We start from the raw sequence: 144,179 nt of genomic DNA, 5'->3' as shown, positions 1-144,179 counted from the left end.
TTTCTAACGTCATAGTGTTGTGATCAGAAAAGATGCTTGATATGATTACAGTTTTCTTAAATTTACTGAGGCTTGATTTGTGACCCAAGATGTGATCTATCCTGGATAATGTTCTGTGTGCAGTTGAGAAGAAAGTGTAATCTGCTGCTTTTGGATGGAATGTCCTATAAATATCAATTAAATCTATCTGGTCTATTGCATCATTTAAAGCTTGTGTTTCCTTATTGACTTTCTGTCTGGATGATCTCTCCATTGGTGGAAGTGAGGTGTTAAAGTCCCCCACTGTTATTGTGTTATTGTCAATTTCCTCTTTTACAGCTGTTAGCAGTTGCCTTATGTATTGAGGTGCTCCTATGTTGGGTGCATATATATTTATAATTGTTATACCTTCTTCTTGGATTGATCCCTTGATCATTATGTAGTGTCCTTCCTTGTCTCTTGTAACATTCTTTATTTTACAGTCTATTTCATCCAATATGAGTATTGTTACTCCAGCCTTCTTTTGATTTCCATTTGCATGGAATATCTTTTTCCATCCCCTCACTTTCTATCTGTATGTGTCCTTAGGTCTGAAGTGGGTCTCTTGTAGACAGCATATATATGGGTCTTGTGTTTGTATCCATTCAGCCAACCTGTGTCTTTTGGTTGGAACATTTAATCCATTCACATTTAAGGTAATTATCGATGTGTATGTTTCTATTACCATTTTCTTAATTGTTATGGGTTTGTTTTTGTAGGTCCTTTTCTTCTTTTGTGTTTTCCACTTAGAGAAGTTCCTTTAGCACTTGTTGTAGAGCTGGTTTGGTGGTGCGGAATTCTCTTAACTTTTGCTTGTCTGTAAAACTTTTGATTTCTCCATCGGATCTGCATGAGATCCTTGCTGGGTAGAGTAATCTTGGTTGTACGTTCTTCCCTTTCATCACTTTAAATATATTGTGCCACTCCCTTCTGGCTTGTAGAGTTTCCGCTGAGAAATCAGCTGTTAATCTTATGGGAGTTCCCTTGTATGTTATTTGTCATTTTTCCCTTGTTGCTTACAATAATTTTTCTTTGTCTTTAATTTTTGCCAATTTGATTACTATGTGTCTTGACGTGTTTCTCCTTGGGTTTATCCTGCCTGGGACTCTCTGTGCTTCCTGGACTTGGGTGGCTATTTCCTTTCCCATGTTAGGGAAATTTTCGACTATAATCTCTTCAAATATTTTCTCGGGTACTTTCTCTCTCTCTTCTCCTTCTGGGACCCCTATAATGTGATTATTGTTGTGTTTAATGGTGTCTCAGAGGTCTCTTAGGCTGCCTTCATTTCTTTTCACTGTTTTTTTCCTTATTCTGTTCTGTGGCAGTGAATTCCACCATTCTGTCTTCCAGGTCACTTATCCGTTCTTCTGCCTCAGTTATTCTGTTATTTATTCCTTCTAGTGTATTTTTCATTTCAGTTATTGTGTTGTTCATCTCTGTTTGTTTGTTCTTTAATTCTTCTAGGTGTTTGTTCTTTAATTCTTCTAGGTCTTTGTTAAAATTTTTTTGCATCTTCTCAATCTTTGTCTCCATTCTTTTTCCGAGGTCCTGGATCATGTTCACTATCATTATTCTGAATTCTTTTTCTGGAAGGTTGCCTATCTCCACTTTATTTAGCTGTTTTTCTGGGGTTTTATCTTGTTCCTTCGTCTAGTACAAAGGCCTCTGCCTTTTCATTTTGTCTATCTTTCTGTGAATGTGGTTTTCCTTCCACAGGCTTCAGAATTGTAGTTCTAGTTGTTTCTGCTGTCTGCCCTCTCCAAGGTCGTCTTTAACAAGAGAAACAAGGTTTCTCTTTACAAACAATTGAAAACACATGTATATATATAGTGTTTACAGAGTTTAAGCAAACTTCATTTTTGACAGAAGAAAAAATGTTTCCATTCCATGGCCAAATGTTAAACCAGAGGGAGTTTGTTAGCCTGGGTCCACAAAAGCTCTTGTCCATGGGGAGCCTGAGGTCAGAGGTAACAAACTCATGTTTGTTGGGAAGACAACATAAATAATGAACCAAGAAACTGTGATGCAATAGGAAATGGTGTAGGCTATGGCTCACTGGAGAGCAGACACCCTATTTAAAGAGGACAGCTGCTATTTTCTCCCCAGTTTTATATCTGTGCAAGAGTGAGAGTCCACTGTGATCAAATTTTCTAATTTTTTAAGAGAAGCCAAAAATGCTGACTTTTGTAAGAAATTTCCCAATCTAAGGAATATTGTATGGGTGCTTCATGACATGAATCACCAGTTTCCAGTCTCTGCCCACTAGAGGCCATCTACTCATGGAAATCACCTGCACTTGTCCTCACTTTTCCTAGAAGGAAGAGTAGCCATTTACAGGAAAAAGTCCTGTCTCCCTAGTCTGACGTGAAAGACTCTTGACTACTTTTCCCATGCTCCCCTCATGGTTTACACTTCAGCTCTGCTGAGCTAAGTGTAGCTTGTCTCATGTGCAAGGAACAAAGAGTCAACTTCCACCTTAATTTAAACTCTTAGGAAAATGGAGTTTCACTTAGGCTGAGCTGAGACGGAGTGAAATTCTAAGGTGTGTTCACAACTTTTTTCCTACATTCCTTCCATTAGGTAGTGGGATTGAAAACTGGCTGGGCTTTTGTGACAATTTCAACCAAGAGAACAGGTGGGAGTGATGCTCTATAACCTCCGAGGCTAGGTTGTGATAAGCAATGCAGCTTCCACTTTGCTGGCAGGAACTCTCCCTCTTGAAGTCTTTGGCCGCCATGTAAGTAGTCTGACTTCAGCAACTCTTGCTGAAAACCAACCTATCATAGTTTACAAGTTTCGGGACCTGTGCGTATGGTGCTTTCAGTCTGAAGAGGAAGTTAGTGTGGCAGGTGTGTGGTGGACCTGTATGGTACCTGTGACTTGGTATCTTGCCTTTCCATGCTGTGCTCCATGTTTTATACTCACCCCACTCCCAACACCTACTCATCTTTTAAATGTCAATCCAGATTTACCTTCCCTGTGAAGCTTGACCATTCCACTTGGAAACACCTTTTGTCTCTTTGCACTCCTGCCTCACTTGAGAGAGCTCATGTCTTCCCCATCCATCTCCTGCAGGAGGCTAACCACTCATGGAAGGCTGGGCCCAGAGTTCATTCATCTCAGTACCCTCAATGCTGGCTTATATTGGGGGCTGGATAAATCATTGGTGAATGAATAGATGTGTTTAGTTAAAAGAGGAGAAAAGGAGCCATAACATTAGCTACTCTTGAGCTTAGAATGCTTTTGACATCTGGGTTGAGAGGCCAGGTTCTCTTTTACTGCTTCTTGCAGCACTGTGACACTGGCTCATTGGTTATGTCATTCTGTTACCTGTAGTAGGAGCAGGTTCTGTCCTAAGCGTGTAGTCTGGAACTTGAAGCACATTTTCCCTCATAGAAACAATGCTGCAAGTCAGTAATTTTCAAATTGAAAATAAAACAAACAAAAAATTCATGAAACTCTCTTCAAAAGAGATTGTTCTTTGAAGCTCATTTCCTCCTTTGCCCCCTACACTCCTTTCCTCCACTGTACCCCCAGCAGATTCCCTAGGGATTCCTAGAAGCTCAGATTTGAAGCCACAGCCATAAATGAGTGTTGGGCCCTAGTAGGACCTAGGAAGCCCAGCGAGCACCTGAAATAAAGGCCTCAGTCCACTGACTACATGCCCAAGGCATGATAATGCTTTAAATGAACTTAACTCTTTCTGAGCTACATTTTCTTCATCTATGAAATGGGGAAAATGATAAAAACTTACCTTGGAGGGTGTTGGGTCTTAGAGATAATGTACGTAAAATTCCTGTGGCAATGAGGACTGTAGTAAATGTTTGTTGATTATATGACCTTGTCCTCAGGCTGCCAAGAAGTTTCACTCAGCCTAGGAGTGTTTTTCTCTGAATTGTCCTGTGCTCATGGGGTCAGGGTCTCCAGCCTCACTGCCAGTGGTGAGTGACAGGAAGGGTCACATTTATCAGTGACCCTGTAACTATCCATAAGGCATTTATATGAGAGGGTGTGGGGGAAAGATACCATCCAAGATCTACTCTAGTGAAGGATGGTCAAGTGGTCAGACATTCCTCAGAAAGGTTTGTAATGTGAGGTTAAGCATGATAAAATGGAAGTTGAAATTTTTGGGTCCAAAATCTGTCTTTTCCAATTACTAGTGTGTGCATCAGTTTCCTCATCTGTTAAAAGCAGATGATGATGACGATGATGATGACAATGACAATGATACACACCTCCTCAGATTGATAGAAGAATAACTGAGTCGATGCATAGGAGAGTAGAGCACATTGGCATTGCTCACAAATGTTAGCTGTTATTGTCATGCTTTCCCCCTTTGCTCTTTCTGTAGCTAGTGATAGAAGAATCAAGTCCTCCAACAAGAGTGTCTCTCACCCTTTTCTTTCTTTTTCTTAGCCTCTAGATTTTTTTTTCATCCCAGACCTGCTTAGTCAGAAAGTCTGGGGTAGGGACCCAACTTAATCTGTATTTTAACAAGACTTCCAGACAATTCTGAGGCATGCTAAAATTTGAGAACCACTGTTAGAGATCAAACTTCTAGAATCACTTGCTTAAGAAACTCTTGTTATCTAAGCTCTCAGAAGTCCTGGGTTATATATGTAAAATAGATGCTGCCAAAAATAATGAAACCCTGGAAAAATTTTCTACTTGCTACACTGAGACACCATGTTGAAGACAGCATTATTCTAAATGTTTCTGTATCACTTCATTTAAGTTTACTTATTTAATAATTTTTAAATATTTATTTATTTATTTATTTATCTGGTTGCACCAGGCCTTAGATACAGGTCGCGGGCTCCTTAGTTGCAGCTCACCAACTCCTTAGTTGCAGCACGTGGGCTCCTTAGTTGTGGCATGTGAACTCTTAGTTGCGGCATGCATGCAGGATCTAGTTCCCTGAGCAGGGATCTAGCACTTTAAAAAAGAACTTTGGTTCATATATCTAATTCCCTTTTAAATTTGAAAGTGGAAAGTACTTTCCCATCGTTGGCACCTATCATATGTAGTTTGTGTTAGATAGACCTACTCTGTGTTACTATAGAGTACTCACTCATTTATTCATTTGCCATTCATCAATTAATCACCATTCAGCTCTTTGAAGAGTTGATTTATCATCTATCAGCTTAGAGCAATCCTTTATGCATTAGGAAAGAACAGATCTGCTTTTATTTTTAGGTTTTATTTTAAAAATAAGTATTTTCAATGGTGTTGGGAAGCTTGCAAAGAATTTGAGTGAAATTGGAGAAATTTTCTCTAGCACTTTAAAAGTCTCTGGAGTCCCCTTGGGCTTCTGCCACACTAATGCCAAGATAAAGTAAGAGTTTCCAGGATTTTGCTGGTTTCGCTGAGTTCTAGACTCTGGGTGCAAATGAATTATATCCCAGTTCCTGGAAGGTTTTCAGGATAGAGGAATGGCTCCAGTGGTGCTCTTTGAGCCATTTAAAGGCAATGACAGAAGGCCTAGAAGAAAAGAGTTAAATAAAAGTCATTTGCATGGCCAAGGGAGAGAACACGGCTTGCTCAACTACCACTGGCTGTGTTTGGCTTCAGTCCCAGACAAGATTCTAGACTACATTATTTATCATAATAATAATAATAGTAATAACAATAATAACAACAATAATAATAAAAGTTCATGAGACTTATGGGAAAGCGACAATCACTGGCGTTCAGCTTGAGATTTTTAAAAACAGAATATGTCAGTCTGAACTTTTTCTTTCTTTAATATTGTTTCTAGGCTCATCTATTAAGGAAATACATACAAGGCCTGGAGCAGAATACAGACTCAATCCATATTTGTTGATTGAACAAATGGAGGTTTTTGATAAAGTCTTTTATGACCTAGTTGATAAAGCACAATGCAGGCTGGATGCAAGGGCAACTAGCTGGGTTAGAATAGCCCAGAATATGTCATTCACACCAGTCTGGAGGCAGAGTCCTGATGCTGGGCCACAACCCCCCAGAAAGCTCTCCATGACATGGATGTAATATAGAGAATAGGCTCTTTGAACTACATTGGGCAGGGTAACATATGTACTGAAGGATGGAATCCAGATCGACAGACCTTTCTTATCAATCTTTAAAACCTCTCCTTGCTCCCCCCATATAAGCAATACCTGCTCACTGTAGGCAGTCTGAGAAATGGAGAAAAGACTAAGGAAGAAAATAAAAAGAATTCATGATCTCCTCTCACTCAAATATAACTGTAAGCAGATAAGGTAGGGGGTTCCCAGAGAAAGAGAACCAGGCATGGCTTCCTTGACATAAGAGAAGCCACTTTTGGCCTAAGCCATTTTGTGATCTAAGCCTGGCCACAATGCTTGCCCTTGAACAGGTCTCAGTAATTAAAGATCTTAAGGGAACAAAAGAACCCAGAAACTGTTATGGCAAGAGAAGTAACAATAGCAAAGATAATATATCAGGTGTAAAGACTCCCAGTTCTGTTTCAATGATAAAGATTAGCCTGAAGTGCTCAACCACCAGAGCAACTGGAACCTAAGGGATGATGATGTTGACCTTCTCTGACCCTTGTGACTTCCATCAGCTAAAGCTTAGACTCTGTCCCGCCCAAACCCCTTCATGAATGTGCATATCCCCATAAACTTCCCCCAAAGGAAAAAAAAAGAAATTAAAAACAAGCAAAAAAACAAACAAACAAACTTCCCCAAATTTGCTGTGCAGGGAGATGGTGCTTTGGGGAAGGTCCCTGGTGTTCTTACTTGCTGCAAGTAATAAATTCTCCTGATCTTTGGCTTAGAGGGGAATCCAGTTTTCAGGTAACATAACCATGGCTAATATGTTGGTGTATTTCTTTGCAGAACTTAATGTATATGCATTTTTAGCTAGATAAGTTAATTTTATAACCTCTTTTCACTTAAACTGAACTCTTTTAAGGTATAATTTGTAATGATTATGTAACACTACATTATATTTGTGTTGGCTCTCCATGTGTTCATTTGTTGAATTGAAACAAATAATAGCAATGTTAATAGTACCATATTAATATGGTAATTTACTAAGGCCCAGATACTGTTCTAAGTGCTTAAATTTATGAACTTTTAAAATCTTCAGAGCAACTCTATGAGGTATTATTATTATCCCCATTTTACAGTTGAAGAAAGTGAGGCATAGAGAGTTTCACTTGCCCCAAATCACCCAAATACTAAGTGGTGGAGGCAGGAATTTCTCTTTCTTCTGAAGTCAGTTTTGATAGTCCATATTTATTAAATGGTATTGGAATAACTGAATAACCATCTAGAAAAAAATTAGGTTGGCTTTCACATCACACTTTACCTTAGTATAAATTCCATATGAACCAAAGACTTAAATATAGTAGATGAAATTGTAAACATGCAAAAACAGTAGTTCTCAATGCTGGCTGAGCTTTAGAACCAACTCAGGAATTTAAGAATTACCATAAAAAAAGAACACAATTTTGCCATCTGCAAAATGGATGAACTTGGAGGACATTACGCTAAATGAAATAAGTCAGACAGAGAAAGAAAAATACTGTATGATATCACTAATAAGTGCAATCTTAAAAATACAACAAATTAGTGAATACAACAAAAAAGAAGCAGACTCACGGATACAGAGAACAAATTGTGGTTACCAGTGGAGAGAAGGGTGGGAGAGGAGCAAGAAAGGGGTAGGGAAGTAAGAGATACAAACTATCAGGTATAAAATATGCTACAAGGATATATTATACAACAGCGGTCCCCAACCTTTTTGGCACCAGGGAAAAGTTTCGTGGAAGACAACTTTTCCACAGACTGGGGTCGGGGGGATGGTTTCGGGATGATTCAAGCACATTACATTTATTGTACACTTTATTTCTATTATTATTACATTGTAATATATAATGAAAGAATTATGCAACTCATCATAATGCAGAATCAGTGGGAGCCCTGAGCTTGTTTTCTTGCAACTAGATGGCCCCATCTGGGGGTGATGGGAGACAGTGACACTCGAGGTGTGTTGCTTATGCCCAGTATCCTCTGTGATCTCGTTTTGGTTGCTGTCACTGCAGAAAACCCTGCTTCACAAAGATAGGATGTTGGAAATGGAAGCAGGCTTTTCAGTGCTTCTGTGGCAATCTCAGGATATTCCCCCTTGACTTTACTCCAGAACGTATGGAGATTTGAAGTTGTCTCAAACATACTTCTAAGGCCACTGCCTTAAAAGTTAAAAGCAGTTGATCCTCTTCTAGCACGGACAAAGTCGATTCACCTGGCTTACACATGAAGGGGTCGTGGATCCATTCCTTCCCAGTTCAGGGGTCTTTTGTGGTTGGGAACTAATGCCCAAACTCTTTTGGAAGCTGAGATAGGTGATCATGCACCAGGTGGGAAAAAGAAGGCCCTGGCTCAGTCTCTTTCAAAATCTCTGCTAATGTATGAAACATGTCAAAAATCCCAATGTTCACTCATCGCCCCCATAATTCCAGTTTGGCTTTGAATGCAGCCACTTTATCTGCCGACTTGAAAACAGTTGTCGTTCTCCCCTGAAGTGACAGACTGTCGTTGAACAGGTTGAAAATGTCACAAAAGTAAGCAAGTTTTGCAACCCCTTCTGTGTCACTGAAATGTGCTGCCAGTGGTGACTGTTTTTCGAAAAGAAATCTGTGGAGCAGCTCTCATAACTCAAAAACTCAGGTCAGTGATCTACCTTTAGAAAACCATCTCACTTCTGTGTATAAGAGAAGACGTGTGTGCTCTGCGTCCATCTCCTCACAGAGCTGCGTGAACAGACGTGAGTTAAGGGCGTGTACTTTAATGTGGTTGATAATTTTAATCACATCCTGCAAAACGTTGTTAAGTTCAGGTGACATTTTTCGGCTAGCCAGCATTTCTCTATGGATGACACAGTGCGTAGACTCATATTCAGAAGCGACCTCTTTGACCAGAGAAGTGAGACCAGAAAGCCATCCAGTCATAGCAGCCGCTCAGTACGTGCATATACCGACACAAAATGAACAATTCAGCTTTCCTGATATGTAATCATTCAAAGACTTGAATAGTTCTGCAGCTGCCGTGTTGGTTGGCAACAAAAGTGCACATAACATATTCTCATGCACGTCCTCCTGAAAAATATATCGCACAAAAACAAACATTGTTGCCTTGTTGTCAACATCGGTAGACTTGTCAACCTGGATTGTGTACCACGGTGACACATGAACAATTGTGCCTCAGTATCCTCTGCTATTTCATCAATTTGTCTAGTTAGTTATGGCGCTAGACAAAAGAGGAACACATGCCACATTTTGAACTGCAGCCTCTCGTAAAAGTTCATGACAAATGTCCTTAGCAGCAGGCAGGATCAACTCTTCACAATAGTAAAGGGCTTCTTAGCTCTAGCAATGTGGTTAGCCACTAAGAATGATGCTCTCAGTACAGACATATTTGATGAAGTGGTGGCCTTCAATAATTGCTTCTGTTCTTCATGTTCACATTTTTTTCTTTTGAAAAACTCCAAAGGCTTGTCTTTTAATGCAGGGTGCTTGGGCTCCATGTGGCAAAGCAGTTTCGAAGGTTTCATGGCTTCGCTGGATAGCCAGTCGCCACATATTATACAAAGCGGTCTTGGAGAATATGAATCACCTGTTGCAAAGAACCCATAATTTAAGTAAGACTCTTGGTATTTTCTTTTAAATGCAGCTTTTTTGTTGTTGGCAGTCTTAGTCTTCTGCGGTCTCATCATTGGGTCTTTCCCCCTTTTCACAGAAGCTCTCCACTGACGTTTTTTACTCATTTTGGCTAGGGTTAGCTTGTGGGCTTACCAAAACTGACTGAGACAAGTGTGCAGTGCAGGAAAGAGGGGCGGATGGAAGTGGTAAATAAAATAATGGGCGGGCCATGGGCAGACCAAAATAAGTGTCGGATTCTGACTTAAAGCCTGTCACCAGATACAGCTGTACAACTGAAGTACATCAACTCACTTGCACTATAAAGCCTGCCACCAGCTGCAGCTTAATTGTCACTTGTCACTCGCTGATAGGGTTTTGATATGAGTCTGCAAGCAATTGATTTATTATGCTCACTGTGCAGTCAAACCTCTCTGCTAATGATGATCTGTATTTGCAACTGCTCCCCAGCGCTAGCATCACCGCCTCAGCTCCACCTCAGATCATCAGGCATTAGATTCTCATCAGGAGCACGCAACCTAGATCCCTTGCATGTACAGTTCACACTAGGGTTTGAGCTCCTATGAGAATCTAATGCCCCTGCTGATCTGACAGGAGGCGAAGCTCAGGCGGTAATGCAAGCGATGGGGAACAGCTGTAAATACAGAGGAAGCTTCGCTCGCTGGCCTGCCACTCACCTCCTGCTGTGCAGCCCTGTTCCTAACAGGCCAAGGACCAGTACCGGTCTAGAGGTAAGCCCTAGGCATTCATATTTTTTAAAAGCTCCACTGGTAATTGGTATGCAGCCAGGACTGAGAAGCATTGACCAAAAGAAAAACTGTAGATTAAAAAAAATGTCTGGGAAAAGAGAAAGCTTTTCTATGTATTATATAAAACTCAAAAGTTCAAAAGAAAAAGGTGATAAATTCAGTAGTGAGCAGTTACTGTTTAATGGGTATGGAGTTTCAGTTTGGTAAGATGCAAAGTTCTGGAGGTGAATGGTGATGACAGTTGCACAGCAATGTGAATGCACTTAATGCCATTGAACTGTACACTTAAACATAGTTGAAATGATAAATTTCATGTTGTATAAACATTTCCACAATAAAAAATTGCATTAGAAAAAAAATCATAGGACTTCCCTGGTGGCACAGTGGTTAATAATCTGCCTGCCAATGCTGGGGACACGGGTTCGAGCCCTGGTCTAGGAAGATCCCACATGCCACGAGCAACTAAGCCCATGCACCACAACTACTGAGCCTGTGCTCTAAAGGCCGCGAGCCACAACTACTGAAGCCCGTACACCTAGAGCCCGTGCTCCTCAACAAGAGAAGCCACCTCAATGAGACGCCCGCACAACGAAGAGTAGCCCTAGCTCGCCGCAACTATAGAAAGCCAGCGTGCAAGCAACGAATACCCAATGCAGGCAAAATAAATAAAATAAATTTATAAAAAAGAGAAAAAGACAACATAGGCACAACAGACAGTTTACAGAAAAGAAAATACAAAAGATTCTTAAACACATGAAAAAAGACCATTTTCACTAATTGTAAGAGAAAATAAAATTAAAACTACACTAAAATATCATTTTCACTTAGATTGGGGAAGATAAAAAAAGTTGGATAACTCAATTGTTGGTAAGGACCTTAGGAAACAGTCATTCTTATTCCTTGCTGGTGAAAGTATAAATTTGTATATTTTCTATGGTGGGCCTATTTGGCAACATCTATTGAAATCTCCAATGTGCATACAATTTGATCCCATAATTTCACATCTAGGAATTTATACTACAAAAATATTCATATACAAAATGACATAAGTATAAGGTTATTAACTGCAATATTATTTGAAATAGCAAAAGATAAATCCAAACACCTATCAATAGAAGACTTGTCAAATAAGTTTTGATATGTCTATTTTGTGTACTTTGGAGTACTCTGTGGGATGTTAGAAAAATAAGGTAGATCTTTACATGCTAATATGGAATGATTGTCATTATGTGAAAACAGCAAGAGAAAGGGTAAAGATAGACATAATTCTATGTATGTAAGAAAATGGTTAAAAAAAAAGTAGCCTCTGGGAAGAGGACTGGGATATAAAGAAGACATTGTATGCTTTTAAAAATATTGATTAAAAAAGACCCCTATGAATATTTAACTGTTTTTCTTTAAATAAAGCTTCACTGGGGGAGGGAAAGAGCAATATAAAATAGCATCTAAAATGACAAAGGGTCTAGGATTTGTCGTTGTCTGCTTGTTTGTTTTTAAACAGCTGGGGAAGACTTGGGTATGTTCATGTGATGCAGGGATAGCATCAGTAGAAAGGAAAGGCTCCCGGAGCCAGTTATCTGGGGAGTGAAATCAGGATTAGGCAGGAGGCCTTAGCTTTGGGCAGGAGCAGACACACCTCCTTCCCTGACCTGGGTGAGATAAGGGGAGGATTGGTCCCTAAACAGATGAAACTGGGTGCGTGGGGTGGGGTTGAAGGAGCTCCAGACTCGAAGTCTCTATTTTCTCTGGAAAATATGAGATAAGTTATCTTCTGCTAGTGAGGGAGGAGTTGGTGGCCCAGGGGCATGAGGAGAGTGGTTAAAATTTAAAGCAGCTTGTAAAGCAAGCAAGCATTGAGGACACTCAGAAAGTAATATTGGACAGATTTGAGGGCCTCATAAACCTTCAGTGATGGCAGTCTGTGAGGCTGAGTTTTCTCCAGCAGTTTTCAGCAACCTGGGTCACTGGGGCAGAGGGCCAGCAGAGAGTGAAGAGCAAGGGGATGGGCAGATATGAAGTGTCAGAGTGGATGAGGTCTGAGGCCAAGTGGGGAGCGGGTGAGTTGTTTGTCCTCTTTGTCTCCCCAGTGGACTGGGACCACTTTTTACCCTCAGGGCAGGGAGCCCCATCTCATCCCAGGCCCACTTTTCAGGGTCCCCAGGGTCTGATAGGGTGCCTAATCATGGGACACACCCACGGAATGTTTTCTGAATTATTCATTGACCTTGCAAAAGTAAAAACAAACAAAATCCAAGTCTTTCACTTTATTAAAGCTGTAAGGAGTCTTTTTTTTTTTTAACATCTTATTGGAGTATAATAGCTTTACAATGGTGTGTTAGTTTCTGCTTTATAACAAAGTGAATCTGTTATACATATACATATATCCCCATATCTCCTCCCTCTTGCGTCTCCCTCCCACCCTCCCTATCCCACCCCTCTAGGTGGTCACAAAGCACCGAGCTGATCTCCCTGTGCTATGCGGCTGCTTCCCACTAGCTATCTATTTTACATTTGGTAGTATATATATGTCCATGCCACTCTCTCACTTCGTCCCAGCTTACCCTTCCCCCTCCCCATATCCTCAAGTCCATTATCTAGTAGGTCTGCGTCTTTATTCCCGTTGTAAGGAGTCTTTTATCACATTAAAATAAGCTGGCATTATCCAGCTTATTTACCTAATTTGTTCACCAGAGTTGTTTGCTACTTTCAAATGTGAAAACCGGGACTTCCCTGGTGGCGCAGTGGTTAAGAATCCGCCTGCCAACGCAGGAGACACGGGTTCGAGCCTTGGTCCAGGAAGATCCCACATGTGGCGGAGCAACTAAGCCCAGGCACCACAACTACTGAGCCTGCACTCTAGAGCCTGTGAGCCACAACTACTGAAGCCCGCACGCCTAGAGCCAGTGCTCCACAACAAGAGAAGCCACCGCAACAAGAAGCCCGTGCACTGCAATGAAGAGTAGCCCCCTCTCACCGCAACTAGAGAAAGTCTGCGCGCAGCAACGAAGACCCAATGCAGCCAAAAAATTAAAAAAAAAAAAGAATAAAAATTAAAAAGGAAAAAACAAATATGAAAACCACTCTCAAAGATATTGAAGATCTATGTTTTTAAATACGCTCCAGGCTATGATTACAATGACAAATGATTTGCAGGATTCCAAGCATCCCCTCGTCTTTGCTAAAAACATTTTCATCACTGTACTTAATATTCCCCTCTTTAATGATTCACTGCTGCCTACCTCTCTCCCAAAGTGTGTGTGTGTGTGTGTGTGTGTGTGTGTGTGTGTATTGGGGGGGGGTGGTATGGGAGGAGGGTTCTGCAGAGGGAGGGGAGCACTTGCCCCTGTGATGGGGAGACACTTTGGTACTGACTCCTTAGTGTAGGTGGCTTGCAGCTCAGAGGGGCCAGCAAGTGCTCAGTTTGTGAGGAGTGAAGAGGGGAGGCTCTTAGAAGTGATTTGGAGATCAATATGTGTCTTCTGTAATTGGAGAGGGCCAAGCTTCCTCTCTTCCAGCCTCTGGTTTTCTCTCACCTCCACGAGCAGAAGAGCTTACTGTAGCCTCAGAGAAACTCTCATTTGTTCAGCCATTCATCCAACAGTCTTTAAGCAGCTGCTGCATGCCAGCCCTGTGGTAGGAGTAGAAAGGGAGAGGTGCCCAAATCCTGGACACTCCCGAGGTGGCCTACAGACACGTGCTCCAGATGGTTCAAGGGCCCACAAATGCCTTTAGATATTATTATTTGGATTATTTGAATATCACTATTAGAAACTCACTCCTGAACCATCAGCGAGTGAGAGACAGCAGTGCCCTCTAGGGACCCGGCAAAGTACACGTGCCAGGCAGCACGTAGCTGCTAGGGCAGAATGGAGGCGTTGCTATGGAAACTGCCCGGGCAGCCTTTCCTCTCACAACCTCTAGGTTCCTTTCTTTGTAGCCATTTATTCCAGGGAGACACGTGCACAGCTGTCTCTCCTCCTTTTTCTCATCTCTAGGAAGCTACAAAATTGAGGAGGAGTTGTCGGCAAGTGGCATGGGGAGAGGATGAGTGGAGCCTGGGTAGGAAAACAGCTGCGGGGCGGGGGCAGTGGCTCGCACCAGGCTTACAACTCTGCCACTGTGGCTGGAGAAGCCCCTCAGAGCTGATCACATTACATCACACCCACTGCCCGCCCCTCTCCCTGCCCCCACAGGCTGCATGGCATTTAGGAGCAAGGCCAGGCAGAGCAGGATTGCTATGATTAAGCCTTGCTCAGTTTCCCAGAAGCCAAGCACAAGGGTCTGGGACCTCTAAGGCAGAGCAGTGTAGTTGAGAGAGCACTGGAATTGGAGTCAGGAGGCCTGAATTCTGGCCCTAATCCTGGCATAGTGTGACAATGTTAAGTCATTTCCAACCTTCCTGGCTGTTTGCTCATTTGGAAAATGAGAGGACTGGAGTAGAGCAATGATTCCAAAGTGTGGTATCAGATCCGTCTGAGAATCTTTATTAAGAAATGCAGATTTCTAGGCTCAACTCCAGGAATTCCTATTAAATATGTCTGGGGTGGGCCCTGGGAATCTGTATTAAGATGAATGCAAATTCAGATCACTTGCAGAGTCTGTTGATATACTTGAGACAGAGACACCTTGAGAACAGTCACAACCAGGACTTTGAATCACAGAGGTAAATGTCAAGGATACTCAGATAATTGGAGAGAGTATACTAAGAGAATGTTATCTGACTAGTCCCAGGCCTTTATGGCAGTGATGTCAATTACCTCATTATGTAGTGTCTTTTAGTACAAGAAAAAATGCCCATCACTGAAACCCTCTTAGGAAGGCATAACTTCAAGTGTGTACTTTAGCATCAGAAATGGATGGGCACTCATCCAGCCTTTCCTGGGTGACCGTCATCCACCAACTGCCACACCAATGCTGCAAGAGGTGAGGGGCAAAGAATAGAACTCCTAATACTTTCTTGAAACTTTCCTTCCTTCACTTTAGTAAGTCAGTTCCCTCTGAGTCTTTCCTAAGGGAAAGACCTTTTTCATTTATTTACTCAGCAAATATTGATTGAATGCATATGTGCAACTAGACTCTGTGCTGGGCACTGGGGAGACGATGAAGGACAGGATCAAATATAATATGATGTCATGAGTGCTATGAAGGTGTTATAGGACCTAGAGGGGTTCTCAACCCAGGCTGACCCCAAATATCTTCTTGCCCTTCTCCGCCTCTAAGTATGGGCATTCTTCAAAGCTCAGTTTTATACAGACATAAAATGGCATTTATTGGCAGAAGGATGGAGCAGAACAAGGTTGGCCATGACCAGCACACTGGGTAGACTGAGGAAAAGAAGGTGGCCCTGGCAGGAAAAATCTCAGAGTTGGTGATGAGAAATTCAGATTGGAGGTCAATCAGTATCCAGAAAGTCCAAAGAGCTTGAAAGAGATGACTATCCCGATAGGCAGGTAAAAACTAGACAGGTAGGTATATATTCCATGACTCCATCAGTGGTCATGTGGACTCAGCCTCAGGGTTCTAGGGCATGACTAGGGTGGTGCTTTGTCCAGGGAAACTGGGAGACTGAACAGGACATCAGGCGTGAACACAGACATGGACTGTCACAAAGGAAGTGGCACAGATTTTCCTGGTCCCAAGACCTAAGAGAAATATCTCCTGGGGTCCTCAGAAATAGTCTTGTAATATGCCTTGGAACTATTCAATGAAAGCTGTACTAAGAGGGGTTAAAACAAAGTAGACCTACCATGAACTCCAGGCTCTCTTGGTCCTATCCAGACTCTCCTGCCAGAATAGGGGCAGAAGACAACTTCTAAGCATTATATCTAGATGAATGGGTGATTTGCATATCCTTCAAGCCAGGGGCTGACAAACTTTTTCTGTAAAGGGCCAGATAGTAAACATTTTAGACTTTAGGGCCATTAGGTCTCTGTTACAACTACTCAATACTGTCATAGGGTAAAGGCAGCCATAGAGAATCTGTAAACAAATTAGTGTGGCTGAGTTCTAATAAGACTTTTTTTTGGGATACTAAAATTTGCATTTCTTACAATTTCCATATGTCACAAAATGTTTTTTGGAGGGTTTTTTTTCTCCAACCATTTAAATGTGTAAAAACCATTCTTAGCTTGTGGACTGTAGCTATTCAAAAACAGGCAGCAGGCTGATTTGGTCCATGTGCCATGGTTTGCTGACCTCTGCTTCAGATGTTCCTCCATAATGAGTAATTTTTATAACTGATTAAGAAATCAGGAGGTGAAGGGTTTGGGTAACATTAGCTATTCTTACAGACAAACCTCAAAATCTCAGTGGCTTACCATGAATGCATTTCTGCTTATGTCAGGTGTTCCTAATGGGTGGGCAGCTTTCCTCCAACGGGTAACTCAGAAACCTGGGCTCCATCTACCTTCTGGCTCCACTCCCAGTCAGCAGACGGGGGGAGACAAGGTGACGGTGGGGCTGCTTCTCAACCACATCAGCCCAGAAGTGGCACATACAACTGGGCCATGTTTAGATGCAAAGGGTTGGGCAGAGGGAATGCTGAGAAAGACAGCAGCTGGCCATATCTGGTAATGATGCTCCCCTGTGGAAGAGAGTGTAAATCTGCCGGGTTGCTAGCTGCCCTGCTACAGTGACATTCTTGGACAAGAACTTGAGGGTTGATAGTGATGCTGATTAAGCATGGTTCTGTGAACCAAGCTGAGTGTAAAGAGGACATTCTTCTATGAAGTTAAAGCTACTGACCACACCACATGCCTGAAGTACATGGAGGGCCAAGACTTCCCTCTGAAAACCACTCTGGGTGTGCTCAATACAAACTCTAATATGTAGATGGTGGAAGTCTCAACATTCTTCACACAAAAACATGACTATAACATATTTTGTCTGGAAAAGCTTCAAAGAGTTGTAACCAATTATCCAATATGGCCATAAAAAATCATCAACAAAGAACTCAGGGAACCTATAAGATTAAGCGATATAATCTCCTGTTGAACCTTCCAAAATACAGTTATCTTAAAATGTAGTTCCAGGTAACTTAAGGATTCTCAGCTTTGGCACTCTTTACCTTCTGGGCCAGATACTTCTTTGTTGTTGGGGGTGACCTGTGCATTATAGGGTATCAGTAGCTTCCCTGGCCTCTACACACGAGATGCCAGTGGCATCCTTTGCCACCCTTCCTTGGTTGTGACAACCAAAAATGTCCTTGGACATTGCCAAGTGTCCCTGGGGGGCAAAACTGCCCTGAGTTGAGAAACACTGTGTGACTAAATGATAGAACTTAGTGAATAAAATTGTTGAAAATGAGCCAACTAAATTTTGCAGGTGTGAATATAAATGACAATGTTGATTCTAGAGGTTTGTCTTGGTTCAGGCTTTCTGACAATGATTAGGAATTGGGCTAAGTCCTCTCTTGTTAAAGATGACACTCGATCAGCAGCATAGACAAAAATAGCTGCCTTCAATACATTCCTTTCAGTTCTCAGTATTAGGAGGGCATTTAGCTACATATCCCAAAGTGGTTTCATGTAAGGATACGGGATTGCTGCTAAAATGTGCCAGAATTAACTTAATTAACTTAATAGTTTAAAAACTATTCTCTGATCTGCCAGGTTTTTCCTACCTGGCAGCTTTAACCCTAGCCCTGGAGGTGGCTCTAGATTACAGGTTTCAAATACACAAATACTGCTCAGAACCCCTGACCTTTACTATTTTCTGGCTGCAGTCTCCAAGGCCAAGATATGATCAATAAAGCCTGAAAACTGAATCTGTTTCTGAACACATGCTCTACAGTGTGATGGAGAATGCACTTAGCCTCATGGCTGAAACAAACAACAAATTGTTAGTTAGCTTTGTCATTATTATTGCTATTATTATTACTACTGTATAACAATGGGCATTTGCAGAGTGGCTTGCATTAAAGCTATGCAAGCTTGTAGTATAGAATATCTCCCTACCTTGTAGTTCATTAAAGAGGAAATTAGAGCAGAATAAAACCCAGACTCTTTAACATGGCCTTCAAGACCCTGAGTGATCTAGCCCCTAACTAAATCTAAGCTCATCTTGCCCCACTCTTCCCCCGGCTCACCAAACTTTGGCTTTTAAACATTCCTCTCACCTCTGGAGATTTGGCTTCAGTAGGTCCAGGAACGAGTACTTTTTTAGAGTCTCCCACTGGTTCTTATGGGCTGACAGATTTGCAAGTTGTGGCTACAAGTTGTGCATGGCTTAAACCTCAGCCAGCTCCAAAGCCAGACAGTTGCCAAATGAAATAAAAAGCAGGGGCTCTATGAACCAAGGACTTCCTATCTAAGGATGGGGAGGCTGTTGTTTTAGTGGCAATGTGGTCTGAGACTGAACTTGCTGAGAGTGAGGGGGCAGAGGGGACAAGCCCCAGGAGGGCAGATCCTAGTAGGCAAAATGAATAATGCAATTTCCACTTCAGGACCTTCTTCTAAGTGTGAGGGGTGTGTGTGTGTGTGTGTGTGTATGTGCGTATATGTGTGTTGGGGGGAGGTGAGCTCAAGGCCTCAGCTTAGCGCTAGACACTCTGGGGGAGGAGTGGAGTAAAACTTTCCTATTGTCAAAATTCCCTTCAATGGCCTGCATCTGCCCATGAAGTCCAATGTTCAGGATAAACATATCCTACTCTGCTTAGGAATTCATTTGCACACTGACATTTAACACTTAAGAGCCACTAATGATGGTGGTACAACCTTGTAGGTGTAATGAATGCCCCTGAATTGTACACTCAAAAATGATGTTTTATGTTATATATATATTTTACCACCTCCCGCCCCTCCCAAAAAAGAACCACTGAGCTGGACTAGAGGCTGTGATAAAAGGCAAATCTATATATATGTGGATGTGGGACATTTAAATAATTCCCTTTAACCTCCAAAAGGAGGATGGGTGGTCAATTTCAAAGAGTTCTTGCTTGTCTGCAGGATTTATTACATTCTGACCTTTCTCGTATTGAACTTTTTATTATGAAAATTAAAAAATACACTTAAAATGTGGAGAGAATTGAACAATGAACCCCCTTTGAATCCAGGACCCAGCTTTAACAACCATCAACTTTTGCTGTTCTTGTTTACATAGCCCTCTAACTTTCCTTTCTTTCTCTTTCTCCTTTCCTTCTTTCCTTCTTTCTTTCTTTCTTTCTTTCTTTCTTTCTTTCTTTCTTTCTTTCTTTCTTTCTTTCTTTCTTTCTTTCTTTCTTTCTGTATTTTAAAGCATATCACAGGCATATTTACAGTTCATCCATAAACACTTCAATTTTCCTATTCTAACATTAAGTTTTCATAGCTTAAATCTCATTAAAGGATTCATTTGCTGGTCTAAGGATTAATGAGATAAGTTAGCTTTGTCATTATTATTGCTATTATTAGGTTCAAAAGTCAGCTCAGTTTCTAAATTAGTGTTTGATTCTCATTCCATGTGATAGGTGGTCCAACCTTCAAAAACTTTACACTCTACCTGAAAAAACAAACAATGGATATAAAATAAGATTGTGCAGAATTAAAGGCTACAATCAGCAAACCACAAATGTCAAAGGGCAGCCAGTGTAAATTCTGTAATAAGACCTGAATCTTGTGCATGTCAGCTGTGCAGGAATTCAAGAGAGGGGGCTGCCTCTCTGAACCAAGCAGTTGGAGAGGTCAAGATAAGAAGATACCAGGAATGGGTCTGAAATAGATAATCTCTTTTCTTGGCCCTGAACATTTGGTGTCCCTCACAAGATCATTTGTAACTGGCAAGATTTAGAGATCTAGATTGCTAGTCTTTTTTAGCTGATAATACCTTTCTTTTCTTTTTTTTTAAAATAGATCTTTATTGGAGTATAATTGCTTCACAATACTGTTAGTTTCTGTTGCACAACAAAGCAATTCAGCCATATGCATACACATTTCCCCATATCCCCTCCATCTTGAGCCTCCCTCCTATCCTCCCTATCCTACCTCTCTAGGTCATCTCCCTGTGCTATGCTGCTGCTTCCCACCAGCCAACTATTTACATTTGGTAGTGTGTATATGTCGATGCTACTCTCACTTCGCCCCAGCTTCCCCCTCCCACCCTCACGTCCTCAAGTTCATTCTCTATGTCTACCTCTTTATTCCTGCCCTGCAACTAGGTTCATCAGTACCTTTTTTTTTTCTTTTTTTAGATTCCATATATATCCATTAGCATATGGTATTTGTTTTTCTCTTTCTGACTTACTTTACTCTGTATGACAGTCTCTAGGTCCATCCACCTCACTACAAATAACTCAATTTCATTTCTTTTTATGGCTGAGTAATATTCCATTGTATATATGTGCCACATCTTCTTTATCCATTCATCTGTCGATGGACACTTAAGTTGCTTCCATGTCCTGGTTATTGTAAATAGTGCTGCAGTGAACATTGTGGTACATGTCTTTTTTTGAATTATGGTTTTCTCAGGGTATATGCCCAGTAGTGGGATTGCTGGGTCATATGGTAGTTCTATTTTTAGTTTTTTAAGGAACCTCCATACTGTTTTCCATAGTGGTTGTATCAATTTACATTCCCACCAATAGTGCAGGAGAGTTCCCTTTTCACCACACCCTTTCCAGCATTTATTGTTTCTAGATTTTTTGATAATGGCCATTCTGACCAGTGTCAGGTGATACCTCATTGTAGTTTTAATTTGCATTTCTCTAATAATTAGTGATGTTGAGCATTTTTCATGTGCCTCTTGACCATCTGTATGTCTTCCTTGGTGAAATGTCTATTTAGGTCTTCCACCCATTTTTAACTGGATTGTTTGTTTTTTTGATACTGAGCTCCATGAACTGTTTGTATATTTTGGAGATTAATCCTTTGTCTGTTGTTTCATTTGCAAATATTTTCTCCCATTCTGAGGGTTGTCTTTTTGTCTTGTTTATGGTTTCCTTTGCTGTGCAAAAGCTTTTAATTTTAATTAAGTCCCATTTGTTTATTTTTGTTTTTATTTCCATTACTCTAGGAGGTGGGTCAAAAAAGATCTTAGTGTGGTTTATGTCAAAGAGTGTTTTTCCTATGTTTTCCTCTAAGAGTTTTAGAGTGTCTGGTCTTATACTTAAGTCTTTAATACATTTGGAGTTTATTTTTGTGTATGGTGCTAGGTAGTGTTCTAAGTGCTTTCAAATCCTCTGCTGTATACGATCCCTTCATTTCTCCTATAACCTTCTTATACCACTGGTCCCCATCACAAACTCTTTATTCAGTTCTCTCCTTGGGCGTGCTTCCATCTACTCCTTGCTTCTTCTATCCCAGAACCTTCAAGACTCTGTTTATGTTGGGCACTGGGAAGGCACTGTCCCATCAGCCTTTCTCCAGCCTCCTGGTTCTTTAGTGGGGCTGTGGTGGAGCCCACTGCTGCTGTTTGAAACCAGTGAACTTTACTTGTTTTTTGGACTTGAACTAGCCATGGACTCAGAGAGAGAGCCTGATGGGCAAATCCATGTAAATGGTGAATACAAGACTCCAGTGACTAAAAAGCAGCAGGTAGGGGAGGGAAGAAAAGAAGGAAGGGAGAATGGGATGAATTAGGAGTGTAGCTGAGGGTGTAGAAGAGGCTGGTGGCAGAGATCCAGTGCTCAGAATGTCTGGGGCCCAGCTCAACTAGAACAAAAGCAGGACCTGATCATTACTACTCGATGCCTTCCTGGTCTATCCAGGCCATATCAGGGAAAATTCAAGCAGAAATCTAAGTCGGGTCAGAGTGAACAAATTCTGAAGGGAGAGAGATGAATGATGACCTGAGTTGGCAACAGGCTGATGTCAGGTAGTAACAGTACAGTGGGATTTAGCACCCTGGTGCTCTGTAACCTCTAGCTTCCTGTTCTAGACACTTGTTACTTACAGTGTGGTTTTGGGATTGGCAGCATCTGTATTACTGGGAGGTTGTTAGCAATGCAGAACCGCAGGTCCTGCTCAGACTTACTGAATCAGAAACTTGGGGGTGGGAATTTCCTGGCAGTCTAGTGGTTAGGACTCTTTGTTTCCACTGCGGGGTCCGGGTTCAATCCCTGGTCGGGGAACTAAGATCCCAAAGCAGCGCAGCACAGCTGGAGAAAAAAAAGAAAGAAAGAAGAAGAAAAAAAGAAACTTTGGGTTGGCATTCCTTGGCTCGTGGCTACATCACTCCAAACTTTGCTTCTATTGTCGTCATATCCTTCTCTGGCTCTGACACTTCTGCCTCCTTCTTATAACACTTGTGATTACATTGGGTCCACCTGGATAATCCAAGACTTCTATCCATCTCAAGATTATGAACTGAAGCACATCTACAACATCCCTTTTACCATGTAAGGTAATATATTTGCAGGTTCTGGGAATTAGGATGTGACATTTTGGGGGGCCCACTATTCACCCTACTACAGGAAACCATTAGAGAAGTGACAAAATTTGACATATATTTTAAGAGTAATTGTGGCTGCTGTTTTGAAAATAGTTTTGTGGGGGCAAGAATGGAAACAGGAAAATTAGTTACTATATCAGAGTGAGTCTTTAAATTCTGAGGGCCTTGTTGGCTGTTCCCACATAAGTGAGCACATAATTCTGTTATGGGCTGAATTTTGGCCTGTAAAATTCCTGTGTTGAAGCCCTAACCCCTAGTACTTCAGAATGTGGCCATATTTGAATATAGGGCCTTTAAAAGGGTGATTAAGTTAAAATGAGCCTGTTAGGGTGGGCCCTAATCCATTCTGACTGGTGTCTTTATAAGAAGAGGAAATTTGGACAAATGAAGAGACACCAGGGATGTACGCACACAGAGAAAAGACCATGTGAAGACACAGTGAGAAGGTAGCCACCTGTAACCCAAGGGGACAGGCCTCAGGAGAAACCAACCCTGCCAACACCTTGATCTTGGACTTCCACCTTCCAGAACTTTCAGAAATAAATTGTTGTTAAGCCACCTAGTCTATAGTATTGAGTTGTGGCAGCCCTAGCAAACTGAGACAAATTTAAAATGTCTTCCTGAAATCCAGATGCAGACTCTCCTCCTGACCCCTCAGTTCATGATTCTTGTCAGAAAAGGAAGTCGTGTCAGAAAAGTAGTTGGTAGGATCTTCCTGAAGTAACCTCACCTACATCCCAAGAGTGAACACTTAAAACAATCTTTGCTCTTTAAAAGACACTGTTTAAAAAAGGAAAAGAAAAGCCACAGACTGGGAGGAACAATTTGCAAAACACATACCTGATAGAGGCTTGTATCCAGAATACATAAACCACCTAAGTAAGACATGGGCAAAAGATTTGAACAGATACTTCACATTAGACGAGGTACAGATGACAAATAATCACACAAAATGATGATCAACATCATTAGTAACTAAGAATATGCAAATTAAAGCCATAATGAGCCATCACTATGTACCTACCTACTAGAGTGGCTTTAAAAAAACTGACAATACCAAGTGTTTACAGGAATTCAGAGCAATAGAAACCTCATACACTGCTGGTGGAAATGCAAAATGATACAGCCACTTGGGACAACAGTTTGGTAGATTTTTAGAAGGTTTAAACATACTCTTACCATATGACCCTGCAATCTTAAGTATTAAACCAAGAGAAATAAAAATGTTTTACTGAAAGACCTGTGTGGGAATATTTATAGCAGCTTTATTCATACTATCTCAAGCTGGAAACAACCCAATGTCTCTCAACTGGTGAGCAGATGAACAAACTGTGGCACATCCACACAATGGAATACTACTCAGAAATGAAAAGGAATGAACTATCAATATAAGCAAGAAAATGGATGACTCTCAAAAGCATTATGCTATTGAAAGAAACCAGAAAACAAAGGCTACATACTGCATGTTCCATGACTTTTTGAAAAGGCAAAACTATAGGGATATAAATAGATTGGTGGTTGCTGGGGGCAACCCAGTTGCCCGGGTGAATTTTGGAGGGGTGATATATAATACCATATAATTGTGGTGGTCCTTACATGACTGTATATATTTGTCAAAATTCATTAAATTGTACATTTAAAATTGGTAAATTTAAATGTGTGTGAATCATACCTTGTAAAGCTGATTTAAAACAATAAGACCCCATACTACCTGGACATGGGGAGAGGATATCTAAGCTATGACTCGGGATAGATGCAGTCCCTGTGCCTTGAGTCCTGATGGCTACTTCTATACAGGTCACTCTACCACAATGGTGGAGCACTGAACCCCCAGCCGTCCTTGTCAGTGGAGGAGACATCGGGATCACTCACAGGCAGCTGTGACAATGTCTTTTTCCACAATGTAGCTGAAGAGCAGGGAAGTGATTTTAATGCATATTAAAGTTTGAAAACCACTAGTTTAAAAGAGGGGTCTTTAGCAGTAATGTATATGTACACACAGGAGGCACTATCTGTGTGTGTGTGTGTGTGTGTGTGTGTGAGAGTATCTGTCTGTCTGTCTGTTTGTAGGAAGGAAGCTGAGGGGGAGGGAGCATTTATAAGTGCATTTATAAGTGCAAGTAGAATGGGGAAGACAACCTATGAGATTTTAATACCCTTAGATAATCTGGGCTCAAACTACTTTGGGAGAGCTAAGACCCTGTTGATAACCATTATCTTTGGCTCCAACTACCTTCTCCACCACTTTTTCCCTGTGACTCCAAAGTCTCTCCCCCATCAGAGGCTCATCCCTTCTCCTTGAGCTTTAGGGACCTTACCATTGTTTTCATCAGCTGTTAATGAGAGTTGCTTAAATCTGTTCCTCAGTTCCTCAGTGTTACATCCTATTATCATCCACCTTTTACAAAGAAAAAAGTTTCTTGTCTCAGTTCACCCAGTGAGTAAGTGGACAGCTTCCAGGCTTCCAGCTCCAGGGTCTCCTGGGCCAGATGGCTTCCACAATTTCCCACTACCCCTCACCATCCAAGAGTTTAATTCTGAATATTCCCTTTGTGACCACCAATCAGAGTGAGGAGGAAAATGGGGTGGTGGGGAGAGGGGGCCTGGCAACAGGGTACAGAGGTGACCAGGAGAGAATGACTAGGAGATGATGGTTTTGAGCTCCCTACAGTTTCTGTCCCAGGGTATTTGGCTGGGGACAGTGGGGGGCAGAGTTGGGGAAGGTACACCTCTATAAGAGAAAAAGCTGCTAGAAGTGGCAAACAATGTAACTATAATTGTCAGGAGACCACCTCAGGAAGTGGACAACATGCTGTGGTCACAACTATGAGACCGTGATAGAAAACCTCACCATGTGGGAAGAGCAGAGCCCGGAGCCCGGAGATAAGGATTTCTGTCTTGACTTATGTTTACTAGACCTTGAACAAGTCACAAACCTTCTTTCAGCAAATGCTTAACCCAAATAAGACAATATATTCCAATGTGTTTTGTAAAATGCTACACAAGAAGGAGATATTATTCCAAAAACTGGCAAACCTTCATTAGAAGAGCAATCCTTGTGACATGAAAAATGTCTTGTACCACCTTTCCTGAGGCAACGGTGCTGCTGCTTTACACTTGAGCATTTAAAAGCCAGCACTTGAAAGATTCATTTGCAATCTTTGTTCCAAAGTAACTTGCTGGCAACTCACTCAATTCTTTCTAACCAGGCACAGCCGAATGTCAGTGTCAGTTACCTCTTGGGTAGCAGAATTAGAGTTGATTCTTATTTTATTTTTATATGGTTCTGCACTTAAGAAAACAAAGGCATGGACATGTGAAATAGTGGGGAGGTTTTTGGATAACTACAAGAAGTCAGGTGTGTTTGGAAGTTGGAATATTTGCGGAAGGAGATGGGGTGGGAGCTTGATGACAGCCGTGCTGGGGACTGTGTTTGTGGAGTCCTCTTTTCAAAGGCCCTTAGCCTACTCTGCTCTGGGTTTAAAGCTGTGGCCCTCAAAATGTGGTCCCTAGACCAGCAGCACTGGCCTTGCCTGGAAACTTGTTAGAAATGCAAATTCTTAGGCCCCACCCCATATGTATTGCAGCTGAAACTCTGGGGCTAGAGCCCAGCTCTGTTTTAATTAGCCTGCACATTGAAACCTGAAAACCACTGGTTTAAAGCATACCTAAGCTGGGACAGTGCTCCTTGCTCCTAGTGAGCTGGCAAAAAAGAACCAGTTGCCTCAATCATCTATTAGCCCACCCTTTTGTGTGGGGTCCCCTGGGTTGGTTCTCCAAGCCCTAGATAGGTCCTCTTCTCTGACATAATGGCAGCGAGGTGAGGCCTTGCAGTTGAATGATTAGTTGGGATTTTATTTACAGTCAGAGAACCATCTGGGAGGGACAAACTTCACAGCGCTTGCTCAAATTTAGTTGCTTCTCACTTTGGGTTAAAAAAGATCTGAGACTTCCCTGGTGGTGCAGTGGTTAAGAATCTACCTGCCAGTGCAGGGGACATGGGTTCGATCCCTGGTCCGGGAAGATCCCACATGCCATGGAGCAACTAAACCCGTGTGCCACAACTACTGAGCCCACATACCACAACTACTGAAGCACGTGTGCTCTAGGGCCCGTGTGCCATAACTACTGAGCCCGTGCTCTAGCGCCTGTGAGCCACAACTACTGAGCCCACACGCCACAACTACTGAAGCCCGTGCGCCTAGAGCTCGTGCTCCGCAACAAGAGAAGCCACCCAATGAGAAGCTCACGCACAGCAATGAAGAGTAGCCCCCGCTCGCTGCAACTAGAGAAAGCCTGCACACAGCAATGAAGACCCAATGCAGCCATAAATTTAAAAAAAAAAGATCTGGAAGTAACCCAAAAGAGGTCCTCAGAAGGCACTGGGTCATCTAGTTCTAGGGTGTTACAGTGTGCTCCTTGCTGTTCTCCAGACTCTGCAGTTGCTCCCTGCTTGTTCCCATTATCCAAGGACAGAGCCTCCCACCTGGGCCTCCCCACAGATCAAGGAGGCCAGGGGTGCATTGAATTGCTATAAATCCCTCAGGGCCACCAGCTCCAACACCTCGGACTCTCAGATCCCTCACCTGGAAACCATCTCTGCTTTACCTGCATTTACTTTACTCTGAAACCCTACTTAGAAATACAACCATCCCTGTAGGTCTTATCTTCCTTACAGTCTAAAGTGTTTAGTATATAGTAAAGAGTTCAGTAAATAATAGTTACTACTATGGTTATTATTATTTTGTGTTAAACAGGGAGAGAAGGGGTGGAGGGCATCCCAGTAAGAGGAAACAGCAGGGTCGGCTGTATGGTTTGTAAGGCCCAGTGCAAATTGAAGCCTGGCCAGAGGGCTGAGAAATCATTTTCCCCTTCCCACGGGCTCACTGCCCCAACTCAGGTCTGATGGGTTTCCCTCAAGAGACTGCAACCTCTGTGCAGGGACATGCTAAGAACCTGTGTCAGGGGTGGGAAAGGGGCCGTTACTGAGTCACCTGCCAAAAATTATCACCAGAGCACTGCCAGATCAGGGCAGGGATGGTCACCACCACCTCCTCCAGGAAGCACATCTCACCTTGACCCTCCTCACTCATGCACCCATTGCCCTGAGGCTGGAGGGCAATGGAGGCAATGACCTGGGCAATGACCCAGTTGTCACACGGGCAGAGGGCAGCAGTTGTTATGAAGTGGGAAGGGGGATAGTGGGCTCCAGTGCAAGGAGCAGATGGCCAAAAACTCATCCCAAGTAGGCGGTGGAAGTGGGATCACACATGAGCCGAGGCTCTGAGCCTTTGTGCATGCTCCATTACCCCATTGGACTTCACTTACAAATTCAAAGACATAATTATTAAGAATTTCAAGACAGCAACCAACCAGAGAGCCCTCTAAGTGTGGAGCCCTGTATGACTGCCCTGGTCATGTGTCCATGAAGCTGGTCCTGTGGGACAGAATATGTAAAGACATGGCATATAGTGAAACTGCAAGATGGTCCATTGTAAGAAAAAAGTAAGAGTAAGTTCTGAGATGAGGAGACGTAGGAGGGGAGGCTAGAAAGACAGACAAGAATATAATATTTAACAGATAGGCAAAAGTAGAGCCATAAAACTTTGATTTAAGTTAAAGGATATAGTAATATATAATCAATACAAAAAATTTGAAATATGGGACTGTATTAGTTTCTTAGGGCTGCTGTAACAAATTGTCACAAATTGGGTGGCCTAAAGCCACAGAAGTTTCTTCTTTCATAGTTCAGGAGGCCAGAAGTCCAAAAGTCAAGGTCTTGGCAGGTTGATACCTTCTGGAGTCTCTGAGGGGGAAAGCTGATGCCTCTCCTAGCTTTTCCTGGTTTCCTGGGTGCCAGCAATCCCAGGCATTCTTTGGCCTGTAGATGCATCAATCCAGTCTTCACCTCCCTCTTCACATTACCTTCTACTCTGTATCTTTGTCTTTTCCTCTTCTTATAAGAACACCAAGCATTGGATTTAGGACCCACCCTAAATCCAGGATTATTTCATCTTGAGATCCTTTACTAATTATTCTTTTTACAAATAAGGTCACATTCTGGGGTTCTACTGGACATGGATTGGAGGAATTGGGGGGGGAGGGGACATTATTCAACTCACTACAGGGACAGTAAAAAGAAGAAGAATAAAATCATCCATGCTTCTGCTACCTAGAGCTAACATTGATGAATACCTTGTTATATTGGTGGGCAGTGGTAAGCACTAAGGGCTGGAGCGAAAGATGGGAGGCTGCATAAAGAGGAGTTTGGGAGCCATGCAAAATGATTAGCAGTTGAATTTTAGAAAGATAATAACTTTAGAAAGATAAGACTTCCTTCTGGACTTCAGCCCATCTAGTCCCACCTAGCTTCAAAGGTCTTTTACACTCAGAATTCAACTCTCATTCCAATATGTCTCTGGAACCATTGGTTATCATAAACAAACCTCCTTATTTTATTTATTTATTAAAAAAAATTTTTTTTAAACATCTTTATTGGAGTATAATTGCTTTACAATGGTGTGTTAGTTTCTGCTGTATGACAAAGTGAATCAGCTATACATATACATATATCCCCATATCTCCTCCCTCTTGCGTCTCCCTCCCACCTTCCCTATCCCAGCCCTCCAGGTGGTCACAAAGCACTGAGCTGATCTCCCTGTGCTATGTGGCTGCTTCCCACTAGCTATCTATTTTACATTTGGTAGTGTATATATGTCCATGCCACTCTCTCACTTCATCCCAGCTTACTCTTCCCCCTCCCCGGGTCCTCAAGTTCATTCTCTACCTCTGCATCTTTATTCCTGTCCTGCCCCTAGGTTCTTCAGAACCATTTATTTTCCTGTAGATTCCATGTATATGTGTTAGCATATGGTATTTGTTTATCTCTTTCTGACTTACTTCACTCTGTATGACAGACTCTAACTCCATCCACCTCACTACAAATACCTCCATTTCATTTCTTTTTATGGCTGAGTAATATTCCATTGTATATATGTGCCACATCTTCTTTATCCATTCATCTGTCGATGGACACTTAAGTTGCTTCCATGTCCTGGCTATTGTAAATAGAGCTGCAATGAACATTTTGGTACATGACTCTTTTTGAATTATGGTTTTCTCAGGGTATATCCCCCGTAGTGGGATTGCTGGGTCATATGGTAGTTCTATTTTCAGTTTTTTAAAGAACCTCCATACTGTTCTCCAGAGTGGCTGTATCAATTTACATTCCTACCAGCTGTGCAAGAGGGTTCCCTTTTCTCCACACCCTCAACAGCATTTACTGTTTGTAGATTTTTTGATGATGGCCATTCTGACCAGTGTGAGATGATATCTCATTGCAGTTTTGATTTGCATTTCTCTAATGATTAGTGATGTTGAGCATCCTTTCATGTGTTTGTTGGCAATCTGTATATCTTCTTTGGAGAAATGTCTATTTAGGTCTTCTGCCCATTTTTGGATTGGGTTGTTTGTTTTCTTGATATTGAGCTGCTGTGCTGCTCATAAATTTGGGGATTAATCCTTTGTCAGTTGCTTCATTTGCAAATATTTTCTCTCATTCTGAGGGTTAGCTTTTCGTCTTGTTTATGTTTTCCTTTGCTGTGCAAAAGCTTTTAAGTTTCATTAGGTCCCATTTGTTTATTTTTGTTTTTATTTCCATTTCTCTAGGAGGTGGGTCAAAAAGGATCTTGCTGTGATTTAAGTCATAGAGTGTTCTGCCTATGTTTTCCTCTAAGAGTTTGATGGTGTCTGGTCTCACATTTGGGTTTTTAATCCATTTTGAGTTTATTTTTGTATACGGTGTTAGGGAGTGTTCTAATTTCATTCTTTGACATGTAGCTGTCCAGTTTTCCAACACCACTTATTGAAGAGGCTGTCTTTTCTCCATTGTATATTCTTGCCTCCTTTATAAAAAATGAGGTGACCATAGGTGCGTGGGTTTACCTCTGGGCTTTCTATCCTGTTCAATTGATGTATATTTCTGTTTTTGTGCCAGTACCATACTGTCTTGATTACTGTAGCTTTGTAGTATAGTCTGAAATCTGGGACCCTGATTCCTCCAGCTCCATTATTCTTTCTGAAGATTGCTTTGGCTTTTCGGGATCTTTTCTGTTTCCATAAAAACTGTGAAATTTTTTGTTCTAGTTCTGTGAAAAATGCCAGTGGTAGTTTGATAGGGATTGCATTGAATCTGTAGATTGCTTTGGCTAGTATAGTCATTTTCACAATGTTGATTCTTCCAATCCAAGAACACGGTATATCTCTCCATCTGTTTGTATCATCTTTAATGTCTTTCATCAGTGTCTTATAGCTTTCTGCGTACAGGTGTTTTGTCTCTTTAGGTAGGTTTATTCCTAGGTATTTTATTCCTTTTGTTGCAATGTAAATGGGAGTGTTTCCTGAATTTCTTTTTCAGATTTTTCATCATTAGTGGAGAGGAATGCAAGAGATTTCTGTGCATTAATTTTGTATCCTGCTACTTTACCAAATCCATTGATTAGTTCTAGTAGTTTTCTGGTAGCATCTTTAGGATCCTCTATGTATAGTATCATGTCATCTGCAAACAGTGACAGCTTTACTTCTTCCTTTCTGATTTGGATTTCTTTTATCTCTTTTTCTTCTCTGATTGCTGTGAGTAAAACTTGCAAAACTATGTTGAATAATAGTGGTGAGAGTGGACAACCTTGTCTTGTTCTTGATCTTAGAGGAAATGGTTTCAGTTTTTCACCATTGAGAACGAGGTTGGCTGTGGGTTTGTCATATATGGCCTTTATTATGTTGAGGTAAGTTCCCTCTATGCCTACCTTCTGGAAGATTTTTATCATAAATGGGTGTTGAATTTTGTCAAAAGCTTTTTCTGCATCTATTGAGATGATAATATGGTTTTTCTCCTTCAATTTGTTAATATGGTTTGTCACATTGATAGATTTGTGTATATTGAAGAATCCTTGCATTCCTGGGATAAACCCCACTTGATCATGGTGTATGATCCTTTTAATGTGCTGTTGGATTCTGTTTGCTAGTATATTGTTGAGGATTTTTGCATCTATGTTCATCAGTGAAATTGGCCTGTAGTTTTCTTTCTTTGTGACATCTTTGTCTGGTTTTGGTATCAGGGTGACAGCGGCCTCGTAGAATGAGTTTGGGAGTATTCTTCCTCTGCTATATTTCGGAAGAGTTTGAGAAGGATAGGTTTTAGCTCTTCTCTAAATATTTGATAGAATTCTCCTTGAAGCCATCTGGTCCTGGGATCTTGTTTGCTGGAAGATTTTTAATCACAGTCTCAATTTCAGTGCTTGTGATTGATCTATTTATATTTTCTATTTCTTCCTGGTTCAGTCTTGGAAGGTTGTGCTTTTCTAAGAATTTGTCCATTTCTTCCAGGTTATCCATTTTATTGGCATAGAGTTGCTTGTAGTAATCTCTCATGATCCTTTGTATTTCTGCAGTGTCAGTTGTTATTTCTGCTTTTTCATTTCTAATTCTATTGGTCTGAGTCTGCTCTCTTTTTTTCTTGATGAGTCTGGCTAATGGTTTATCAATTTTGTTTATCTTCTCAAAGAACCAGCTTTCAGTTGTATTGATCTTTGCTATTGTTTTCTTCATTTCTTTTTCATTTATTTCTGATGTGATCTTTATGATTTCTTTCCTTCTGCTAACTTTGGATTTTTTTTTTTGTTCTTTCTCTAATTGCTTTAATTGTAAGGTTAGGTTGTTTATTTGAGATGTTTCTTGTTTCTTGAGGTAGGATTGTATTGCTATAAACTTCCCTCTTAGAACTTCTTTTGCTGCATCCCATAGATTTTGGGTCGTTGTGTTTTCATTGTCATTTGTTTCTAAGTATTTTTTGATTTCCTCTTTGATTTCTTCAGTGATCTCTTGGTTATTTAGTAGTGTATTGTTTAGCCTCCATGTGTTTGTATTTTTTACAGATTTTTTCCTGTAATTGATATCTAGTGTCATAGTGTTGTGGTCAGAAAAGATACTTGATACGATTTCAATTTTCTTAAATTTACCAAGGCTTGGTTTGTGACCCAAGATATGATCTATCCTGGAGAATGTTCCATGAGCACTTGAGAAGAAAGCGTATTCTCTTTTTTTTGGATGGAATGTCCTATAAATATCAATTAAGTCCATCTTGTCTAATGTATCATTTAAAGCTTGTGTTTCCTTATTTATTTTTATTTTGGATGATCTGTCCACTGGTGAAAGTGAGGTGTTAAAATGTCCCCTACTATGATTGTGTTACTGTTGATTTTCCCTTTTATGTTTGTCAGCATTTGCCTTATGTATTGAGGTGCTCCTATGTTGGGTGCATATATATTTACAATTGTTATATCTTCTTCTTGGGTTGATCCCCTGATAATTATGTAGTGTCCTTCTTTGTCTCTTGCAATAGTCTTTATTTTAAAGTCTATTTTGTCTTATATGAGAATTGCTACTCCAGCTTTCTTTTGATTTCCATTTGCATGGAATATCTTTTTCCATCCCCTCAGTTTCAGTCTGCATGTGTCCGTAGTTCTGAAGTGGCTCTCTTGTAGAAAGCATATATATGGGTCTTGTTTTTGTATGCATGCAGCCAGTCTATGTCTTTGGATTGGAGCATTTAATCCATTTATACTTAAGGTAGTTATCAATATGTATATTCCTATTACCATTTTCTTAATTGTTTTGGGTTTGTTTTTGTAGGTCCTTTTCTTCTCTTGTGTTTCTCACTTAGAGAAGTTCCTTTAGCATTTGTTGTAGAGCTGGTTTGGTGGTGTTGAATTCTCTTAGCTTTTGCTTGTCTGTAAAGGTTTTATTTCTCCATCAAATCTGAATGAGATCCTTGCTCGGTAGAGTAATCTTGGTTGTAGCTTTTCCCCTTTCATCACTTTAAATATATTGTGCCACTCCCTTCTGGCTTGTAGTGTTTCTGCTGTGAATCAGCTATTAACCTTATGGGGATTCCCTTGTATGTTATTTATTGTTTTTCCCTTGCTGCTTTTAATATTTTTTCTTTGTATTTAATTTTTCATAGTTTGATTAATATGTGTCTTTGCATGTTTCTCCTTGGATTTATCCTGTATAGGACTCTCTGCACTTCCTGGACTTGATTGACTCTTTCCTTTCCCATATTAGGGAAGTGTTCAACTATAATCTCTTCAAATATTTTCTCAGTCCCTTTCTTTTTCTCTTCTTCTTCTGGGACCCCTATAATTTGAATGTTGGTGCGTTTAATGTTGTCCCAGAGGTCTCTGAGACTGTCCTCAATTCTTTTCATTCTTTTTTCTTTATTTGCTCTGCAGTAGTTATTTCCACTATTTTATCTTCCAGGTCACTTATCCGTTCTTCTGCCTCAGTTATTCTGCTATTGATTACTTCTAGAGAGTTTTTAATTTCATTCATTGTGTTGTTCATCTTTGTTTGTTTGCTCTTTAGTTCTTCTAGTTCCTTGTTAAATGTTTCTTGTATTTTCTGTATTCTATTTCCAGGATTTTGGATCATCTTCACAATCATTATTCTGAATTCTTTTTCAGGTAGACTGCCTATTTCCTCTTCATTTTTTTGGTCTGGTGGGTTTTTGCCTTGCTCCTTCATCTGCTGTGTGTTTCTCTGTCTTCTCCTTTTTCTTAACTTACTGTGTTTGGCATCTCCTTTTCACAGGATGCAGGTTTGTAGTTCCCGTTGTTTTTGGTGTCTGCCCCCAGTGGCTAATGTTGGTTCAGTGGGTTGTGTAGGCTTCCTGGTGGAAGGAGCTGGTGTCTCTGTTCTGGTGGATGAGGCTGGATCTTGTCTTCCTGGTGGGCAGGACTGTGTCTGGTGGCGTGTTTTGGGGTGTCTATGGCCTTATTATGATTTTAGGCAGCCTCTCTTCTAATGGTTGGTGTTGTGTTCCTTTCTTGCTAGTTGTTTGGCATGGGGTGTCGAGCACTGTAGGTTGCTGGTCGTTGAGTGGAGCTGGGTATTAACGTTAAGATGGAGAACTCTGGGAGAGCTTTCACCGTTTGATATTACATGGAGCTGGGAGTTCTTTGGTGGGCCAATGTCCTGAACTCGGTTCCCCCACCTCAGAGGCACAGGCCTGACACCCAGCCAGAGCACCAAAACCCTGTCAGCCACACGGCTTTTGGGAAGTCTGCGGTCTTCTGCCAGCGTTAAGTAGGTGTTCTGTAGGAGTTGTTCCACATATAGATGTATTTCTGATGTATTTGTCGGGAGGACGTTGATCTCCACATCTTATTCCTCGGCCATCTTTAAGGTCTCCCCAGAAACCTCCTTGTAGCCTGAGTCTCTTTAAAATAAACAAAAATGAACAAACGAAACGTTCCCCTGCCTTTTGGAAATCTGGTTCTCTCTGGGAAGCACTGGGCTGTTCATTCACCAGCTACCATGTAGGGAGTGGGGGCAGGTTGTCAGAATTCTTCTAGCATTTTGTTGCTCTTCCTGAAACATTTTCCTTCACCTTCTTCTAAAACCCTTTCTCCTTTGGGACAGTACCCGCCAGTCTTACCAGTGTGCTCTGTGGATCTTCTTCCTAGTCCTTGAGGTTCTAGGGTCCCAGATTATTGTGTTTTTCCCCAGCTCAAGTTCTGTGCCATCTTGGGCAATTTTTACCATGAGGTCAATCCACCTATATCTGGATTCAAAATTTCCTGATCTCATGATTTATTTAATAGATCTATATTAAATTTTTGTAACCTATAAACAGAGAATATATGGTATTTTCCAGCATTCCTGGGATATTTAGCTGGAAGCAAAGGTTATCACTGCTCTCAAAAATCTTTCCTAACACATCACTCCTCTGCTGTCTCCTTTGCTCTTCAGAAACCAATCTTTTTTTTTTTTAATTATTTATTTATTTATTTGTTTATTTATGGCTGTGTTGGGTCTTCGTTTCTGTGCGAGGGCTTTCTCTAGTTGTGGCAAGCGGGGGCCACTCTTCATCGCGGTGCGCGGGCCTCTTACTATCGCGGCCTCTCTTGTTGCAGAGCACAGGCTCTAGACGCGCAGGCTCAGTAGTTGTGGCTCATGGGCCTAGTTGCTCCGCGGCATGTGGGATCCTCCCAGACCAGGGCCCAAACCTGCGTCCCCTGCATTGGCAGGCAGACTCCCAACCACTGCGCCACCAGGGAAGCCCCAGAAACCAATCTTTTGAGAACCATGTCACTTTGTCCCATCACAGACATTGATGGTTCATGGACATGTGACCTGGGTAGCTACATCAGGGCTCCATGCTCAGAAGGATCCCACACTTGGCTTAATGATCTGCTGTTGCCATCTCGAAATTCTTAATAATTTTATATTTGAACTTGTGTTTAGTAAGTGAAGTCCAATGAGACAATGGAGCATGAACATGAACAGAGGAGATACTTACAACATGTGTCTGCTAGTCCTTGCTGCCCATCCATATGGCATTCATGATGCCCGATGGGCACAGAATTCTATTTTATAGCCCCAGAAGTCACATTTTCCATTTCAACTAGAACTTGCTTCACATGCAGAAAAGAAGGCATTTTAAGAAACAGAAGCAATTGAAGAACACTATCATATCCTTTCTTACTGCATCAGCCAACCGCTTACTCTGAAAATGATGACATAGAAAGCAAAGTTCCTTCTCCTTTCAGTTCTTCCTTACTCATCAGTAAGCCGAAGGTAGGTAGAATTGTATACATTAAGAAGTGAAGTTAAAACAGGTGAGTCAGTTTTGTTCTGATAAAAATGAAATACACATTTTGTAACATGTACCAACTAAAAAAATACAGATTCTGTGATTTTAGTGATTCTGCATATGAGTTTTATGATTTAAATGCTCTTGCGTTTGCATATAAAACTGGCATTCCACATAAAGACAAACAGTATACTTCATACTAATAATTTAAATTTTTAATTTTTTCTGTACTCAGAACGACATTAAATAGCAAATGAAAAACATCATGGGGACTTCCCTGGTGGTGCAGTGGTTAAGAATCTGCCTGTCAATGCAGGGGACATGGGTTTGAGCCATGGTCCGGGAAGATCCTACATGCTGTGGCGCAACTAAGCCCATGCACCACAACTACTGAGCCTGCACTCTAGAGCCCGTGAGCCACAACTACTGAGCCCACGTGCCACAACTACTGAAGCCCATGTGCCTAGAGCCTGTGCTCCGCAACAAGAGAAGCCACCAAAATGAGAAGCCCACGCACCACAAGGAAGAGTAGCCCCTGCTCTCCACAACTAGAGAAAGCCTGCACACAGCAACGAAGACTCAACGCAGCCATAAATATATAAATAAAATAAAATAAAATAAAATAAATAATAATTTAGAAAAAGAAAAAGAAAAACATCATGGCAGTGCTTCCCTGGTGGCGCAGTGGTTAAGAATCTGCTCACCAATGCAGGGGACACAGGTTCTAGCCCTGGTCCGGGAAGATCCCACATGCTGCAGAGCAACTAAGCCGGTGTGCCACAACTACTGAAACCCGGACGCCTAGAGCCTGTGCTCCGCAACAAGAGAAGCCACCGCATTGAGAAGACCGCAAACCACAACAAAGAGTAGCCCCCTCTCACCGCAACCTGAGAAAGCCCACGCGCAGCAAGGAAGATCCAATGTAGCCAAAAATAAATAAATAAATAAAATTTAAAAACAACCTCATGGCAAGTCAAGAGAGAGAACATGGAAGAAAAAATAGCTTTATAGATTTAGGATCATGGCCCATATGCTTCCTCTCCACCTGGCATCATGCTCTGCAATTTCAACATTCATTTGGTTGATCCACAGTCCAGAGATATATGTTTTGGAAAAAGACAGTGTGTTTTCTTAAGATACAAAGTTGTACATACATGAAATACTTAGAAAAATTGACCCTATTTTATACAAGGATGTTTATTTCAATACTTCTTATAATAGTAAAATTTTGAAACTATGTTTATGGAATATAAGGTATATGGAATGTAACATAAACTCTTCCCTGAGCCTCCAGCCTGCTGGTCTGTCCTGCAGATTTCAAATTTGCCAGTCCCCCCAATCACATAAGCTAATTCCTTAAAATAAATTCCTCTCTTTATCCGCACACATCCTATAGGTTCTGTTTCTCTGTAGAATCCTTACTAATAGAAGGTTCTACACTTTTCTTCACCTGTCCATTTCTATGACCACATCTGGATGGTGTCATGATCAGAACCAGCACCATCTCAGAAATCTTATACCCATTTAGCACCTCAGATGGCACTCTTCTCTGACTCTTAGACCTGTGTCTACACACCTGTTTCTTCAGTCTCATTGAGATCTCTGATCCTGTCATCCTTCTATTTTCTCACCATCCATTGACCCTCTTCTGGTTGACTCCTTTGTCCTTCCCAACCAGCTTAAGCTTCCACAACCCATTATTTCCATCACTCTTATGCCCAAACTTTCAATTCCCTTACCTTTGTCCTTTTGCTCCAACTGCCCTGCCAATTGTCAACTTTGGATCATCTTAGCTAACTGCTACCTTCACTTCTATAACCACAATTGACGTATTAGGGTTCTCCAGAGAGACAGAATTCCTTCTTCCTTTGGGGTATGTCAGTATTTTTCTCTTGAGGACTTCAATTAATTGGATGACTATGGAGAGTAATCTGCTTTACTCAAAGTCTACTGATTTAAATGTAATTACATTTAAAAGATAGTTTGACCAAACATCAGAGCACCAGAGCCTAATCAAGTTGACACATAAAGCTAACTATCACAGCTAAGTAGCTGCAAAAACTCACATTTTCATTTAACAAATATTTGTTGAACACATAGAATATGCTGTGTGATGAAAACACAAAGATGGATAAAAGACACAGTCCTTTTCCCCCCAAGGAATTTATCATCTCTTAGTGTGAGGCAGACACAGAAGCAGACATTTGTGATACAAGGTGATAAGTGCTATGATGAAAAAGGTATTAGAGGTAATATCTGTTAGTAGGATACAAAATTTGATATGGATCTATTAAATCAATGATAAGATCAAGAAACTTTGAATCCAGACATAGAAAGAATCAACCTCATAGTTGAAGTTGTCATATAGGATGACACAGAACTTTGGTTAGATAAAAAGGTGGTGACTGAACTGCATCTTGGAGAATAAGTAGGGATTGGGTAGGTAATGAAGGTAGAAGAGGCCAGGGCATTTCAAGTTGGAAAGTAGGGCGATAAGGGAGCACATAGCTTGAGTCAAGAATCAGAGATAATGTGGTGCATCAGGAATTTGTGTTACTCGATTGGAAAGGTGGGGAAAGCAGAAGGAAAGGTTCTTGAGTTCCATGAAACAACATCTGTTTACTGGGAATCTGCTATTGCCAGATACAAGTATGTGTATGAGGGTTGGGGGAGGGAGGATGCAGTGTGGGGTGCACTGAGATGTTTCTACCTCCATGGAGTTAGAGCATAGGTTGGGAACACACACACACACACACACACACACACACACACACACACACACACACACCCTACTATGGGTTCTCCATGGGCTGGAGTGATCAGAGGTGGCTTTGGCCACTGTAGTTATACATATCTTGTATTTGGGGCGGTGGAGAAGGGGCACTCCTAGGTGGAAGGGAAGGACAGCAGAGAGAAAAGGTGCAGCCATAATGTAAACAAAGGTTCAAAGGAGGCTCATAGGAGCCCATTTTCCACTGAGAAGAGACCAAGCTTGCCAGAGGGGAGAGTTTGTGCCAAGGAGGAGAGTAGGACAGGGAGAGTGATGATTACAAACTTAAGTAGTTTGGACTTGACACCGTGTGCAGTGAGGCTTGATCAAAGCAGCAGTGTGGTAAAAAAAAACAAAACAAAAAGAAAATCCCAAAACCCAAACAACTTTAGGTGATATGGATGTAGACACAATTACTAAAGTGTAGGGCTTCTGAGGGTGGAGGGAGAGTAGGAGACATGGCAATATTATGAAGGGCTTTGAATGATAAGCTAAAGGCTTGAAGTTTATCTTTCAGGCTAGCATTTTTCAAAAAGTTTTAAGGCAGTGGAACTCTTTTTTTTTTCCCCTCAAAATAATCTTAACAGAAGTCCAATATATCAAACAGATACAAGCAGCTGTCTATCAGGTTTTCCTGGTTTGAAAGCCCCTGATGAAGGTGATGTGGATCCGAGGAAGTTGTAAACTCTGATGGCCATGTAGGATCTGGGTTGGAAGGGGAGAGGGTGAAAGCTGAGAGGAAGGTTAGAAAGAGATGAGAGTCTGGATGTTGGAGGAGGCAGCAGAGATGAAAGAAGCAGGTGGATTTGAAGGATTTAGAGGGGAAAGCAGTGGGGGTGGTGAGGAAGCAAAGAGTTCAGCTTTAGTCAGGAGGGAGGAAGGAGAGCTCTTGGTATGGTGGAGGGGTGAGATTCTTGGCTGCCATCAGTGAGGAGAACTTAAAAACATCTGGTCCAGTTGTGTGGCCACTGTTACAGATGATCATTATTTCTTGTCCCCAAAACTTTGTTCAGTGCTGAGACTTTTTGGAAGAACTTCTGAAAGAAGCTTTCGAATTTAGAGTCTCATGAAAAGTGCAGTACTATGTATTTGTTCATGCAGTCTGAAAGTCTGAAGAAATAAAAGAACTCCTCCATTTGGGTGTCAGGGAAGTTTTATTTGAAAGATCCAACATGGTTCTTGATATTGTTAACACTGCTGTTAAGTCCTGTGCTAAAATTACCTTCACAGGTGCCAAACAGTCAAGAATTGTGAAGGGTTTGAGATTTTATCTGACTTGAAAGCTACAAGACTGCCTCATGGATGCTGGCAGAAGACACAAGATTCCTGGGCCAGAGACAAAGGACAGCTTATTACTCACAGCAATAGTAGTAGCTAGAGTAACATCATTTTTGCATTGTTTCATCAGACCCCAATTTCTACAGGGTGGCATGAAAGAGCCAAGTAATGCGTGCACATGTAGTGGGTTACATTTTAAGAGAGGAACCCCAATTTTAGGGAACTCAGATCTTTTATAATGGATAGTAAGCCTACCTGAACTTTGTCCTGAAGGGAGACACTATCTTTTTTATTTTTAAAATTAAAAAAAATGTTTATAGAAGTATAGTTGATTTATAATGTTGTGTTAGTTTCAGGTGCATAGCAAAGTGATTCAGTTATTTTTTTCAGATTATTCCATTATATGTTATTACAAGATATTGAATATAATCCCTGTGCTATACAGTAAATCCTTGTTGCTTATCTATTTTATGTATAGTAGTTTGTATCTGTTAATCCCGTATTCCTAATCTGTCCCTCCCTCCCTCTCCCCTTTGGTAACCATAAGTTGTTTTCTGTGTCTGTGAGCCTGTTTCTGTTTTGTATATAGATTCATTTGTATATTTTTAGATCCCACATATAAGTGATATCATTTGTCTTTCTCTGTCTGGTTTACTTCACTAAGTGAAGTACTTCACTAAGTACTTCACTTACTTCTCTAGGTCCATCCATGTTGCTGCAAATGGCAATACTTCATTCTTTTTTAAGACTGGGTAATATTCCATTATATATATATATATATATATATATATATATTTGTGTATATATATATATATATATACACACGTATATTTTGTGTATATATATATACGTGTGTGTGTGTGTGTGTGTGTGTGTATATATATATATATATATATATATATATACACACACACACACGTATATATATATATATGTGTGTGTGTGTATATATACCACATCTTAAGCCAATTTTCTGTTGATGGTCACTTGGGCTGTTTCCATGTCTTGGCTATTGTAAATAGTGCTTCCATGAACATCGGGGTGCACGTATCTTTTCAAATTAGAGTTTTCCTTTTTTTCCAGATGTACACCCAGTAGTGGGATTGCTGGATCAAATGGTAGCTCTATTTTTAGTTTTTTTTAAGGAACCTCCATACTGTTTTTCATAGTGGCTGCACCAATTTACATTCCCACCAACAGTGTATGAGGGGTCCCTTTAGGGAGACACTATCTTTATCATACTGGATAGTAAACAAATTTGTCTCATACTCTGGAGGAAGACACCATCTCTGTCTTCAAGGCGGTTTGCTGTATAGATATTCCTGAAAACATAGTCTGGAATAAAGGCAGGCAGAGCTCTGATCCCAAGATATGCAGAAATGCCAAAAAACTCTGGAGAATTGTCCCTTAACGTGACAAGGCTCTAATAATGATGAGCTAATGGGGTGATTAATTTCCTTCACTTCCTATCTCTTTCTCCCATTGGACCTATAATACACAGGTGAATTTTCCAGTTGACCTAAAAGGTCAAACCTTCTATTACACTGGCATTCTTTAAAATGTCTCAAAGATCTGACCACTATGTATCTGAAATTCTCCCTTAAAGGGAAGTTTCACTTGTCTATACACAGTTCATTGATCCTTCACTGATCAGGTCTTCAAGCTACTTTGATTCTTTTTACCTCAAATCTCTCAGGTCCCTTTCTAGCTTGAAATTTTATAAAACTTGATCAATTTTATTTATCTGGACCCAAATCCTGAGCTTATAATTAAGAGGTGTACAAGGAATGTTCAAAAACTCTCTTAAATAATTTTCTCAGGTTTGAGAGAAATAAAATGCATATAGATCTTTGCAGATAAGAGTTGTAAAATAGAGCAGTAATACACCCTGGTGAAAGATTTTATGAGGTAGTTGAAGAGAGTAAGCTTCCACACCTGGGAAGTCCTTCTAAGCCACCAGTCTACTTACTTTATAATCTCACTGGAATGGAGATTCACCTTCTGGCACCTTCAGATGAGGATGAGTTATAGCAACAGCCCTAAAGATGGGACTAGGAACTGTAGTTCCTTCAGGCCAATGTTCTAAAGGAGGGTGTATCCTCAGCCTCTTCTGAGGCTAGAGGGCTGAAGTGGAAGCTGCATCTGTTGCAGTGACCCAGGCCTGTACATTGAATGAAACTAACCTTGTTTCCAGGACAATGACTGACTGAATCAGGGATTGATATCCATACCAAAGGCAACTAGGTATAGACTGAACATCATGGAGCTCAACCCATTGTGAGATGGCTTGAAGAAAAACTTAGCTCAGTAAAAGGGACTTATATTGAATAGGCCAAACAAGTCCAACCAAATACTCCCTATTGAGGAATATAAATGTTAGATCCAAAAAAGTAAATAAATTAAAAAAAAATAAACGTTAGATCCACAGAGCTACATTGGCAGACCCCTGGTAAGCAAAGCTGCAGTGTTTGAGTTCTCCTTGAGGCCTGCTGATCATCCAACTTCTGGATCCATTGAAACCCATACAAACTGATTCTCTTGTATCCTCACCTCTGTTTCTAACCCATCCTTGAAATCTTAAAGAGTAATATTATTATGCCCTAACTGATTAAAATACCTTTTAATCAAAGTGTGAATAGACCCAGAATCAGAGGTAAAGAAGTAGAGAATAAATCAAGGTTTCTCACATGAGAGAGAAAGCTGAGACTCTAGGACATCATAAACACTGAGTTGGTCAAACATCTGCTGGTAAGAAAAGAAATTAGTTTCACCTGTCCATACTGCTAAATACAAAGGTAGAGACTTGCTCCTAGGTGCTTTGGAAAAAGTTTATGTGGCATGGTTGGTAATGAATGGGAGACAAAAATTTCAAACACGTTAGAAACTAAAGCTTCTTTGTCCACACTCCATCACTAGGGGATCTCATCCTTTCCCATGACTTTAAATACAGTCTTATGAGGACAACTCTCATGTTTTATCTCCAGCCAGATCTCTGATATGAAAAAAGTCATAGAACCAGCTGTCTACTTGTCATCTCCACTTAGATTAACACAAGCATTTCAACTTAGCATGTCCAAGATGGTACCCTGGATCTACCTGCTGAGTCCATTCTTCCCCATATTCCCCTCAAAAAATGGTACTATCCATTTGCTAAAGCTAGAAACCTGGAGTCATTCTTCACCTCTCCCATCCAATCTACCAGCAAGTGCTGTCAGTTCTATCTCCAAACATGTCTTGACTCTGCACTATTCTTCCTCTCTGTGGCCATCACCCTTTGCTGCATCCTTCATCTTTTGTCGGCTGACTCAAGGGCCTCTTACTGGTTACCTACTCTCTTCCAATCCATGTTCTAGACAGTAGTCAGAGTGGATTTAAAATATTTATACATTGAATCGTGTCACTCACCTGTTTAGTACCCTTTAGAACATAAAGTTCCTCTCATAGCCCTCTAGATTCTCCATGAATCTGAGCCTCATCTCACACTCCTTCCTTTCTGCTGCCCCTACTCTGTACTTCCCACAATGACTTGTCCTTGCCAAACTGTTTCCTATTCTGTTGCCTTTGAGCACATTGTTCCCTCTCCTGGAAGGCTTTTTGGCCCCACTCCGCCTGGCTGGCATCTGGGATACCATGCACATCATGCAGTGTTCACTGAGGCTATGTATCAAGGCAGCCCTCTTTCCTGATCACACAATTCAAAATGGGCTGCCGGCTTCTCACTCTCAGAGCACCTTACTCTGCCCTCATAGCATGTATTGTAATTTGTATTATATATTTATTTGGGTTTTTACTTTTTAACTGTCTGTCTTGAAAATGCTGTAAGCTCCATGAAGGTAAAAATCATATTTGTTATGTTAACCACTGTCTCTCCGAGTTTAATACAGTGCTTGGCATAACAGGTACTCGATAAATTCCTGTTGAATGAATGGATGAATGAATGAAAGCCTACAGGCCAAGGGGAACAGGGTCTTACAGGCTGGGTAAAGATGAATTAAGCAGCAGCATGGCACCAATACTGAGAGAACTTGAAGCATGAGGGCGTGACATGCTGGGTGCTTCTCTGAGAGTCCCATCTGTCAAAGCTCTTAGAACTGTGTGCTGATCATTCTCTAAGTGGGAATAAATATTAACACACCATTATTACCCTGAATGCGAACTCAGCCTGCACAGTACTAGGCCTTATCTCTTGAGATGTTCACCAGACACAAAATGAAGAGAGATGGGTATTCTCTGCCTCAGCCAGGCTGAACCTCTGCCTTTCTCCTTCCTCTTACACTCCCATTCCATACCCTGATATTCTTTGCCCCTTCAAGCTGCTGTGTTCTGCCTCTGCTACTTATTTATCTTTTTGGTGCTCCATTCTCCATGCCCAGAAGACTGCCTTCTCTTTTTTGGCCCCTGCGTTGCAGAGGGGTCTCCGGCATTCTGGCCCTTGCCTTGGGGGTGACTGCTGAATCAACACGGTGCTCGCGTCCTTCCCTCTGTGCCTGCCGACTGCCTTGGCTAGAGAGCCTCCACCTCCTGCCTGCCCCCACCAGCTAGCACTCGCTCTCACCAACAGTAGGTCAGCTTTGTGACCTGACACCCACTCTCTGAGGCTACACTGTAGCTGTCTCTCATGAAGGAGGGAGAGCTGTTCCTCCTGCTCTTGTGGTTTAAGAAAGCAGGCATTACTTCATCACTAAATGCCTAGAGAAACCAAACCCCAGAATAAAAACAGACTCTCTCTATAGTCTCTTTCTACTTCCTTTTTTGTTTGTTTGTATCTACAGTCAATAGAAATTAGAAGCATAACTTAATGGACACCAGAGTTCTGCTGGAAAAAACTGCCTTAGATATATTTATTAATTGTTGTTTAAAATTTCATTGTATTTTATAATGATGCACATGCTATAAAATTCAGTGGGTATGAAAAGGTAAACACGAAATGTTGTCTCTCTCCCCTGCCCACACTGCCCCCACTTCCCCTCTGTAACTTTCTTGCATAACCTTCTGGAGATCTTCTATGTACTTACAAACATGCATATATTTTCACTCTCCTTCCCCTCCCCCAAGTCTTACATTGTTCTGCAGCCTTCTCTTTCCTTTGAACGTGTTCTGCTTCAATAATCCAAAAGCTTTACAACTTTTTATAGCTGCATATAGTATTCCATTTTTTAGGCAAATTTATAATTTGCATTAATAAAATGATGTGTAGTTTCACACATATTCAAGTATATCTGTGAATACATTCTTAGAAGTCAAAAGGTATGTTTATTTTTAATTTGATATATTGTCAAATTGCTGTCTGGAGTAACTTACAAGAGTGCCTATTCCCATACATCTTTATCACTGTAGTTTCTAAAATCTTTCATATTTGTCAATCTGTGAGCTGAAAAAATGTATCATTATTGTAACTCTAATTTGCATTTTTCTTATTATAAGTGAACTCAAGTATATTTTCATATGTTTAGAGCATTTATATTTTCTTTTCTATGAACTCTTCATATTCTTGCCCATTTTTTCAAATAGGATAATGGTCTTTTTCTTATTGATTTGTAAGTGATTATATTTTAAGAAAGGTTGTTTATGGTAGGTTTGTCTTGAGGAATTAAAAATTTTTTAATGTAGCTAAATTCATCTTTCTTTTAAGGCATCTGGGTTTTTGTGTGATGCTTAGAAAAGCTTTAATTGGAGGTTACTGCAAAAATTTTCCCATGATTTTTTCTAATAATTAATTTTTCAACATATAAATCTTTGTTTCATCTGGAATTAATTTTGTTGTAAGCAGTAAGATAATAATCCAAATTAATTTTTCTTCACCGATCATCACCCTGATGCTCCAACACTATTTACTAGTTAATCCATCTTTTCTTCACTGACTTGAAATACCACTTTTAGCATATACTAAACCCCTATATGTCTCTGGGTCTGTTTCTGGGTCTGTCTCTGGTCTGTCTAATCATGATTTAAACTCTTTAACTTCTATCATTATGTCAAAGGGGTTACAACATTATTTTAGGTTAGTGTTAGGGGCGCTGTTGGTATCTAGCAAAGCTAACTGGGCCATATGGAGACTGAATTCTTAATCCTGGCCTAAATCACTCATCATCCAGTCCTTTGCCAACTACAACAAAAGAGGGTCTGACACTTTATGAGCAATGGGCCGGGGAAGTCTAGACACCACATCTTGCTCTCAGTTGAGCTCACAACCACCCTATGATGTAGTGTGTTCCTTGAGTTATTTTGGTTGCAAGAAATAGAGACTCTCTTGGGTTGGTTCAAATAATAACGGGCACATTCTCTTCCTATATAAATAAGGGGGTCATAAATCTCAGCCACCTCATCAGAAGAAGCCCACAACAAGACCTCATAGGAAGGTCTCATGTTTTTTTCTTTGTAAATTGCACATCATTTATATAGTTTAAAAACATAAGCATACACAACTCATCTTACAAGGTTGAATGCATGCATGTTTAATGACTAGAGCGCTGGCCTATGATACGGGCTGGGGAGGAAAAAGGTGCAGCTATCAGGGTTGAAGAGTTAAAAAAATGAAAATGAAGAGAAATAAATTACAAGTACCAGGACCTTTCATGGGCTGATGAGAGTGTGCTATGCATTGAAGAATAGTGAACAATTTACATCTGAGATTCTTTTAAAAATTAAAAGTCAAAATGTGAAACTCCCGGCAGAACTCACAGTTCACTGGACTCCTTGAGGCAGGTCTCCATTTTGGGGGCAGGTTATACAGGGTTTGATTAGAACTCAAAGAGGTAGTGGTGAGCTCTTCTCATAGGAAGAATAGAAAGCACAGGGTAGCCAGGTTTCATGGACACTTAGCTCCTTGTGACTCAAAGTAAGGTCCATGGACCAGAGACATGGCTATTACCTAGGAGCTTGTTAGAAATGCAGAATCTCAGGTCTCACTCCAGACCTGCTTAATCAGAGTCTTCCTTTTAACAAGATCCCCAGGTGATGAGAAAAAAACATTAAAATTTGAGAACCTCTGCTCTAGGACATAGTTTGGGAAGAGGAAGGTTGATTAGGATCCAGTGCAACTCAACCTACTGAGCCATTTCATCGTACCTCCACAGTGGTCATCATAGCTTTGACTGTAGGAGGGAAACAATTCTGAGTGGTGACAAGGTTTAGGATGTAGCCTCAGAGAGAATGACCAGAATACAAAGAGGGTGGAGGTCGCTGGATATGGAAAGGTCTGGAAGCTATGAGGCTGGGGTGCTAGGTAGTTGTCCATGGGGCTGTTGAAATCTCCCAGGATTCTGCAGGACTTGGAGAAGACAGGAAGACTATGATCCAGGTGCCCAAGAGGGCAGGATGTCAGTAAAATGAGGAAAGACCTAGGGTGACCCAGCTGGAGGCCATGAGTCTTAAAGGAGTGGGACTTTTACTCAAGAATAGAGCCAGCATTGGCACTGGGAATTCCAATCTCACCTGCCAACCCTCAGGAAGAGAAGCCTCTAGAGGAGAGCCAGGGTTCAGGTAAGGTCCAGAGGTAAAGGACACATTCTGCAGAGAAGCTAAGAATGCAGGAGAATTTCTCTGGTACAAAACTGGAGCTCCAGAAGGCACACTGTAGATATTGGGATGTGAAAAGAGAGGTAGGAAATTAGATGGAGGAGAGCAAACTTGGAGCAATACACAGAGAAGATGCAGGAGGAAACAAACGACTGGAGGGGAGCCAACATTTTGGGGATGGTATCAGTCAGGATAAAGTGGGTTATACTCCCTAAAACCAACATTACAGGTTGACATTACATCTGCTCCATGTCATCTTCACTTAGGGATCCAGATTGATAGAGGCTGTCTCTGTGCTTCCATGATATAGCCAAAGCTCAGTTTTTGGTGTGCACTTGCTGAAGTTTTCATTGACCAAAGCAAGTCACATGATCACATCTAAATTTAAAGGGACGGGGTTATGCAATCCTACCGTGAACTTAGAGGGAGAACTAGAAATATTTGGTGACTAGAGCTAATGACTACCACAGGTAATGACTATAACTTATGGGGATATGAACCATGGGGTGAATGAAGTTTTAGGTTTAATAAAACTAAGTTATAGAACAGAATTCTGGGATGGAGTCATGTTGGCATGGAAACCAGTTGCCATCCACTGGGGGTGGCTGAGTCCTGATGACACCAGAAGTTTGTGCCTGTTCTGTAGGCATGAGTTAGTTCTCAAGATATTTCCAGAGGCTTAGTAATCAGAAATCTATACAGACATACACAGTTTCTAGGATGGCATGTTAACCCTGCTCTTTGCTCTAAAAAGTTGGTCTTTGTAATTAATGGTTTTGTTTTTAGGCCAAAGAGATACTGGACAAATAACTGTCTCAGCTAAAAAACAAAGAACAGGGATATATTGTTCGGGATGTTTTAGCTGATACTTTAATCTTGACTCCCTGAACTTACATGTCTCTTTGAGACACCCACCAGTGTTGCAAGTGGAGCAGCCAACCACGTATTTTCTCTGATGGCTAAAATCCTACCAAGAGTGATGTCACACTGTCCCCTCTGATAAGGTTTAGAGAAGCAAAGTTTTAATGTTCTTTGATTGACCAATGAGCAAGTGTCCTGCGGCCATTTTGAGTGCCAGCCTTCTAGTTCTGCAAAAATATAAATATTAAATCACGAATGTTAGCCTCACTGGGTTCTGGGACTATAGATCCATGTATTCTGTTGTGATTTCGCCATCAGTTTATAAATTCTGTGTCTGGATTACTCTGCAGGAGGCAGGTGCTGGACCCCAAAACCTTTGAAGCAGTAATATAGGGGACATTGTTGGCTGCCTACCACATCCCTTCTTTTCCCTAAAAAAACCTGATATTGTTTGGGATCCACCAAATGACTAGGGGAAGGTAACCCTGTCCTCAGCTCCAGGGATGACGCCTGGTTGGTCTAAGCCAGGTGTCTCAGTCTTGGTACTCTTGACATTTTGGACTAGATAATTCTCTGTTGTTGGGGCTTTTGTGTGATTATAGAAAGTTGGGCAGCATCTTTGCTAGTAGCACCTCCAACTCCAGTTGAAACAACCCAAAATGTCTTCAGTTATTGTCAAATGTCTCCTGGGAGGCAAAATCACCCCCATCTCCAGCAGAGAACCACTGGTGTAAACCAACCATGATAACCTTACTCCTCTTTCAAGATAACTGGGTTTAGAATGGGTATGTGGCAATTTGACTAATGAGATTAAGGGGAAAGAAGGCTGCTGGGAGCTTCAGGATATGTTTTTTTTCCCTTATAAGAAAGAAACCCAGGGGGAGGCAGGTCCTTTCTCTTTCTCTGGATCTTGTAGTTTGTGGATGAAATCTGGACACGTTGCAGCTATCTTGCTACCAGCATGAAGATGAAGCCAACTCAGGGAGCAAGACAAAGCCAAGACATTCTCAGAGAAGCAGGGCCAGAGCCCTAATGCACCCAGCCTGGAGCCCAGCCCACCACCAGGAAGCTTTTTATTTGAAACAACAAGTATCTTTATTGTTGGAGTCAGAGTGTTCTGTTCCTTGCACCTGAAATCATCCAAACTGAAGTCATCGGGCGAGAGGGCCCTCACTCATTCCTGCTGGGACAATTGCCTTCTTAATTAAAAGTAATAAATTTCCCATCACTGAAGTGACAGGAGGTTAGGAAGTTTACTTGGCTTTTTGGCAAGTTCATAAGAAAACTGAGCTCCTGTTGTCTAGGGGGCAGGGGTGAGGAAGCTACAAAGATAAGGACCAGATGATGCTGGGCCAGAAACAGATACAGAGAAGTGCAAAGGGATCAAGCTGTGCTTAGGGGGTAGAGGAGTCAGATTTCAATGCCAAGACTGACACAGGCTCAGCTGATCCCCCCCAAGCACTGAAGCCAAAACACCAGAGTTGCTACTGTCATGGTTTTTTTTTTTTTTTAAACCATTGTCTGCACATTGGAATCACCTGGGGAGCTTTAAAAAATATTGATGCCTGGGTTCCCCCTACCCTCCTCACAAGATTCTGATGTAATTGGACCGGTGTGTGGGCTGAGCATCGTTTTCTTTAACTTAAACTTTTCACATTTGGTGGATTCAGGTGTCTAACCCCAAGTCCTTTTCGCTTGATTGTGTTGCCTTCACACCAGTAGGTAGTTTTATTAATTTAATTCCTTTTTTTTTTGGTGAATAAATAATACTTGCACCTGGTGTAAAAGATTACACAATAAAGTCTCTCTCCTATGCCTGTCTACCAATCACCCAGTTCCTCTATCCAGAAGAAAGTTTATGACTATACTACACAGGTATATGTTTATTTTATTTTCAGTTCCTTTTTATACACTAATGATAACTTTGTATGCACACTGTTCTACATCTTGTATTTTTGACTTAACTGTATCTTACTGATCATTCCATATTAATACTTAGCCTCTTTGTTTTTTAATATATGATGACTAAGTAATTCCATTGTATGGATGTGCTTTAATTAACCTAACAAGTCCACTAATAATAGGATTTAGGTTGGTCCTGGCCTTATTATGACAAATTATGCCCCAGTGAATAAACTTACACAACATGTGTAGGTATGCCTGTAAGAAAAATGGGATCTCAGGATCAACGGGCTTGTAATTGATGGACAGTGTCAAACTGACCTCATGGAGCCTGTGTTCTCCTGTCAACAATGTGCTGGAAGAAAGAGTAGTTCTTTCCCTGTGTTAAGATTATTTGATTTCTGCCAAGCTGATGGGAGAAAAATAGTACATCAATATGTTTTAAATTTGCATTTTCGCTCTTCTCAGTGATGTTAATCATTTTTTCATACATCAAATAGCCATTTGTTCCTTTCCTTTGACCTCTCTGTTTGTCTCCTTTACTCAAGGTTTTTTTTTTTTTTTTAAATAAATCTATTTATTTATTTATTTTTGGCTGCTTTGGGTCTTCGTTGCTGCCCACGGGCTTTCTCTAGTTATGGAGAGCGGGGGCTACTCTTCATTGTGGTGCGCAGGTTTTTCATTGCGGTGACTTCTCTTGTTGCGGAGCACAGTCTCTAGGTGCGCGGGCTTCAGTAGTTGTGGCTCGTGGGCTCTAGAGTGCAGGCTCAGTAGTTGTGGTGCTCAGGCTTAGTTGCTCCGCAGCACGTGGGATATTCCCGGACCAGGGATCGAACCTGTGTCCCCTGCATTGGCAGGCGGATTTTTAACCACTGCGCCACCAAGGAAGTCCAACTCAAGGGTTTTTAAAATTTCTTTTTCTTATTAATTTGAAGAAGCTCTTTATATGGTACACCATTTTTCCAAAGAGCAGCCCAACGGTGAGAACCACTGTCTTGGAGTCTTTTCTGTCTCCACCCCTCACTTTCAATCTTTTGTTATGTCCTGTTTGGGCTATCTCATACTTTTCTCACTAATTTCACATCTCTGTCCTTCTGTCATAAGCCTAGTAGTGGCCTTCAGCATCTTTCCCCAGGACTTCAGTCTCACTTCCCACCAATCTGTCCTCCACAGTGTTTCCAGCCTAGGTGTTGTGCTTTTGAGTGCTGATGGGATTCTATTACTTCCCTTTTGGCTGAGCCTTCCCTGCCTACCTGCTCAGCTTCCCTCCTGCCAATCCCCACTGAAATCTGCTCTCTAGACCAGAGCACTGCATGCCATTCAGAACAAACCAATCTCTCCTATGTCCCCAAGATGGGGCATTTGCTGTTTCTGACATCTGGAGTTTTCTTTAAACACTGAGTTCTTACGGCATAGAAACTTGATATTATGAGTGATGTGCTTAGGTAACTGGTATTCAGGATCCACCATGTACCAGGCTCTGAACTAATGTCTTTGTATATTCTGTCTCATGATCTCCACCTTGCAGAGGAGGAAACTAGGGCTCAGAAAGGCCTGAGACCACACAGTGTTCCCATGTCAGCCTCAGCATGCCACCATGCTCTTCTCAGGCAAACTGTTTGGGGGATCCATAACCCTGTGGCCATCAGGATGAGGGCATCGGACATGATATCCCTCATGTTTAGGATGGCGCTGCAGGGGGACCTTGTGGCAATATTTCCTAGTGGCCTTTTCCTCATTTACTGTGACACTGAATACATCTGTGGACAGGCACTTGGTTACAGAATGTGTGTGGAGAGGGTGAATCATCCAGCCAGGTCAATTCATTTATAGTTAGTTCTCCTGGTGTCATTTAGCCTGCTGACTATTTTCTCCTTCCCATTGAATACAGATACCCTATTTTTAAAGTTCATTTGTTCGTTTGTTTTGTTTTTTAGATATAAGTGAAATCATATGGTAGAGGTCTGACTTATTTCACTTAGCATAATACCTCCTATGTCCATCCATGTTGTCGCAAATGTAAGATTTCATTCTTTTTAATGGCTGAGTAATATTCCATTGTATGTATATACATCTTCTTTATCCTTTCATCTATGGATGGGCATTTAGGTTGCTTCCATATCTTGGCTATTGTAAATAATGCTGCAATGAACATAGGGATGCACATATCTTTTCAAATTAATGTTTTTGTTTTCTTTGGAAAAATAACCAGCTGTAGAATTAGTGGATCATATTATAGTTCTATTTTTAATTTTTTGAGGAACCTCCACACTGTTTTTCATAGTGGCTGCACCAGTTAACATTCCCATCAACAGTGCATGAGGGTTCACTTTTCTCCACACCCTCACCAATATTTATTTGTTGTCTTTTTGACGATAGCCATTCTGGTGGTGTGAGGTGATATCTCATTGTGGTTTTGATTTGCATTTCCCTGATGATCAGTGATGTTGATCATCTTTTCATGTGTCGGCCTACTGTATGTCTTCTTTAGAAAAATGTCTATTTAGGTCCTCTGCCCATTTTTAAATTGGATTGTTTGTTGAGTTGTATGTGTTTTTGTATATTTTGGATATTAACGTCTTATCAAATATATTGCTTGCAAATATCTTCTCCCATTTAGTAGATGGGCTTTTCATTCTGTTGATAGTTTCCTTCACTGTGCAAAAGCTTTTTAGTTTGATATAGTGTCATTTGTTTATTTTTGCTTTTGTTTCCCTTGCCTGAGGACACATAGCCAAAAAAATATTGCTAAGACTGATGTCAAAGAGAGTACTGCCTATGTTTTCTTCTAGGAGTTTTATGGTCTTACACTTAAGTCTTGAATCCAGTTTGAGTTTTTGTATGTGGTGTGAGAAAGTGGTCCAGTCTGATTCTTCTGCATGTAGCTGTCCAGTTTTCCTAACATCATTTATTGAAGAGGCTGTCTTTTCTCCACTTTATATGCTTGCTTCCTTTGTCATAGATTAGTTGACCATATAAGCGTGGGTTTATTTCTGGACTTTCTATTATGTTCCATTGATCTATGTGTATATTTTTGTGCCAGTACATACTGTTTTGATGACCGTAGCTTTGTGGTATAGTTTGAAATCAGGGCATGTGATACCTTCAGTTTTTTCCTTCTTTCTCAGGATCATTTTAGCTATTTGTGTTTCCCTACAAATTTTAGAATTTTTCATTCTGTGAAAAATGCCATTGGTATTTGATAGGGATTACATTGAATCTGTGGATTGTCTTAAACTTTGCAATGCAGCACATTCAGTGACTGTTGGGTGTGGTGGATGTGTTGTCAAGCTTTGGGCCTGCCCAGCCCCTTTGAATACCCTTCTTAATTTAGGACTTCTCCAAGTTGTGACTCCTGACCCCATGGGCCTGTTTCCCCAGCTTTCCTTGCAGCTAGAGCATGGGCATGTGGCCCAGGCTCTGGCAACCAACTGTAAGATGTCAGTTCAGAAGCAAATACCATAAAGAAAGGGGTGCCGTGCAGAATTTCTTCTAGCAAGGATGATGAGAGACAGACATGTAACTGTCAAAGGTGTCTACGGCGTGTCCTGGCTGTAAAATCCTGTGCCCAGAATCAGGAGTTGGGCAGAGATGTCCGAGCCCAGTGGCCACAACGATAGCATTTTTACCAGTGGAGTTTGATGGTATAACTTGCGCATAATGTTTGGATGGCTAGCCTCTGAGTCCGAGTCTCTGGCCCTGCTGAAGATCCTGAAAGGGACTACAGATTCTTCAGTGAACTCCTTTTCTGCTTAAACTAGCTTGAATGGGTTCAGTTTGCAACTGTGACAGATAAAATTAGATTGCTGTGTACACTGTGGCTTCTATTTTTCAATTTTAACTGCTTTTAAATGCCTGTTTTTCCCAGTCCCTCAAATTCATACATTGAACTGTGAAACACAAGAGATTATGCAGATTATTAGGGCCCAGCATTAAAGGCAATGCAATAAAAGTAGTCCTAATATTTATATTCAGGGCAGGCCCACGCTCAGTCTTAAAATTCTCTATGAAATCCCATTACTTATAACATGTTGCAAACTTGATAAATCCTAATTAGAAAAAGGAATATTTGGCAAGTAGAGATCTCTTGGCAAAGTGGCCTCTTCCCAGGGCAGCTCCCTGAAGCCTAATGGTCAGGCTCAGGTCAGTCCTATGTGAGCAAGAGCCAGCCTTGTGTAAAAACAGACTGTCCTGAACATAGCAAGGGTTTGTTTAATAAATATTTGCTGATTGATTTCTCTCTTGGGGTTGTGGAATGTAAATTACATGGATGTGTCATTACTATTCAACATTTGTGTGTGTCTCTCTGTGTGTGTGTACGTGTCTGTGAGAGAGAGAGAGAGAGGGAGAGAGGTATCTGAGGATCAATAAATAATAAATTCCAGGCGTGGAGTCTGGAGCCAGAAAAGTCAAAGACGTAAGTCTCAGCCTTGAGTGAGTAATACCTTTTAGTTTCCCATGTATAAGTTGGGGCTTATAACAATACCTACTCCAGCCACCTCCCAGGATTGGGAGCTTCGTAAGAGATAATATGTACTTAAAGTACCTTGGGATTATTATCTGGTCCATGAAATGGGACCAAAGAGGGGAGTGGGGAAAAGGCTCTAAAATTAGTGTGTGGAGAAGGGATCATAGCTAACATGACCCACTGGGTTTGGTCCCACCTGCCTGGGGTCAACAGGTTTTGTAGCACTGGACTATTGGGTTTCCAAGTATTTCTAAGCAGCAGGTATCCTCCTCTTCCTCCCCCACTCCTAGCCAAAGCCATCAGTTCCACCTCAGACTGTGAAACATCTAAATCTATAGCCTGACTCCCCTACCCACCCTTACCTTCGTTCAGGCCCTGGTCCTATCTTTCAGCTTCAGCCTCTTTCTGCCTCTGGTCTCTGACCTCCTTCCCCTGTATCCACATGGAGGGCAATTATTGCCCTAAAAAAGCAAATCAGATCACATCACTTCTTTAAGAATCTCTGTTGGATAGCTAAACCTATATATCTATGGTGTTTCTATAACTAAAGAGGGAAGCCCAGTTATGAGACTGTTGCAATCAGGTGAGAGATGTTGGGTGTATGAATTGTTATACAAAATGTGAAAAATGGTTATCTCTAAGATTTTTTCTATTCATTTATCCAACAAATATTTATTGCATGCCTACCATGTGACAGGCACCATTTTAGGCCCTGTGGATATGAGGAAACAGCACAGGTACAGATCCTGCCCTAAAGAATATACGGAAAATCAATAGGAAATCAGAGTTATGTGATAGTGACTTGGGGAACTCCTTGAGATAAACTGGTCAGGGGAAAGTCCTCTGAGGAGGTGATATTTTGGTTGAACCTCAATAAGGAGGAAGAGACAGCTGGACACAGATCTGGAGAAGAATATTTCAGAAAGAAGAAAAAGGAAGAGTTAAGGCCCTTGGATGGGAGTTTGACATTTTCGAGGAAAACATACTAGTGTGAGTGCCAAGCAGTGTACTGGGGAAAGTAGTGTAGAGTGGGGTGGACAGGGAGGCAGAGGCCATATCATATAAAGACTTAGAGGCCATTGTCAGGAGTTTGAATCTTATTCTAAGTTTGGAAGACATTAAACTTGAGCCCAGGAGAGACACAGAATGGCTTATATTTTACAGGTCACTTTGGCCCCTGAGTAAAGAACTGACTATAGGGGTCAGGGTAGAGGTAGGCATGAATGGAAGCAGGGGGCAAGGTAGGACAATGCGGTATTGGCTCTGGCTGAGTTGTTGGTGGCTTGGCTAGGAGGTGTCCGAGGACACGGAGAGAAGAGGTCAATTAATAGGATCTATTTTAGGGGTCAAACTGACTGCTGATGGATTAACTGGATATGAAGGTGAGTGGTAGGAAGGAATCAAGGATGATTTAGGGTGGATGGTGATACAATTTGCTGAGACAACCAGGAAAGGAATAGATTTGGGAAGAAAAGTTGAGTTCAGCTTCGGACATGTTAAGTGTGAGATGCTAGTCACTTCAGTGGGAGATGACAAATGGTAGTTGGAGGAATAAGTCTGGAACTCCGGGAGAGGTCCTCACTGTAGATTTACATTTGTGAGTCATCAGCGTGTAAATGATATAACTGTCATGGGGCTGGCAGGGAACACCAGGGAGAGAGTGTAACTAGATCAGAGAAGAGGGTGAAGGACAGCCCTGGAATATGCCAGCATTTACCAGTAGCGAAAATGGGGGCTGAGGAACCTGGAGAGTGAGGTTAGAGGGAAACCAGGAGGGTAGAGCTTCCCTGGCTCGGCAGAGGATGGTGTGTCCAGATGAGGGATTTGGTCAACTGTGCACAACATCCCTGAGAGGTGGAGTAAGACAAGGGTATAAAAGAGATAGGAATACATAACCAACAAGGACCTAGTACTGTGTGGCACAGGGGACTATACTTAATATTTTGTAATAACCTATAAGGGAAAATAATCTGAAAAAGAATATATACACACACACACACACACAAAACTGAATCACTGTGCTATACACCTGAAACTAATATGCCATTGTAAATCAACTATACATCAAATAAAAAATTAAGTTAAATTAAAAAAAAAGAGATAGGAACAGAGGATTTGGCACTTTGTAGGTCATTATGGTGACTATGACCAAAGCAGTTTTGGACCCAAGCCTGATTGGAGTAAGGGAGGGAGGGGCGAGAATGTGTAGTTGGCAAGGGTACATAGCTTTCAAGAAGCTTTGCTGAGAGGCTAGATCATGGATGTTTATGTTTTTTCTGTTTGTATATTCTTATTTTCCAACAATGAACATTTACTATTGTGTTTTATTATTATTATTATACGTTTTAGATAGCACCCCACTGTTTATGAGAGAAGGAGAAACTCCTCAGGAGAACACTGCAAATCCTCACCTTCCCTCCCCTGCGACCTTTCCAACCCCAGGCTTGCTATTCTCCACAATCACCAGTCTCCCATAGGCTGCACTCACTCTTGCTGGCTTCCACCATGTATAAAATTCTGGTGCCAGCATATGATCCAGCAATCCCACTCCTGGGCATATACACTGACAAAACTATAATTTGAAAAGATACATGCACCCCGATGTTCATTGCAGCACTATTTACAATAGCCAAGACATGGAAAAAACCTAAATATCCATCTATAGATGAATGGATAAAGAAGATATGGTATGTATATACAATGGAATATTACTCAGCCATAAAAATGAATGAAATAATGTCATTTGCAGCAACATGGGTAGACCTAGAGATTCTCGTGCTAAGTGAAGTAAGTCAGAAAGAGAAAGACAAATACCATATGATATCATTTATGTATGTAAGCTAAAATACGATACAAATGAACATATCTATGAAACAGAAACAGACTCACAGATACAGAGAACAGACTTGTGGTTGCAGGTGGTGGGGGGAGGCAGGAAGGATTGGGAGTCTGGGGTTAGCAGATGCAAACTATTATATATAGGATGGATAAACAACAAGGTCCTACTGTATAGCACAGGGAACTAGATTCAATACCCTGTGATAAACCATAATGGAAAAGAATATGAAAAAGAATATATAACTGCATCACTTTGCTGTACAGCAGAAATGAACACAACATTGTAAATCAACTATACTTCAATGAAATTAGAAAAAAAAAAGGAAAAACAAAAAAAGTTTGGTGCCAGGCATTAGCTGTGGCTGGGGCTCCTACTCCTCTCAGCATCCATAAGCCAACCCACCCCACACATGTCCAGGATTATTTGGTTACACACTTATCACCCACCCAGTTTCACCCAAGCATCAGTCCCACAGCTGCAGACAAAGTTCTTTTCCTGCTTTCTACTTCCCGGCTCTTAGAGTGGCAGGATGGGATAACAGGGAAAAGAATAGGGCCTCAAAGACAGATGGACGTGGGTTTCTTCCCTTACCTGCCACTCATTAACTGTGTGACCTTGGGCAAGTCTCTTAAGGGCTCTGTTTCCTCATCTGTAAAACGAGGTTAGTAAATCTCACATCCATTCAGTTTTGTGGTGCCTGGCATAAAGTAAGCAGCAGTTGCGGCGGCTCACTTTGCATCAGCATTGCGCGGACGCCTGGAGCCACAATAGGTGAGAACTAAGATGCTTCAGAAATGTGACCCAGTAGCGGGGGCCCCTCACATGACCCTGAGATGCCAGACAGTGTTTCTCTCCCCGCCCAGGGCGTGTGCAAGTCCGGTGACCCGTCTTTCCAGTCACCCCACACTCCGGGTCTGTGATTATTCCTCCCCCCCCCCGCCATAGCTGGGCCTGACGCGGCGGTGGCTCATGCGCCTTTCCGCCCCAGCCTGTTGCCACGGACCACACGTCTCATCCATGCTGCCTGGCCCCTCCCCCAGCCCCGGGCGCGCCCCTCCAGCTTGCCGGCTCGGGTGTCTGAGCGGCCGCGCCCGCGGGCCGTCCGCTCTGACTGGCTGCACCGCGGCGGCGGGCGGCCCGTGGGCGCACACACCCTCCCCGCGCAGCCAATGGGCGTGCGCGCGTCACTGACCCGGCGGCCCGCGAGCCGGTAACCCCTCAATAAGCCACATTGTTGCACGAAACTCCAGCGCAGGAGTCCCGGGCCGCCGCTAGCACCAGCGTGTCACCGAGCCGAGAAGATCCGCGGGCGAGAGCAGCGCGCGTGTGAGCCGGAGAGGTCCTGTCGCCCTAGTGGAGCCAAGCTGCTGTTCTTCTCAAGTTGAGCCTTAGTGATTCTGTGGCTGAAGTTAGTACTTTGACAGTGGGGCATCCCAGCACGTCGCTGGGAGTGATTCTTGGTCCTTCAGCAGTTGTGACTATCAAAATCTGTTTTTAGAGACCCGAAACCCTCCAGCTGGGCGCGCCATCGTGTGCCTTCTTTGTGTACCTCCCGGACTCACCGCTCCCGACCGGGCCTCTAAGCCCGGGTACAAAGCGATCAGACCGCGCCGCCCTCCTCCCCCGCACGCGCTCCAGCCTCGGTTTCCCAGCTCGGCGTCGTCGGGCCGCGGCAGGATGATCGCCTCGCATCTGCTCGCCTACTTCTTTACGGAGCTCAACCATGACCAAGTGCAGAAGGTAAGTAAGCGCGGGCGGGGGCGGCTGGCTCGCCTGACACCGTTGCTTTGTCCCCGGCCCTCTCTCCGGGGTCCCGGCCGGCTGGGACTCTCCTCTTAGACCCTGCGGGGACCCGCTTCCTCCCCATTCCGGGCCGCGGACGCGGAAAATATCAGCGCGGCGGGGAAAGTCCTGGGCTGGAGGAGCCACGTCCGCTAGGCACGGGCAGACGTGTGCGCGCGTGCGAGGCTCCGGGGCTCGCGCACCGCTTGGCTCTCCCTCTCTGCGGCCCTGCACGCGCTCGCGCTTTTTTTTTTTGGAGGGGCGGGCCACCCGGCACGTAGTCTTTGACTGCTGGGCCCACGTGGGAGGAGCCCCCCTTTCGCTGCCTGAGTTCCGGCCAGAGCACGTGGGGAGAATCGTGGCGGGGGGGGGGTGTTGGGGGAAGGCTCCGCTGCCGCACGGGGTTGCCTGGGTTCCTCCCGCGCTAAAGGACCACATTTTGGGGACCTACGATTCCCCCTAGCGTTCCTCACGGCCTTGAGGAGGTGGGCTTGGGGAGAAGACCACGCGGGAAGAAGCTGGGAAAAGGTCAGAGAAACTCCGCCCGCCGCACCCCTTCCCCGGAACTGTGGCTCCGCGAGGGGCGTAGCCCCCCCCCCCCCACGCCCATTCCCAGCGCCTGCCTCGGGGCCGCCCCGCCTTGAGTACCCCATCCTCGGGCCCGCCTCCAAATGGGGGGCGGACTTGGGATGTTACTTCTGGTGTACCTAAAAGTTTCTCCGAGAGGACCAACACCCCGTTTTCCCCTCTTTGCCGTCTTCCTGGAGATTTTTGTCCTTCTGAAAACGAGCTTTTCCCTGTCGTAAGCCCCGACCTGTCTGCCCACTTATGTCTCAGCAGCACCCCGCCTAAGTCCGAGCTCTTGCTCGGGCCAGGTCTTTTACGTAAGACAAAGCCTCTGGCCCCGCCGGGGAGCCTCGCTCTCTGTGCCTCTGGGTATGGAGAGGGGGTGGGGCTAGGCTGGGCCCCAGGCGCTCTCTGGGGAGAATTGAGTTTCTGAAACGCTTGGGATTTCGGGATTGGCTCCTGGCCCTGGGCCTCAGCTAGGACTTGGGACGAGAGGGTGGGCTGGGGCGGGGGTGGAGGGTGTCCAGATCTGTGAGTCAATGACAGAGCATTGCTCAATTACATACTTGAGATTTCTGTATCTCAATGGGAACACATTTTTTGGGCAAATGTTTTGACATTATCTTTCTGTGGGGCGACCTGCTCATACTCCCATTCTGGGAATCCTGAGAGCAAAGGAGAGGAAGGTGGGTTGCCATCACAGTGTTTTCAAAGCCGTGGCAGATGAACCCAAATACCATGACATTACTTAGCCTCAGACTGGAGTAGGGAGCAGAGGGCCGCTGGTTTAGTTGAGTTTTACTCTGCTTGTAAGTGGCTGTTACTTTCTAACTCAATCCTGGGATGAGGCTCTGCTCTGCACTTTAATTCAGTTTATTTAAGAACGTGTCTGTGATCCGGCAGGACCTTGGCAACTTCGTTGGGCTTCTTTGCCCAAGAAGTGAGTTAACCCTTGTGACTGTCATCTCTTGGCAAGTTCTAGAATACAAAGCTGGAGGACCATTAATTCAGGAGAGATCTTCTCAGTTGGGTGAATATTGCCCCAGGACATTTAAATTTACTCACCCCCTGTCCAGAGGAAGGAACCTAGGACCACAAATTTACCCTCCCCCAAACCAGAGGATGGAGGCTAGGACTGGAACCTTCCTGGCCTGGAATGGGGAGGGGTCATAGCTTTAGTTCCAAACTGGAAAGAGAATTAACCAGGGTATGTAGAAATGAGTTCTAATCTCTGCTTTGTGGTTTATTAACCACAGGACTCTGAGCAAGTCACTTTGCTTCTTTGGACCGCCAATTTCTTTTTGTAAAACAGGGATGACAACAGCAACCTTCTTCACTTTAGGGAGTTGTGATGATTAAGCACAGCAATGTGAAAAGGTCTTTCTTGTAGTCTTCTCTACACTTGCAGCCTGTCAAGTGTCTCAGGGACACTTGGGTGTATTTCCTCCAAATTACCAATGGGGGCAGAATTGAGTCAGGCCTTAACTCAGCAGGTGTGGAAGCTGGGACTTAGCCTCCCAGCTTAGGTGAGCAAAGCTGCCTGTTTCCAGCACCAGTTAGGAAATAGGGAGAGAATCATAGAGAATATTTTGGAAGCATCTTTTAAAGTTGCTACTAGAAGGAAGAATCAGGAGAGAAGGTTGAAGCTTGAGTTTTACAGTCTTTTGAGAAGGCCTTGATTTGAACTCTTCTGAAATCCCTATCATTTTACATAATCTGGGTTGTAGTCTGAGGCAGGGAAAGTTTAGGTTCACCTGCCCAAAACTAGCCCCATCAGAATCACTTGTCCCCTGATAGACAAGCCCAGTGTTTTGTGCTGATTGACACTTTGAAACTCAGGAGCAAACACATATAGCATTTACTGTGTACCAGGTGGTTTTAAGCTCTTTACATATGTTTGCTCATTAACATTTATAACAACACCATGAAGCAGATACTATTATCAGCATCCCTGTTTTACCGGTAAGGAGCTGAGGCACAGAGTGACTTGTTCAAGGTCACTAGCTTTTTTGTAAAGGCTGGAAATTGAAGCCATGCATTTGGGCTCCAGAGACCCATGCTCTTGACCACACCCCCTGCCTCTGGGACCATCGGAAGACCCCATCCTGGCCCATGTCTGTGTTCACTCTTGGATGCTGGCAGCACCCTCACCCAGCATGTCCAGAAATGCAGCTAGCTCTTCTCTTGGTCAGATTAGTGGCACCAGTACCCTCTGATTATTCTGACTGGGAGCCCTGGACCCATTTCACTGACTTTCCTTTCTGATTGCTTTACCTCGGTCATCTGGTCTCTGGGTTACTTCAGAGGCCTCCTAGGGTTTGTTTCCAGTCTCTGGAGCCAGACTGGATCATTTCAAAAGACTGCGTACTGTAACTTATATGTGGAATCTAATATGACACAAATGAACTTATTTATGAAACAGAAACAGACTCACAGACATAGAAAACAAACTAATGGTTACCAAAGGGGAAAGGGGGTGGGGGAAGAATACATTAGGAGTTTGGGATTAGCAGATACAAACTACTATATATAAAATAGATAAACAATAAGGTCCTACTATATAGCACAGGGGACTATGTTCAACATCCTGTAATAAACCATAATGGAAAAGAATATGAAAAAGAATATGTATATATATATATGTATAACTGAATCACTTTACTGTATACCAGAAACTAACACAACATTGTAAATCAAATATACTTCAAAAAAAAAAAAAACACTGCATACTGATTGCTCTCTGACCCCACCCCCCACCTCAGCCTTATCTTCTCTATCTGCATTCCCGAAGACTTGAATCACCATTCCTCTAAATGTCACACCTGGTCACACTAGGTGCTTTTGTGTGGCGTTTGTATCATCCCATCATACATTGGAGTTGGTAGTTACAGGGCAGGGAGAATCCTATTTGTTCACCTTTATAGCCAGTTTGTGGCCACTGGTGAGGTGTTCAGTGAGTCCAAGAATGAAGGAGTGGACCTTCCTGGGAAAAGAAGTGGAGCAAGGGCTGCAGGAAGTGGAGTAGGGTGAGAGGCAGCTGGGGGGGGTGCTGGTACTGGGTTGAAGGGGTGGGTATCCAAGGGTGGGGGGACCCTTGGAGGGAAAGACAGTGAGCTATTCCCTCACCAAGGCCTGAGGTGTGGCGTGAGGCTGATCCTGAGGGGAAAGGGAGGCGGGGAGAGAGAGGGAGAGAGAGAAAAAGGGTGTTTACTGTCCTCCAGCAATCAAGGGTTTTTGTCCTGTCTGGAGAGTTAGAGGATTCTTTTAATTAATTGAGCTATAAATAGTATACAAGATACAGAATTTTTGTCTCTTAAGAATGAGAATCAGGATTAACCATGGAAGTGAAATGAAGTATACATGCCTTCCTTTAGCCATTAACCGATTATTTTAACACACACAGACTGGTGACATACAATCTTGGAATAAAGATAGTTCACCGGGCTCTTTACTACGTTAGTGAGGGGTAGCTTTCAACTCTGGAGTTAATGAGAGGGGAGAATATCTTGGAAGCAGAAAGATTCAACAGAACCCCCAAGAGACAAGAGTTTAATGTTTTTTGAGAACCTACTGTGGGTATAGTTACTATGTGGGAAATTGAGACTAAGACACCTTTCAGCTGTCTGGTGAGATGAGGCTCCAGAAATAGATACTTTACATCCACTAAAGGGTCATGGCAGTCATTCCCATGGGATGGGGAATTAGGGACCTCAAGGGAATCTCGATTGATATTTTTTGAGCACCTACTATGTGCCATTAATCTTCAGATAGGGGATGAAAGTATGGGAGTAAAGTACTGATTAAAACCTTAGTAAGATAAATTTTGGCTGAGTTAACTGACATCGACAGGTACAATTTGCCTCATTTGTTCAACTTAGTATCTTAGTACCAAGTCCCTTTCCTGCTCCAAGACAACTGATGGTAGCAGGAATATTTTGTAGCTTTTACTAATCATCCATTTGTTTTGTATTGCCAAATTTCTATTTCAGAGCGTGGCCAAGAAGCACTTTTTCCTTTACCCCTGAATGAATTAAAATTCTCTCTGAGGCTCCTCAGACAAAGCCAACGTTTTTTTTTTTTTTAACATCACTTTTCAAAGTTGAACTTTTCTAGCACCCTGAGGAGTTTGAGGGCAGCTAGGGACCCTTTTCCAGGGAGACTCAAAACAACACAAACCACAACAGTTTTCTCAAAATCTGGCAGCCATAGTAAGGAGATCTGATGTATTAAAAGAGCTCAGGAGCCCCAGAAAACTGGCTTCCTTTGTTCAGATACTTCCGGTTTAAAAAATGGCTCTTGATAACAGGTTCCTCATTATCATTGTTGAGTTTTGAAGTCAGCAAGTTTGGTTTGTTTTCCAACACTGTGTGTTGTCTGTCTTTGACTTTCCAAAGCAATGGGGGTGGAGATGTGGCAAATCAAATCGCGGAGTTCGCTGGCTGCGACTTAATATCTCACACCATAGATCATAGGTAGCTGTTCCTGCTTACCTCTAAAGCAGGTCTCTCAACCTCGGTGCTATTGACATTTTGGGCTGGATAATCTTGTGAGGGGCTACCCAGCCTATGATAAAGAGCAAGAGTTTTTACGCTACCCCAATTTACAGGGGCGAAGCCTGTGGGGTTTTTTGGTTGTTGTTTGTTTGTTTTTTAACTACTCCTTTAGAGCAGTGGTTTTCAACTATTAGTGATTTCATCCCCCAGGTGGACTTTGGTGGTGTCTGAAGACATTTTTGGTTGTCACAGACAGGTGGATGAAGATGTGTTATTGCATCTAGTAAGCAGAGGCAAGGGATAATGCTAAACATCCTACAATGCCCAGGACAGGCCCCCTGCCAAAAAAAAAAAAAAAAAGACTTTTCTGACCCCAAATATCTATAGGTTGAGAAACTGCATCAGAAGAACATGGTCTATCCCCCATTCCAGTATTATAGTGCATCGCTAATGGTCATACAGCTACTTAGTAGTAGCTGCAACTAGGACCATAGTTCTTGGCTCTCAGTGTGCCACGTCATGGGATAGTCATGGTGGGAAGTGGCCTTTTACAAAAGATGAATTTAAGGTGAGGTCTGCAGACCACAGTAGTTAGCAGATGTCCATGACCCCTGGCTGAAGTGTGGGTTACCTGAGTAACTGTTTTTCTGTTTTCAACCAGAAAAATGTGGGCAAGGTAAGCACTCCAGGAAGCCAGTGGGAGAGAAGTTTGCTTAGCTGACCCCAGGAGAACCTCACCCTGGCTGTTGCTGGGGTTTCCCTGAAGGCCAGGCATCTTCCAGGCTTCTGAACAAGGCAGGCATGTGAGCTGGTGGAACTCCTATCTCAGGGAGCAGAGGGAAGGGGCCGTTGGTACCCACTGAGGGACAGTCCAGCAGTCACTGGGAGAGGCTGTGTGCTGAGAAGTAGAGCCAGGCTCCCTGGGGTGGAATCCTGGTTCACCACAAACCAGCTGTGTGAACTTGGGCCAGTTATTTAACCTCTCTAGGCCTCAGTTTCTTCCACTTGTAAAATGGTGAGTGGATAACACCTTAATAGGGTCTTTGTAAGGATTTAAGAGAGAGTGAATATATGTGAAGTTCTTAGAGCTGTGCCTGCTACATAGTCAACACTTTATGTGTCAAATATTAGTACATAGAGATAGACACACTCTCAGATACCTGACTGCGCTATCCATCTGGGCAGAAGCAAAAGAGGCCCCGCTTCTTTTTTCCTAAGGACTTTTAGGGCATATAGGTTCTGGCCCATTTATGTTCTCTGTCTGATGTTGGATTAGAGCAGAGGACAGGGCCGACAGAAGGATGGAAAGTTCCTAAATCTGAGAAATAAGGAAGCTTCCTCACTGCCCTGTCCAACTTCTAAAACCTTCTCTTTCCTGGGTATAGGAGACCCATTTTTGAGCTCTTCCTCTAACTTGCTTTCCTTCTGGCCTTCTGGGGATACAGCATCCCCATTGGGTGGAGGGGGGCGTCTCTGGGATGCCTGGGGCATTTTGGTACACCTCAGCTTGAAGCGTCCTCCTTGGGAAGTCATGAGAGACACAGCTGCACTGAATAGTCACAGCATTTGTTCAACCCCTTTTCCCTGTAGAAGTCTAGTCCGCTCCCTGTCGGTACCTCCCCTGGAGGGCAGAATCACAGAGGCTCCAATGGCAGTTGCTGAGGCCACTTATGCTGAAGTTGGCCAATGAGATGCTTGCTCACACTTCCTCACATCTGCCCCAGACTCTGACTTCCCACTGGGGGAACCACTTGAGGTGCCCAGTGCTGTTGAGTCATAAGACCGGGTCATGGTAGGTTTCAGTCCAACTGACCCCTGGAGTTTCAATGAAGGGAATAGTCATTCTCACATTTTCTGGCACATTGAATGGAGAGTCCCTGGCCATCTTGGTTCTCAGCAGAGAGCTCTTTGCCCCTCATATATAGACTCTGGGCTGTCTAGTGTGGCCCCTTCTGACACTGAGGTGCTTGGGGTTCTTGACAAAGCCAGAGAGGACCCTCTCTGTGGAACCCACACTCTACTCCCCCCATCCCTGTACAGCCTTTGTCTTGTCCAAACTTGGTTGGGAGTCTTGGCCTTGTTTCCATGGGAGCAGGAGCTAGACAATCTCCTTTTCCTTGAAGTGCCATGCTTTTTGCACTTTTGTCTGTGGATCTCTAAGCAATTCCTTAATAGTCCTTCCCTGGAGAGTGCGTCAGGCCTGAGAACCTGGCTCTGGGAACCCTTGGTGCCCACCCACCTCACCCAGACTTCCTGCCTCTTCTCACCTTCAGCTCAGCAGCCCTGCCCTGGAGGCCTGGAGATGGTCTATGTTCTTGGAAAGTCTTGTTCCCAACCTCTTCCTTCTGGCATCTCCATATTGTCTGAAAAAGGAATGAAACTAGATAAGCCATTGGACAGCTTTAATTTGGGCTAAGTAAGGGAATTTGAAGCTGTCACTTTTCCTTTTTCCCATTTGAGGGACAAAAGTTCCTCCTGCTTCCTTTTTCCCATTTGAGGGACAAAAGTTCCTCCTGCTTCCTCCCATATTTTCCTGTCTCAACCCCTTCTAATGAAGCCTTCCAGCCATGTCCCACCAGTTCTCTTTTCCCCTCAATTCCCAAAGGTCTTAAAATAACAAACATGTACACCACTTACGAAGTGCTGGGCTCTGTCTATGAACTCTACTACAACTCAGGTCATCCTCAGGCAGCCCTCCAGGGTAGACATTATTATTACCTATTATTCAGATGAAGACACCAAGGTACAGAAAGGGACAGTACCTTGCTCAAGGGCAAGCCAGAATTCAAACCCAAGCAGTATGATTCCAGAGCCCAGCCCTTAGTGGGGCTGCCTGGGACAACTGGAGATAGCCAGTTGTCTTTCAGTTTCATGGGGTTATCAGTCCGGGGTCAGTTGGGAAGGGACCTTTGAGATCATCTCGTCCAAACCCTTTATTTTACAGTTGAGGAAACCAGGTGCCATGTACTAAGGGACCAGCCAAGAACCCAGTTTCTCCACCATTTCCTGAAAGGAAACCCAGTTTCCTTTCAGCACCATTGGCATAGGATGAGCTCTTCTCATCATTCAGGTATGGGCTCCCCAAGAACCATGAACAGGATTTGCTTTGTGGCCTGTACCTAAGGTGACCCTATAATTTATTGTCCAAACTGGGCTACTTTTGAGAGCAAAAGGGGACACTGTTAGCAGTTATGCTGCTACCACACTGTAAACAGATTGTCCTGGGCAAACTGGGATATATGGTTGCCCTGTTTATGGTGGGTGTGTCTGGGGTGGGTAGAGCAGACTGGGAAGGTCTGGGGCTGGACATGGTACAAAGAGACAGACCCAAAGTGATTTGGTCCAGCAGGTGGACAGTTGGCAGCAGACAAGAGTGGGGAGTTCAGATGCCCCTGTGGGCATATAGGCTCAGGGGCAGACTCTGGTCCCTGACATGGGACTGGCCAGGGGAGGCAGAGTTCGACCCCTAAGGGATCTGGGGTACTGGCCAGGGCAGCCAGGTAGATTGGGAGGAAACTCTGCTGCTGCCAGGATCACATGCAGTGTGGGCCCAGGCCTGAAGAACAAGGCCAGGCTCTGAGCACCTGGACAGTCTGCAGTAGCCAGCTCTTCCCCTTCACCCAAGTTACTCTCTCACTCTTCTCCTCGGCGTTCCCGTCACCCCTTGATGTCACCATAACAAATAGGTCTTGAGCATCTACTGTATCTCAGTACTGAGATAGCTCTGGCATCACAAATATGAAGTTGGGACCATGTAGTCAGTGCCTTTTAGTCCTCTGGGACCAGTGAGAGCAAGAGACACAAGTGTCATAAGTGTGTTAGTATAACCAGCTGGGAATTTGGGGAAGGTATTTGGGGAGAGGCCGTTTGTACTGGGCCCTGAAGGACAAGTGGGAGTTTGTTAGACCAGAGTAGGAGAACATTCTAGGCATGGGGTTAACACATATGTTTAACCTTTTCAAGACAAAGACTCCTCAGAATTGTACTGATGTGAGTGATTTAAGTGATTGTAAATCTGTCTTTTATTATAGTGAAAGAAACTGCTTACTCTCTGTCCTTACTCCTTCAGTTTATAATAACTTGTTGACATATTTGCCTCCCACCAAATAGACTGAACACTTGCAGGCAGAAGGGTCTTCTTTATCCTGGTATCCTCAGCACCTGGCGCTGGCACACTCAATTTAGTGCTCAATCATTATGTGCGGGCGAATGGGGACATATTATTCCTTTGCACTGCTGCCCCATAGTCTGAGGATAGGAGGGTCCCGGGACAGGCGTCCCAAATGCCTGTCTCCTGGACCCCAGACAGGTGCTACTGCCTGAGGTCTGTCTGGCTGTAACTCGATGCAGCCCAAGAACTGGAAGAACAGGAAACTCTGTGACTCACGGTGCAACAGGATCCTGGAGGAGTGCTGTGTAAGCCTCCTCAGTGAGCTCCACACTCACCCTGCGCTGCTCCAGGCATGTGAGTACGCAGTGCGTCATCTGGAATCTCCCTGAGGTGGCGCGCCACCCTAGTGGGGGTCCGCCTTGTCCCATCTGAAAAAAGTGTCGAGGCAGATCTGTCACTTTGTTAGCTGCGTTTCAGAGGACAGGAGCCTTAAAGAATCCAGGATCTGCTGTGTCTTTCCCTCCCCAATTCATCCTTTTTTTTTTTTTTTTTTTTTAAATCTTATCGGAAACATCTGGCCTTGGCTTGGCCACATTACAGGATAAACTTGCTGCTCTTTGCACAATCTTGGTCCTCCCAGGAGGAGTCTGTGAAGACATTATCATTAATGAGGCCACTGACAGCAGTTACCTAGCTTTCCTGTGTGGGCACACCTATGCCCGAGGTTAGGGCACTCATCTGGCCACTGGATGTTATGGGTCCTGTCAGGGACTTTGGCCTATGGTTTGGGGAAGCTTCTTCAAACCTTGGTTTCCTTGTCAAAGATTTGCAGTAAAACACTGGCAAAGGAATAATGGAAGATATGAAATTCTTTTGAAACTAAGTTGCAAGCATGTGTCAGCACATAGAGTCATTGGAAGGCTGTGTATGGCTGCATTTAGGTTATGGCTTTCCCCTCTGATTTGACCTCTTTGGCCCTACCATGTGAGTAGGTAGACTAGGGCCTAGTCAGTGTCTTGTTCTTTTTCCTTCCTATGTTTTTAAATTGAAGTATAATTTACCTAGAGAACTGAACACACCACGTAACCACCACCCAGATCCAGTAACAAATTATTACCAACAATAGCAGGTATACCCCCCACTAAATATAATCACTATCCTGACTTCTACCGGCATAGATCTGTTTCTGTACTTACTATAAATGGACTCATATGATCTGTTCCCTTTTGTATCTGGCTTTTTTTACCCAACTTTATATTGTGAGATTCATCTATATATGTAGTTGCATGTGATGGTAAGTAGTGCCTTCTCATTGCTGTATATAGTACCCTGCCCCTGCCTCTCTAACCCTGTTTTGACTATAGTTGAATTAAAGCAGATGACACTAGTCAAAGCCCTTCACTTCAAGAGGGTGTGGTCCTTCCTAAATTTCTTTCTAGGAGGCTAGGTTGGATCCTTGGAGTCTGGTCTAATATATAGATATATTATATATATATATATATAATATATATATATACACACACACATATATATAATATACATATATATTATATATATACAGTGTATATATATAATATATATATATATATACACCTGATTGTATCTTTAGGACGAAAACACGAGTGCTAGGAATGCTAAAATTCAGTCAGTTGGTCTGCTTGAGGTCTAGAAGAAGCTAAAATGTAGGAATTAGCTAGTGTTCATTCAGCATCTCCTGGAGAGAAGGTTCTAGGTACTAAATCAGAAATACCCGAAGACTGGAGAAAGAAGTCCAGCAGTGCAATAGTGCCTCAGGGTGTCCCTGTGTCCTTGGCCCTGACTATGCTTATGGAGTTGCTATCTTATCCAGTTTGTCACTTGAATTCACCCTTCTACCAGGAGGGTGGGTTCTGTAGGGATGACTGATGAGCATTTGCTCGATCATGTATTATTTATTTTCTGCCTACTTATTAAAAGGATTAGGTGATATGGTTCAGCTTTCATTGAAAGGACTTCTAGAATAAGAGTCATGGAACAGGCAGGAATGATTATCAAAAAACTTAGTTCATTAAAGTCAAGTACAGAGCCCTGAGCTTCCTGATAGTCAAGGCAAAAAGACAGCTCTCCTTTTTTAAATAAATTTATTTATTTATTTTTGGCTGCTTTGGGTCTTCATTGCCGTGCGCAGGCTTTTCTTTAGTTGCGGCGAGTGGGGGCCACTCTTCTTTGCGGTGCGTGGGCTTCAGTAGTTGTGGCACGTGGGCCCAGCAGTTGTGGCTCACTGGCTCTAGAGCGCAGGCTCAGCAGTTCTGGTGCACGGGCTTAGTTGCTCCGCGGCATGTGGGATCTTCCCAGACCAGGGCTCGAACCCGCAACCCCTGCCTTGGCAGGTGGATTCCCAACCACTGCGCCACCAAGGGAAGCCCAGGACAGCTCTCCTTGAGTCAGTTGTTTTAATTTCATTGGCCTGTAGCAGGAAGCACAGTGACTCTGGGCAGCCAGACTTTCTCCTGACACTAAACCCTAAAGAGAATTGACTGATCAGTGAACAGCACAGCAACTTTACACAGTGGGATGATCTTTATGATTCTTCCTTCCCATGATTAAAGGTGATAGGATTAAATCATACTAATACGAAGGCATTGCAATACGGAGCTAATGCAATGTAGTGAGATGAGTGGCTTTCTGGTTCTAAAGTTCATAACCTCCTTCTAGGATCCTGGGCTTGCCCACACCTTCTGAGCCTTTTCACATGATCTCCCTACTGTCTCCATGTCAACATACATCCAACGACATGTATGTTGGATATGTATGTTCTTAGCCCAGAAGAAATCTCCCCTGAATGCCAGTCTCACAGGCCACTTACTCATACATGTGACACTTCTCATGGGCTGCTTTGCATTGTTCTTGCCTTTCTTATCTCCTAAGACCCATCCCTCTATTCATTTCGGAGACATTGATTGAGTCTATAATGAGTTGAGTTCTGTGCTATCTTGTAAAGTCCTAGAGAACAGGAATCCTGATTTCTTAAAAAACTTTAAAAAACATTTGTGTGTGTGTGTGTGTGTGTGTGTGTGCGTGTGTATAAAGTTGACCCTTGAACAATATGGGTTTGAACTGTATGGGTCCACTTATATCTGGATTTTTTTCAATAAATATATTCTATAGTACTACATTACTGCATGATTTGCGGTTGGTTGGATGCGGAACTATGTATAAGGAGTGCCGACTGTGGATTTTCCACTGTGTGAAGGTTGGAACTGCAACCCCTGTGTAGTTCAAGGGTCAACTGTATGTATATTTAAAGTGTGCAATTCAGTGGCATTAAGTACATTCACATTGTTCTACAACTATCACCACTATCCATCTCCACAACTGATTTCTTTTTAAATTATGTTCCTGTATACTATAGTGCTTTGCGTGTATTTGGTTTTCAACATAGGCTATAAAATGAGAGAATCTGGGGTCAGCTATTCAGGGGTTGTATGATAGGAATCTTACAGATTTAGATGTTGAAATTTAAGGTTTCTTCTACACTTTCCTTTGAGACCTCTTAAGGTATTCAAGGTAGGATTTATAGCACTTTATATAACAAAGTCTCAACGTTGGAATATTGTTCTTTTCTGGATGTAAGTAGTTTGATCAGGACCATTTTCCCACTGGACCAGATAGGGTGTCCTCACAATCCAGGGAAGGTCACTAGCCATTCAACTGAAATTGGCCTGCAAGATGATATAGGCCCTTGGGGATGCTTGGGGGTAGGATTATCGTTTATTGTTTCTGACAATAGAGTAAGGGATCTGGGTGATCCAGATTCTAGTGTCAACTCTGTGACCTTAGTCAAGGCTGTTACCTTGACCTCAGTTTCTCTGAGGTTCCTTTCTGGCTCTCACCTCCAGGCTTTCCTTTCTGGGCTTCCTCATACCAGGCTGGGGCTGTGTCTGCCACACCTGAGCCACTGCACACTTTGAAGTGGAGCCTCTACAAGGGTGATCTTCTGCTTCCTCCATTCCTTGCCTCATTGCTATGACACAGTTTCCCCTCTTTAGTGCTAGTCTGGAGGAAACTGTGGGCACTTAAAGAGATGGGCTTTCCGTTTGGGGTGTTATCTTATTTCATAAATAGTATGGGGTTAATTTTGTTGTTGAACATAAGTTCATGTGCCCGACAAACGGTGTGGCCAAATACACCGAAATGTTGGAGTTTGGAGCAGAGAAAGGTTTGTTGCAAGGGCCATGCAGGGAGAACGGGTGGCTTGTGCTTAAAAGACTTGAACTCCCTTGATTGTTTTCAGGGAAGAGTTTTTATAGGCAAATTTTGGGGTGAGGGCTGCAAGGTGTGTGACTTTCTTCTGATTGGTTGGTGGTGAGGTAACTGGGCGGTGCTCCAGGAATCTTGTGCTGAGCCTGAAGTTCCCATCCTCCATCTGGATGGGGGCCTTAGTTCTTGCAGAAGAACTCAGAGGTAATTGTTATGTGTATCCCTTGAGGAGGAACCAGGACTCTGCTTTATCGCTGCACTATTGTTTCTTGACTGCTCCTCCTTTGTTTCTGCATTCCCTCCCTTCCCTAGTTAGTAACTGTTTGAATCTGCCCTTTAGAACTCTGCGAAAGTCTAGGAGGCTGAAGCCTTTTTCCTACAAACATGAACCAGGACTCGGAAAGGCTTTTGTACCTGGGAAGGCCCCAAAGGGTCCTGCTTGTTTTCAGTTTCTCTTTAGAACTTCTCTTGCCTGTACGTACCACAGTTCTGTAGAGGAGGCAGGCATGGACTGGTATGTTATGGGAAGAAAGAAATTGACCAGAATTGCCCAATGAGGAAGTTCTAATCTGAAGATTGCTAAATAGATGTATCTAAAACTACTATCTGTCTTTAGTCCCTTGTCTCTGGGTAGGCAAGTGGCCTTCCCATACCTCAGCCAGGCTTTGCTTCTGGCCTGCCTCTGTTTCCCCAGCCTGGAATGCCCCCTCCTTTCCTTCTTTATTCCTGATAGAGATTTAAAGAGGAGCAGCCCAGTGTGATAGGCCACACACCCACCGCAGAAAGAGAAGGAGCAATTTGGGGAACCAGCCCCTGTTTTGCTAACCCCCAATATGATGAAATAGGGTTAAGAAATGTCCTTGATCCTCTGAGGGTGCCACTTGGCAGAGATGAGTCTGGGAGAAGAAGAGGAAAACGGGTGGAATAAAAGGTTAGATAGATGGAGAGCTTTACATACGTCACCTCATTTATGCCAGTGACTCTGTTGTGAGCCCTAGTTCTCCCATTTTAGAGGGAGGAAACTGGGACTCAGACACCTGTACAAATGCTAGAGCCAGGATTTGAACACTGATTTTTCTGATGCCACAGCCTGTAGTTCACCACAACCAGCTACTAAATAAGGGTTGGCTTGAATGTTTCTACTTTGATAGTTTCCAACAACTGAAATTTGTTTCCAACAAGTACAGGGTTTGTCTCTCCAACTGCCAGCACCCAGAATCCACACAGGGTTATTTCACACTTTAGCCTAATGTCTTAAGTAATGACTTTCAAAGATCCCAGGCAGAAAGTGGTAAAAATGACCTTGAGCAGTGTTGACCAGAACATAGCCCATCATTATTACATTATTGACATGGTGGATACCAGCCAAAGGAGAGGGGGAGATGTTTGAGCACCCAGACAGACCTAAAGGTGTCAGTTTGATTAGTCTGGAATAGATCTTTGGAATTCTTAATGTGTCATTCTAACGTGCAGCCAAGTTTGGGAACTATTACCCCAAGTGGCAGAATAGAGAATAGATGGAAATTATCAGAAAGTAGATTTATCTCAGATTGAGGAAAAGCTTTCTAATAACTAGAGCTGACCAACCGTAGAAGCTAACCAACTTTGAGAAGTGGTGAGCCTGTCATGCTTGGAAGCATTCAAACCTAGGCCTGATGACTATTGGGGTAAGAGGGACAAACTAGATAAACTCAAATGCTATGTTCAGTGGGATTTTGAACTCACATTACCCCAAGATCCCTTCTAAGAGTTAGTATTTTTTAGCCATAGTCTTACTATGCTGTTTACATTTGGTAACATTAATGACATTCTCCCATGACTTTGCGCCTTCCTTGTGCTCCCTCCCTCTGGCTGCACTGTGAGTGAAAGTTGGCAGGATTATGCCAAATGCATTTCCTTCCTTCCCAATCCAGGAAAAAGGTCTTTGTATGGAGACTGCTTCTTGTTTCTGACTTCTGCTTCCATTGGCTACCCTTCACTCAACACAGCAGTGCTGACCAAGGCTAGGTGGGCCTCAGTGGTGTGTTTAAGAAGCTGTAACATCAGGTGATTAATCATCCCTTCCTGAGTGGCCCTAAGAAACTCAGGGTGGATACATCATCATGCCCATCATCATGGCCCAAAGAGAAGAAGTTTGGGCCAAGGTGCTATAGTTGCATTTTTCATAGCTGTCCCATATCCTTTCTCTTAGTCTCATCTGATGGAGAGGAAATCAAAGCACTGAGGTCATCCAAGAAACAACAGGGCAGGGAGTGCCCTCCTGCACTAAGAGGGTCCACAGGAAAGGCGACAGTGGTGGTCCTAAGGGCCTGGCTTTAGAGCCGGACACCTCAGTTTGAATCCTAGTTCTGCCCCTCACCAAGTGACCTGTAAAACAGGGATGTAGAAGTATTACAAAAGAACAATGGAAGTCAAGTCAGTAAACCCATAGGATGGTTTCTGGCAGGTAAGAAATGCTTGGTAAATGTTTAGCTACTGTAACAATCATCATCATCATCGTTTTCATCTGTCACTGAACACTGAAAGATGATTATAATCTCTTGGGTAAAGGGCAACATGATTTGAGTAAAGTCTGACTGTTTAACGTGTTAGGTTCTTTGAGAGTTAAGACTGGATTTCCAACAAGCCTTGTAGCAGTTTAAACATCAAAGTTAAATAAAGCATGGCCGCTGTAGAATTATGGCCATTCCACATTTGCTCTTTTGTGCATGTGACCTCACACTCCAAGAAGTGACAGTGTAGCCTCTTAACAAGGCAGTACAGGCTTTGCTTTCCCACACAGGAACTCTCTTGCTTCCTTTGCAACATCCAGAGCCATCCATGGAGGTGGGGGTGGGTGGCAGTGAGGCCTCTGGACCTCTCTTCTCTTTGGGAAAGTAGTAATGTGGGAGCTCCAACTTAGTCATGTGTCAAACTCATGATAATGTCCAGAGATATGTCTGCTGCCTTCTGATCTGCCAGGGCAGCCCCATGGGCCATGCCCTCCACTGTTTGCCCTTCATATCTGTGTGGTGGGATGACTGGAGTAGAAGATGGCCTTTTAGTGGACATGGCCAGCCTGAATGTGCTGTAGTGCCATTTGGCCTGTATAGACCCTGCTGTTCAGCAGAGAGGGGCATTCATCAAGCAGAGCAGGCAACAGCACAGATGAGCTGGGCTGCCCTGTCCAGTCCTGGCTTAGCTTTTTGCACCTGTGTGATTTTGGGCATGTTGCCTTTGCCTTTTGGTAGAATGGAGGAGATAACACTACCTACCTCACAGGGCTGTTATAAGGATTAAATGAGTTAATGGGTATAAAACCTTGAAAACAGGTTTTGCTGAAGGGTTTGCTGTTATTACTATTGCCTCTGAGGGCATCTCAGGCTGTACCTGGACGTGGCTTGGCACTGGCCTCTGGTCTGGTGGCTGGGACTTTGTATGCTAGCACTGAGATGCGTAAGCCATAATGTAGTGTTCCTGGGCCAGCCCAGGCGTCATTGGGTCTGGAACAGGAGGCCTCTGGGGTGATTTAAGTTGCCTTGGGCTCAGAGTCTCCAGCGATTTGTCTCCCACTGCACCAATAGGGAGGGAACTTGTCTGAGGCTGTATGCTTTTTCCTCCTGGGAGCCTCAAATGTCACTGTGGGGGAGGCCAGCCTCCTCAGGAGCACCCTGGCTCCCCAGGAGTGTAGGAAGCCCAGATCAGTGACCCAGCTTGGGGTGGGGGCTGGTGGCCCACAGCCCTAGGAGGCTGAGGCAGACAGTGGGCTCAAGGCAATCGAGGTGCCAGGGGCCTGAAATCAGAAAACAGAATGGATGGTTGGAGTCGTCCTGGTTTAGACCAATGGAGTTAGATGTCTGCTGTGGATCTTTAATAAAAGCTGGCAGCAAGGGAATTTGGGGAAATCCTCATTTCTGCAAATTTAAAACCCTGCATGACGAGCAGTGGTAGTGGTCATCGGCCAAGCTTTGCCCTTGGGAATCCTGGAGTTTTGAAGCTGGGAAGACCAGGGTCCCTTCTGGTCCCCCAGTCTGCTGATGAGGCTGGGAGTACCAGGACCACCACCCTCATACCTTGAGGGCACAGCTATGGCCTGGTCCAAGGGTCCTGATTCTACGCCTACCCTTTGTGGCCAGCAGCCTTACCTGTCCTGGACACTGCTGCTGAGAACAGGGATATTGTGGAAACTTGTGTGCCTTCTTGGATGGATTTCTATCAGACCTCTTCCTGATAGGAGAAAATTGGGAATATCCATAGCCAGGGCAGATGAGAGCTTTCAAGAAGCAGACTGTCTGAGGGGGACTCCTGTTGTTTTTCCTTCTCCTGGTGTTAAATCTGGGAAAAGTTCTTGTAAATTTATGTTGGAATCAAGATAAATGAAATGACTAGGGAGAGCTGCCTCTGCCTCTGAGGATGGGGGAGGTTGCTTTACCACGTGTATCGAGCCTCTGTTAATGTGTCAGGCAGTGTGCTAGGCTCCAGGGATGCAAGCGTGAACAAATAGTCATGGTTCTTCTTGCCCTTGGTGCTTATGATATGGAAAGTAATAAATTTGTATTTCCAAATTGGGGATGGTGTTGTGAAGGGAAAAGTCTGAGTTTGCGGAAAAAACAGTGAAGCCTGATTGTTTTATTAGGCAGAGTAGAGAAGGAGCTTGACTGTTTTATTAGGGAGAGTAGAGAAGGCCTCCGTGCAGAGAGGCCCGAAGGATTGATAAGGGATCCGCAGATGAAGAGCAGGGTGAGGAGCTGTGGGGCCTGCATGAACAGTCTTCTAGGCAGGGAAGGGCAAGTTGGGTGAGTTGGGGGACTGAACCAAGGCTGATCTGCACAAGGAGTGCAGAGGCACACAGTAAGATGGGGAGTGGGAGAGGCCTGGCTATATAGGTAGGGCCTTGGGAGGATTTAGGGTTTGGTGCCAACGGGAAGTCACTGAAAGGTTTTAAGCAGGGGAATAGTAGTCTGTCTGGGGATGGAAAATGGATAGAAGAGGTAAAAGTATTGTAGAATCGGGGATTTTATTAGTCCAGGCAAGAGGCTATGGCTGCTTGGCCTGTGGTGAGGGGTAATAAGGTTGGCATGACTGGCCTTATGAGTGTGGGGGAGGACCAGAGATGTGGGCCAGTAATGAACCCCAGCTCCAGGGATGTTGTCATAGGCATTTAAACTCAACCTTTCTGAAAAGAACTCTTCTTTTCCCTAATTGGCCTTTCCCCTGGTCTTTAACATTCTCCAGAAATAAAATTTAATTTAAATTTTTAGTTGAGGTTTTTTTTTTTTTTTTTTAAATACAAAGTCCTGTCATAGAGTCTGGTTAAATGGTCTTTAATAATAACCTTCCGTAGATAACAGATTTTATCCTTTTGAGGAGCTGAGTGGCATTCCATGATGTAGATGCATACCATAATTCATTTAACATATAGGTTGCTACTCTCATTTTCCTCTCTTTCAGGTTGACCAGTATCTCTACCACATGCGTCTTTCTGATGAGACCCTTCTGGAGATTGCTAAGCGGTTCCGCAAGGAGATGGAGAAAGGGCTTGGAGCTACCACCCACCCCACTGCTTCAGTAAAAATGCTGCCTACCTTTGTGAGGTCTACTCCAGATGGGACAGGTATTATACCCCCGGGGGAAGGCTCTGGGTGCTCCATTGCCTGGGAGAGATTTGGGTAACTTTACTTAGGGACCCAAAGAACTATATACAACAGTGAAGGTTCTTTGGTTTCAAGCCTCAGAAGCCAACCCTTGTTAACTTAAGCATGGAGGGATTTGAATGGAAGTCCTGGCAGTCAAGGGAGAAGTAAATCTTTGTCAGCCCTGTCGGGGTACTGCTGTCAGCCATTTGTTTCCCATCCATGTGCTGAGAAAGGCTGTTTGGCTCTGTTTGGGATTTTACAGCTTCACTGAGATTGCACACAATGAAAGTGATGAACAACAAACGTGCCTAATATGGTCACGGCCCTAGGCCATGTCAGTCACTCTCGGGCCCATCTAACTGGCACATTCCACAGACTTGTTGGAGAAACAGTGTGGTATAGATTGTTCTAGACTGTGTTTTGAACTCCATGAATAAAGACTACTAGAAGTCCAAATAAACTTGGAAGAATGTGAAAGAGACATGGTACATATTAAGGTATTAAAGGCTCTGAAACTGTGCAATTAGAACCTGTCAAGCTTTGTGTTATCCCCTTATTTGGATACAGAGTCTATTTCATGACGCACCACCCGGCAAGTGATTTAATTAAACTGGAGAAAAGGGACATGGTGGAGACTGAAGTTGGAAGGTGGGTTGGGGCTAGATTCAGAAGGCCTTGCATGCACGCCTGAAACACTGAGTCTTTCTTCAGTAATAGGCATTGGGGAGTAACTGAAAGTTTTTGAGGGGTGTGAGCAGAACTGTCTTGGTAATGCACATCATCAGCAGTTTATGCAGAGTGGGGGAGGGGGGTGGTGCTGGGTGGATGGTAGAGCATAGGGCATGGCCCTGGTGGAATGTAGTGGGCAGAGACCAGAGAGGATTCAAAGGTGATGCCAGGGTGTTGAGCCCAGCTGCCCAGGGGTGGCAACATCCTCAGAGAAGGGAACGGAATTAAGTTGTGCCAGCACTTTCACACAGTTTGTTTCATTTAATCCTCATGACAACCCTCCATTTTAGAGATGAGGTACCTCTGGGGCCACGAGGGGTGAAGGGTGTGGGATGGCTACCTATATATAGAGGGTGAGAGAAAGAGCCCAGGGGGCAGCTGCCAGGGTGATGGAGGAACCAGGAAGCACAGAGTCTGAGAACCGGAGGGAGGACAGAAGGCCAAAATGCTGGCTGGTTGCTGGTGAAGCATCTGCATCTGCAGAGAAACCCTGGAGAGGTGGGGGCGGGGAAAGGCACAGGACAGGGCTTGTTTGTTTGCACCACATGCCTTCAGTGTTTCCATCACGTCTGTGTCCCTGAGGCTTACTTGCTTGAGAGCCTTTGGGGACCTGGTTCGTCTAACAAGATTTTGTACCGTTCTACAATTTCTAAAATAAGTATGTGTTTGCTAAAGCCTTGGAACCCAACGTTGAGGGTGTGACCTTGTTCAGGATTGTTCTGAGTGTGTGTGTCTCAGCCCTTCAAAGAGCTTCTTGAGGTGAGAGGCCTCCTCCAATTCTCGGATATCCCTCATGTGCCCTCTAGAATGGCACATTTACTATACCTACCACTCCCTCTGACTGGCAGCCACACCTACTTTTACTGTTTTTATTTGACATTCTGATAAATTTACTAGCTCCTTAAGACCAGGGACCTTGTCTTTATTTCAGGCACTAGCACTAAGCAAGTATCCTAAATATTTTCGAAATGTATATTATGGGCTAACTGCTTTTCTGAACACCTACATGTAGTAACTTATTTACTTTTCACAAGACCCTATAGGGTAGGTACAAATTTTAAGTACTTTTTTTTTTTTTTTTTAAAGATGAGGAGTTGGGAGCCTGGATGGTCAGATAACTTGCCTAAGGTCATATAGCTAATGAGAAGCTGAGTCAGGATTCAAACTCATATATGCCAAAGGCCAGGCATCAAGACTGCACTTGATACATCATGTGTGTATGTGCACGTGTGAGCCTCTGTACACTCAGCACCAGAGCACGCATATGCTCAGTGGAAATTTTTTGAAATGGGGTTGGGGGTGGATGTCTGGCCTGGATTACAGGCAGGTGAATAAGTTTGTTGGGGAGAACTAGGTATGGGGCCAACTTCTTCTATTCCCATTGCTTTCCTGAGATTGGATCATGGAGACCTCCCACTGCCTCTTAGAGTTTGCATCCGTTGCTGTATTGTGTGATCACTGAGTCTTTTTCCCTGACCTCAGGCCAGAGTCCTTGGAGCCTGTCTTTGTCCCACCTCTACCCACAGTGGAGCAGCAGGCATGATTTTGGCTTCTATGCATTTGAGTTGCCTGGACTGAGGACAGGAGCCAGAGGCTGACTCCCGTAGGCTTCTTGGGGTGGGAGGGTCTGGTGTAAGACTTGTCTGCCTGACCTTCTTTCCACACAGAAGCAGGGAGATTTTACATGACTTTTGTGATACCCAGAGTACCTCTTTATAACCTCAGATTCTACAGTGTAAATGGAGACAGTGTGTGAAAGGAATACTGTGTTTTGGGATGTTTTATTTACTTAAGCAGAGCAGGTGCCCCCTAGAGTACTAGAGACCAGACTGTAGGAAATGGGGTCCCCAGCCCTTTCATTCCTCATTTGCTGGGGGGTCTGTGGGCCAGCTCCTCATCCCAGCTTTGTGGGACTCAGCCTTTTCTCCTTTGTAAAAATAAGAGGTGGATCCAGCAGTCCTGGTCTGTTCTACACATGTCCTGGAGCTAGTGTGTCAGTGTATTTATGCACAAAGTTCCTTGACTTACTGTAATGAGGGGAAAACCCTTTAATGTCCATCAGTTGGGCACTGGTCAGTTAATGCAGACAACAGTCCTCTGCAACACATCATAAAGCATGAGATAGATTTATCTAAATTCATATTCTGTAAAATCATGTGTGTGATTTTACAGAATATATATATACACATATATGTATATGTGTGTGTACAGGTGTGTAAAGTCTCAAGGATATGTATTGAGCTATTGGTAGTGGTTCACCCGGAGTGTGAGGTTGGCAGTGACTAGTTAAGTTGAAAATATATGTATATGACAACTAGCAATTCTACTTCCAACTATACCTTGAACAGATTCCCATACGAACTCAAGGAGACACGTCTAAGAATGTTCATGGCAGTGCCGCTTATAATGACAGCATATTGGGAACAGTTTATAGACTGTGCATGTGATGGGATACAATATAGCATGTTACAAAAATGACCATGTATAAATATGGATACATTTAAAAAACAAAGAATGGAAAATTGCAGAAGGACATGCATGTACCTCATAGTAGTTGAATGTTATTTTAAAAAAACCTCTCCAAGTAATGCTATATGTTGCTCATGGACACACACATATCCTAAAATTGTTAGGATATAAACTGGAAAATGTGTACCAGATAAATGATAGGGGTTGCTTCTGGAGAGAGAGAAAGAAAATGGAACTGGGAGGGGAACATGAGGGAATATAATTGAAAGTGGTCAACATCAAGGCTTTGAGTTTTATATTTCATTAGTTGGGCTGTGAGTTATGGAATGTGGCAATGAGGACCAGTGACTCTTCACTAGATAAAGCCTGTCAAAAATGAACATTCTTTTTTTTAATTGGCACCCCAGTAAAGTGCTGAGGGGAGAAACGAGAGAGCAGTTATGTGCAGGGACCACTGCCTTTCCCCTGGACGTGGTCACACGGCCTGTGAGGCTTGGCTGGTGCATCTGCTTGCTGGCCAAGGCCGCAGTCCCGGCACTGTTGCTGCTGTTGGTGACTGTGCTTCTCTTCTACAGAAGGCTAGAGGCCTTGCTCAAGTGGTGCCTGCTCCAGGCTAGCCTTCCTCAGAACCCTGCTCAGCCCTTTCCAGTGTTACTTTTTCATATCTGGGAAATTAAACCTTAGATCTAAACCTCTGCTCTAAAGGGACTTAGTCAGTGGCTCTCTAACTTTTTTGGACTACATACTCACAGCAAGAAACACATACATATGAATGTTGATATACAACCAAAATAAGTTTCAGGAACTAATGTTTATTCTTGAATGTGACAGATCTATTATCTTCTTTTTTAAAAAAATTCATTCATTCATTCATTCTTGGCTGCGTTGGGTCTTCGTTGCTGCGCGCAGGCTTTCTCTCGTTGCGGCAAGTGGAGGTTACTCTTCGTTGCGGTGTGCCCGCTTCTCGTTGCAGTGGCTTCTCTTGTGGAGCACGGGCTCTAGGCGTGTGGGCTTCAGTAGTTGTGGCATGTGGGCTCAGTAGTTGCGGCTCGCGGGCTCTAGAGCGCAGGCTCAGTAGTTGTGGTGCACGGGCTTAGTTGCTCAGCAGCTTGTGGGACCTTCCCGCACGAGGGCTCGAACCTGTGTCCCCTGCATTGGCAGGCGGATTCTTAACCACTGCACCACGAGGGAAGCCCCAGACCTATTATCTTCTATACTTTAAAACTGTCTCTAGTCAGGGCTCACTAATTTTTTTTTCAGCTTGCAGTGTGAAAGCCACTGTTTTAAATGCTCCTTACCCAGTTTTGTCCTGGTCAGACCTTTGTAAAATTGGCTATTTCTTGCCAGGGGTGAGAGGTGGTTTCAGGGCAGTGTGTGTTGAGGGGTGAAGATCAGAATTCTAGGTTTAAAAGGGTTTGAATTCAAGCTGTTTGCTTTAGAGCAGTTCATTTATGCTGTATTCCTCCATTTTCTCATTTGTAAAAAGAAGAAACATCAGAGGGTTGGCTCTCTGAGAATTAAGGGGGAATCGGTTATGTAACCTTCCCATGTGTGTTGTAAACCCAGTCCTATGCAGCCACCATGGCCAGCACCGATTTTACTGAGAGAGGGTGAGTGAATCTCCCAGGTCCTTTTGTTTGGAGGGAGCAGGTGTGAGGGTTCATCCCCATTGTTGGAGGCCCTCCCTGCATTTTGGAGCAAGGACCAGGCTCCAGCTTTCATAAATCAGGTCTCAGCTATTTAATGGTAATCAAAGACCTGGTAGAGAATGTGGGAGAGACTTTAGGAAGTTTCAGGCCATTCGTTTATGATGGAGGCTTCCATTACACACATGAAATATGAACTTCCAAATTATGGTTTGAGTTCTCTGTGAGAAGGAAGGGAATGTCAACAGTCAGAACCCTGTGGGGGCTGATTTTAAAATATCTGTGCTTCGTAGACTGTGTGGACCATTCAGTGCAAAGAAACATAGTTGGCACAGATAAAAATGAAAATGTAAATGGTCCAAGAATATCTTACTTAGGTGACTGAATTTGGTGTCAGCTGGTATGTATATAAAAAATGTTCCTTATTTGTTTTTTTCTCTAAGACAGTTTTAAAAAGTTGAAAGAATTGTATAATGAACATCCATATACAGACTACCTAGAGTCTACATTGATATTTTAACTAGATTTGTTTTATCACACTCCTCTATCCTTCCTCCCATCAGTTCCTCTTGTTTTATTTGAGGCATTGCAAAGTAAATTGCAGAAATCAGTTCATTTCAACCCCAGAACTTCAGCAGGCCCATTATTAACCAGAGTTCAATATTTGCTCTTTTTTCTTTTGATGTAAAATTTTGTACGAGATGCAAATCTTAAATATCATCTGATGAGTTGACAAATACATACACCTGTTTAATACAACCCCTATCAATATAGAAAACATTATCAGCCCAGGAAGCTCCCTGCTGCACCTTCCCAGGCAGTCCCTGTCCCCAACCCCCAGAAGTATTCACTGTTTTAAATTTTCCACATGTATTTGTTTTGCCTGTTCTAGAACTTCCCACATATACAATCATATAGTATTTACTCTTTATGCAAGGCTTCATTTAGCCATCAAAATGTGGGCTTTATCCGTGTTGTGTATATCAGTAGTTCCTTTTTGGTTGCTGATTCCGTGGTGTGATTGGAATCCTATATGACATGAATTCTATGGACACCTGGGCTGTTTCCAGTTTTTTGTTTTTTTTTCTTAAAGAAGGGTATTTATTTTACTTTTTTTTAAAAGGAATTCCTTTATTTTTATTATTTATTTATTTATTTTTGGCTGTGTTGGGTCTTCGTTTCTGTGCGAGGGCTCTCTCTAGTTGTGGCGAGCGGGGGCCACTCTTCCTCGCGGTGCGCGGGCCTCTCACTGTCGCGGCCTCTCTTGTTGCGGAGCACAGGCTCCAGACGCGCAGGCTCAGTAGCTGTGGCTCACGGGCCCAGTTGCTCCGCGGCATGTGGGATCTTCGCAGACCAGGGCTCGAACCCGTGTCCCCTGCATTGGCAGGCAGATTCTCAACCACTGCGCCACCAGGGAAGCCCTGTTTCCAGTTTTTGATGAAAGCTACTATAAACATTCTTGCACAAGCTTCTTTGTGGACATATGTTTTTGTTTTCTTCCTTTTCTTGAGTAAACAACTAGGAGTGGAATTTCTGGGTCATAGGGTTTGGGATGTGTTTAATTTATAAGAAACTCCCAGACCAAAGTGGCTTGAACTTTGGTTTCCAAAGTGGTTGAGCTATTTTATACTCCCACCAATGCTGTATGAGAGTTCCACTTGCCCCAATAATTATTGTCTGTGACTCCCTCCACCCTTTTTGTTTTTGGCAGTGTTGAATAGAGAAAGTGTTTTATTGTATCTGTCAGGAATCTCACCATCTTGACCTCTCTGTAGGCAGCCCTAACCTACGCTGGGCTATACATGTGATTGCAGTACCAGCCCCAATCACAGCCCTGTCAGGGGGCCCACTACACACATCACAAGGCATCTGGCTTTCAGAGGACAGTTCCGTCTTAAGAGGAAATGCAGGAATAGTTAATATCATTTAATGAGCACCCATGATATCTGTTTATGTAAGCAATCTGTTTTACTCTCCATGCAAACTCTACAAGAGAGACATTTCCAATTTAAAAATAAGGCAACTGAGGCTAAAAGAGATTGCCAAGGTCACCTGTGTACAGTTAGTGGCAGAGTTGGACTTTAAGCATAGGTAGTCTTGACTCCAAGGCCATAAGATTCATGCTTTACATTGGCTCATGTTGCTGAACAAAAGTTTCTGGAGCAAATCAGGTTATTATCTTTTAAAATTGACCATAAATATGGATTGACTTTGTACCATTATAATAAGAAGCTCAAGTAGACCCAACTAAAAACCTACAAATATTCCAGCATTCCAATTTATTTATTTATTTTATAAATAATTTACATTTTTAACAAGTTTTTTTTTTCCAGCTTTCCAATTTAGAAATAAATTATCTTTGTAGTATCTTTATTGCCCTCATTGTCTTGGCAAGATTGTTTAGATATAAGCATGTCTTAAGGCAGAGTGAGATGAAGCCTTTGCTGTATTGATCTTTTGATACTTCCCCACTTCCCTGAATTGTGAATTATTTTTTACAGGTGAATGTATCTCTACCCTCTAGCTAGACTTAATTCCCTCGAGAGCAGGGAATGATGATGATGATGATGATGATAATTTTAAAATGTAGGCTTATAAATGCCAGGTACTATGCTAAGCACTGTATTTGAGCTATCTCATTAATTCTCACAGTGACCCAATGGTAGACACCATAAACCCTGTTTTAGAGAAAAAGAAACTAGATTTAGAGAGATTAAGCAACTTGCCCAAAGTCACATAATGAGCAAGTAGAAGCATTGGGATTTGAACCCAGCCATCTGTGTTCCAAAGCCTGGGCCCTTAGGCGTATCACTAGAGGCCCCCAACACTGCTAGCACAATGCATTCATTCTTCTGTTTGTAACTCAGGCCTAGCTGTTCAGTTCATTCAATAGAGTCCCCTCTGAGGCTGGTCCTCTGTGGGGCAGCAATGTGCTGAGCAGCCTTGTGCCCCATCTTTGAAGAGTGCAAATTATCCTGGGGACATAAGGATATCATTTATCATCATAAATGAAATGGTACTAGGTCATATAATGCAAGCACATGATACGATAAAGAGAGACTAGGCTGGTGATAGAGTGCATGGAGGCTGGTAAAGGAGCCCTTTAACCTGAAAGGAGCCCTTATCTTGGTTGCTCAGGACTGTATCAACAGCTATGTAGTGGAGACATAGATCAATAGCTCACATACATGCAAATTAATAAGTGGATTTATATGGTGCCTACAATATAAAATGAAGATCGTATTGATAAATAGCCTCCATATAGTGGTAACTGGAGTTTATTAAACATTTTACATACACCAGGAATTGTGCCAAACACCTTACGCATTCATTGCATTGATTCTTGACCAAAAACTGTGTGTCTGTGTGTCTGTGTCTCTGTGTCCTGGCGAGTGATGGGGAGGTGCTGGCTAGACAGGAGGTTATTACTGTCCCCTTTTAACAGATGATGAAATCTGAGTATCAAATTTCTAATAATTTACCTGAATTTATATGGCTAATACATGTTAAAATGGGATTTGAACCCATGTCGGCCTGCCTGAAAATCTTAACACGCTCAACGCCTACACAGTAGTGAAAGATAACCATATTTTAATCCTTTGAAGAGTGGTTTCACATCTGTGGAGCTAGTATAACATTTCTCTGTGAGTGGCACATATTTTGAGCTTAAGAAACATTTCCTGAGTATAAAAGCAGCAGGGTGGTGCTTTCTGATGGTGTTTTGGGAGTTTTGGGGGGCACTTACAAAGTGGTATGTGCTCCAGGCCCCTCCCTTCAATTGAAGCAGCTTTATGTTTCTCTGTTTCTACATTTTGCATTCAACATCTTGTTGTTGTACTATAATGGAGTATCTGAAATCTTGGAACTTAAAAAGAGGCTGCCAGAGGTGTTAGTGACTGTGGTGTTTCCAGGTACTTGGGAAATACGTGCCTTGAAACCTGTGTCTGGCAAAGTTAGTTTTGCTGGATTACCTACTCAAGACCTGGAGATTTTTAGTTGTCCTCTCAATTGGAGTCCATGCCATACATTCTTAGCCGTCTGTTGTGGAGTGCTAGCAGGCACTATGGCACCTTCAAGGATCCTCAGAGCTCTGGGAACGCTGCATCAAAGCTACTTGTTTATAGGAGGCTTCCAAAGAAGTCCATTCGATCACCTGAAGAAGCCCTGCCCGGGGTGAGGGACTGGGCTCTGGCTCTAGCCTTAACAAGGCAGTGCTCTGCCACTTCTGAACACAGTTGCCTTCGACAAAAGGGCACTGCTGCTTAAAAATGCAAAACAAAAACAGACCTTTTCTGTTCACAAGTCATCCTTTGTGCGCTGGTTGGCACACTGCTCTGAGCTCCTGATGGGAGGAACAGGTGGTGATCTATTTTAATTAGTGGCAAATACCTAGTGATTGAAAATAGACTGTTGGGAAATTCATCTGGCCCTCACCCCTCACAAATTGCATGGACATTGTGAGTGGGTGACTTGAAGAATGCTGGAGTTATGGCCTGCTCCAATACATTAGTGATATCCCGTCAACCGAGATGACAGTGACTATCATGTTCAGGCGGTTACTTACTTAGATGCCATTTTAGTCCTCTTCAGCCTTTCCCTGGGACAGGTGAGTTCCCAGGAGAAATTGAAACCCCTTTATCTCGCTGACTTTATGTATTTGATAAGAACCTCACTGAGAGTGAGCAGAATGGTAGTCCAGGATGGGAAATGAGTCAGCAAACAAACTCTGCCAGAGGGAACAACTTGAATCTTTTTTTTTAAAAAATAAATTTATTTATTTATTTATTTATGGCCGCGTTGGGTCTTCGTTGCTGTGCGCAGGCTTTTCTCTAGTTGTGGCGAGCGGGGGCTACTCTTCGTTGCAGTGTGCGGGCTTCTCGTTGCAGTGCCTTCTCTTGTTGCGGAGCACGGGCTCTGGGCACGCGGGCTTCAGTAGTTGTGGCTCGCGGGCTCTAGAGTGTGGGCTCAGTAGTTGTGATGTACGGGCTTAGTTGCTCTGCGGCATGTGGGATCTTCCTGGACCAGGGCTCAAACCCGCATCCCCTGTATTGGCACGCAGATTCTCAACCACTGCACCACCAGGGAAGCCCAGCAACTTGAATCTTAACCATTGGGCAATTCGATGAAGGGTGGCAAGACCTAATACCCCTATTGCCAGTTCCTCTTAACTATGAGTCCTTATTTCCTTTTTTTTTTTTTTAATTTATTTATTTTATTTTTGGCTGTTTTGGGTCTTCGTTGCTGTGTGCGGGCTTTCTCTGTTTGGGGTGAGCACGTGCTACTGTTCGTTGCAGTGCGTGGGCTTCAGTAGTTGTGGCTTGTGGGCTCAGTAGCTGTGGCTTACGGGCTCTAGAGCGCAGGCTCAGTAGTTGTGGTGCACAGGCTTAGTTGCTCTGTGGCATTTGGGATCTTCCTGGACCAGGGCTCGAAGCTGTGTCTCCTGCATTGGCAGGCGGATTCTTAACCACTGCGCCACCAGGGAAACCCCCTTATTTCCTTTCGATAGAGGGTTGTTACCCCTTCTTTTGTCTGCTTTTGGAGGGGGCCGTTCTTAATTAGGAGAACCTTCATCAGAGAGAGATTGGAGAGTGTCCAGTAAGGTGGGAACGGAGGTTTGGTATAATTGTATGAGATGGCACCAATTTGCGGCTACCAAGAAAACCTGCCTCAAAAAGCCTTAGTAGGTCCTGGGTTCCTTTGGGGAGAAGGGTGTGTCACTTCTTGCCAGTGGATGTGTGTCTGCCACCTCCCACTCAAGTTTGAGAGCATTTGGCCCAGAGGGATGGGCCAAGTTACTGATAAAGATTAGGGCATCTTTGCTTTCTTTTTCATCACTTTATGGCTTATTTGCTTCCATCCTAGATTCTGTGTCAGGTAACCCTCAGCTTCCAGGAACCAGCACCACAAGAGATATGGGCGAGGTGCATAGGGACTGGCATGGGTGCTAGGGTCAGATGGACTTGGGGTCAAATCCAGCAGTTGTTTACCCCTGTATGATCTTAACTAAGTGACTCAGCTTCTGAACCACAGTGTCACTTCCTTTGCCACCCAGGCCAGCTTAGAGCCTGTGGCAACCTCTGGGTTTTATGCTCTTGGCATCGATAATGAAGAATTCCTTTTTTTTTTTGGCCACACCACGAGGCTTGCAGGATTTTAGTTCCCCAACCAGGAACTGAACCCGGGTCCTCAGCAGTGAAAACGCGGAGCCCTAACCACTGGACCACCAGGGAAGTCCCAATAATGAAGAATTCCTTATTTGAGGATTTACAACTTTCTCATGAACAGCCTTCTTGCTCACTGCAGTAGAAAACTTTGCTAGAGAGCTAGACCTGGATTTAAATCTTGTTTTCAGTTACTTGGCCTGAGCCTTAGTTTTCTTATCTGGAAATTGGGATCATGATGTCCAATAGGGTTGTTGAGGATTAATGAGATAATGTTTATGAATATCACACAACAAATTTCTCTTCTTTTAAAAATATCTACATGGTGGACCTTAAATTAACTAAACCTCCTCCACACCTGCCTCTGTCTTTCCATTGTTTTATTGCCACAATAATCAGATGCAAGTGGGAAAGTCTGAACTGTGTCCCAGAGACAAGAGAGATGAAGACAGGGTTCTGGGCTTCATTTTTTCCAAAAAGTCACATAAGAAAGTATAAGATGAATTTGATCTTTTAAATAAACCTATGGTGAAACCTTGCTTCTTTTATTTTAGCAGTGGTGGTGACAACATTTAGAAGTAACTGGAGAGATTTAGAAAGGGCAGTGAAGACAAATATCCAACTGGAGAAAAATAATTGCAGATATACAACCAACAAAATAGTCTCATTAATATACAAAGAGCTCTTTTATGTTATTAAGAAAATAATGAATATATATTTTTAAAAGACAAAACATGTGAGCAGAAAATTCACAGAAGAAAGAATTCACAATGCCAGTCAATAATTCAAAATGTCTAACCTACACCAAGGAAAGAAACCAAGTTTAAAAAATGAGCTGCCACTTTAACCTATGAGGTTGGCAAAGATTAATTGTACATAACATAGGACACTGGTGACAGTGACACCCACCTGTTGGTTTATGTGGAATTTGGAGAGAATTTTTAGGAAGTTAATTTGCTAATATCTTTGGTAATCAAAAACATAAATCCTTAGAACCAGCAATTCAAACTCTTTTCTTAGAATGTGTCAGTTAATGGTCTTCCCTGTTTTTATAATATAAATGTATCTAAGGACACTCAAGAAACGTTAATAATGGTTACTTTTGGGGTATGGAGAAGAGAAGAGATGTTTGCTTTTCATTTTTTCCACTTTTGTACTGTTTGAGCATTTTAAAAATCAGGTATTAAAATTGTTTTCTAGACATAACAGCATGCTTAACAATAAAAGAAATCTTACCTCTGGTCTTATGGTCTCCTCAAATATTTTGTTTAATAAATGAACCATCAGTAAGCAGATGCAATATGAGATGTTTTCTTAATACATTGCCTCAAATACCAAGTATACTCATTCAGCAGAATGATCTCACTGGACCTTACTGGCTTGTCTGCCCTGTGGCTGTGTACTTAAGAAACTTGCTGTAGACATGTTCTCCTACCCCAGAGCCTCACTCCTGCCCATCCAGTCTGACTGTCCCAGGCCCATAGATGCCATCCTCCTTCACACCACATCACACACTCTCTGCTCTGGGCTTCTGGGATGTCCCGGAAGGTTGACAGTGTAGGTAGGACCTGGGCCAGTAGTAGGATAGGTGTAGGTAGGGATTGGAGGGGCTGAGGAGAACTAGGAGAGGAGCTACATAATCAAAGGAGTAATAACAGTGACAGCAGCAGCTGTTTATTGATGGCTTACGGTGTACCTATATATTCACATAATGTGTTCTGTATTTCATGTAAGCTCATGACCCCTGGGAAAGTCAGCATTATGAGCCCTGTTCTGCAGCTGAGGTGACATGCTCAGAGAAGCCATACAGGTAGTGAAGCAGCTGAGCTGGAATTCAAAGCAAAGCTTGTTGCTTCTCTGTGTGAGGGCCTCTCATGGGTGGTGTAGAGGCAGGCACTAGGGGAGGGGTCCATCCACTGTCCCAAGGGGTAACCTTAGGATTTAGCTCCAGGAGTCATGATGCTGGGCCTGCCTCAGAGATATTAGACTCTGGAAGGAATAAAGTCTTGGCTATGGTAGCTGTGATCATGTGTGTTTGTGGAGGGAGCATCAGGGAGGAGGGATGCAGAGGATTGTCTGATCTGGTGGAGTCTGAAAAGAATGACATTTCTTCCTGGGAACGGAATTCTCAGCAGCACTGTATTATTTGTGGTTTCCCTTCAGTCCATCAGCAAATACTGCAAAACCACCATTCTTGATGGAGCTGTCCTCTCCAGTGAATCCAGCTGGGCTGGCCTTGAATCATGACCAACCAGGGGCAGCCTCGGCAGCCTCAATCCCCCACGGTTGCCGACTCAGCAGATTCATGTGTCCTGGGGCAGAGTGCTGATGTAGGCAGTTCATCTTTGATTTTCCTTTTCATCCCCCATGACAACCACACATAGTTCTCCCTGCAAACTGGCTGACGTCCCACTACCAGGGGAGGCTCAGAACTGAAGTGCCTGGAAAAGTCATCCATGGCCACAAGAGGCGCAGTCTCCCAAGATGGGGTTGAGGTTACCCAAGCTATCTAGTGACTGTAGCTAGAGGGCTGGAGGGACCTCCAGATGCCAGGGAAGGGATGGAAAATTAGTACCCCTGAGGAGGAATGCTAAAGTCACTGGAGAAGATTTCAATGGCTTTCCTTGGACAGGTTTCTTCAGTCTCCCCTCTGAATGTTGCTTTTACTTTTTTCAGTCTGAGAGACAGTCCTAATACTGGGCCTGGGAGACTTTTAAGTGTGGGTGTCAGGCAGTGTTTGCCGAGAACCTGGATGGAAAGTTTCTAGTACTTATTTAGTGTGTCCTGAGTTCTTGGCACTGTGCTGGGTACTTGAGGCACATTATCTGCTCTGCCCCTCACCTCAACCACATGGGGTATGATGTTCCTGCTCTAGAGATGAGGCAGCTGAGGCTCAGAGGCTCAGGAATTTGCCACGGCCAAAAAGTGGCAGGGGTTCTGATGCAGGTAATGCGGGCTTCAGAGCCAGTCTCTGTATATTGTTACCAGCAAGCCACGGTTGTGTGGGGGCAAGTCCCCACGGAATGTCGGGTGAATGATGCCCACCCCAAGTTGCCCCTCTGGACGGTAGGGGCTGTGTGGGTAAGTGCCCTCAGGGAGCCGGGCAGATGTAGCTTTTCTCAGGGCCAAACAGTTATTGCTGCTGAGAAGAAGTGGGTCAGAATAAATCCTTGTTTCATTTAGTCAGAGCACTTCCCTGACCCTCTGATCCATTCTCCCTTACTTCAGTGGCAAGTCTCCCATCAGGAAAGGGGCCGAGTGTTGACAAACATGCCAACAAGTGAATCCCCCCGGAAATAATCATGTACCCTTCAAGAAGGTGTGCGGCAGGACATTGGAAGACTGATGGAGCAGGACTGGTTGAGGAGGCTGCTGAGGGGACAAGCCCGCCTTGTTCCCCCGTCCTTGCCTGCCCCGCTGGGCCCCGGCCCTGGCTCTGGCCTCCGAGCCTCTTCAGCACTTCCATTCTGTGCTGTACAATGGCACGTGTCCCTGTAGCCGGTATTATCATCTGGAATCTGGATGTTTCCTGTTCTGCACTGCTTATTTCCTGGAGAGACTGGACTGTGCTTTCCTGGTGACACCTGAAGATCTTGACCCACTTGTGTCTGTGGAGTCTCCCTCTGCCCCAGCCTTGTGGCTTGTCTGAGTGGCCTGACTCTTGTCTTATATACTCTTAACTCAGCACCTGGGATCTTTTATTGGTGGGGGCACCTGCTTGACTTATTTGCTAGGCCTCTTAACTTATAGCCAGCTGGATCCCATTCCACTCCATCATGTGACCCTCATCCTGCCGAGAGATGTTGCTGTCACTGTATACAAACATTAAAGAGTACATTTTGTTCAGGGATCACAATTTGGCAAAAGGCCCAGGGGGCCACAAGCTTGTAGCAGCGTGCTGGGTGTCCTGGGGCCATGAAGAACAACACTGAGGCCTGGGGGACTTCCCTGATGGCGCAGTGGTTAAGAATCCGCCTGCCAATGCAGGGGCCACAGGTTTGAGCTCTGGTCCAGGGAGATCCCACATGCCACGGAGCAGCTAAGCCCGTGCACCACGACTACTGAGCCTGCACTCTAGAGCCCGTGCTCCGCAACAAGGGAAGCCACCGCAATGAGAAGCCCACACACCGCAACGAAGAGTAGCCCCAGCTCGATGCAACCAGAGAAAGCCTGTGCGCAGCAACAAAGACCCAATACAGCCAGAAATGAATGAATGAATTAAAAAAAACAAAAAAACCCCCAAAAAACCTGAGGCCTGCTCTCCTGGTGCAGGGCTTGCTGGGCCCTGTGAGCTTGATGGGGACTTGGCTGAAAGCCCTTGGGAAATAGCTCTTGTGAGGGGGTGGGCACCCTATCACTGGATGTGAAACTGTCTGATTCTTTATGTGAATTCTGAAAGTAATATAGAAGCGTTTAGCATTAAGAAAAAGAATCAGACAATACATAAAAGTGTGTAGAAAAAAGACCCGCTGGCCACCTCATCACCCAGAGATGACCAGTGTTTATGGCAGGATTCTTGGGTTTTAAGTTTTGGTCTCTGTGAAACAGTTACACCTTGTCTTTCCCAAACTAATAGTGGTCCTTCTCTCTGCAGAACATGGAGAATTCCTGGCTCTGGACCTTGGAGGGACCAACTTCCGTGTGCTTTGGGTGAAAGTAACGGACAATGGACTCCAGAAGGTTGAGATGGAGAACCAGATCTATGCCATTCCCGAGGACATCATGCGAGGCAGTGGCACCCAGGTATGACCCATCTCTTGGGGTGGCCACTGGGGCTCTGGGCCCCACAGGAGCAGATACTGCTCCTTCTCTGTGGTCTGGAGGGAGGAGACCTTGACTGAGGCTCAGATTCCCTGTCCTCTCTTTGCTGGGTGATCCTCCTCCATGCCTGGAGGCTAGGTGGGGGGCCTCTATCAGGAGAGGTGCACATGGCCAGAGGGCAGGGAGTGTGTGCACAAGGCCCCAGGGTCTGGATGGGCTTTAGTGGGAGGGATTTTGATTTTTCCATCTCATTTGAGGTGTGCTTGCATGCACTGGTTATTGAGGAAAGCCTACTGCCAGGAGGCTGGGCCAATATACCTGGACACCTATGGTTAGTGGTGTCATTGAATAGCAAGTCAGTAGAATACACGGTTGTGGTTTGACACTGCCACCTGCCACGGTGGTCATTCTGTAGCCCTCTGACTCACAGTTGTTAGCATAGCGTTGCATGAAATGGGACCTGCCTCTTTGCCTTTTTGGTTATTTGCTCTCTCTCTTTTTTGCCTTCTGAAACAGAAGAGGTTTTACACACAGGAATGGGAGCCTGTTGAGAAAACACTAAAATCCAGCTTCTGGGTGTCTGTTCTACCTGGCACTGCAGTGGGCTCCGTGTGCTTCCACACTGGCCCCAAATCATGCTTAGTCATCCCCATATCTCTGTGACCTCTAGAGTCACATTTTGTACTCGGCACATACAATAAAAAGAGTGGATGGAGAAGAAATGTGAAATCCAAGTAAGAGTCGACTCAGTAATAGCTAGAAGAGAACGAGCAAGGATGGAGTTGCTGTCATGATAGTGTCCAAACATGTGTTGAGCATCTACTGGACACTGGGCCACTGATCCTTGCTGGGAATCAAAGTCCTGGTCCTCCCCCTCCAGGACTTCAAGTCCAACTGGACCACCAAACACACATATCAGCCCACAGAAAGTAATACATGTTGTGTTGAAGTGGATGAGCAACCATCAGGAGGAAGAGCTGACAGGCGTCAGGCTGAGTGAAAGCGCTTTGTATAGATTTCCTAATTTTATCCTCACACTAGCCCTAAGGCTGGGTGCTCCTACTATCTCCATTTTCTAGATGTGGAATTGGGCTTTGAAAGATTGAGTGACTTGGCCTTAGATTACAGGGGTGGGAGGGGCCAGAGGCAAAACACAAAGTCAGATCCATATGACAGGAGTCTGTGTTTGTCCAACTCTAGGAGGCTCCACTTTTTAGGCCACATTATGTAGTCCATGGGTGCTTCCTGGAACTAGGCAACATGGTGGTCCAGGGTCCCTACTACCCTGAGGGTAAACCTATTTTCCTTGTTTTAATGCTGGGGTTGGACACGGGAGGCTGAGTCTCTGGGACAGTGGGATTTGAGCTGCACTGAGGTTGTCACGTGGCTCCAATATACAGAAACAAAATGTGTTAGTCCAAAAGAATCTATGAGACCCATCTGGAAGAAACTATGAATCTACTGTGATATTAAGAATCCTTCAAATAAATGGAAAAAAATGCTATATAAAAATGAAACAAAGAAAACTAGAAAATATAGGTGCTTATTCCATCCTAAGAAAGGGAAAGAATGCTATTGTCCTAAAAGCAGCAGAAAACACTTGGTAAAAAGATTGGAAGGAAATTCATTGTTGCTATTTTAGTGGTGGAATTACTGATGCTTTTTTCCCTATCTTTTCCTTTTTCTTTCTTTCCTTTTTATAATATTAAGTATCAGTCTTTTAATTAACTATAGGGAAACAAATGGATTTAAAAAATAAAATTTAGTTAAAACCAAGACCAAATCACCAAGCTCAAAACTTGCAAAAGTTTTTGAAGATCTGTGAACCTGGGCAGTGTGGGTCCCTGGACAGAGTCTGTCTTCTGCCACATGAACTTTCACATGAGAGCAGTGAATTACAAATGGTAATAGCAGCCACTTTAGATTTTTTAAGGTGTTTCCTGTGGGAAGGGGAGTGAACAGATTCTCAGACCAATAAGGAAGAGGAAACTTTTCTACCTTCATAAAATGATGCCCTTTGAGCCTTTTTATGGCAGGAAGGTGTTAGCTGTTTCTCCCAGTATCTTATCCTTAGGTCATCAGCTAACAGAAAAGGATATAGTCTTCCTTTTAAGGAAGCAGATGGTCTCCTTTTACCCTCTTTTAAAGAGCTGTAGGTTCTTCTAACTCAGAACTGTCCAACAGAACTGTTCACGGTGGTGGAACCATTTGATATCTGCCCTGTCTAGTGAGGCAGCCACTAGCTACGTGTAGTATTGAGCACCTGAAATATGGCTAGTGTGACTGAGGAAGGGACTTTTAAATTTTTTATGATTCTAATTAATTGAAATAGCCACAGATGGCTAGTGGCTACTGTATTGGGCAACACATTATTTAATGCCTCTTCACTGTCTCTCTCTTTTTTTTTTTTTCTGCCTTCCCCTGTTGGTAGTGCAGTTGGAAAGAGAGCAGTGATCAGGGCTGGATGAGGGGAAACCATTTTACTTTTTCCAACCCCTCCCCCCATCTCTGATGATTGGCCTTATCTCTTTGCACAGCTTCTGCAACTTCCTTTTTTTGGATTAAAAACTACTGTACTAAAGATCATTTTGACTAGAGTACCAGGAAGAAGGTGCTGGGAATTTGTTTAACCCTATTGTAAACTTTGTCTCTGATCAACTTCCCAACAGAACAGAACTTGCTGAGTATCTATCTAGAAACCCTATTTCCACATTAAAATACTTGATCTCTGCTCAAGGGAGTTGGCACTTTGCACTGGGGATCCTCTTAGTGAGAGAGCCCTGTCATTGCCCAGCGTTTGCTCTTGAGAATGTTTTGGTTTGGAAATTGAGAGTTTCAGCATCAGCTGAGGTTAATTTCGCACATGATCAGACAGAGAGACAGGATCGATGTGGGAAGTTCAGTTAGAGCTGGCCCCCTTCTAGGAGGGGCTTGTCTTGTCTTCCTAGCCTCTCACTGAGCATACCCCAGACATCTGGGGAGCCAGTGCGTCTCTCAACCTACCCTGCCACCCCAAGCCTCTCAGTTCCTTTATAAATGCAAATACTTTTGTGGTTTAGTGCAGTGGTTCTCAAACCATTGCTTCAGGATCACCTGGAGGCTCTACCACACCTGATTCAGCAGGTTTAGGTTTGGGCCCTAGAATTTGCATTTGTAACATGATGGTGATGCTGCTGTGGACCACACTTTGGGGACCCCAGGATTAGTGGAATCTTCCTTGCTTCTGCCTGGAGAAGGAAAGGAATGTTGTCCACTTTCACCTCCCTTGGCTTTTAGATTTTGCCATCTGGTCAACCTGGCCCTTGGAATCTGCTCAGTCTCTCTCTTTTTTTTAAGATCTTTATTGGAGTATAATTGCTTTACAATGGTGTGTTAGTTTCTGCTTTAAAACAAAGTGAATCAGCTATACATATACATATATCCCCATATCTCCTCCCTCTTACGTCTCCCTCCCACCCTCCCTATCCCACCCCTCTAGGTGGACACAAATCACCGAGCTGATCTCCCTGTGCTATGTGGCTGCTTCCCACTAGCTATCTATTTTACATTTGGTAGTATATATAAGTCCATGTCACTCTCTCACTTTGTCCCAGCTTACCCTTCCCCCTCCCCGTGTCCTCAAGTCTATTCTCTATGTCTGCTCCTCAGTCTTTTTGACCTTTGCTTACTTTTTGCACCAGAATGTTCCTGGCCTCAGTCTCTAATTGTCTGGAATGGTCACCAATTTCTCTTTGGGGATGCTGAGTGGGCAAAAAGGAAGCCATGGGGCTGTGGGCTTTGGGGCAGATTGAAAGTCTGGATGATTTCTTAGGCTTAGGATTTTTCTTAGGGGCCTTGGGTCCTGCTTAGAATAGTCACGGTTGTGAGGCTGCCCACCCATAAAACCCTATTTATTCTTCAGTGTTCTTTGTGGACTCACTTGAGTGTTCCATACTGAAGTTAGAATACAAAACTAACTTCTTGGAATTGCTCCCAGAAAATTGGTTTTCTAGAGTGGAGGAAAAATATAAAAGTTACTTATTTTCGTTAAGTTCATTTATAGAATGCCAGCAGAGAATGTCCCATCCCCTCCCCCAATCACAAGAGACAGGGATGCTAAAATACTTCTTGGCAGTGAGATGGGCTGCCCTTTCTGGTAAGACAGTCAGCTGTGCATCCATGTCAAGGGAGGTTCTGACAGAGCCACCAAAGGATATTCTGTTGTCAGGGCTTGCGATGACTTTCTGATTAGCTTTGGCTATGGTTTCCCCTGCCTAATGCAGTTATTTTGACAGTGGGTTGGATAAATGGTTTAAGTGGAAGACAGTATTTAATAATCACTAACTAGTGTTAAGTCCTTATATGTATTGACTCATTTAATTTTTTTGGTAACTCATGAGCAGGTGCAGTTATCACCCCCATTTTATAGATGAACAAATTAAAACTTCAGAGGGGATACATATCTTGCATGCATTCAGCTAAACTAGTTCCTTTCTGAGCCCAAAGTCCATGCTCTTAATCTCTATGCTATTCTGCCTCCCTGTTCATCTTCCTGTGTTGTGTGCCCTTAGCTGTTTGACCACATTGCTGAATGCCTGGCCAACTTCATGGATAAGCTACAAATCAAAGACAAGAAGCTCCCTTTGGGTTTTACCTTCTCATTCCCCTGTCTCCAAACAAAACTAGATGAGGTAAGATGAGTTCTTCAGACACTTTTGTTGCTTCATTCTTTGGACTGGGAGGACTGGGAAGAACTCTGAGCCACCTGCTACCTTTACAATGGAGGTTGTAAAGGAGGTTGCTCTGATGGATCGAGTGGACAGTGTTTGAATATTGGGAGTTCTGTCCTTCTGGAAGAGCGTGTGTAGGTATGTGTGAGAGCGATGGTAAAGAGGTATCGGAGAAGAGGGGGTCTTTATCACTGTCAAATGGCAATTTGCAGGACCATATACATTGCACATTATCCTTATCCCTCTTAGGGAAACAGGAGTGAGAAATTAGTCCGGGACTCCTTTGTTCTAAAGTGTTATGATAGACATCATTGAAAGTTAATGACGTTAGGATACAAGTGTCTTATTTTGGTATTTCTACAACCTGCTCTTTCCACTTCTTGGAGGCAGTAAATCATTCATTTAGTCTCCTTTCTTGGTCATTGACAGAGTTTCTCCTTCCTAGACTAGTTAGGAAGAAATATACAAATTCAGTCATGACTTTAGCCCCATGGAAGAGGTCTCCTAATGATGAGGAGTGTGGTTGAGTTTTGTGGGAGTCAATATTCCTTGGTCCTTTTCCAGAGTTTCCTGGTCTCATGGACCAAGGGGTTCAAGTCCAGTGGTGTGGAAGGGAAAGATGTGGTTACTCTGATCCGGAAAGCCATCCAGAGGAGAGGGGTGAGTAGGGCAGCAGAGATGGGGAGGCAGGAGCTTGGGGTCTGGAGGCTCTTTACATTCTTTTGGGTCCACTCTGAAGTCTTTCCCTGTCTGTCCTCAAATCAGCATGAGAATCTTTTGTGGTTCTTAATGAGAAGTTTTCTTTTCTTCTTCTCTGCTATGTTACCCAATAATCTTTATTTTTTTCCAGTTTTATTGAGATACAGCTCTGTATAAGTTTAAGGTGTGCTGCATAATGACCTACCTATATTGAGAGATAGTTAGCATGCCAGTGATCTTATATATGATCAAATGCCTTTGGGGTCTTCATATTAGCATGATGGACAACTAATCTTAGTCTTGGTGCGAGAAAAACCCTTTAGTTCTTAATCTGAAGAAGACTCGAATATCATTTTCAAATGAGAAAGTTGGGATGATATTGATATTAGGGTGGAACAAGGTAGAGAGAGGACATGATAAAGGTCTTGTCACAGAAGGACAAGACCTTCTGGGAGGGAGGGAGAGATAGAGAGAGAAAGAAAAGAAAAAAGAATGAGAAGAAAATGATGACAAGATGGGCTCTTCTCAGTGTAGTGATGGCTGTGAACTAGACCGCAGGGCTGCTGTCAGTGAAGTCCTCCAAGATGAGGACCAGCAGGGTGGGAAGTGAGATGCTGCTGTTAGACTGGATCTGGACCCAGTTTCCAGCTCTAGCCTTGCACTTGAGCTGTGAGTCTTACTGCTCTTTCTCTTCATCTTCACATCTGTAACCTTTCTGTGACAGTGAAAGTCAGAAGCCCACCTTTTATCCCTGCAGGACTTTGATATTGACATTGTGGCAGTGGTGAATGACACGGTTGGGACCATGATGACCTGTGGTTATGATGACCAGAACTGCGAGATTGGTCTCATTGTGGGTGCGTGAGCACTGGGTGTGAGGAGCAGTGCTGGCTGATGGATTGCGGGGGTGGGCTGCAAAGAGAGGAGGGGTCCATGGCCTGGATGTCCCTTTGTATTGAATACTTCATATTGAAAGATAATGGTGCGGTCACTTTGGAGGGCTGAGCCAGGACTTGTGGAGTTGTGGATGGTAGTGGGTTGGACCATGTTGGGATGTTGGGAGTCTGCACCGAGGAATCCCAGCCACCCTGGGTGGTCTCAGGACGGAGGTTTAAGAGGGAGGTGGGGTTTGGGGGGAGGATGGTGCGGGTGGGTGCTGAGCAGTTCCTTATTTTGTCCAGGCACGGGCAGCAATGCTTGCTACATGGAAGAGATGCGCCACATCGACACGGTGGAGGGTGACGAGGGCCGTATGTGTATCAACATGGAGTGGGGAGCCTTTGGGGATGACGGCGCACTTGACGACATCCGCACGGAGTTTGACCAGGAGATCGACATGGGCTCTCTGAACCCCGGGAAGCAACTGTGAGCAGCCACCCTGTGTGCAGTGGGCGCAAGGGGTGGGCTCCAGAGCTGAGGTGGGGGCTGACCAGGGCCAGGGGGTGGTTCTCATTTTTACTTTCCAAACTTATAGCCCCCAAAAGTTGCCAAGACACCCACTGCTTTATGGGAATATTGTGCTTACTAATACATTGTGACTATCAGTTGCTGAGATGGCTCTAAAAAAGATAGAGCAAGCAGACAAAACAGATTATGGGTAATGATTTGACTGGGTCTCTCAGAGCAGTCATTTTAGAAGGTTGTATTCTTCATATTCTAAGTGTGCGGCCCTGCTCTTTCTTTCCATCTTCAGTTTGTAAGCTGTCCATAGAAACAGTTTGTGCACCACATAAGAAGTCATGTTGAGATGGCAAAGATTAGGGATCTGAAAGCTCCTTTCGTAGTTCCCAGCTCTGTCACTGCCCAGGGGATGAGGCTGTGAGAGTTGGCTCCTAATTACTGGCTGAGGTTCTGACTCAGACTCCTGCAGCATTGCCTATTATGAGCTAGGCTGGGTCACAGCAGTCCCAGGGCTTCCCGCTCCAGCCGTAGCCAGACCCAAGGCCTGTAGAAAAGTTGGTTAAGGAGCCCATTTGGCCACCTCCCCTGGACCTGTGGTCCAGCCAGGATCCTGGAGTGGCCTGGAGGAGGGGCTCTAGCATTTTGGACCCCTGAAGTCTCTCCAACCTGGTCAGACTTGGTTTTTAGTTACTTTTGATTCTTACAAAACATTATTTCACTCTCACAAACATTTGCCCAATGTCCTTATTAAAGATCTTGAAACAGGGATTGCTGCAAGCTCTGAAGGCAGTTACAAAACGCTTTGAGCAATCAGGCCCTCTCTGGTCTTTTTTTCGAGGCTTGCGGGATCTTAGTTCCCCAACCAGCGACTGAAAGGGGCCCTCAGCAGTGAAAGCGTGGAGTCCTAACAACTGGACCACCAGGGAATTCCCAGGCCCACTCTGGTCTTACTGGTGTTGTGACTGTTGTAGGAAATCTTCTAGTACCAATCCCTGCTTGGAGAGGAAAATCCAACCCTATAAACCAGCTTTATAAAAGAGAGTCCTTTTCTTTACAGGGGGAGTCCTTGCTTCCTCAAAGCACAGTTTATTTAAGTCACAAGCTTCTCTCACATGTTGAAACATGCGTCCATTTCATAGACTGTCTGTGTCTGCCATGGCTGGTGAGAAATTCATGGACTGAAAAAACTGCTCAAAAAGAAAAAAAGTGCTGGGAGGACACGTACCAACGTGTCAGCTGTCCCTGAAGTTATTATTGGGCTTGAGGAGGAGCTTTTTTTCACTCTTTATATGTTTCTAAATAAATATTTTCCAAACATTGACTGAAACAAAGTGTTTTTAAAAACTGAAATAAAAACTTTTACCACTCACACTTCAGAGCCCCACTGGCCCCCTCCCCTATCTGTCATAGAACCAGCTATTTTGGAGAAGGTGCAGAAGCAGACCTGTGAGTTCCTTACTGTTGAAGCTGGGCTACCTCTCAGGCAGCGTGCCTGTGCTGGTGCTTAAACATTTTAAACATACCTTCTGCTCAGGCAGTTTTGCCAGCTCTCCACTTAGCTCCGGTTCTGCCATACCTGGCTTTGGGTCTTGAGCAAGTCACTTCCCGAGGGCCCGGCTTCCTCTCTTTAGTTTGCACCAGGTGATATCGGAATCCCATCCACACCCCTGCTCTGGGCCTTCTCTGAAGGCCTTCGTAGATTAGTGCCCCAAGGCCCTGTGTGCCTCCTCTCTCTAGGACCTAGATCCTTTCTAAGATACCAAGAAAAGACCTTTTTTGCTAGAAAGAATTGTAAGGGCTTGGTTTCTCCTGTCACATATCTAAGCCAGAAAGACGATCTTGTAAAGAAAACAGTGTCACCTAGTGTTGAAAAAATAAATTACCCAACTGCCCTCTCAGCTATCCTGTCACCTTTCTCCTCGGAAACTTCCAACATGTCTCACTCCCAGATTCCCAAGACCACCTGACATTTGGTACTCCTTCTCATCTGTCCCAACCTGTCCTTCTACTCTTGCCTCATCATCCTCCCACCCCAGGTTGTTTTCACAGTTTTCTCAGGAATCCACAAATGGCCTGCAAGGGGAGGGACAGTGTGAGGTGATGAGTTGCTGGCCCTGTGCCCCAAATTTAATCAGATTGACCTCTTTTTTTTCCTCTTGTAAATAAATATTGAGGTTCTACATAAGATTTCATTTTAAAAGAGCATTTATTTGCTAGAGAAGGAAATACCATCACTTCTCTACACCTCTCACTCCTAGTCAGTGCCACACAAGTTAGTGCTTTGTTCTGCATCAACCCCACGTGTGTGCGTGTTGCTTCCACAAGGAAGTTGCGAGTTCATTGGCAGCAGAGACTTAATTTTTTTGGTGTGTATCTCCCTGCAGATTTGAGAAGATGATCAGTGGAATGTACATGGGGGAGCTGGTGAGGCTTATCCTAGTGAAGATGGCCAAGGAGGAGCTGCTGTTTGGGGGGAAGCTCAGCCCTGAACTCCTCGCCACAGGCCACTTTGAGACCAAAGATGTTTCAGATATTGAAGGGTAAGCTTCGGGTCCTTCTCTGTTCACTGGGACCCCAGAAGGGTGGACAGGTGGCTGGGGAATGAGGAAGACGCACGGGACGGGCCCTTGACCCTTCAAATGTGGATGGCAGGAGGGTCTCACCCAGTGTGAGGCCGGGGCCTCACATGGCAGGCCTGTGGCTTGATGTCACTGGCCAGATAGTCTCCACTCTTGTCTGTTTTGAACGTGCTGACTACCAAAGTGACTCATGGTGCTGGGGACAGCTGGCCCCCATGCAGGGACTCACGTTTTTGCACTTGTGTTCCTGCCTGGCCCAGAGACCTAAGCTTAATGCTGGAGGCTCCCTGTGGGTCCTTTAATGACTCACTTGCATCTACTTCCTTTCCCTTCTCCTGAAGCTCTGACATTTCATTCCCCATTGGTGATTTTCAAAAAGGGCTCTGTCCTGACCCCTGCTTCATAACAGAAAAATAGGTCCTTGGATGGCCCCGAGATTGACCCATTTATTTCCAAAAGGTAGGGCTGAGGCCTACCTGCATCTTCACAGAGTGGCAGGAGTGGGAGTGAGGATGGCCTGATTTTTGTTTTTCAGTTAACAATATCCAAAGGGTTGGGTCTGGTTTCCTGTTCTTGAGACTTCCACTTGTCGCCTGACGAGGCCTTGTCTCAGGGACCAGATGGTGGAGAGGAGGTGATCTTGGTGCTAAAGAGAGCAGTGAGACAGTTCAAATGACTTTGTTTTAAGTGGAATTCATTTTTTAAAATTTATTTATTTATTTTATTTTTGGCTGTGTTGGGTCTTCGTTTCTGTGCGAGGGCCTTCTCCAGTTGCGGCAAGCAGGGGCCACTCTTCATCGCGGTGCGCGGGCCTCTCACTCACTATCGCGGCCTCTCTTGTTGCAGAGCACAGGCTCCAGACGCGCAGGCTCAGTAATCATGGCTTACAGGCCCAGCCGCTCTGCGGCATGTGGGATCCTCCCAGACCAGGGCTCGAACCCGTGTCCCCTGCATTGGCAGGCAGATTCCCAACCACTGCGCCACCAGGGAAGCCCTTAAGTGGAATTCTTGAAGGAACTGTACCTACTTGTTAAAGTTGGAGGGGATGACAGTACTCATATTTGTGTGGCACTTAGTTCCCCTAAGAAGAGGGCTAATCTCATAGCATCAACCCTTTATCACCGTCTTTAGACGCAAGGTAAAGCAGTGCTGACTCCATTGTAAAGTGCAATAGACTCTGACTGCCTTATAGAGAGAAAATAGGATGGGCTCCACAGCTGGATTCCTGTGGTCAGAGGGACACCATTCCCACTAACCTGAGAAAGGCAAACTCACACACACACAACTTGGTGCGTAAAGCCCCAAGACCAGGGCCTTGTCCTCCCATAGGATGTGCGTGAGAAAAATTAGTTGTTCTCACTGGGGGAAAAATGGGCACCTGAAGTACTCTGTGTGTGTGTGTGTGTGTGTGTGTGTGTGTGTGTGTGTGTGTGTGTGTCTGTCTGTCTGGGAGAGGAGCTCAGCTTGTGCTTTCCTCTCCTCCTTGTTCACTGCTTTCCCCCCCCATAGGTGGACAGAGCAGTGAGGTGGGTGTCTGCCCTCCCTGGGACATGGTGTTTGCTGGAGCCGAGGGCTTTCTTTGTCGGCCCACATACCCCTCCCACTGACCACAGTGAGTGAACCCCTGCCCACACGCTGTTTCTGTTTCCCAGGGAGAAGGATGGCATCCAGAAGGCCCGCGAGATCCTGGTGCGGCTGGGCCTGGACCCGACACGGGAGGACTGTGTGGCCACTCACCGGGTCTGCCAGATTGTGTCCACACGGTCAGCCAGCCTGTGTGCGGCTACGCTGGCAGCCGTACTGCGGCGCATCAAGGAGAACAAGGGCGAGGAGCGGCTGCGCTCCACCATCGGGGTGGACGGCTCTGTCTACAAGAAGCATCCCCAGTGAGCCAGCATTCGGGGCCTCTGAGAGGCCTGACTCTACAGGAACCCTGTTTTGCACTGTGGGGTGGTGGAGATGGACCATAGAGTTGAGGTTCTTTGTAGAATAAAAGCTCCCAGTGGGGCAAGCAGGAGCTGGGAGTGTGTTTTCCTTGGCGTGGGTGGAGGCTACTTCTGAAGGCTGCCAACTAGGGCTTTACTCAGAGCTCTCCTGGCTTCTAGGGGCTCTTTTTCTGCACCCTCTTATTTCCAGCTTCTCTGGCTCACCTGGGTATTGATTTGATCCTGCCCTGCCCTCCATGTTTTGATCCCTTGGTCATAAGTGCTGAAATACTCAAATTTCAGTTGGGACCTGAAGGATTTCTCTCAGTTGTGCCCACTTACTATCCCATCATTTTCACCTGATATGAGTGCCAGGTCAATGGGCCTTCATTAACTGAAGGTAGATGTGGAAGGTCTCAGCCATTCCATTCCCTAGGCTCCTAGTCCAAAGCTCCAAAAACTTTAAAGTGCACACGAATTACTTGGGGATCTTGTTAAGAGGCAGATTCTGATTCAGAAGGTCTGGGTTCAGCCTGAGATCCTGTATCTCTAGCAGCCCCCAGCGATGCTGGTGGCCTACAGGCCACACTTGGAGTAGCGAGGCCCTGGAGACCATGGCTCCAAGCAGCCACCACACAAGAATTTCTTGCTGAACACACCTATTACCTTTAGCTGTTCAGACACCTCTAGGGTTGTTGGCAGAAATGGGCCAAAGAGAGGCCAAAGTCCAGAAGAGCATTTTGACTTTTTCCTTTTTGGGTCTTTCATAGGCAGCATCTAATGAAATGAAGGATGAAACATGAATAGTAGTTGGTGTCAGAATCACCTGAGGCTGATAAGTTGGGCAAAGGAACTGTGGCCTATGGGAAGGGGGTCTTCTGTGAGTGCATGCAGGTGACACTGGCTTCCCAGAAGGCCACCCTTCCTTTTAGCAGGGTGGTCGCAGTTGAATATCTGAGCTTTTATACAGTGACCCTTAACTTGGGAAGGAGTAGGGAGAGGATGTTTAGGGTGTCATTTGGGCTGAGGTGGTGAGCTACTGCCCCAACCATTTGTACCATTGACTCTAACTGTGGACACCCACCTCTTACCCCACGTCTGTGACTGCAGTTTCGCCAAGCGTCTTCACAAGACCGTGCGGCGCCTGGTGCCTGACTGCGACATCCGGTTCCTCCGCTCTGAGGATGGCAGTGGCAAGGGGGCAGCCATGGTGACAGCAGTGGCCTACCGGCTGGTCGATCAACACCGAGCCCGCCAGAAGACCCTGGAGCCTCTGAAGCTGAGCCGTGAGCAGCTGCTGGAGGTCAAGAGGAGGATGAAGGTAGAAATGGAGCGAGGTCTGAGCAAGGAGACTCACACCATTGCCCCCGTCAAGATGCTGCCCACCTATGTGTGTGCCACCCCTGATGGCACAGGTATGCGGCAGGGCTGCCACCCAGCTCACCACAGGGTTCAATCGCTGTGGGAGGACTCCCTTAGCCTTAGCATTGGGTGTTCAGGCCAGATTGTTGACCGTGTTTCTTCAGCTATAGTACTGGGAAATTCTAGTGTTCAGTGGTCTCAACCAAGGCATTCCTCTGCTAAAACTGAATGGTGATAATAGTAAATACTTAATGAATGCTTACTATGTGTCAAATGCTTCTCTAAGCATTCTAGACATATCAATTCATTTAATTTTTAACTGTTAACAGAGATTAGTAGTTAATTTTGTTTGTTAACAAGCTATTATGTTTTGCACAAAACCTAGGCACACAGAAATTAAGAAACCTGCCCAACTTCACACAGCTAGAAAAATGGCAGAGCTGGGATTCAAATCAGGAATTTTGGTTCCGGGGCTAGCTCTTATAAGGCCAGGGGTTGGCAAACTGAGGTCCATGGGCTAAATCTGACCCACTGCCTATTTCTGTAAATAAAGTTTTATTAGTACACAGCCATGCCCATTTGCCTACATGCTGTTTATGGCTGCTTTGTGCTACCATGGCCAAGTTGGATGGTTGCAGCAGGGACTATGGCTCATAAGGCCTAAAATGTTTACTGCCCAGCCCTTTACAGAAAAAGATTGCTGACCCCTGCTCTAGGTCTTGCAATCTAAGAAATGGAGGTCTTTTCGCAATTCAGAAAAATGATCATTGACCAGGCCAGTGTGGTACAGCTGGTACAGGTTCCAGAGCTGGAGACTGGGACTCAGTCCCAGCTCTACCATCTTCCGGCTGTGTGGCCCTGAGCACAGCCAGATCTCTCTCCTCCGTAGAGGGGAATGCAAAGCCTCCCTCTTAGGGCTGCCTGAGGGTTGCATGGAAACTGTGTGTGACACACGTAGTGCGTTGTGACTGTCCTAAAAAGGAGGGTTTTCTCATTCTAGAAAAATTTCCCTTCAGTTTCCTTTAAAGAGTTGGACTCTGTTGTTCCTTCTGTATTCTAGAAACTTATATAAGGTGGCCTTTGATTTAGTACAAGTGGCATGTCTGGAAATTTTGGAGTATACTGTATCACCATTTCTTTCCTGTGTTCTGGAGCTCTGGAGCTCATTGTGACTCCTGGGGCCCCACAACTTGAATTCATTTGAGAACCACAAGGAGCCAGCAGGTTTCTGGCCCCAGGGATCTTATTTTCTATATCATTAGGTGGAGCTCACAGTCCATCACCCTGAGGTTGTCCAGGGTCTCCTGGGAGAGCTCCCCATTAGGGGAAGGTGTTTAGACTGTCACTCTAAACATCAGGAAGATGCATCATCTTCCTGGGCTTATTTTCCAGAGAAAGGTGACTTCCTGGCCTTGGACCTTGGGGGTACCAATTTCCGGGTCCTGCTGGTGCGCGTGCGGAATGGGAAGCGACGTGGAGTGGAGATGCACAACAAGATCTACTCTATCCCGCGGGAGGTCATGCATGGCACAGGGGATGAGGTGAGGCAGGGTGGCACCTCTGAGAGGGGACCCCAGGAGACACCCACTTCTCACCTGGGAGGACAGTGCTTTCTCTGCTCACCCGTGTTCCTGGGGAGGGCTACATGGGCTAGGGCCCTGGGCTGGCCTTTGCTTAGGTGTGTGCCTGAGCTGGTGTTTCTCCTGGGTGGAGGCCTCGAGCTGGTGCTCAGACCCTGGTGGGGCAGCCTGCCTGGGCCAGGGTTCCCCCTCTCAGAGCCCAATTTCTCCTTGCAGCTCTTTGACCACATCGTCCAGTGCATTGCCGACTTCCTTGAGTACATGGGCATGAAGGGCGTGTCCCTGCCTCTGGGTTTCACCTTCTCCTTCCCCTGCCAGCAGAACAGCCTGGACGAGGTAATAGTGCCTTCCTGGAGGGCTCTCCTATGGGCTGTACTGACTCTGAACCAGCCAGAGTTTCGAGCAGGGGAGAATGCTGAGCTGAGAGGAAGAAAACAAGGGCATGAGTGACCAGTCATGGGGAAGGACTTGTTGATGGGAATGAGCAAATCAGAGCTGGTAGAGGTCAAGCAGGTAACAATCTTTGGGATAATGATGATGATGCTAATAATATCAACAACTGACATTTTTAAAGCATTTTATGCGAGGTACTCCTAGGCTTCCTGTGTGCGTAATCTCATTTAACCCTTACAGCAACCATATAAGGTAGGTGTTTGTATACCCGTTTTGCAGAAAGGAAAACAATGTCTACGGAGATGCCAAATATCTTGCAGGTCATATAGCTTGGGAGTGGCTAAGCCATGATTTCATTCCGGTTTCCTGACACCTGAGTCCATGCTGTCGATTATGCTCAGCTGCTTCTGAGGCTCCTGTTTTGGGCTCAGGACATTTCACTCCATCTCCCTTGGCTGCCCTGGTGTTTCTCTAGTGTCACCTTTGCTTTTCATTTCCCTGTCAACTTGCCTCGGATGAATGAAGCAGGTGGTTGAAGAGCTGGTGCTCTCACATATCCTGGACATGGGTGTGTTGAAGTGTAGCAGAGCTGAGTAGGCAATGCCTAGGCTTACTCAAGGCAGATGATTGGTATGTTAGATATCAGAATACTCTTATTTAAGCAGTTGTTTCTCTCTGTCTCGATCGGTGTTCTAGAAGCTTACATGCTTGGTACAGGTGGACATATGCTGTGGATGGAGTTGCCAGGGTACAATGGGCATGGTTCCTGCTATAGGTGCTTGCAAACAAACTGGACTGAGGAAGCAAGCTCAGAAAAGCAAGAGCTGCTCTTTGGAATGTGGCAGCAGTGGAATGATGAAGCCCTGAGGATGATGTTAATCTGAGCACATACCTGGAGGGCATGAGGAATACTTGGTCAGAAGAATGAGTTGCTGAGGAAGAAAGGCAGGCAGGCCTGGCAGTATGGAGAAAGGCATGTAGGTGGGAACAGTCATAGGTACAGTGGGCTTGGCCCAGTGGCGGGAAAAGGCCTGCATTTCCAACAGGGTCCCTGGAGCAGCAGGCCTTACGTTGCTCAGTTGAGTTTTGTAAATGCCTCCTACTCCTCCCTTCTGAGAGTTAAATTCACCACGTGCACTAGCACAGGAAAGGTTTTAGGAAGTCCTGCAATAAAAACCCTGCCTAATCCAGTATTTCCCAACATCTGTTAACATTTGTCCAGTGTTAACTAGTCCAGTATTGCTTTTAGCTTTCCAACTTCTTTGTCTCAACATATTATTTTTTTCAGTGTCAATGCCTTGGTTTTTAAAGCCTTCACATTTGCGTCAATTTACCAAAAGGACTTATCAAACATGTGTATAAATATTTATGTGATATTTAATGAAACATTGCTTATTGTAACAGTCATTAGAAACAAACCAAGTTGTCCAACAGTTAGGAAATAGTTAAATCATGAGTCATTCACTGCCTCATATCAGCAACTAGTTTTTTCAAGAAATTTCAATGATTTGGGAGAACACTGGTGGTAAGACTAAAAAAATATTTTTAAGAAACGTATAATCTCTATAATATAGAAATATACAAAACGTGATTAATAGGAAGATAAAAACATAACATTGCAGTGTATATGCTTCCAGACTTTTCCTACTGAAATATTTTTAACAGACACTATCTTACTTTTCAAGTATAGCAACAGGTATATATGTTTATATATTTATCTGGTGGCTCCCAAGGCATGTTAACTGTTTCTGTTAGTGCTTGAATTGTAAAATTCCAGGTCATTGTATTGGACTTTATACCATATGTTCTAAGTTTCTGTAAGGAGCATGTATTCAGTCTAGAACTGTGAAAACTAAGAACAAACGAAGCAGAAGCTGGGTTTTGTCTGTTGTTCTGTCTGTAAGCTGGATTCTGCTCTGCTGAGATCACCCTGTTGATGGGAAAACCAGCAGGTGCTGAGGTCCAGAGGCCTCAAGCTGCCTGGATTAGCTGGTGGCCACGGGCAGTTCTCCTCAGCTGTTGGGGCCTCTCTATGTCTTATTATTAAGGACCACCTGCAATAATGTAATTTGAACATTCTGTACGCTTGAAAGTGCCAAATACAAAATTTCATCAGAGACGTCAAGCTAATTTGTAGACAAGAAAATCAGGTGGAGATAAGCACATAGTTGTTTGGATGTGGGTGTGTAAACCAGGCCACTGCTGAGATTGTACTTTGTTTTTCCGAATTTCCTGGGATCTGAACACAGCGGGACTTGTGAGACCAAACTCCTGGTCCATGAAATGCCAGGCTGGTTGATATAAACAACCAAGCAAGTCGTGGAGAAACCATACAAGTGGGTGGATAGTGAGCACACAGCCCACTTATAGGTTCTGACCTCTCAGGAAGGGGGCCTGGGGGTCCTTGATGCTTGTTCCCTGATGGGCTATGGCAGCAAAGAGGGAACCAGGGAACAGTATATGAAACAGTCCCCCATATTCAAAGCCACCATGTATCTGCTCCTGGAGGGCCCTGTGACACTGCAAAGGGTACTTGTTCACTTCGTACTAGAGTTTGAAAATTTGGATACACAAACCTGCCCCTCTGTACGATGTACAGGGCAAACTGCTTTTCCCAGTGAAAGAAACAAGCGTATAGAACTTAGTTCCTTGGCAGGGGCAGTCGTATGGTGCTTATGAGCCCATCCATTGGAATTGGTGGGCCTGGGGGTGAGTCCTCCTCTCTTCCAAGCTGTAGGCCTTGGGCAAGTTACTCCAGAGCTACAGTTACCTGTAAAATGGGCATGATAATGATCAACATTTCACAAAAGTGCTGTGAGGATTAAATGTTGTAACACATGGGTTGTGCTTAGCCCAGTACCTGTTGCATAGTAGGCACTCCTAGCAGGTGAAACAGGTTTAGAATAATTTGTGGGTGAGATGATTGGTTTTTAAAGGGCATCTATATAACCTGTGAGGTTGTGGACTAGAAAATGACCCAGGAGCCCTTCTCTGATATCCACATCCCTGCCCATGTGTGATTTTTAGAGCATCCTCCTCAAGTGGACTAAAGGCTTCAAGGCATCTGGCTGCGAGGGTGAGGACGTGGTTACACTGCTGAAGGAAGCCATCCACCGGCGAGAGGTGGGAGAGGCGTGACATGAGGCCCGAAGTGATCTGTGTGTTCAGAGCTGGGGGAAGTGTTAAGTGCAGTTGTGTTGGTCAAAGGGAGAGTTAACCTAGTCCTTCAGCAGTTGGTGAGTGTACACTGTGTGTCAAGCCCTGCTCTTGGCAACTGGGGATTCAGGAACGCCCGCAGAAAGCTCTTGTTATGTAAACAAACCCATGAGCTAATGTCAGGTGCTCTTGAGCTATGAAGGAGAATGAAGTTGGGTGAGGACAGAGTGAGTGGGTTGGGAAAGGGCAGTCTTTTAAATAGCATAACCAGGGAAGGTCTCTGAAGAGGTGATATTTGAGTAGAGAAAATGAACCCTGCCTTATAAGTTTTAGATACATTTAAATCTCCCTTGCAAGGGTCTGAAGGGAGAATATTGTGGTTCATTTGTGGATTGGGATCTGCTGTTGCTCTCAGGAGTTTGACCTGGATGTGGTTGCTGTGGTGAATGACACAGTTGGGACTATGATGACCTGTGGCTATGAAGACCCTCACTGTGAAGTTGGCCTCATTGTTGGTAAGGACTTGGGCTGTCCTTCCTGTGTGGAGACACGCAGCCTAGGGTGGGAGGGCAGAAAGTGCAGAGTGAGGCCCTGACTGACATCTCTTGATTGGCAGGCACAGGCAGCAATGCCTGCTACATGGAGGAGATGCGGAATGTTGAGCTGGTGGAAGGGGAAGAGGGGCGGATGTGTGTCAACATGGAGTGGGGGGCCTTCGGGGACAATGGATGCCTAGATGACTTCCGCACAGAATTTGATGCAGCTGTGGATGAACTTTCCCTCAACGCTGGCAAACAGAGGTAGGTACCCAACTGCATGCAGGCCCTGGTATGTTCATCTCAGAGCTGAACAGTGATGAGTGATCAGGTCCTCCACAACAGCAAATCCCAGGACACTCATTCTCTTGAGATGTTAATAGAAGAGATTTCTTTGGAAAGGCTTCTTGTCAAATACATCTGGAAAGTTCTGGGTTAAGTCCTTTTCCCCCTGCTGGACTGTGATGCTCATGAAGTCCAGTTGGGAAAACAAATCACAACAGTTATGTTGCAAGGAGAATTTCATATAGGGAATGGGTCACAGAGGTTTTAGAGGGATGCAAAGACAAAAAGGGATGCTGAGGAGCAGTTAGTACATGTAGCAATCAGCTCCTACCCTGAGGACTAGGAGAACAGGTGGGAGAGAGTATTAAAACCTAGATCTGGAACTTGAGGAAAAACAGACAGTTGAACCACCTGCTGCCATCAGGGTGAAGAAGCATTGCTGGGGTGAGGCAGATAGGAATAGGAAGCAATAGGAGCAAACCTCTTTCTCCTCCATCCATCCAGTATATAGCACCCTCTACTGTCATACTGGACAAGGGGGTAGACCCAGCATCACAAAGCCCCTGGTATGGTGGGATCCCATTAGGAAGAGGTTGCATGTAGTGTTTCCTAACTAGATTAATCAGGGACCATACTTCTGCAGAATATACTTTGCAAAATATTTGTTTACAGTAGAGGTCACAGGCTAAAATGCCTCCAGGAGCCAGGCAGGCAACATTAATGAAAGAAACAGGCTGGAGTAAGACAAGATTGAATGATGATGGGGTTTTGGTTGAAACTGAGAACATTGACTTTTAAAGGCACTAGGTAGAGCCAGAAGACCCTCACGCCATTGAGTAGTCATGTTTCATTCTAGTGGCCAGAACAGGGGTCTCCAGCTGGCACTAGTTACTTGAGCAATAAGTGATTAGGCTGAAGAGAAAACATGCTAAATTCTCAGCAACGCAGGGCATTAAGACAGCATCTTACCCTTCTGGAAGTGTGGTGGGGTTTGGGTGTGCATTCCTTCTTGACGAGTTGGGAATAAGCCTTGGAAGGGAAATGAAACCATAAAATGGGGTCAATCTCAGGGAACCCCTTGGGCCTCAGGACACATTTTACCGAAGGCTATGAGTCAGTATGTGTGGATGCCAGGAATCCTGCCTCAGTGAGTCAAATAGCATTTCCTTCCCACGAAGGGGAATCTGTATGCCCTCTACCTTCTAATGCAATGGGGGTGACTGAGCTGGTGTATCTCAGCACATCCCACCACCTTCCTTCTTAACCTCCATGAACATTACCTGCATTGCAGGTTCGAGAAAATGATCAGTGGCATGTACTTGGGCGAAATTGTTCGTAACATCCTCATCGATTTCACCAAGCATGGGCTGCTCTTCCGTGGCCGCATCTCGGAGCGGCTCAAGACACGGGGAATCTTTGAAACCAAGTTCCTGTCTCAGATTGAGAGGTGAGAATTTAGGGCCTGGAATAGGATGGACTGTATATCCTCCTTTTCATGGACAGACAAGCTGGGATTTCCACAGTTCAGGTAAGATCAGGGTGTGACTTACATAAAGGTCAGTTTAGTAGCTCACATGTTTGTATCTATATAGTGTTGTTTTAAAGTACGTTATGAACAGTTGGCATTTTAAGGGAAAATATGTAATATTCTCATGAAAAATCACGGTAAGCTGGATGAGCCTGTGCAAAGAAGTATTGTTGGGTTTTAGACCAATTTCAAAGGTAGAAAGAAATATAGCTGCTCATAGAATGTAAATTGGAATGCACAGAGGAAGATAACCCACTGAAGCACTTATGCTTGGCAAAAGGGTTCTTCTTAACTGCTGGCTGCAGTAATAAGGCAACCAGGATTGAGTGAGGTTGGCACGTCAGGCAATGCAGAAACATGCCTTGTGGCGGCTCATTAAAGCAAAGCCTTCTTCCTCCAGTCTAATGGTGGAGAAGTCTGCTCCAAATTAGAATACTGATTTTCAGAGCCTTTTAAAAATTAATGCTGTGTCATTATTACTCTCATGCATATAGGAAAACAGGAACTGGTTGGCGTACATGAGTGGGGCCCTAGGGCATCTGCACCAGTGAATAGAATATTGTTCTAGTTTGCATGTCTGTTTATTTTCTTCTTATAGTTTTATTTACCTTTGTTTCATAAATAGTGCACAAGTAGATTTCAGACCACCCAGAGTGGGGGAGTAGAAATAGAACAGGCATTTAATGTTGGTGGGTGATGCTTGTCCTGCTGACCTGTGAACAATGAGAGACTGGACAGAAAAGGGCTTTGCAACTGAAAGCTGTCGCATAAGAGCATCATCACTGTCTTTACTGTCAATATTTCCAAATAAGTGGAATACATGGACGGTGAATTTCCTTTTGTTTTGAGTGTCAGTTTTGTAGCAGCAGTGCCCTACCTTGCCTGGGCAAAGTGGCATAAGGAGCTGTTTCTTCGTGTTCTCTCTGTGAGGACCAGTGAGATGAGCACTAGTTCCTGAACTGAGTTTAAGAACGGAACCACCTCTCAGGGGCAGTGGCTTTTACCCCCAGCTCTCGGAAGGCCAGGTCCCCCAGAACCGTTCCTGATGAAGGAGCCAGGCGCCGGCGTGGCAGGCCACCAGGCCCTCTAGGTATGTGACTGACCACTCACTGTCTCCTCCTGGCCCAGTGACTGCCTGGCCCTGCTGCAGGTCCGCGCCATCCTGCACCACTTAGGGCTTGAGAGCACCTGTGATGACAGCATCATTGTCAAGGAGGTGTGCACTGTGGTGGCGCGGCGGGCAGCCCAGCTCTGTGGTGCAGGCATGGCCGCCGTGGTGGACAAAATACGAGAGAACCGTGGGCTGGACACCCTCAAAGTGACAGTGGGCGTGGACGGGACCCTCTACAAGCTACATCCTCAGTGAGTGCCTGATCTCCACTCTTCCTGCCCATCTTTCTCCCTCTTTCTCACCATTCTTTCCTTGCTTTCCTTTCTCTCTCTCTCTCTTTATTTTATGGCAAATTATCAGACATTCCAAAGAGTGTATATAATATATATATTATAGTTTAAAGATTAATAACTAGAAGTAGGTCTGTGTTTTACCAGCCAGCTTGGAAGCCCCCTGTGAGCCCCTCCCAAATGCACCCTTCACTCACCCCTACCATGAATGAGTGCTGTGGTGATTAAGTCTTGCTTTCTTTTCCCCCTACATATATCTATGTATGCATCTACATTGTTTAGTTTTACTTAATTTTGAACTTACCATATGACATCTTTTCTTTTGTGACTGGCTTTTCTCACACCACATTTATGGTTTTGAGATGCATCCACATTGAAGTCTGCAATCATAGTTAATTAATTTTCAAAGCTGTATAGCATACCTTTGAATGACTATACTATAACTTATTCTAATGATGAATACTTGGGTTATTTCTAGGTTTTGACTGTTACAAGCAGTGCTCCTGTCAACATTCTAGTAAATGTATGCTGGAACTCTGGATCAAGATTTTTTTCTACAGTCTAGGGTAGGGGTTGGCAGATTATAGCCACAAGTATTTTTGTAACTAAAGTTTTACTGGAATACAGCCATGCCCACTTGTTTATGTGTTGTCTATGGCTGCTTTTGGCTATAACAGCAGACCATATGACCTACAGAGCTCAAAATACCTATCGTCTGGCCCTCTGTAGAAGAAGTTTTCCACCCTCACCCGTGGTATGGAAGTACTGAATTCCCTTTTCTTTTTACTCTTTTTCCTGCCTTTCTCCATCTCTTCTCCCTTTTCTCCTCTCATCACTATTTCTCTTCTCCTTTCTTCCCTCACTTGCATATGTTGAATAAATTGTTTTAAAATTAGGAAGTGTCTCAGTCCCTCTCCCCTAGAAGCTCTTCAACTAAAAGTTAAAAGAATAGAGCTGTGCCCCTTGCCTGGACATGAGGTAGGATGGAGAGACTCATCGATTGAATTGTCACCTGCTGTCACCATGATTGTTTCAGGGAGCTGAGAAACTTGCCCAGAGTCTACACAGTTAGTGAAAAGACTGGACCTTGAGAAGTTCCAAGTTTCTCTTGTTGATGATCAGTGTCATTGTGAAAATAGGAACCTCAGTCCCAAGTGAGGGTCGGAAGGGGGACAGAAGTCCAGCCACCAGCACTGGGGCTTGATGTTAGGAGCCTCTGTTCTCAGCTCTGCAGATGGGGAGGAGCAACTTGTCCATGCTATGGTGGGGAGATGATGATGAACGGTCTCTTTCTCTAGTCCCATATCAGGAAGAATCTGTGATTTCTGTCATCTCTCAACACACCCTCCTAAGTCTGCTCCTTTTGCCTTTAATGACATTTCGGGTTAGATATGAGTCTGATGTGAGTTAATACCTCTGGAAAATAGAATATCACACATGTGGCGCTTCATCCTTCCCTCCAGAGTTGATGAACAGGTTATATATACACTGCTGCAAGGTATGCTTGTGACGTCCACGACTGTTGAACTTCTCTTTCACTGCTTAGTTTTAAGAACACAGCTTGCCAGAATCTCAGACTTTTGTCCTAGAGTTGACTCTTAGCTTCCCACTTGCCCACTGTGACATAGAATTTGGGCATGTTGCTAGTCTCTCCAAGCTTCAGTTTTCTGAAACACAATACATAGTGTTTAATACATGGTAGCTGTCATCCTCTTTCCCATCTCAATTATTCCTGGGTTTCCAGCATCACTTCTTAGGGTCCCATCTCTGAGGACACAAATCAGTTGTGACTAAGGTATTTTTTCTGTCTTCTTCCCAACTTTTCCAGCTTTGCCAAAGTCATGCATGAGACAGTGAAGGACTTGGCTCCAAAATGTGATGTGTCCTTCCTGGAGTCGGAGGATGGCAGCGGGAAGGGGGCGGCTCTCATCACTGCTGTGGCCTGCCGCATCCGAGAGGCTGGACAGCGGTAGAGCCCCTGAAATTGGAAGGACTTCCTCTGGTTTCCCTTCTTTCCTGCTTTAAATTATAACTTGATCCCCTTGTGTCAGAGACAGACCCCTTGGCTTTTCCTTGGCAGAGAGGACCTTATTGGACTGGGTTTTGTCTCTGTCTACTCACTGTAGAGTTTGGTACCCAAGGCTTAGCCCTCCTGAGATAAATACAATTGGAAGTAAGGATTTGTTCACACTTGTCACAACCATTACCATTGGTTCTCTTAAAACTTGAAAAAAAAAATTTAACCTTTAGTAATCCCCCTGGCCAAATTCCATGTCTCTGTATAATCCTACAGGGTGGGGACACTAATGAAAAAATATGGTTGCTTCACCTTGGAGCCTGAACATGACATTTCTAGGTGGAGAGCATCCCCCAGCTTGGAAGTTGATGCTATTTCTCCTCTCAGAGATCTGGGAGGTCTCCACTGACTTGAGCCTGATTCTCCCATAGGCAAGGAGGAGGGGCAGCAATGGAGGCGAAACCCATGGATAACCATGTGGCAGCCCCTCTTCAACCTCATCTTTAAGCATTTGCCTAGTGGGTTCCAGTGGATGCTCTTCCTGGAATCAAAGCATCCTGAGTCTGAGCAAGCAAAACCAAAGCCAAGAGTCCTGTGAGTGGGCTTGTTGTCACATCTCCTTGTGGGTTCACAAGTCATCCATAAGCAGTGGACCTTTGGGGGAGGGAAGACTTTTTGGTCTGTTTAAAAATTTTTTCCTGCAGAAGTGGAAGCACTGTATTTTCATTTTAATTTATATTTGAAATTTATTTAGTTCATGAAGTACATCTGCTCCTTCATTTTGACACTGTACGTAATGATCAGTTGTATGTAACGTATTTATATGTTAATTTGTTATGTCTGTAAATACACAGGGTCTCATTAGTAGAACAGTGTAGTTAAAAGATGGAAGATGAAGATTCTGATTGGTTATTAGAAATACCTCATTCATCTGCAGGAAAAGAAGGAAAGCCTCTTTAGGGTGAGCGAATGGCCAAGCAGCTCCTTGCCAGCTCCTCCTTTCCCTGCAGACTCAGAAACTTGGAAGGTGGCTGGGGACAGAGTGAAGGAGGCTGGGGCTATGGATTGAAGAAACCACACTAACTGGCTGCTCAATCTAGGGACTTTCCTGGAGCCATATTACATGAGATGTTAACAAAGGAAACAGGAATCATTTCAAATAGACTCTGCTTAGAAATCTTCATTCTTAGGGCAGTTATTAATATTTTAAACCTCTCTAACAAGATAAAGGAAGCCACCAAAAACATTTAAAAAATTGTCTAATTGTTAATAGCAAACCCAAACAAAACAAACAATCAAACAAACAAAACTTCAGGGACAACACTTTTGGTGGATTTGTGCCCTCCTAGCAAACTTCGCCTTTGGTTTGTTTTGTAAATGTTCTACAAGAGGTGTTGTCCACAGACTTCCCTACGCTGACCTGTTTTTACAAGAAGTGTTTATTTCAAACTGCTTGGTGCGGGGTTGTGGGGGTGGTGGTGAGGGGAGACATAAAACCTTCCTTACCCTGCTGTTTAGAGTACAGTTAATTCTGAATCTGAAAGCCCACTTCTGCCCTAAAATGATCACACCCCCACACGTTAAACCTGAATACTTCATAATAAAGAGGGGATGGCCTTTTAACAATGTTGAGTAGGATACAAGGATCAAAACAGAAAAATGGAAAGACACGACTCAATAGCACCCAGTTTTTGCACATTTATCAAACTTGTACTGAGAACAGTGTCTAGATTTGTGTATCATTAAAGGACGCCCAAGAAATAGAAATGAATCTTAACTTTTAAACTTGAAAATTAGGCACCATCTATGAAATTGCACATTTTTAAAAGGTAGAGCTGTGTGTGTGGCCATTTAAGATGTGTCGTTGGTTTCCAAAAAGGAAAGCTGGAAAATGCAGTTTGAATGTTTGTGTTCCCACAGTTAGGTGACAGTTCCTTGCTGACGCTGCTTTGCCCATGTAAATACGTTGACTCTCAGTCTTTGGCTGGGATGTGCTCAATAGCAGATCATCTCAAATCCTTGAGCCCTCAGTCTAATGAAGATGTTGTCATGTACAATAAAGAACTAGTTGAATTAACTGTGTGATGTTAACTATTAATAAATTTTAACATTTTTCAAAATATTCAGTGTGTGATTCATGAGCATTTTTCAAGAGTGCAGTCATCTTTCGAGCATATTAGTACTTCCTGGCCCATCTCAGTAGTTGATGAGTGTTTTGATTTTGACTATATGTGCTTGACAGGCATGTAGCTAACACTTGGCCTTGACCCCAGGTATTTCTCACTCCAGAAACACAGTCCCAGTGGAACGGGAAGGTAGATGACTTTTCCTAGGCCGTCTTTGAGCCCCTAGATTTCAAGCACCACTGAAGAACCATGGCTGGCCCAGCAGTCTACTGTTTAAACAGTTTGACTGAGATGTAGCAGAACCCTTAGGGACTTTGGGTAGTCTCTGTATGGGCATATGTGATTCACATTCAGGATATAAAGCCCTTACTTATATGAACATCTAAAAAGCACTTGCCTCTGTCCTATCCTTACAGTCTTTCAAACCCTCTCCCTAATAAGCAAAATACAAACCTAGGAAATAAACTTCTCACAAGTTCCTAGTGATACCCACTGACTTTCACATGGCCCTGTTTGACAATAACTGAAGGGGGAGGCAGATCAAGGCTAACAGAATGCTAGAGATAGCCAGAACACAAAATTCAACCTAGCTAGTTGTAAAGGAAAAGAAATTTAAATTGAACCCTATTTTTCTGACTTCAAATTGGTGAGTTTATAGGAGCATTCTCATATACTGTTGGTGGAAATGCAAGGTACAATTATTTAGGAGGGAAATAGGCAATATCCACCAAAAAATAGTCAATATCCATGTTTTGTGTAATTTTCTAGAAATTTGTGCAGAGGAAGTACACATAGTTGGAGACCAAGATTTAGCTTTAAGGGTACTGGCGACTGTATAACTTAAAATAACAAAATAGGGGAACTCCGTACCATGGGTCTGCCTACCTTGTACCAGGGTCCGGTCAGGAAGACAATCTACTCCAGTTATTTCGAACAGATTTTAACACAGGGACTTGGTTATGCAGGTGATAGGAGAGCTGAGAAGTCCCACAGTATAGAGGAGCAGCCCAGAGGTTAGCAACATCAAAAAAACCCACTTCTATCCCAACGGCTGGGCCAGATTCTGGAAGCTGGAACCACAGTGCTGGAGTGGGAGGTGGTTAGAAATAGAACTAGAGGGTGGGAGGAGCCCTCCCACCCTCTAGTTTTCTGCAGTGTCTCCCATTGGCTGACCCTACCTGTGAGGCAGAGCAGAGCAGGGGAGGGTGGGACCTGGAGCTAAATAAGTGAGGGGCATGTACCCTGTAAAACCATTACAGTGTTACTGAAGGATATTTGGTATCATAGAAAATGCTGAAAGTATGCTGAAAGTATGTTACAAAACAGTATGGGGCCTTAGCCCCATTCCTCAGCAGCTCTCCCTCAGATGTCCCCACCTCTGCGACTTGGGCACCCCTGTGGGACTCTGGAGCAGGCCACTCTGCTGGGCCTGCCAGCATCATCTGAGCAGCTGCTCAGGGCAACTTTGGTAGCACCGCCCTCCTTAGGTCGCTGCTACTCCATCACAGAGTCTCGGAGAAGAGCCCTCGCTTTTCCCAATGGGGCTCCTGGGTGGACATAGACCCTTAATTCCCCATAGATTATAATACTGGACAAGATGCTCAGAAGGGAGTTTTCTCAGGTTTCTGCACTCAGAGACCCTGAAAGCCTCTGGGCCACCCATACTCACGGGTTTCCCACAGGCTTCTCCCTACTCAACTCCCATCCACCTCCTCTGTAGGGTTCCTCACCACTGGGAAGTCTATTTCCTGCACCCAGGTTGCTTCCAGCTTGGAAATAGCTTTTCCAGCCTCTGCCAGCCTGTCTTACTTTTCACTCCCTTCTTTGTTGCTTTGTTTTCATTTTTTGGGGGCACCAGGGGCAGAAGGCTAGATTACTCACACCCCGCCCCCCCTCAATTCAAGGCATTTTCTAGTCTTTGCAAGGAGTTTTCTTGCTTTTTTATTTTCTTATTGCCTTTTATCCTCTTGTCCATTCTCCACTCACAAGTGGCAACCATGTTATTGTATTGATGTGCAGCTTATTTGTGTGTCTTGTGTGCATGCTTTTTTTAAAATTAATTTTTATTGGAGTATAGTTGCTTTACAATGTTGTGTTAATTTCTACTGTACGGCAAAGTGAATCAGTTATACGTATACATATATCCCCTCTCTTTGGGATTTCCTTCCCATTTAGGTCACCACAGAGCACTGAGTAGAGTTCCCTGAGCTATACAGTAGGTTCTCATTAGTTATCTATTTTATACATAGTATCAGTACTGTATATGTCCATCCCAATCTCCCAATTCATCCCACCCCTCCACCTTTCCCCCCTTGGTATATATTTGTTCTCTACGTGTGTGTCTCTATTTCTGTTTTGCAAATAAGATCATCTATACCATTTTTCTGGATTCCACATATATGCTTAAATATACGATATTTGTTTTTCTCTTTCTGACTTATTTCACTCTGTATGACAGTCTCTAGGTCCAATCACATCTCTACAAATGACCCAATTTCATTCCTTTTTATGTGTGAGTAATATTCCATTGTATTATGTACCACATCTTCTTTATCCTTTCCTCTGTTGATGCTTTTTTAATTTACAAAATGCTATTGGCTAAAAATTGCTTTTTGCCTTTTTTTTTTTCTTTTTAAAGACTCATGGATGCTGCTATTGGGCACATCTGATTCTTTACTTCCAGTTATTGCATAAATATCCCACTGTGTGCATGCACTCTGTTTTCCCACCTGTACTTCCAGTGATGGACATGTGGATTGACTCAGCTCCAGCTACACAAACATCACTGCACTAGAGAATGGACTTGAGGATATGGGGAGGGGGAAGGGTAAGCTGTGACAAAGTGAGAGAGTGGCATGGACATATATACACTACCAAACGTAAAATAGATAGCTAGTGGGAAGCAACCGCATAGCACAGGGAGATCAGCTCTGTGCTTTGTGACCACCTAGAGGGGTGGGAGGGAGGGAGATGCAAGAGGGAAGAGATATGGGAACATATGTATATGTATAACTGATTCACTTTGTTATAAAGCAGAAACTAACACACCATTGTAAAGCAATTATACTCTAATAAAGATGTTAAAAAAAATCACTGCAACAAGCATCCTTGCACATTAATCATCTTTGTAATTATCTCTCTGGGCATGTACCCACCCAGGAGCAGGAGAGCTGGAGCATAGTTGTGCTTTTGCTTAATTTGACCCTCTCCTGCCAAGTTACTCTCCCAAAAGTCTGCCCCAGCCACTAATCCCACCAGCAGCGAATTGTCACAACACTTGGCATTATGCTGTTTTCTACTTTTTATTAATGTGCTTAAAATGAGTTTGTATGATTGTTTTGATTTATGTTTCTCCACTATGACTTTGAGCATCTCTTTTTATGTTTCCTTCAGTTAATTGCCTGTTTGTATTCTTTGCTGATTTTTCAACCAGGGTTCTTTGTTTTCTCTTTCTGATTTGCTGGAAACCCTTATTTAATCTAGATGATCAGTCCTTTGTTGGCTTCAGGTATTGTATCTTCTCCTAATCTGTCAATTTAGTCCACAACATCCTTTGTTGACTAGGAATACTTTCTTTTGGTATAACCAAATCCAACAATTCTTTTTGCTTTATGTTTTGTACTTTTGACCTTTCTTGCCCTTAGCCCATTAACACTGTCTTCTATTAATTTTATTAATAGTTTTACTTTTTATTTTAAAGGGTTAATGTAAAATCGTTAGGGAGTCCATCTTTCTATGTAATATCAGGTAGAGTACAGTTTTTTTTTTCTTCATGTTATTAGTGAGTCTGCCCTTTCCCACTGATTTGTGACCCCTCTTCTGAAATATATTAAGTTCCCAAGGGTCTGTTTCTGAGTACTTCTTTCTGCCCCATTGACTGTTTTCATTTGTTCTTGAAACACTAACAGACTGTTTCTATTACCACGACTTTCTAGTGTGCCTTAATATCTAGCAGGGCAAGTCTCCCCTCTTTTCTTTTTCATATTTGTGCTATTCATGGTTGGTCCTTTATTCCTCCATGTAAATTTTAGAATAAGTTTATCATATATCTGAAAAAAAATCAGCTTAAATTTTGGTTAGAGTTGCAAAGAAATTACTGATTTGGGAGGTAGAATTGACCTTTCGAATGTTTACAAGAACGTTACAAGATTATGTGTATTATAATCTTTTCTGCTTTTCTCAGAGTTTCAAAGTTTTCTTTATAGAGGTTTTGTGAATTCTTTAATACCCGACAGTTTATACTTGTGCACAATCCTTGATTTTTATTATATTTTCTTGTTGATTATTACAGGGATTCTTGGCCTCAGCACTGTTAAGATTTGGGGCTGGATGTGAGGGCTTTGGGGCTTTGTTGTGAGGGCTGTCCTGTGCATTGTAGGATGTTAGCACCATTCCTGTCTTACACCATCAGATGCCCGTAGCAGCCCTTCCCTTCAATGTCTGAAAATGTCTTCAGATATTGCCAAAAGTCCTGTGGGAGTGGCATACCCACATAAAACACTGAACCCAATATTTTGTCCCAAGTAGTGTATGGGACATGTTTAATTATTTATTTCTTATCTAAAATTCAAATTAAACTGGGTATCCTTTTAAATGTTATTTGTCCAATTTATCAATCCTATCTGAGAGGCAAAATCACTCCTTGTTGGGAAGCACTGGTGTAGAGAAAAGTTAGCAATTTGTGTATGTTGATCTTATTTCTGATAAACTTGCACAATTTTATTATTAATTGCAGTAGGTTATTTATTCTGTTGTTTTTTTCTATGTAGATTACCATATTTTTAAATAAATAATTTGTTTTGTTTTTCCCTTCAATTGCTAAAACTTTTTGTTTTCTTTTCTTACCACATTGATTAGGATCTCTAGCACTGCTATACAGTAGCAGTAATAGTACACTTTTTAAAAAATTTATTTTTCATTTACTTATTTATTTTTATTTTTGGCTGTGTCGGGTCTTAGTTGTGGCACACGGGATCTTTGCTGCCGCACGCAGGCTCTTTGCTGTGGCGCATGGGCTCCTCTCTAGTTGTGTTGCACGGGCTTCTCTCTAGTTGTGGCATGTGGGTTTTCCTTTCTCTAGTTGTGCCACATGGACTCCAGAGCGCGTGGGCTCTGTAGTTTGCAGCAAGCGGGCTCTCTAGTTGAGGCACGCAGGCTCAGTAGTTGTGGTGCGCAGCTTTAGTTGCCCTGCGGCATGTGGATCTTATTCCCCTACCAGGGATGGAACCCACGTCCCCTGCATTGCAGGGAGGATTCTTTACCACTGGACCAGCAAGGAAGTCCCAGTAGTACATTTTTGTCTCCTTCCCAATCTTAAAAGAAACGTGCCTAAATTTTGTCCATTGAGAAAAATGTTTGATGTCGGTTTTAGGGTACCAATTTAAGGAACTTCTTTTTTCTATTCCTAGTTTGCTAAGATTTTTTTAATTATAAAATCTTAAGCAGATGTTGTACAACATTAAAGGCTTTTTCTGCATCTATTGAAAGAGATGCATGTTTTTTCTCCTTTAGGCTTTACTGTAATGAATAACATCGATGCATTCTCTGGAAAATCTTCCTTTATTGCTGGGATAAATTATATCTTTTAGTACATTGTTGGATTAGTTCACCTGGTATTTTATTTTTTGCATTCTCATTCATAAGTGAATTATTTTTTGCATTCTCATTCATAAGTGAAATGAGGCTATCTTTTTTTCTTTTGTATTGTCCTGATCTGCTTTTAAATAAAAATTACATAACTTCACAAAAAAGGCTGAGCAGTTTTCTCTCTTTTTTAATTTACATATGTGAAAGTATACAGAATAGATTACTGAATCCTCTGTGTTTCAATAGTTATTAACTCATGGCCAGTCTTATTTGGTCTATAGCCCCATGCTCATCTCCTCATATTATTTTGAAGCAAACCTCAGACATTTTATCATGACCACTACAAATGCTCCGGTATAAAGATAAGAACCCTCTTTTTCCAACCTATCCACAATGTCATCACCTCCTCCCCAAATACTCATAATTCCTCAATGTCAAGAAACACCTTGTCCGTTTTTAGACTTCCAGTTGTCTCATAAATGTCAATACAATTTTTAAAAATAAGAATCCAAACAAAATCTACATGTTGTGCTTGGTCACCTGTCTTCTAATCTCTCATAGCCTTCTGCTCCCTTCCAACTCTGTTTTCCTCTCTTCTGAAGAAATCACATTGTCTAGAGTTTCCCATGATTGCATCTTTAGTTTGGCATGTTCCCCTGTCCTCTGTATTCCTGTAAATTGGTAGTTTAATCTCAATTCTTGATCAAATATATTGATAGATTTAGTATTTTAGCAAGACTACTTCAGAGTGGTTCTTGCATTATTCTTTTATTTTGATGTGTCTGTAATTATTCCCCTTTTATTGTATATTTGCATATTTCAATGTTTAATGTCCCTTTCTCACCCTTTTTCTTGATCAGTCTTGCCAGAATTTTATTTCATTAATCTTTCCAAAGAATTAGCTTACGAATTTTTGTTTTTTTCTCCTTCATTTATTTTTCACCCTGTCTTTTTCCTTCTTGTTTCTTGAGCTTGCTTTGTTGCTCCTTTTTCAGCTTCTTAAGTGAACTGTTTAGCTTATATTTGAAGTTATAAATTCCCCTCCATCTACTGTTATAAGTCCCACAAATTTTAATACATTGCCATTTCACTGGAATTCTAAGTAATTAATGTGGTATATGCTTTTTTTTTCACCTTATAAAATTCAATACTCTCTTATTTAGTTTCCAGTAATTTTTTTTTTTTCAGTCTGCATTGGGTCTTTGTTGCTACGTGCAAGCTTTCTCTAGTTGCGGTGAGCGGGGGCTACTCTTCGTTGCGGTGCATGGTCTTCTCATTGCAGTGGCTTCTCTTGTTGCAGAGCGCAGGCTCTAGGTGCGTGGGCTGCAGTAGTTGTAGCATGCAGGCTTCAGTAGTTACGGCACGTGGCCTCAGTAGTTGCGGCTCATGGGCTTAGTTGCTCCATGGCATGTGGGATCTTCCCAGACCAGGGCTCAAACCCGTGTCCCCTGCATTGGCAGGCAGATTCTTAACCACTATGCCACCAGGGAAGTCTCCAGTAATATGTTTTTTAAACTATCTTTTTGTTATTCATTTCTAATTTTTTTGCATTATGGTCTGAGAACATGGTCTGTTTGATATTCAATCTTTGGAATTTGTCAAGTCTTCCTTTGTGGCCTAGTATATGGGCAACGCTGTAACCCTTCTAGAGGTGTCTAAAAACTCTGTATTTCTTTGGTATAGTGCATAAAATTAGGCAAAGAGAGAGAGGCACAAGCACAGAGACAGAGTGACTGTGGATAAGTTCTAGATGATTAACATAAGTTACTTCTGGGTTTCTTGGTGGTAAATTATAGGCGGCCTTTGTTTTCTTCCTGGACAGCAGTTTTTGTTTGTCTGTTTCCTAATATTCTTGAAATCAATGTCAAAGATTTCACGTGACACTCACTGCCCTAGGTTGGTAAGAGCACTTGTATGGACAAAGGATGACATTTGCCACTGTAGATTGTGTGGATGACTCATCTACCTTTCCTGGCCTGCCATCCTGCTCTGTAAAAAGAGGGGATTTAAGCTCTTCACCCAGCTTGAACATTTGTGTTCTGTTATTTGTAAGCTCCGTCTGCTGCTGGTGTGGTTACAAGAAAATCCTTGCACCTTGGCGGTCATCCAGGCTCAGGTACAATCACCGTAGGAAACCTCACAAAACAGACCCTCAGGGTCCCACCCACAGGCAGTGGGGGCGGGGAGGAGGCCTTCCTCTCTGCATTATCAGGAGATGATGTGACCTTTTGCCTTCTATCATTTAGTGATAAACACGTTTCTTTCTCCCATGATGGTCTCTGTTCTCCAGGCTGCAAAACCATTTCCAGGGAATGCAGGCATGAATGGTGCCAATTGGATCGTGGAAATAAACAGGAATCAGTACCCTTGGCAGTACTGGGACTTCAGGTCCGCTGAGAGACAAATGTGTACTCTTTGTTTTATTAAATGTTTTCCTTCTTAATAAGCAGTGGGAAATGCCAGAACAATCTGCAGCTGCTTGCTGACCCTGGGGACTGGGAAGGGCGTATTTCTGAGACTCTATTTTTGGTTTACTCAGTCATGCCAGAAATATCCTCACCTTGGGGGTGCCAGAATTGCCCCAGGGGACCAGCTCTGCCTTCTATCTGGGTGGGACCAAGCAGGGCCAAGTGACGCTTTCCTTGGCAACTTTCTACAAATTTCCAGGCCTCAGATGTTGCCATAAGGCCATTTCCCCATGCTCCATAGAGCAAAAACATCTGGCAAATGACCTTTGTACATTTGTATATTTAATTTATATACATTATGCAGAAGCAAGTATGAATTTTCTTCACAACATTTGGATGCAAGAAATGTCACAGTACTGAAATTAGCTCTGAGCCCTCCCTCACCAAGAGAATGAGATGTCCAATGTCAAGTATTATTGGGGTGCTTTTCCCCTCCCAAGGATGGAGCAGGAATCCCTGGGAGGGGCACAGTCCAGTGGCACCTGAGAAAGGCCTCTAGTCTTTAAGCACACTGTGGTCCCCTGGCTTTCTGAGCCAGCCCAGCCTGTTGGAGAGGCCCTGCTACCTGGAGCCTGCCACAGCCCCTGCCCAGGAACACATCCCATCTCGCACCAGATGCTGCCCAGACCCTGCTGAACAGATGGCAGCCCTGGAGGCCATACTGGCACCCCATGCCTGGGCTGTCAGGAGCCCTGCCTCGGATACACCCTGTGTGGTTGGCTGTGGGGGCATATGGGAACTGCCCCCGCTGTGGGAACCATCCCACCATTCTCTTCCTGATGATCCCTGTCCCAAAATTCCTCTTTGGGTCTCTGATTCACTTTCAAGACTGGAAGCTGCTCCAGCCTTAGGCACTGGATGGATATATTTTATTTAGATTCCCCCCAAACAAGCAGATTGTTTTAAAATTGTGTGTGTTTACTTTGCTTCCTACATTATAGACAAGATTTCAAAGGAGGAGGGGATGGAGAAGGGAAGAGGGAGGAAGAAGTTGCTAAGAAGGCTTGTCCACTCCTGGTGAAAGTAGTGAGGTATAGAGAGAATGGGCAGAGGGCTTTGTCTGCCATGTGTGTTCAGGGCACTGTGCAGCCGCTCACTCCACCGTCAACTCTAGTACCTCTGGGTTCCCATTTTGCATATCCCCATCCTGCATAGGTGCCCCCAAAAGCACCCATCTACAGCTAGAGAGGGCTGAATATCTTAAAGAGATGGCCAGACTTCCCAAGGCAGGTGGTTCAGTGGTGTACTGTAAATCAATAATAACTCAGTAGTCAGTTAGGTTTATTGTAAATCAATAATTTAGATTTCCCACCTGAATGCTGTAGTGGGAGCAGAGAGCAGGCTGGCTCTGAAGAAGTGCACTCTGTGAAACTCACGCCTGGGTAGCCTAGCCTCTCACTGAGGTGCTTGGGGCCTCGCCTGGCTTTGTTTCGAATACAGAGACTTTCAAGTTCTCTTCCCTCTGTGTTTATGGAAACCCTAGAGTTCTTATTTTTCTCCTGCTCACACTGTTTCTTTCGCCTTTATAACATTGTCTCTTCTGGCTCTCTAGAATAAATTTTTTTTTGCTGATGATTCAATGCTGAATCCTGACTTAACTGTAAATTGGATGAGGGATACTTTTGCAGAAGGCTAGGAAAGGACATTTAATCAGAGTGTGGAACGGGGAGAGCTATATAATATTTCCCACTGGCAACACCTCACTAGGCAGAGTGAGGTCAAGGATCAATACCACCCCCATCAAAGGCTAAAGGAGAGGCCTCCAGGCCTCTCACTGCACAAGTCCACTGTCGCTGGGCAGAGCCTGGCCCAAATAGGCAGAGCAAAATCTTCTGTCCACTAGCTCCAGCATCCACCCTGCATAGGGTCAGTGGGAAAGCACACCTCACATGACAACTCTGATTTCATCAGTCAGTGTTGCAAACATTACTTTCCTAGAGTTCTTTTCTCTTCTATAACCCCAACATCTTCAGACTGCCTGGAACTTTCTTTCTCTGATCTAATCATTCACTCCTTCCTCCTCTCAACCCTTCCTCTAGGCCCCCTGGAACTCCACAACCAGTAAGTTACTCCAGAGGCCCAACCTCATAATCAGATGTTCCCTCTCCCTCTTGCCTCAACTCACTCATTCATTCAGTCATTCAACACCCAGATTAGAGAACCTTCAGGGGATATGCAATGTCTGCAGTTGAAACTTGATTTAGTAACTCAGTCTCATATCTTGAACTAATGGGCTTTGTGGTAGTTGTGATAATATTATATTTTATAGCTCATGTAATCATCTTTCTAGACCCTGCCTCTTCTTATGGAGTAAATGAACGCACACAACAGGCATTACTCCTTGCCTTGAGTGTGGGGCTGTGAAACTTTTCAGATGTATCATTCTTGGTTATATAATAATCAAAATACAGTGATATTTTGAAACACTTGGCAAAAAATTTCATTTATCCAGGAGGATAGCTGTCACTGATAAGGAAAGCCTTCGGGCAGTCAATACAAATGCAGTAGGGTATCGCTGGAAGCCAGGTACTTTTCATATGCCATATGCCATTCCATTTATTCCTGTCAACCACACTGCCTTCACCCTGCCCTCACAAATTATAGCAGAAGTGATTTGCCTAAATTGAGCTCTGTTATAGAGGGATGCTCTGTCTGAGGATTATCTCCAGTCTCTCAGCATGATTTTTAAAAACTGGATAAATGGATACAAGAAAGAATGAAGGACAGATAACAGCCCTATAGCAAATAGAAGGGTGATAAACAAAAGTCAAAAACTCAGGCACATGGACACAACAAAGCAAAGGACTTTAAGACACTTTGGAGGGGAGGGGTGGCAAGCAGCTCCACTTTATATAGCTCACTAGGTTCTGAACTTATCCTTATACTAAATTAAGGTGGAAAATGTGCCACTAAATAATGAAAATTACAAAGAATCAAAAGAAGTGAGATTATTATTGATGTACTCTGTTTAAGAAAACAAGAGCATAAAGAAAGAAAACAAGAGCATAAGTTTTGACATTAAGAACATTTTTAAAAAAGATTATTAAATTAAAGATATTTTACCTTTTAAGCCTGTCAATAAATGTAGCCACTTTCCCCTATATTTTAAAAATAAATAACATAAATACCATTTAATACATGAAAAAATTATATATTTTATAAATTATATGAGAAAGCTACTTTATGAAGAGGAAGATAAAAAGGTTTTGTACAAGCATATTCCCTTTATCTCCATGAATATAAAGACTAAATTATAAAACTTATTGATAGACAGAAATCATACAACTCTATTGAGTTCTATAATGCAGTTTCCCCATAGCATAATACTAACTAGAGACAATGTATACAATGCATTGTCCGCACCAGACACTCAATTATGGAATATGATCTTCATTCTGAATTCAACTCCAATGGTAATGCATAATCTCTAATTATTTTTTGTTTCATGGACCACTAAGGAAAGTACCAAATTCTGAATTCTAAAATATTCATTTTAGCAATTTTACTTTCTTGAGACAAATCGTGACCACTCTTTTCTCTTCATTTTGAAATGAGGTCAAGTCATGTTTATAATAATGGGAATAAAAATATGGAATATAATATGGAATAAAAGTGAAAATATAGGGAAAAAAAAGACCTTACAAATCATTGTAAGGCTGTTGGAACTTGCTCCAAGTGAAATGAGAAGTCATTGGAAATGGTTTTGAGCACAGTAATGCCAAGAGCTGAGTTATGTTTTTAAAAAGAACACATTTGCTGCCATGTAGAGAATAGGCAGACACAGAAAAAACAGTTATGAGGCTATTGAAATAAATCAGGTGAGAGATGATAGACCAGGCAGGCAGCAGTGCCAGAGGTGAGAAGCTGTCAGAATCTGGATGCGTTCTGAAGATAAAGTCAATAGATTTGGTAGTAGAATAGATAGGGAATGTGAAGGAAAGAGAGGATCAAAGCTGACTCAAGGTTTTTGGCCTAAGTAACAGGAAGAATGGAGTTGTCATCCACTGAGATGGGGAAAGCACTAGGAGAGGGGCAGGTTTTGAGGAGAAAAGAGATCTATTTTGAACCAACTCAAGAGCAACAGTCACCCTAGCACCCAGATTATGGTCTTCAAACATCATGTCCCAGGTTTGCTGATCCCAGATCAGGGGCAGGAAATGCAGATGATCCTGGGGCATCTTGAAACATCAGGTAGCAAGGAAGTTATCAAAGACAATTATGATACTGGCAGAAGGACTAAACCACTTGCTAAAGATGGGATAATGGGAGCATCAATAAGGATCAAACTGCAATGGATTTAAACATCATCAAAGATGTTTAAAACAAAGATGTTTATAATGATATGAAAATTGTTCTCTTAATTTGTTTGTGTTGGAGAATGTTAGGGAACCAACCCATTATTCTGAAAAATGGTTAATAAAAGGAAAGAATCAAGCGTTTATCCTGCTTTTCCTATATAAACTATACCTCAGGGTAACAAAATAGTAGATGAGGGTAAGTTTCTCTTCACAGAAGTATCCCAGCTAATGAATGAAAAAGAATGATAGAATTTGAATATCACCATCTGACAATATTAATGAGGTATTAGACCCAGGCAATGAGCATAAACTGCTCTGAATATGACAAAAAGAGAGAGAAGCAGACATTGTGTGCCTCCTGATGGAAGGCTGAACCTCCACGTCTAGAATCCAAATATCAATTTGCAGGTAATACAGAAGAGTGTGGGACATGTTAAACTAAACCATGAGGTGCATTCAGCAAAATCCAAAATGAGGAAAACTCTGTGGAAGAAATGGCCTTGTTTCAACAAGTAAGTTGAAAAGAAAAAAGACAAGAGGAAGAACCTGTAGATTAAAAAAGACTTAAAATATATATCAAAAAATCACAAGGCAGCTTCAAGATGGCGTAGGAGTGAGACGTGGAGATCCCCTTCCTCCCCACAAATACATCAGAAATACATCTACATGTGGAACAACTCCTACTGAACACCTATTGAACGCTGGCAGAAGACCTCAGACATCCTAAAAGGCAAGAAACTCCCCACGTACCTGGGTAGGGCAAAAGAAAAAAGAGAAAACAGAGACAAAAGAACAGGGAGGGGACCGGCACCTCTGGGAGGGAGCTGTGAAGGAGGAAAGGTTTCCACACACTAGGAAGCCCCTTCGCAGGCGGAGACCGGGTGGGGGGGTGGGGGGTGGGGGTGGGGGGGTGGAAGCTTCGGAGCCACGGAGGAGAGCACAGAAACAAGGGTGCAGAGGGTAAAGCGGAGAGATTCCCGCACAGAGGATCGGTGCCGACAGCACCCACCAGCCTGAGAGGGTTGTTTGCTCACGCGCCGGGGCGGGCGGGGGCTGGGAGCTGAGGCTCTGGCTTCGGAGGTCAGATCCCAGGGAGAGGACTGGGGTTGGCTGTGTGAACACAGCCTGAAGGGGGCTAGTGCACCACAGCTAGCTGGGAGGGAGTTCAGGAAAAAGTCTGGAACTAACTAAGAGGCAAGAGACCATTGTTTCGGGGTGCACGAGGAGAGGGGATTCAGAGCACCGCCTAAACGAGCTCCAGAGACGGGTGCGAGCTGCGACTATCAGCGCGGACACCAGAGACGGGCATGAGACGCTAAGACTGCTGCTGCAGCCACCAAGAAGCCTGTGTGCAAGCACAGGTCACTATCCACATCTCCCCTCCTGGGAGCCTGTGCAGCCCGCCACTGCCAGGGTCCTGTGATCCAGGGACAACTTCCCCGGGAGAACACACAGCACACCTTAGGCTGTTGCAACGTCAGGCCAGCTTCTGCCTCTGCAGGCTCGCCCCGCATTCCGTACCCCTCCCTCTCCCCCAACGGAGTGAGCCAGAACCCCTAATCAGCTGCTGCTTTAACCCCGTCCTGTCTGAGCGAAAAACAGACACCCTCAGGCGACTTACACGCAGAGGCTGGACCAGATCCAAAGCTGAACCCCGGGAGCTGTGCAAACAAAGAAGAGAAAGGGAAATCTCTCCCAGCAGCCTCAGGAGCAGTGGATTAAATCTCCACAATCAACTTGATGTACCCTACATGTGTGGAATACCTGAATAGACAACGAATCATCCCAAAATTGAGACGGTGGACTTTGGGAGCAACCATACATATATATTTTTCCTTTTTCTCTTTTTGTGAGTGTGTATGTGTATGCTTCTTTGTGTGATTTTGTCCGTACAGCTTTGCTTTTACCATTTGTCCTAGGGTTCTGTCTGTCCATTTTTTTTTTTTTTTTTTTAGTATAGTTTTTAGACCTTGTTACCATTGGTGGATTTGTTTTTTGGTTTGGTTGCTCTCTTCTTTCTTTCTTTCATCTTTTTTTCTTTTTTTTCTTCTAAATTTTTTTTATTTTTAATAATTATTTTTTATTTTAAGGACTTTATTTCTATTTATTTTATTTTTTTCTTTCCTTCCTTCTTTCTTTTTTTCTCCCTTTTCTTCTGAGTTGTGTGGCTGACAGGGTCTTGGTGCTCTGGCCGGGTGTCAGACCTGTGCCTCTGAGGTGGGAGAGCCGAGATCAGGGCATTGGTCCACCAGAGACCTCCTGGCTTCATGGAATATCAAATGGTGAAGCTATCCCAGAGATCTCCATCTCAACACGAAGACCCAGCTCCACTCAACGACCAGCAAGCTACAGTGCTGGACACCCTATGCCAAACACCTAGAAAGACAAGAACACAACTCCACCCATTAGCAGAGAGGCTGCTAAAATCATAATAAGGTCACAGAAACCCCGAAACGCACCACCAGAGGCTGTCCTGCCCACCAGAAACACAAGATCCACCTTCATCCACCAGAACACAGGCACCAGTCCACTCCACCTGGAAACCTACACAACCCACTAAGGCAACATTAGCCACTGCAGGCAGACACCAAAAAAAACGGGAACTATGAACCTGCAGCCTGCAAGAAGCAGACCCCAAACACAGTAAGTTAAGCAAAATGAGAAGACAGAGAAACACACAGCAGATGAAGGAGCAAGGTAAAAACTCACCAGAACAAACAAACAAAGAGGGAATAGGCAGGCTACCTGAAAAAGAATTCAGAGTAATGATAGTAAAGATGATCCAAAATCTTGGAAATAGAATGGAGAAAATATAAGAAACTTTTAACAAGGACCTAGAAGAACTAAAGAGCAAACAACCAATGATGAACAACACAATCAATGAAACTAAAAATTCTCTAGAAGGAATCAATATCAGAATAACTGAGGCAGAAGAACGGATAAGTGACCTGGAAGATAAAATAGTGCAAATAACTACTGCAGAGCATAATAAAGAATAAAGAATGAAAAGAATTGAGGACAGTCTCAGAGACCTCTGGGACAACATTAAATGCACAAACATTTGAATGATAGGGGTCCCAGAAGAAGAAGAGAAAAAGAAAGGGACTCAGAAAATATTTGAAGAGATTATAGTTGAAAACTTCCCTAATATGGGAAAGGAAATAGTCAATCAAGTCCAGGAAGCACAGAGAGTCCCATACAGGATACATACAAGGAGAAACACGACAAGACACATATTAATCAATCTAACAAAAATTAAATACAAGGAAAAAAGTATTAAAAGCAGCAAGGGAAAAACAACAAATAACATACAAGGGAATCCCCATAAGGTTAACAGCTGATCTTTCAGCAGAAACTCTGCAAGCCAGAAGGGAGTGGCAGGACATATTTAAAGTGATGAAAGAGAAAAACCTACAACCAAGATTACACTACCCAGCAAAGATCTCATTCAAATTCAACAGAGAAATTAAAACCTTTACAGACAAGCAAAAGCTAAGAGAATTCAGCACCACCAAACCAGCTTTACAACAAATGCTAAAGGAAATTCTCTAGGCAGGAAACACAAGAGAAAGAAAAGACCTACAATAACAAACCCAAAACAATTAAGAAAATGGTAATAGGAACATACATATCAATAATTACCTGAAATGTAAATGGATTAAATGCTCCAACCAAAAGACATAGACGGGCTGAATGGATACAAAAGCATGACCCATATATATGCTGTGTACAAGGGACCCACTTCAGACCTAGGGACACATACAGACGGAAAGTGAGGGAATGGGAAAACATATTCCATGCAAATGGAAATCAAAAGAAACCCGGAGTAGCAATTCTCATATCAGACAAAATAGATTTTAAAACAACGACTATTAAAGGAGACAAAGAAGGACACTACTTAATGATCAAGGGATCAATCCAAGAAGAAGATATAACAATTGTAAATATTTATGCACCCAGCATAGGAGCACTCCAATACATAAGGCAAATGCTAACAGCCATAAAAGGGGAAATCGACAGTAATACAATCAGAGTAGGGGACTTTAACACCCCACTTTCACCAATGGACAGATCATCCAAAATGAAAATAAATAAGGAATCATAAGCTTTAAATGATACATTAAACAAGATGGACTTAATTGGTGTTTATAGGACACTCCATCCAAAAACAACAGAATACACTTTCTTCTCAAGTGCTCATGGAACATTCTCCAGGATAGATCATATCTTGGGTCACAAATCAAGCCTTGGTAAATTTAAGAAAACTGAAATCATATCAAGTATCTTTTCTGACCACGACGCTATGATACTAGACATCAATTACAGGAAAAAATCTGTAAAAAATACAAACACATGGAGGCTAAACAATACACTACTTAATAACCAGGAAATCACTGAATAAATCAAAGAGGAAATCAAAAAATACCTAGAGACAAATGACAATGAAAACACGACGACCCAAAATCTATGGGATGCAGCAAAAGCAGGTCTAAGAGGGAAGTTTATAGCAATACAATCCTACCTCAAGAAACAAGAAACATCTCAAATAAAAAACCTAACCTTACACGTAAAGCAATTAGAGAAAGAAGAACAAAAAACTCCCAAAGTTAACAGAAGGAAAGAAATCATAAAGATCAGATCAGAAATAAATGAAAAAGTAATGAAGGAAATAATAGCAAAGATCAACAAAACTAAAAGCTGGTTCTTTGAGAAGATAAACAAAATTGATAAAGTATTAGCCAGACTCATCAAGAAAAAAAGGGAGAAGACTGAAATCCATAGAAACAGAAATGAAAATGGAGAAGTAACAACTGAAACTGCAGAAATACAAAGGATCATGAGAGATTACTACAAGTAACACTATGCCAATAAAATGGACAACCTGGAAGAAATGGACAAATTCGTAGAAAAGCACAACCCTCCGAGACTGAACCAGGAAGAAATAGAAAATATAAACAGACCAATCATGAGCACTGAAATTGAGACTGTGATTAAAAATTTTCCAACAAACAAAAACCCAGGACCAGATGGATTCACAGACGAATTCTATCAAACATTTAGAGAACAGCTAACACCTTTCCTTCTCAAACTCTTCCAAAATATAGCAGATGGAGGAACACTCCCAAACTCATTCTACGAGGCTACCATCACCCTGATACCAAAACCAGACAAAGATGTCACAAAGAAAGAAAACTACAGGCCTATACCACTGATGAACATAGATGCAAAAATCCTCAACAAAATACTAGCACACAGAACCCAACAACACATTAAAAAGATCATACACAGTGATCAAGTGGGATTTAACCCAGGGATGCAAGGATTCTTCAATATATGCAAATCAATCAATGTGATTCACCATATTAACACATTGAAGAATAAAAACCATATGATCAACTCAATTGATGCAGAAAAAGCTTTTGACAAAATTCAACACCGATTTATGATAAATACTCTACAAAAAGTGGGCATAGAGGGAACCTACCTCAACATAATAGAGGCCATATATGATAAATCCACAGCAAACATCATTCTTAATGATTGAAAGCTGAAAGCATTTCCTCTAAGATCAGGAACAAGACAAGGATGTCCACTCTTGCCACTATTATTCAACATAGTTTTGGAAGTCCTAGCCACAGCAATCAGAGAAGAAAAAGAAATAAAAGGAATACAAATTGGAAAAGAAGTAGTAAAACTGTCACTGTTTGCATATGACATGATACTATACATAGAGAATCCTAAAGATGCCACCAGAAAATTACTAGAGCTGATCAATAAATTTGGTTAAGTTGCAGAATACAAATTTATTACACAGAAATCTCTTGCATTCCTATACACTAATGATGAAAAATCTGAAAGAGAAATTAAGGAAACACTCCCATTTACCAATGCAACAACAACAAAAAAATACCTAGAAATAAACCTACCTAGGGAGACAAAAGACCTTCATTGAGAAATCTATAAGACACTGATGAAAGAAATTAAAGATGATACAAACAGATGGAGAGATATACCATGATCTTGGATTGGAAGAATCAATATTGTGAAAATGACTATACTACCCAAAGCAATCTACAGATTCAATGCAATCCCTATCAAACTACCAATGGCAATTTTTACAGAAGTAGAACTAAAAATTTTAAAATTTATTGGAAACACAAAAGACCCTGAATAACCAAAGTAATCTTGAGACAGAAAAACAGAGCTGGAGGAATCAGGCTCCCAGACATCAGACTATACTACAAAGCTACAGTCATCAAAATAGTATGGTACTGACCCCAAAACAGGAATATAGATCAATGGAACAGGATAGAAAGCCCAGAGATAAACCCATGCACCTATGGTTAACTAATCAATGACAAAGGAGGCAAGGATATACAATGGAGAAAAGACAGCCTCTTCAATAGGTGGTGCTGGGAAAACTGGACAACTACATGTAAAAGAATGAAATTAGAACACTCCCTAACACCATACACAAAAATAAACTCAAAATGGATTAAAGACCTAAATGTACATCCAGACAGTATAAAACTCTTAGAGGAAAACATAGGCAGAACACTCTATGACATAAATCACAGCAAGATCCTTTTTGACCCACCTCCTAGAGAAATGGAAATAAAACCAAAAATAAACAAATGGGACCTAATGATACTTAAAAGCTTTTGCACAGCAAAGGAAACCATAAAGAAGATGAAAAGACAACCCTCAGAATGGGAGAAAATATTTGCAAATGAAGCAACTGACAAAGGATTAATCTCCAAAATTTACAAGCAGCTCATGCAGCTCAATATCAAAAAAACAAAAAACCCAATCGAAATATGGGCAGAGGCCCTAATAGACATTTCTCCAAAGAAGATATTCAGATAGCCAGCAAAGACATAAAAGAATGCTCAACATTACTAATCATTAGAGTAGTGCAAATCAAAACTACAATGAGGGAACACCTCACCCCAGTCAGAATGGCCATCATCAAAAAATCTACAAACAATAAATGCGGTGGAGAGGGTGTGGAGAAAAGGGAACCCTCTTGCACTGTTGGTGGGAATGTAAGTTGATACAGCCACTATGGAGAACAGTATGGAGGTTCCTTAAAAAACTAAAAATAGAACTACCATACTACCCAGCAATCCCACTACTGGGCATATACCCTGAGAAAACCATAATTCAAAAAGAGTCATGTACCACAATGTTCATTGCAGCTTCATTTACAATAGCCAGGACATGGAAGCAACTTAAGTGTCCATCGACAGATGAATGGATAAAGAAGATGTGGCACATATATACAATAGAACTTTGCTCAGCCATAAAAAGAACGAAATTGAGTTATTTGTAATGAGTTGGATGGACCTAGAGACTGTCATACAGAGTGAAGTAAGTCAGAAAGAGAAAAACAAATACCGTATTGTAACACATATATGTAGAATAAAAAAAATTGGTTCTGAAGAACCTAGGGACAGGACAGAAATAAAGACGCAGATGTAGAGAATGGACTTGAGGACATGGGGAGAGGGAAGTGTAAGCTGGGACAAAGTGAGAGAGTGGCATGGACTTATATATACTACTAAATGTAAAATAGCTAGTGGGAAGCAGCCGCATAGCACAGGGAGATCAGCTCGGTGCTTTGCGACCACCTAGAGGGGTGGGATAGGGAGGGTGGGAGGGAGACGCAAGAGGGAGGATATATGGGGATATATGTTTATGCATAGCTGATTCACTTTGTTATAAAGCAGAAACTCTCACACCATTGTAAAGCAATTATACTCTAATAAAGATGTTTAAAAAAATCACACTGTGTAGGTTTTTTTTGGATCCTGATTCAAACAATCTTATGGAAAAAATTATGAGTGTATTGGAAATGTGAATACTGACTGGCTATGACATTAAGAAATTGTTATTTCCTATGACTGCCTATTGGTAAGATGATCGTGTTGAAAAATGAGGCCTTATCTTTTAGAGATAAACACTGAAATAGGCACAGTTGAAATGATGCAATGTCTATGTCTGGGATTGGCTTCAAAATAATACAGGGCTGGAGGGAAGAGAAACAAGATTGGCCACAAGTTAGTAATGGTTGAACCTCTGTGATGGGTGCATGGGGATTTGTTATACCAGTCCGTCTACCTACTTTTGTGGATGTTTGTTTGAAACTCCCTATTATTATAAGTAAAGAAAGAAAATATAAGAAAGAAAGAGAAGAAGGTAGAGAAGAAGGGAAGAAGTAAGGAAGAAAGGAAAGAAAGGAGATAAGTTTTGTTTTGGGCATGTGGAGTTTGAGCTGCTAATTTGATATCCAGACAGAGATGTTGAGTCAGTAGTTGAGTATGTGGGACTGAAGTTCTGGAGACGGTTAAGGCAAGGGACAACAGTTAAGAAGTCCTAAATTAATAAATATATGAAAATCATGGGACTTGATGAGATCACCTTAAAAATGAGTAAAACGTGAGAGAAAAAAGATGTTACAGACTAAATCTTAAGAATTTCCAAAGTTGAGAGGCCTGGAAGATGAGGTAGGAAAGGAGCTGCACTGTTGACCATTGCATTTGGCAGAGAGAGGTCATTGCTGACCTGGATGGACCACAGCAGTTTGAGGGAGGGTGAGGTGTTTTCCAGAAGGCAGAGGAGGAGACCAGAGGCAGTGAGCATAGTTGAGTCTTTAGAAGAGTTCTGTAATACAGCAGCAGGGAAATGAGACAGAGAAGTGAGTGGGATATAGGGCTGACAGGTTATTTTTCAAGATGGGAAGAATTGCAGCATGTTTTTATTTATTTATTTTTAACATCTTTATTGGAGTATAATTGCTTTACAATGGTGTGTTAGTTTCTGCTTTATAAAAAAGTGAATCAGATATACATATACATATATCCTCATATCTCCTCCCTCTTGTGTCTCCCTCCCACTCTCCCTATCCCACTCCTCTAGGTGGTCGCAAAGCACCGAGCTGATCTCCCTGTGCTATGCGGCTGTTTCCCACTAGCTATCTATTTTACATTTGGTAGTGTATATATGTCCTTGCCACTCTCTCACTTCATCCCAGCTTACTTTTCCCCCTCCCCGTGTCCTCAAGTCCATTCTCTACATCCGTGTCTTTATTCCTGTCCTGCCCCTAGTTCTTCAGAACTTTTTTTTTTTTTTAAGATTCCATATATATGTGTTAGCATATGGTATTTGTTTTTCACTTTCTGACTTACTTCACTCTGTATGACAGACTCTAGGTCCAACCACTTCACTACAAATAACTCAATTTCGTTTCTTTTTATGGCTGAGTAACATTTCATTGTATATATGTGCCACATCTTCTTTATCCATTCATCTGTCGATGGACACTTAGGTTGCTTCCATGTCCTGGCTATTGTAAATAGAGCTGTATCATGTTTTTAATATGATGAGAATGACCCAGTAGAGTGAGAGAGAGAATAAATAATGATGGGGGAGAGAAGGGAAATTGCTAGTTGGGGGTTCTGGATCTTCCATGTGAGCCCAAAACAGGTTCATGATCAGGTTAATTATGATGCATTTGGTGTTAGGGCTCATGGATCAGCAGAGGGTGCCTTTGTGAGGTTCTGTGACAGCCCAGGTTGAGCTCATTTTAGAGAGTGAACTGACTCAAGTGTGTTGAATGCTGCTAACAGGTCACCTAAGATGAAAACACTCAATGTGGAGTGATTATTAATCACAAGAAAAACAATTTTGGTGGAGTTGTGGGAATGAAATTGATTGAAATGGCTTCAAGAAAAAATAAGAGGAGAGAAAGTGGAGTCTGAGTAAAATAGAGTGGTGATGGTGGGGAGAGATTTTGGGGTCAGGGAGTTTGTTTGTTTTAGGATGGGGGAAATTATAGTGGGCGTATGTTTTGGGGTATGATTCAGTAGAAAGATAAAAAATTATTCAGGTGGTCTTAGATGAGCCAATGGATGAAGTGGTGGCCGTGAGTAGGCACGAGGTTGGGATCCAATGGAGGCCTGCATTTGGGAACTGCAGCCTCATCCTTCCTGTGCAGGGTGGGGGCAGGCAGAAATATAGGTACAGATGCATGGGGGTTGATGCAGTGCCAGGAGCATGGGAAGAACAGGGGGTTGTTCTGGATGACCAATTAGTTTTTTCAGGTCTAAAATTTATCTCAAAAACAAACTTTTTATTAGAATCTCATTGTCAGTTCTTTCCTAGTCTTCATCTTGCAGATCTGACAATCATTAAATACTGTTGGTTCCACCTACCAAGCAGGCCTTGACTCTACTCTTACCCACTGCAATGCTGCCCCTTTCACCAGCACCACTGGCTTTGCTCATCCTGCTGAAGAGCTCAGGCTCCACAGCTGGCTGACTTTAAATTTAGCTTGAATCTGGTGGGTTTGAACTTAGCTTGAATCTAGTGGGCATTTGATGGCTGCCTGTTTTATCCATTGGTAAATTGGAATAATTATAGTTCTTAACCAATAGACCAATTTAGAGGATTAAAAATAAAACTGGATATCAAGCGCTTTCTCTGCATGTCCCTGGCACATATAGGTTTGAGCTGTTAGCTTTCTCTCCCATCTTCACTTCTACATTTCGGAGTGAGCTTTCTATTGCACAGAGCTCTGCTTTAGAACCTCTGATGCTCCCTGCTGCCCTTTGGATCAGGTTTGAACTCTTTCACCTGTCAAACCAAGCCCTTCAGGATTTGACCACACCTCCTTTTCCAGTCCCGGGTCCAGCACTTCTCTTCTGTGTTTCTTTGCTTCAGACACAGAAACTTGCCACTCTCCAACCCATATCCTTTCTTTTTGCTTCCACAATTTTACAGAAGATACTCCTCCCCCACCTCCCAACCTGGCAAAATCCTGCCCATTCTTTAAGACTGGAAAATTGGAAAATTTCCCTGACCTCCCTCTGGATACCTCTAATTCCTTCTTAGCTCTGTCCCTTGCAACCAAGTCCAAGCTCCTACTGCTCACTACACAACAGGCCAATAAATTGAGAGACAAGGTGTTGGGGCAAGGAATAATGACTTTATTCGGAAAGCCAGGAGTCCAAGAAGATGGTGGACTGTGACATTACTAAAGAACCATCTTGCCAGGGTCTCGATTCTAGTTTCTTTTATAGAACAAAGTGGGGAGATGAGGAGGTACAGTGAAAAGGCCATAAATTGTTGCAAATATTTCCTGGTTTTGGCCAGACTCCAGGAGGGGATGTATTAATTTCTTCTTCCCTGCAGCTATTCACAGGTGGGAAGGGTCAGGAAGTTTTCTGTAAGCTGAACAAAGATATTTTAGTTTAACATTCAGGCATGGGGGCAGGATTCCAGAGATGGGCCATATGTATACTTTAAGGTATAGGCAACATCCCTTTAGTGATTAACTTGTAGCAAAAACATCAGAAAACAAAGATTAAAGTAAAAAAAAAAAAAAGGTCTGATATGGAGTCAGATTTGTTATTTCCTATTACACCTTACCTCTAAATTTGCTTGCTTGTCCTCCACACAATGAGCTCCCTGGGAG

At 43.3% G+C, this 144,179-nt stretch overlaps 1 protein-coding gene across 6 annotated transcripts; it reads left to right on the top strand.

The window, feature by feature from the left end:
• Positions 1 to 59,108: 59,108 nt before the first annotated feature.
• On the top strand, positions 59,109 to 120,347 carry HK2 (hexokinase 2). 6 transcript variants are annotated; one of them, XM_082356957.1, is made up of 18 exons: positions 59,112 to 59,821; positions 78,704 to 78,866; positions 94,488 to 94,636; positions 99,205 to 99,324; positions 99,928 to 100,023; positions 100,820 to 100,919; positions 101,244 to 101,427; positions 103,848 to 104,003; positions 105,695 to 105,928; positions 107,078 to 107,382; positions 108,722 to 108,870; positions 109,126 to 109,245; positions 112,330 to 112,425; positions 112,874 to 112,973; positions 113,075 to 113,258; positions 114,571 to 114,726; positions 115,936 to 116,169; positions 118,037 to 120,347. In XM_082356957.1, the coding sequence occupies exons 1-18, from the start codon at positions 59,759 to 59,761 to the stop codon at positions 118,179 to 118,181; spliced, it is 2,754 nt and encodes a 917-aa protein (XP_082213083.1). In that variant the 5' UTR covers positions 59,112 to 59,758; the 3' UTR covers positions 118,182 to 120,347. The 6 variants fall into 6 exon arrangements, with proteins under 6 accessions (XP_082213087.1, XP_082213086.1, XP_082213083.1 ...); XM_082356962.1 differs by lacking the exon at positions 59,112 to 59,821 and adding an exon at positions 60,238 to 60,391; XM_082356959.1 differs by lacking the exon at positions 59,112 to 59,821 and adding an exon at positions 67,514 to 67,993.
• The last annotated feature ends 23,832 nt before the right edge of the window (positions 120,348 to 144,179 follow it).

Source organism: Balaenoptera borealis, assembly GCF_965194805.1.
Source record: "Balaenoptera borealis genome assembly, chromosome: 15".
Lineage (NCBI taxonomy): Eukaryota > Metazoa > Chordata > Mammalia > Artiodactyla > Balaenopteridae > Balaenoptera > Balaenoptera borealis.
Note: the sequence above shows the minus strand (reverse complement) of the source record. Positions and strands in the feature narration are given on the sequence as shown.

Bases quoted from the DNA above. Each gene is read 5' to 3' on its own strand.
- HK2 (XM_082356957.1), top strand. From the start codon at position 59,759: ATGATCGCCTCGCATCTGCTCGCCTACTTCTTTACGGAGCTCAACCAT. The intron at 94,637-99,204 runs GTATGACCCATC...GTGTGCCCTTAG, and splicing joins TGCGAGGCAGTGGCACCCAG to CTGTTTGACCACATTGCTGA. The intron at 107,383-108,721 runs GTATGCGGCAGG...CTTATTTTCCAG, and splicing joins TGCCACCCCTGATGGCACAG to AGAAAGGTGACTTCCTGGCC.